Raw genomic sequence first — 110,217 nt, forward strand, 5'->3', positions numbered from 1 at the left:
GTGTTTTGTGTCTCATAGCTTCTGTGTGAACTCAGACTCTATATCATTAATCTTTGAAAATTCTGAGTATTCTCCTTTTTCCAAGGCACAGTTACCCTGGCTATAGATCCATTTGGGGAAGGATTGGAGGAATATTTACTATACATAATTGTGATGTCATTGCAGAGTTGTTCTTTAAGAGGCATGTCCTCCCTATGGTTAAAGGACTCTGGGTCTCTGAACTTAGATTTAGAATCTGGATGAGGAACCATAATTTTCCACTATGGCAGCTGGTGTCAGTCTTCTGCTTACCAGCTCCTGATTTTTTTTAAATATAAAAATCAAGGATCACCTTGTCAGCTGTCCACCCACTCCATCCCCATAATCACCTTGCCATAGATCCCTGCTGATCAAGTCACCCTTATTGTCAATTTGGCCTGCTGCACCTGCCAGTGCTTATATTCACCCCGTCTTGGGTGCAACCTCTCCTATTCTGGAATCTCAACATTACTGTTTATATTAGGGGTCCCAGTTCCAAGGCAGCAACTCTTACTGTTAATCCCAGCCTACCAAAGAAAGACACTGCACAGCTACTCAGAGTTGCTGGTTGTCCCCTTTGTCAGTGAGCTGCTTATTGCCTTAGCAAAGAGAGTCATCCTTTGGGCCCTCCTAGAGAACATAGTCAAGCGCTGAGTTCTTGGATCCAACATTGCCACCTCTCTGAACTTTCTGACCTCTTCTTAACTACTCTACCATGGAAGTTCTAGCATCTTGATCTCATTTGTTGTAGGCCATCATCCTGCCCAGGCTTTAAGACCTGACAAACTATTAAGACTGTATTTCAGTAATCTATTGCTGGATAACAAACCACCCAAAAGTTAAAGGCTTAAAACAATAGCAATGTATTACTCCTCACAATTCTACAATTTGGGTTAGGCTCAGTTGGGTATTTATCTGCTTCATGTGGTTTTTGCAGGAACTGAAATGTCCAAGATGTATTTTTCACTTATATAAATGGCACCTCAGCTGCGAAGGATGGACCCCCTGAGGGCTGACCAGGCACGTGTGCTTCTCAGTGTGGTGTCTTCACATGGGTGGCTCACACCACCTCACAGTATGAGGGTCTCAATGTGTGGTGGTTGGCAGCCAAGAGAGAGGAAATAGAAACTGCCAGTCTTCTTAAAGGCTAGGTCTGGAACTGGAACAGTGTTACTTCTGCAATATTCTGTTGATGAAGGCGAGTTACAAAACCAGTCAGACCCAAGGTGAGGGGGAAAATAGACCCCATCTCTTGAAGTGAGCAGAAGGCACTGATGGAGAGAAGGCTCTGATGGTAACCATCTTTAGAAATGGTATACCTGAGACCTACTCCAGGCATCCCTGAAAGAATATCAAAGCCTGAGTTATTGGAGAGTGGTTGATGATGACATATTCCCCGTTAGCCAGCCTTACCTTCTGCCATGCCTGCCCCCTCACTGCCATGTCAGGGGCTTCTGGGTCCTCCAGAGATTACTCCCGCATGTGCTAGCCAGGTCTTTCTATTTCTTTGATGTGTAGCTTATTTTCCCCAGGTCAAAACTTAAATTTCCCCACTCAAGATTTGCTAGGTACTGACCCTGGTTATTTGAGGATTGATGGGAGCAGGTCTTATGAGAATATCATCCAATGAGGCACTTACTTCACGTGAGGTCATTGCATAGTCTTGAGGAAAGGGGAAACTTCCTTGTTCTTCCTTGGCAAGAGGGAAGGGCTTGGTTCTCCTCCTACTCAGGAGCACTCAAGAGAATTTATGAGATAAAGATTCTTAGGTTTGCCCACTCTAATGTCATTTTCCATGTTTTCAGTTTCCTATTTTTTCCCTATCAGGGCCCTGACTTTGACATGGAAGATCTACTAAAGCCGTGCATTTAGAGTCCTTTGCAACTCTGCAACATATAACCTGTCTGATCCTGGATGTGATTTTCCACATGGTCTTCCTTTCACCATATGTGAACAATTTAATCGTGGTGATGCCAAATGAAGGCCAAGGTTATTATCATTTTACTTACTACCAGCAATGAGGTTCCTATTGCCTTCACATTGGTGAAAACTCTAACCATGAAATCACACCCTGGAGGTCTGTTTCTTAGGACCTCTTCTAGTACTAAATGCTGGCCTATGTCCCCTAGAAAACAGAATCTGAATCAAAGGTTATATGCTGATGCTTTCTTGGAGGTTGCAATCCCAAGGAAGGAAAAGTGAGGGGAAAAGAGCCGTGAAACAGAACAGAGAAGTGAAACAGAAGGAAGGAAGGAAACACAAGCTGGTACATTACTTCAATGCCCAAAGCCCCACAAAAATCAAAGCCATGGGATCTCTTCAAAGAGGGCATATGGAACCACTGTGTCTCGGAATAGTCCATAGTAAGGAAGAAGGGTGAGGAGTGTATCTGTCAGCAATTTTTCATTGTCTAGTCTCATGGTCACCAATGGGATCTTAATGGTCTGAACTTTGGAATTGTGTTAACTTATTCCACTGGGCTATTGCTGGGGAAAGCCAGAGCCTTCATAGATCTAGTTGAGTCAGATGTAATAGCTGGAGCTGCTACTGTTCCCACTATAGCAGGCTTAATTCAGTTCATACCAAAGACTATCTCTTGCCTTCTGATGATGCTGAGGCAGCCAGTAACATTTAGAGATGAAGTAAGGATATTGACCTCTGGAAGACATCTAAACTGAGTCTAGTACAGTTAAAGTAATGACTTTGGCATTTACTTAGAAGAGATGGGAAGAAATGAAAAAATAGGATGAAAAGTTACTGGAGGGATTAGAGCATAGAAGTGACATGTCTGACAAGTTTTAACAGGATCACTCTGGCTGCCCAGGAGGGCAGGAACAGAAGCAAGGGGACCAGTTAGGAGTCAGTTGCAAGAATCCAGGCATAACAGTCATGATCCTATCAGAGAAGCAGAACCATTAGGATTTATATAGAATAAGAGACTTATTATAGATATTCGACTTTATGCAATTAGGGGTGCTGGTTAAATGGTTTATATACAGCCGTTGCTTGTGCATCTGATGTTGGACTCAGCAAAGCAGTTCTGAAAAATAGATGCAAAGTGAAGGATGGCAAGGTGAAGCTGGTACCCACGAAGATGAACTGGAATCCACAAGGACAGCTCGCTCTCCCACTAATGGGTCTTCCCTTACCATTAAGCCTCTGATTTTGATGATGACCAGCAGGAGAAGCTGATGCCTTTTATCAATACACACCTAGTCCTGGAGTTGGAGATGCTGAAGGTAGAGATGGTGGGGCTGAGGGCGGGATGGTGCAGGAGGGTGGGAGGCGCTAGCGGAGCTGTGGGCTCAGCTGCTGCCTGACACTGACAAGAGGAGTCAGCAGATCAGTGAAAACGTGCATAAACTACAGCAGCATCTGACCATGTACTAGTATATTAAAGTGTAAGCATAGCTACAGCTCCACTTCTGCCTTCCAAATCCTGCCCAAATCTCCCTCTGAGGCCAACTCTTACACAAGACTACACAGGAAAGGAAATTCTGGGAAACATAGTCCCAGCTTAGCTCAGTTGACGCAGTTCAAAGGCCACCATACCAGGTAAGATATTAAGATGTCTTGGACCTCAGTGTTGGCCACCAGGATGTGAGAGGTGCTTGAATTTTGGAGGTATCTTCACTGTTTCTCACTATCTGATTCTGTTTGGCCTCTGAGCTTGGAATGTGAGTTCTGATGCAAGGGTAGACATGTCACCTTGAATCTGATGAGGGAGAAGGAAACAGGCCCAACCCTTATATTTTCAGAGCGTAGGATAAAGGTATAAATGGAGATCCACATACCACGTCTAAATATTTAAAAACTTGGGATAAGTGTGCATGGTGACAGGTGATTATTAGAATTATTGGGGTGATCTTACCATAAGGTATAAAAAAGTCAAATCACTATATTGTACACCTGAACCTTATATAATTAATATAATAGTGTATACCAACTAAAATAAAAAAATTCAAAATAAATAGTGGAAGTGCCTAAAACACTAAATAAATACATATTTAAAAACTCTAGTCCTGGCCGGTGTGGCTCAGTTGGCTGTAGTGTCGTCTCATAAATCAAAAAGTTGCAGGTTCAGTTCCTGGTCAGGGCACATGCCTAGGTTGCAGGTTTGGTCCTGTGTATGAGGGGCAGCCAATCGATGTTTCTCTCCCTCCCCCTCTTTCTACAATCAATAAGCATGTCCTTGGGTAAGGATAAAAAAAAATCTCTAAATCAGGACAATAAACTATTTTTTTTTTTCACTCATTCCATCTATTGAGCATTAAGCACCAAAGAAGGCTTTTACCAGTTTTGGATGACTTTGTCACAGACTAGCTGGCCATAGGCTCATTGGCTTCTGGGGGCAAGAGGGCCAAGTAGACAGGGGTCTCCTCCGCAATCCTGGACCCGTAATCCCCAGCCATGTCAGTCTTCACCCACCCAGGACAGCACGCGTTCAGCAGAATCCTGTCGGCTTTTCTCTTCTCATCCAGGTGCCAGGCCAGGATTCTTGATAAAACAGTTATCCCCAACTTGGACACCCCATAAGCCGATCTGGGCCAGCCTTCCCTCTTGTGCACTTATTTCTGGCATCCTCTACAAACTTCTTCATGAGGTCCACCAAGTTCCTCCTCTGTGAGTGTCTCAGAGTGAAACTTCTGTAGATCTTCCCTGCAGTTTTCCAGAGCTCTGGAACGCTGTAGACTCCTGATACTCACCACTCTGCCGTGAGGTTTTATTATCTGCAGTAATTCAGTGCAGACATTTCTTGTAGCAAAAATGTTTGTCTTCAGCGTTTTCTCAGCTTGAACGTCAAAGGGTGTTGGATCATCAACTTTGAAAAGGAGAAGAAAACAAAGGAAAAAAATCAGCCATTTCCCTCTGGAATTCATATGACAAAGTGGATCTTATCTCTCATTAAAGGGAAGGACAATAAACTATTATATATAAACCATATTCTATCTGTATACTTTTCAGAAATATTTTGTAATGACAAAATTAAAACTATGTGTAGATCTACTTTTTATATGACTGAAAGCCTATCAAAATCACTGAATTTAATTATGTAGTACATAACTGTTTATAGACTGGAAATATTTAGATGACAAAGAAAATATGTACATGATTAGTAAATTATATACTTATTCCATATAAGAAAGTTTTTTCATGCTGTCCTCACATGGTGGAGGGGGCAAAGGAGCTCTCTAGGGCTTCTTTTTATTTTTTTCCTAAGTATTTTATTTATTTATTTTTAGAGAGAGGGGAAGGGAGGGAGAAAGAAAGGGAGAGAAACATCAATGTGCGGTTGCCTCTTGCACACCCCCTACTGGGAACCTGACCCACAACCCAGGCATGCGCCCTAGACTGGAAATCAAACCGGCAACCTTTTGGTTTGCAGGCCATACCCAGTCCACTGAGCCACACCAGGCAGGGCTTCAGGGTCCTGTTTATAAGGGTTAATCCCTCATAACCTAACCACCTCTTAAATGCTCCACCTCTTGATACCATCACTTTGAGGATTAAGTTTCAACATACAAATTTTGGTGGTCCTAAACATTCAGTCAGTTGTGATTATATAAGAAAAATGAACTTCTGTCTTCTTAAAGCCACTGAATAATTATTTGCTCTCTGTTACAGCAGCCTAGCCTTCTCCTAGGTGGCAAACCTCACGGTGCTCTCCACACTCAACAAAGTCTAGGAGCAGTAGGCAGGAATGGTTGAATGGTGTAACTCCTCATGCTTAAGGGTGGCACAGGGAGCAGCGGAACATTTTCTCCAATGGCCTTGAGCAGAGCAAGTGAGGCACATATTGCGCATAGATATGAAGAGGCTTGTGACCTAGATAAGAAGGACACAGCAAACCACGTGGACAGATGACTTGATACCAGATAGGAAGGAGGATGTCACTATGGACAGATGATGAAGACTAGATATTCCATGTCTCCTACCCACAGACTAGATAGAGTCATAGAAATTCAATTCAGATATGTGTTAAATATATCTCAATAAAGCTGGGAAATTATTTTTTTCAAAAATTGTCTATCTTTTTAGCCCTGGCTGGTGTGGCTCAGTGGATTGAGCGCCAGCCTGTGAACCAAAGGGTTGCCAGTTTGATTCCCAGTCAGGGCACATGCTGGGTTGTGCGCCAGGTCCCCAGTAGGGGGTGCGTGAGAGGCGACCACACATTGATGTTTCTCTCCCTCTCTCCCTTCCCCTCTCTAATAATTTTAAAAACTTAAAAAAAATAGATTTTATTTCTTTTTAGAGAGAAGGGAAGGGAGGGAGAAACAGAGGGAGAAAAACAATGTTGTGAGAGAGAAACATTGATTTGTTGCTTTACACTTGGATTATGTACCCCGACTGGGAATCAAACCGGCTTCAGGACAATACCTAATCCACTGAGCAACTCCAGTCAGGGCAAAAATTGATTTTTAAAAAATTAAATACAGTTTTTAAAAAATATTTTATTTATTTATTTTTAGAGAGAGGAAGGGAGAAAGAGGGGGAGAGAAACAGCAGTGTGCGGTTGCCTCTTATATATCCCCCACCAGGGACCTGGCCCACAACTCAGGCATGTGCTGTAGACCTGGAATCAAACCAATGACCCTTTGGTTCACAGGCTGGCACTCAATCCACTGAGCCACACCAGCCAGGGCTAAATACAGTTTTTTTTTGGGTTTTTTAAGTTTTATTTTTGAGTTTGTGGACCCAGAATTCATACCTACAATAGAAGCCAGTTATAATTTTGATGAACTCTCCCTCTTTCACCCTGGACTTACAGCATCCTTTTCTTTTTAATACTCACCTGAGGAGATATATATATATATATATATTTTAATTGATTTTAGAGAGAGAGGGGAGAGAGAGAGAAATATCGATGTGAGAGAGAGACGATCCATTGCCTCCCATATGCACCCTGACCAGGGATCAAACCTGAAACCTAGGTATGTGCCCTGACCAAGAATCAAACCTGCAATCTTTTGCTGTATGGGATGACACTCCAATCAAGTGAGCTACTCAGACAGGGCCACCATACTTTTCTTTATGTAAAAAAAAAAAAAAAAGAAAAAAAAATATTGATTCTGGAGAGAGGGGAAGGGAAGGAGAAAGACAGAGAGGGACATTGATGTGAGAGGGAAACACTGATCAGTTGCCTCCTGCATGCACCCTGCCTGGGGACTGGACTTGCAACCCAGGAATGTGCCCTGACCGGGAATCAAACCTGCAACCCTTTGGTTTGCTGGATGATGCCCAACCAACTGAGCCACACTGGCCAGAGCTACCATCCTTTTTAACATGAGGATTTTCTGAAGATTCTGAATAGGAGGCATGCAGTGACACCTTGGGGGAGCTGACTCAGTCGAAGGTGCGTCCTCTCTCAGGACTTCAATAATACCCTGAACAAAGCACAATTTACTCATCTATTATTCTGTCAGTAGTTGTTTCCTTTTTCTCCCCTTTTCTTTTGCTGCTATGAACAAAACTAGTAGAAATATTCTCTTCCACTCCTCCCTCAGGGGCACACCCAAGTGCTGTTGCCAAAGACACATGGAGGAAGACTAGATAGGAGAAGAAGGGACAAGTTTTGACAGGGCAAACATTTAGCAAACACAGGTGTGTGTTCAGATCAGTACAGATAATATCAGTCACTACCCCCAGGTTAGTCTCCAGTAGCTAATGACACTGTTGACTAATGTCTCCTGCTCTTCTCTTGGCCTCTGCGAAAACTCTCCTCTCTTTACTACCTTGCTCATGGCTCCCTTGCATGCATCTCCTCTTGAAGGGACCTCTAACTGTTGAGTGGATTTTCTCTTGACTCAGGAAGGAGCACTGCTCTCCTACGAGCTTCCAAGGTAACATCACCCAGCCTCAGAGCATTAAACACCACACATACAAGGTCTGTCCAGGAAAAGTCCAGCCATTGTTAACATAATGAAATGGTTTGTGCGACATTGATGTAATCTGGCAGCCTAGGAGCGTGGACCAGAATGCTCACGCATGGACAATGATGATTTCACTGTATTAGTCAGTGGGGGTGGTAGATGCCATTGAGTGAGAATATATGTGTACTGTGTGGCAGTCACATTCAAAATGACTAAGCAGGTAGAGCAACGACTCTGCATCAAATTTTGCATTAAGCTTGAACATTCCTCTGAGGAAATTATTTGGATAATTCAGAAAGCTTTTGGGGACGATGCAATGAGTGCAGCACAAATAAAAATGTGGCACAAACACTTCAAAGGTGGTTGAGAATCTGCTGAAAGTGACTCACATTCTGAAAGGCCTGCAACAAGCAAAACACCTGAGAATGTTGAATGTGTATGGGCACTGTAATAAAGATCAGTGACTAACAGCGCGAGAACTAGAAGCTGATCTGGGGATTCCAAAAACTATTGTGTCCGAGATTTTGATGCAGGATCTTGGCATAAAATGTGTCATGGCAAAATTCATTGCATGACTTCTGCTACCAGAGCAGAAGGAACATCGTGCTGCAGTTGGGAGAACTGTGTAAGGTCCTAAGGTGCCTACTTTGAAGGGGACTGAGGCATCATTGTTCTATGTATCTACTTCAGTGTCTCTATTTTTCATAGTACATGGCTGGATACTTTTTGGACAGACCTCATTGTATCCTCATAATCTCCCCAAAACTCTATCTTCATCTCTGACCTCTCTTCTAAGAGATACACAGACTAGATCCTGCTGCCTGCATAATGTCTCTTCTGGGATATCACATAGGCATCTAGAACTTAATATGTCAAAAATAAATATGTCTTCGTTTTGTCTCTAAAACCTGTCCTTCTAGTCTTCTCTTTTGCTGGAAATACCGCCATCCACACAACTGGACTCACTGACCGTAATTTCTTCCTTTCCCTTATCACCACCTAAATCCAATTCATCCCTAAGTCCTGTTGACTCAATCTCGAAAATATATCTAGAATCTGTTCACTTCTCTCCACTTCAACCTTTTAATCATCTCACATGGAAAACTGCAATAGCTTCCTTAATGGTCTGTGCATTTATGTCAGCCCACTACAGTCTATTCTCACAGAAGCCTGAGAAATCTTTTCAAACTACAAATCTGTCACTTTCCTGCTTAAAAATTGGGCTTCTTTCCAATTATACATTGCACTTTGAAAAAAAACTCCATTTCCATATCAGGGTCTACAGGTTCTGCACATCTGGCCCCTGCCAACTTCTCCACTCACCCTCTGTCCCGCTAAGCCTTGGCTATACTAGCCTCTTTCTTTTCTGGAATATACCTCAAGGTCGACCTCCTCTACCCAAGGGAGTCCCTCTGCCCTATCCCAGCATTGTTTTCTGTCCCTGTGGCGTGTCTTTCAATTGACAGTTCTTGCTATTTGGCTCTCTTTGACACCAGGCTGTTGGCTTCACAAGGGCAACGATCATGACTGTTTCACATACCAGTGTATCCCCAGTGCCTAAGCTAGAGTCTGGCACAAAGTAAATACTCAATATAGATTTGTTGAAAGAATGGATTAATTGGTGAATTAATTCACCGTCAACACCTCGAGCCTGAAGAAGGTGGAGTGGGGAAGGTTGTGAAAGGATACAGAGGGTGATGGCCCAGTATGGTCCTTCTACTCCTTAATGCTGTAATCTGATTTATGAAAAACAAGTAAATAGGCAATTGCTAAGTAATACAAAACTGCTAAGTAATACAATGGAGATCAGAACTGAAGGCAATAGGAACACAGAGAGGCTCTTACCCCAGTGTGGGATATGTGATTAGAAGGAAGGCTGTGTTCACATGATCCGGGGCACCAGCATCTCCCTAGAATTACTACAAGAAGAGTTTCTTCTTGTAGTAATGAAACGTTTATCTTGTTACCAAGTTCGATGTTTCTTGGTGTTTTTTTTTAAAGATTTTATTTATTTATGTTCAGAGAGAGGGAAAGGGAGGGAGAAAGAGAGGGAGAGAAACATCAGTGTGTGGCTGCTTCTCACACACCCCCCACTGAGGACTTGGCCAGCAACCCAAGCATGTGCCCTGACTGGGAATCAAACCAGCAACCCTTTGGTTCGCAGGGTAGCATTCAATCGACTGAACCACACCAGCCAGAGCTATTTTGTTTGCTTTTAATGTGCTCGCAGTTATAGAGCTTCTAAGTGATAGAGCTAGGATTCAAAGCGGGCAATCGGGTTCCTAAGCCTACATCTTTTTTTTTTTTTTTTTTTTTTAACTAGTTTGAGGTGAAAATCTCATAGCATAAAGTTAACCATTTTGAAGTAAACAATTCAGCGACAGTTAATACATTCACAATATTGTGCAACTACTATCTGTACCTAGTTCCAAAACATTTCCTTCACTCTGAAGTAGAACTCCTTACCCATTAAGCAGTTTACCTGTTACACTCCATGTACTATTTTTGATCCTCACAAAGACTCAATTGTACAACTGAGGAAAGTAAGGCTCTGAGTAGTTCAGTGACAGGTCCAAAGTTACATAGCTAGCAAATGTGGAGTAGTGATTTTGAACCTTAATTTTCTGACTCCAGAGCCTAAACCTTTGATTAATACACCTCTTTAGGCAAACACACAAGGAGGGGCTGGCTTAAGTTTTAGAGAGAGTAAATTTTGTTAGGGCAGGGATCTAGCAGGTTTAAGTGCACATTCAATCATTTTTTTTTAAAAAAACATTTTGAAGAAAAACTTCAACTAGTGCTATACAGGCAATCAGCAGAGCCCAAAGTAATCTAAGCCCAAGGGCAGGGACTTGAAAAGAAAGGTCAGCCTTCTCAGCAGGAATCTTTGCCAAAGCCTCAAGAACAATAAATTGTTTAATTCCTGAGGCAGCCCTAGAAAGGCCAAGCTTGGAGCTGAAGAGAGGCAGAGTAGCCAGCCAGACCCAGCCAAGAAACCCCAAGCGATTGTTTCCAAGAGAACCTGAGGGTGCAACTGGTAACACAAGGTAGGTAGCAGGCCGCAGGCTAATTGCATCCCACTCTGACGGATCCTCCAGGGCAAGAGGACTCTCAGGAAGGCTTTGCCTTAGTATTGGGTTGACCAAAAAGTCCTTATGGTTTTTTCCTTAAAATAAAAGACACATTTTTCATTTTCACCAATAACGTTATTGATTTGGGTATTTTGAGTTATGTTGGCTATCTCCTGCTATTGACTTCTAGTGGGTAGAGACCAGGGGTGCTGCTAAACATCTTCCAATGCCTAAGAGGGCTCCACAGCAAAAAATTATTTGGCCAAAATGTCAACAGTACAAGAAATTTCGCAGACCACTTTTGATATGTTTGATCAGTCACAGCATCTTCTTCATACACCGCACAAATCTGTCTTTGCGTTTCAGTTGCGTTTTTACCTTTCTTCAAACAATAAAGCATAATACACCTAAAATGTTGTGTATCTTCTTCCATCTTCAATATTAAAACGGCTGTACAAAAATTCACCAATTTTGGTAATTTTTTAATGCACACTGATGCGATAGCTGTCACAACACAATCTAACAAAATCGTTTCAAATGAAGTTAGACAACTAAGCACAACTGGAGCCATGACAGAGAAACAACGGACTTTTTGGCCAACTCAGTATTTCTTTGTCTTCACCCTCCTGGAGGGGCTGTCATTACTCTAGCATCCCTCTTCCTCAATATAGGGGTGCTCTCTCTGGGATTACCTCCTTTCTCTCTGGAAGTCAACGAACCTACACTCTAAGAGTTCCCACCTTTTCAAGGGCCTCAGACTGCACCCCTCTAAGTTGCCTCTCGTGCGAGAGGACTATACGGGCCCCTTCTGCTTCGAGGATAGAGGGGTTCTCTTACGAGCCCTCCACCCTCTTCAAGCTCTGGGTGGTCCCCAAGCTGTACTTCAACAACGCTCTGCATTAGGCCCAACCGCACCCCTCCCGGTCCCCCAGGCCAGTCGCACGGAAACTAAAGCATCACAACCCCGCGGAGGTATCGCGAGAGGCACGAAGACGACCGCGACCTGGGAGAGGAGGAACGAGGGCGGGAACAAAGAGCGAAGTGGGAGGAGCCTGACCGCTTCCGAGGTCGAGGGAGTAGACCATCCCTCCCAGCAGCGCCCCCGCGTGACTGTCTTTTACATAATCGGGGCCGCGCGCGTCATGAGTGGCGTACACCAGCGAGACCGAATCAGAGTCCTCAGGAACTCCGTGTTCCGCCTCTTCGTGCTTGATGGACGTTGAGATGACCAGTGAACGGGCGCTCAGCGCCGCCGTGCCCGCCCTGGTCCAGCCGCACCCGCCCGCCCTCCCTCCTGCCGCAGCCCGCAACCTGCCGCCGCCGCTACCGCCGCCGCCGCCTCTGCCAGGTTGTGCTTCAGACTGTCAGATAAAGCGGCGGGCTGAGCCCGCAGGGCGGCGAGCACGGCCTGGGCCGGACATGGCGGCGCTCTACGCCTGCACCAAGTGCCACCAGCGCTTCCCCTTCGAGGCGCTGTCTCAGGGGCAGCAGCTGTGCAAGGTGCGCGGGCTGGGGCGGCGGCCGGGAACTGGGACGCTGGAGGCGCGGCCCGGAGCCCCGTGTTCACTGCGTGGACGCCCGGCGGGGTGCCCTGGACAGGGCGTGGCCGGCCCGCCTAGCTGAGGAGCTGCACCCGCCCTGCTGGGGGCTGGCTGGGCAAGTGGGGGAGTCCCGGACCCGGTCCAGGCCCCCGGGGCCGGCGTGTCCGGCTGCTTAGCAACCGCGAGAGATTGTCCTCGGACCCTTTGAAGTCGGGGGAGGAGACAGGGGGTCCTCAGCTTGGTTCCAACCAACCGCGCTGGAGACTCTTTTTCTTGGGCTAGCTGGCTTCCCCGCCGCCTGGGTATGCCTGGTTGAGACGGAGGCACCCCCTGCCCCGCCTGGGACTGAACTCCAGAGTTGGGTGCTGCCTGAGAGGAGCGTCTCGAACTCGGGCACCTCACTGACACTTTTTGGCCAGTCTCAGAGTCGGAGGTGGCGAGGCTTTTTAGAAAAGGCGCACAGTCAAGCGCACGAAGCAAAAGGATCATTTTTCAACATCCAGTTTGTGACCTTCTGTCCCCATCCTAACCAGCGGTCAGCTTTTACCCCTGAAGATCCACGTTCTCTTTTTTGTTTAAATTGCTTTATCCTGCTTTGTCTATGTAAGTGAATAGAAGAGCTGTGTGAGTCGACAGTTAAAAGTCACCAAGTCGGCCTTAAAAATTAAATTTCAGTACATATGTGTATAAATAGTTAAAGGAAGTTTTATATATGTAAGCACTAATAATTTTAATCCAGCACGTTTATTTCACAAGTGAACCTGCTCAAAAATCACGCAGCGGCAGAGGCAGAACTGGATTAGAATCCAGGACTTGGACTCCCAGTCTAAAGCCTGTTCATACATACCTTTGTTTTACAATTTATGGCTACAGAATAGTTCCATATAAATTCTGATTTCTCTCCTACATGAATGCAGGGCAGTGATGCCAATATTATAGAGGAAAAAAATGAGGTCCAAAAAGTTTAAAGTGACTCAAGCTGGGAATAGACCCAGGTCTATTGAGTACTGAAGGCTGTTTCCATTTCTGACTGCCTTTTAAAATTATATCCCCATTTCATTTCAGGAATGCCGGATTGCACACCCTGTTGTGAAGTGCACCTACTGTAGGACTGAGTACCAGCAGGAGAGGTACAGTTTTTGTCAGCCATGAAAAATGTTAATAGGCTTTTTCCTCTTAAAAATCTGTAATCAGTGGCATTCCAATGTCCAGATCTGTAATCAGTCGCATTTTATACAGATTCTGCAGTTTTTTATTTTAACACATCAATGGGTGTAAAATACATGTTTCCTAGTTATGCATTATTGGCTTTAATTTTTTAAGTTAACTTTTCTTCAGATCCTTGATCATTTTATATTGTGATTATGATCTACATGACACTCAGAAACAAGAATAGAATAAAACTTGAGCCTCATGTTTCACCATGTTTATACACAGAGTGAGAAGAGTTTATAAACCAAAAGAAGATACTTTTGGAAACGGGACAATCCTGATTAATAGTTTGTTAGCCTTAGTCGTATTTGAAACTCAGTTGCCTTTACAGTTGCTATGTGTGAATCTCATTTTGAAATGTGAGAAAAACACTTAGGTGTGAGTGAACACACATCTTTGGGGGAGGGGCAGCTTTTGATCTAGTAAGTGGTTTATTGATATGGTAAGTTCAACTTTTGTGGAATTGCACCTGTAAGTGATAGTGCCTTAAGCATGATGGGGTCCATTTGGTAGCTTACACATGGAAACATACAGAATATACCCTAGAAGTTATATTTTTTAGCTCTTATTTGTACATTTAGGATTCATCTTTAATTTTTGTCTGTGGGGTGAGATATGAAGTTTTATGCGTAATTCACATCATATGTAAAAATTAAATTCAAGATGGATCATGGAACCAGTTTTACTATCCATATTTTTTAAGCTGTCAGAAGCATTTGTATGTATTGATATATATCTCACCCCTTCAATAATCTTAAGTATACGCCAGAATGTTCAGTATCACAGAATCACTGATGCGAATCCTCTTTCTAGAGGTCTCTCAATGTACTGCACTTCTTGTACTGCCTTTTTTAAATGGCAGAAAGTTACCCTGGAAAACGTTTTGTTTGAGTATCCCATTTTAATTTAAATGTTTCCTTTTTTAAAGTCTTTTTTAATAATTAAAAAAAGATTTTATTTATTTTTAGACAAAGGGGAAGGGAGTAGAAAGGGAAACATCAATGTGCGGGTGCTTCTTGTGTGCCCCCTACTGGGAACCTGGCCTGCAACCCAGGCATGTGCCCCGAGTGGGAAATGAACCAGTGACCCTTTGGTTCGCAGGCTGGCACTCAATCCACTGAGCCACACCAGCCAGGGCTAAATGTTTTCTACTTTAATGTTTTTCTTTTGTCTAATTTTATGTTCACTTTAATAGGAATTGTATGGCAAAATAATCATAACATAGTGAATAGGCTGTATTTTTTTGTATGATTTCATTTTTATCTCCAGAATATTGCTTAAGCTATTCTTGCACATCAAGCACTCATTTGTACCTCCCTTTGTGAAGGGTTAGACTTTAGTTGAAGGTGATTTTCTTCTCCACGGCTGTTTATCAGTTCAGGCATTTAGGTAATATTATGACCTCTGGTAAAAGACATTTTTATTTCTGTCACTCCATGACTCTTAGAGAAACTGGAAACATAGACAAAATATTTGGTCATAACATCTATATCCCCCCATCTGGGATTTTTATATCCTTTTACTTATAGAGGTGAGCATAAATGGAGAAAGGTCAACATGGATACAATCTCTGAGTTCATATTCCAAACACACATGCTTAATCTTACTCTCGGATTCTCAGCTATTCATCTGAACTGAGGAGAATTCATTTCTTTCCTGCTAGTTTAGTTCAGTGTAACATAATATTCTTCTGAGCGTATTCTTCATATTTGATAATTTTAGTGATACTTGGAGGTGTCATAATCAGAAATAACTCACTATTTTTAAAAATTTATTTAAGAGTTTATATTTTTAAAGATTTTATTTATTTATTTTTAAAGAGAGGAAGAAAGGGAGAGGAACATCAGTGTGAGAGAGAAACATGAGTTGGTTGCCTCTCAAACACACCCTGACCAGGGACCAATCCCACAACCGAGGCATGTGCCCTGACCAGAAATCAAACCGGTGACCTTTTGTTTTGCTGGATGATGCCCAACCGAGCTACACTGTTTAGGGAAGAAATAGCTCACTATTTTAAACCAAAGCCTCATTTTATCTTAGCTAATAAAATTAATAACTACAAAATAATTAAGAGAGCTATTGGCCAGATAGTCAACCTTCAGTTAACCAAGTGTCCAGACTGTATTTTGCCTTGGCACTAAGCAATGAGCAAATTCCTTGGGCTTAAGGAGGAATCAGTGTTAAGATGTTCTAAGTAAAACAACTTTTTTCTTATAGACACCTTGTGTCTCTTTCTTCTGTTACAGTAAAACCAGTACAATATGCAAGAAGTGTGCTCAGAATGTGCAGTTGTATGGAACAGTAAGTAGTTTTCTCTGTAACAGTGAGTGCTCAGGTTTCTTGGAACCTTACATTCTGTGGACTAGTAATGTAATGACCATATTTTTATTAGAATAACTAGTTATGTGTACTTTATCGTAACATTTTATCTAGTGTTTTGAGTTTTCAAACTCAGCTAATACTCAGCATTGAGGAATTCCGTGTTTATAGTCACTATGTCAGGATTGTGATTATAATTTGCCTGAGAGGCTTCAGTAACTAGTATGGAAAGGGGAGGGAAAAGATGGATCCTGTGACTTGACCTCTTTGTTTGGTAGTAGTTGACTGTTCATTTTGGTGAATGATTTCTTTTTCTCAGTGTTAGGGTTCAGGATAGTATGTCCTTATAGGCATTTCTCCCAACATGTTTCTCTAATGATAATGGCAAAGAAGCCTTTTCCAGAAATTTCATGCACTTCCTGATTTTTCCAAAGAGCTAGTTTTGTTGAATTTCTCATAGAAGTCACAGCATATACACTAATGGGTTGTTGTTATTTGTTCATTTATTTATTTTAAAATCAATAGTTCTCTGCATAAAAACACTTTACGTAGTGTTAGGAATTGGGCTTCACTTGATCAATCAATGTAAAAGGAAATTTATAAAGTTGGGAATACATTTTTACTGTGATTAATGGACTATGAAACAGGAATCATGGCTTTAAAAAAGGCATTGGTGTTTTATAATATACTTACTTGACCCTTTTTTTCTCTTTAAGCCCAAACCTTGTCAGTATTGCAATATAATTGCGGCATTTATTGGCAACAAATGCCAGCGCTGCACAAATTCAGAGAAGAAGTATGGACCACCATATTCTTGTGAACAGTGCAAGCAGCAGTGTGCATTTGACAGAAAAGATGACAGAAAGAAGGTAAATCTCTGTGTTTTTCTTGATTTTTTTTCTTCCAGAGAAATTAAGGTGGGTCGATTGTATTAAAAAGACATATAATACCCTGGGTGGGTGGCTCTGTTGGTTGGAGCAGTGTCCTGATGCACCAAGATTTCAGGTTTGATCCCTGGTCAGGGCACATGCAGGAAGCAACCAAAGAATGCATTGATAAGTGGAATAACAAATTGAACTCTCTCTCTTTCTCTCTCTCTCTCTCTCAAATCAGTAAATTTTTTAAAAAAGGACATTACAGAGAGAATGTGTAATTGTACACCTGAAACCTATATAATTTTATTAACCAATGTCATCCCAATAAATTCAATAAAAAAGACATATAACAAAGACAGTTTTCTCACTTCTTCTATTTCTTTTATTGACCTTGAAGAAGATATTCAGCCTTTGTTTTCTTCATTATCAAATGCGGACGCTTACGTCTAACATCTCATGAGTTAGTATTTCATTAGAATCTGAATTATAGTGATCAATAGCCCACATAAGTGAAGTGGTGATTGGCAGAACTCTATAGAACTCTGTAAAGGAGAGATTGTGACTCAAGCAGGAGAGTCATACTACCTGCCAGTTTTATTGTCTGGCCCTTTAAATGTTTCTATCTATTGAAGTTAAAGATTGCAAGAAAAGGCAACATGAAGGGAAGCTGTGTGTGAAATGATGGTACCTTGGTGGAATCAAAATGTTTTATATTTTTTTCTGTTTAAAGCCACCCAGTTAGTTCCAGTTGTGCTTAGAGTAAAACTCAAACTCCTTTCATGGCCTGTAAGGCCCTACCTGACTCAGTCTCATCTGCCATCATACTCTTCAACTCTTGTTCCAGGCACACTGGCCATCTGTCAGTCTTTCAGACGTGCAAATCTCATTTCCACCCTGGCACTGGCTGTCATTTTGCCCAATACATGCTTCTTGAGAGTTTCTTTACTGGTTTTTCCTGTCATTTCTCAGTTCAGATACCACCTTCTTACAAAGACCTTTTACTAACTCCCTCAGTCTTTATCATATTGTCCTGCTTTATTATCTTCATAGCATATAACATTATGAGTTATTATCTTTTTTTAAAAGATTTTACTTACTTATGTTTAGAGAGAGGGGAAGGGAGGGAGAAAGAGAGGGAAAGAAACATCAATGTGAGAAACATCAATTGGTTGCCTCTTGCATGCACCCCAACTGGAGACTGAGCCCGCAGCCTAGGCATGTGCCCTGACTAGGAATCAAATGAGTGACCTTTTACTTTGTGAGACGATGCCCAACCGAGCCACACCATTCAGGACAAGAAATTATCTTATTTGCTTACATGTTTGTCCGCATCCACTAGAATGTGAGGTCTTTGTCCATCTTGGTCTCTGCTATATTTCTGTCAGTCTGACACATAGTACATGCACACTCTTTCTATAGATAGCTAGCTAGCCAGAAGGTAGAGATATGTATATATCTACCTAGATATAGATAGATGCATTATGTATGTATGTATGTATGTATGTATGTATTTTTTTTAGCCTGAGAACACTTTCTCATTGGTATTAGAGAGTCAGGAAGGAGGAAAGAGAGAGACAGAGAGAGGCAGAGACAGACAGACAAATATCGATGTGAACATTGATCGATTGCCTCCTGTATGCACCCTGACCAGGAAGTGAACTTGCAACCTGGGTATGTGCCCTGACTGGGAATCGAACCTGCAGTCCTTAAGTCTGTGGGATGATGCTTCAATCAACTGACCCACACCGGACAGGGCAGATAGATGGAGTTTAGATTGATGAGGGTCATACTTTATTGAAAACTATCTCCTTTCCCTTTTAGTTGTCTTATCTGACATGGCCAAAATATTAGTCTGAAATATATCTTCTGGCTTACTGTTATTTATTGAAAAAAAAAGATGGTTCTCATTTTCTATTTCTTTCTTTTAAAGATTTTATTCTCTTTATTTTTTTTTAAGGTTTATTTATTTTTAGAGAGAGGGAAAGGAAGGGAGAAAGAGAGGGAGAGAAACATCAATGTGTGGCTGCCTCTCACGCACCCCCCACTAGGGACTTGGCCAGCAACCCAAGCACGTGCCCTGACTGGGAATGGAACTGGCGACCTTTCGGTTCATAAGCCAGCACTCAATCCACTGAGCCACACTAGCCAGAGCTCATTTTCTATTTCTTAAAAAGTGACTAAACTGATTGTTTAATTTTTTATTTTTTAATTGAGGTTTAATTGACGTACAACATTATATTAGTTTCAGGTATATAATATAAACTTTGAAATGTGTATGTATTGCAAAATAATCACAAAAACTCTAGTTAACGTTCATTACCATACATAGTTAGAGAATTTTTTTTCTTGGTATGAGAACATTTAAGATCTATTTTTTTAAGCAACTTTCAAATGTACAATACAATGTTATTAACTATAGTCCCCATGCTGTACATTTCACCCCAGGACTTATTTATTTTATAACGGAAAGTTTGTACCTTTTGACTACCCATTTCACCTACCGCCCACCCCTACCTCTCGCAACCACCAATCTGTTTTCTTCAATAAATACTTTTTTCATGAAAAAATTCAATACAGAATCTCTTTTTCAGTATCCATAGGTGCTTTTTAGAGGTGCTTAGGCTCTCAAGAGCTGACTCTTGCTAACCAAATTCATTAATTTTCAATGGGAGGATATAACTTTCCAGGGACTGGAATACTCCTGCCTGCCAACCACAGCACCTCTTTCTTGAATCAAGATACTGGAGAGGACTTCCCTCCCCCTCTTTTTTCCCCCTCCCTGGCCTTCACCCAGGTGTGTTACCTTTACCTCTCTCTCCTGAGGTCCAAGGGACCCTTCTTTTGCCTCTATAACTTTTCCTGAGCCCATTTCTTCTACAGCCCACTTCTTCTACCTTTGTGACTTTCTAAATACACTTTCTCTTATGAAAAAAAGATACTGTAATAGTCAGGAAGTAACATGAAATAATGGTTGGAGCACAAGCTTTGCAATTCCTCAGGCCTGCGGTAGCTGAATGACCTGGGGAAGTTACTCTTGTTATGTAGCAATTTAATCATTTTTCCAATGGGAATGACAGTAGCTAGTTCACAAGGACATAGGGAGACTTAATTGAAGTAGATATATAAAACACTTAATTTTGAGCCTAAAACCCAGTTAATGGTATTGACATTGTTATTGTTATTTGGCTTATACTAGAAATCATTAAGTTTGTGCTTTCTTAGTTACAATCCTACCTTAAGAATATTGATATTTTTAGGCATCCTCAATCACATGTTCATAAATTTAAGGAGAACTAAGCTTAGAGATTGAACGTGGGTGATCTGGGTTCAGAATACCTGGGTTGAAATCTTGGTTCTGTCACTTACTTGCTGTGTAATTTTGGGCAAGTTAATCAGTCATTGCCCCAGTTTCCGCATCTGTAAATTAGGCTGATCAGGCCTGATCATTGTTATGAAGGTTGAGTTGTTATGTGTAAAGCCCTTGGAAAGGAATCTGGTACATGATAAGTACTCAATAGGTGTTATCTATGATGATTTCTTTTTTTAAAAAAAAGATTTTTTAAATTTATTTTTAGGGAGAGGGGAAGGGAGGGAGAAAGAGAGGGAGAGAAACAGCAATGTGTGTTGCCTCACGCACACCCCCTACTGGGGACCTGGCCTACAGCCCAGGCATGTGCCCTGACTGGGAATTGAACCAGTGAACCTTTGGTTCTCAGGCTGGCACTCAATCCACTGAGCCACACCAGCCAGGGCTAATTTTATATTTTTTAAGTTTATTTTTAAAGGAGAGATGTGAAATAAAGTGCCCTGTGGTTTGGTGTGCTATTTTTGTTTTCAATGCTGGCTCTCTTTCATGGAGTTACCTTGTTTTCAAACCCGTCTGTGGTGAAAGCTATTTACTAAGCAAGGTCTTCGGTCTTCTAGAGTGTTTTGGAATCAGGCCTTCTGGCCATATCCCATAACATGAAATGAACCAGATTGAAGTTTGGTTTCAAAATTCATTTATATGCTCATTAACAAATAATTAAATGATTATCATGTATCAGACACTGTTCTAGGTATTAGAAATACATTAATGAACTAAACGGAAAACACCTTAGTCTCATAGAGCTTATATTTGCATCTATGAGAGAGAGATGGGTGAGAACAAACAAGGGAAAAACTTAACAAATTTTAGATGTAAGCGCTATAAGGAAACAGAGTATATGGTAGAGAATGACTGGGGAGGCCACTTTAGATTGGGCAATCAGGAAGACCTCCAAGGAGATAATGGTTGGAGCTGAAACTGGAATGATGAGAACAGAGCCATGGCGTTTCTGGAAGGCAGAGATTCTAGGAAAGGGGATCATATATGAAGAGTCTTTAAGGCAAATGCGAGCTTGGCATATGGGAAGAACAGAAGGTAGAATGAACTAGGGAAAGAGACAGGGAATGAGATTATAGGGACAGGTAAGGGCTACATTTAAGTCATCATAGGCTATGGTAAAAAGTTTGGGTTTTATATTAGATATGATGAGAAACATTGGATTAATGAGAGGAGAGATGTAATCAGATTTACATTTAAGCCTCCCTTTTTTTTTTGAACATATCCTCAAGATTTTATTGTCACATAATAAAACAAAAAATGAAGCTTAGAACTGGATCACTTGGCCCTTTCTCTTCTTATCTCCTCCCAGTTCAAAATGCTTGCATCTCTTAATAGCCAACATTCTCTTAGATCTGCAGTTGGGCTCAACACATTCAAGCCTCAGCACAATCTTCTTTGTAGTTTTAGCCTTTTTTCGGGAAATTGGCTTAGTCTGCCCACCATAACCATTCTGCTTCCTGTCATAATGCCGCTTTCCCTGTGCATACAGAGAATCTTTGCCCTTCTTGTACTGTGTTACTTTGTGGGGTTGATGCTTGACGCACTTCTTACATAAAGTCCGGCGGGTTTTAGGAACGTTCACCATGCTTGCAAGAGCTCTAATGGCACAGAAAGCTAAGCCCTTTTTATCAGCTAGGTGAAAATGGTTTATAAGAGCCTAAGAGTGGAATTAGGGAGCCCATTTGCGTGACTCCTGCAGTTGTGAGAGAGAAGAGTGGCTTTACTTGGGTAGAAGCAATGGAGTGGGATAGATTCAGACTGATGGACTTGGTAGTGGATTGGAGGGTGGGATGCAAACCGGATTTTGTTCACAAGATTAAAATACTTAAGATAAATGATGGCATGGCCTACCCATGTTCAAGATGGTGTACAAGATCTAATTTCAGGAACAAGACATGAAAATTAAAACACCATAAAATATCATCGCACCCCCTTTCTCACTCTGCCTTTCCAACCAGCTCTGTTGCCCTGCCCCCTGGACCAGGCTGCTGCACAAACAGTTTTGCAGTCAGTGCTGCACGGAGGAACCCCAGCTTCAAAGAGTTTGGAAGCGCCATTCTGCTTTCCTAGCCCTGTGTCCTGCTCCCTGGTGCAGATCTGCTTCTGCCCAAAGGAACTAACTTTTTCTAATTCAGAGAGTCATGGTAGGCTCCCACCAGGGACCAGGCCCTGGAAACTACTCGCTCATCGGTCTTTTTCTGGGGACATTCTATCTGAGAAAAGATGTCCAGCATACCATTTTGTGAACCATTTATAAGGTGTTAAAACTGAAGTATAAATTTTATATTCCATTAAAAAATTTTTTATTATTGATTTTTAGAGAGGAAGGGAAGGAGAGGAACATCAATTTGTTGTTTCACCCATCAGTGCACCCATTGGTTGATTCCTGTATATGCCCTGACTGGGTGTTGAACCCACAACTGTGGTGCATCAAATATTTCATCTTCTGTCTTCTCTTCTTTCTGCTGAATTTTCCTTAAAAAGCACCATAGAGATATTTGTGTCTGTTGAAATTCTTGTGGAAACTTTGCTCTGCTCTGTTTGTTAAGTTGAGGAAAAACCAAACAAAAAGATACGTAAAATTAGAAACTCATATTTATTAAACAAGATTTATGTGCCTGATACCATGCTTTACCTACATTATATCACTAAATTCAGCAGCCCTCTGAAGTAGGTACTATTATCCCGTTTTACAGATAAGAAATTGAACCCAAGAGAGCTCAAGTGACTTGCCTAAGTTCACACAGCTCATAAGTGGCAGAGCTGGGACTTAGTCCAGAGGTTCTAGCTTCCTGTACTCATGTTTTGTAGTATCCATGTACTTTGTTCTGTCTTCTTTATCTTTGTCTCTGTGTCTTTCAGGTAGATGGGAAGTTGCTCTGCTGGCTGTGCACCCTTTCATACAAGCGGGTCCTTCAGAAGACCAAAGAGCAGAGGAAGCATCTGAGCAGCTCTTCCCGTGCCAGCCACCAGGAGAAGGAGCAGTACAGTCGACTGAGTAGTGGTAGCCATTATAACAGGTAACCCTCAGGTGCATAAAGTAGGACTAGAGGTGCTGGTAGGACAACTGTAATGCTCACACAATTAGCCATGGAAGATGCCATTTTATATAAATTTTTCTATTTTTTTCCTCTACTTACTAACCTATAAGAGGAATCTCCTTTGTCATGTTTTACAATTCATGTATTTTCCAAGAGCCATAGACACTTCCATAAGTGACTTTGTTTGTATCATGTCTGAAAAGTTTGTAGTACTTATTCCGCTTTCTTATGTAGTGTTCTCTTCACCCTTAGAATGGGTTATCTCCCTAAAAGATTGGACATTTCACTTTCTAAGAGATGTAGCTTTTTTAAGTGTATTTGGCCAGGAGGTCGATAGATGTTCTAGGTTTTTCCTGGCAGTGTTGTTAAGAGTTCTGGCTCTGGATTGAATCCTGGCTTTTCCAGGTTCTCTGCATGAAATCTTGGGCAAGTTTTTTCCTCTGTAAAATGAGAGAAATAATAGTACTACCTCATGGATTGTTGTGAAGATAAATTATACAGTTCATGCATAGTGGTTAGTTTTATAACTGGCATATAGGAATATATTTAGTTACTCTTGGTTATTGTTACTATTATGATTTTGTTTATTCATATAGCAAACATTAAGTACTCTCATGGGCCAGGGACTCTGCTAGGAATACAGAGATGAATAAAAGAATCATGCTGCTCACTAAGAGTATGCAGTCTGGTAGGGAAGACAGACACAAAATCAAATCATTGCAGTATAATTCTGTGGAAGCATGGAAACAAATTCCACAGTGGAAACATCAAGATACAGGCATGAGAGGCAGTCGTAATTAACTACCTTAGGAAGGTGGACAAGGAAGGCTTACAGAAGAGCTGGCCTTGGAGCTGTATCTTAGGCTGAGTCAGAATCATCAGGTGAGGTATGGGTAGAGGCAAACTAGGGTGAGGGAATAGCATTTGCAAAGACAAGGAGGACGTGAGACCACATGGAACACTGCAGAATTACAATCCTCTTATGTCACTGGAGCTTACGGTTGGGAGCTGGGAAATGGGAGAAAAAGGGACTCTGTAGATCTGGTAAGGATCATGGGGTCAAAAAAAAAAAAATTAACCCTGATTATTGTGGAGAATACATTGGAGGAAAAGAGCCTGGGAGTTAGATAAGAAGCTTTTTTTTTTTTTTTTTTTTTTAAGATTTTATTTATTTATTTTTGGCAAGAGGGAGAGAAACATCAGTGTGTGGTTGCATTTTGCACGCGTCCTGCTGGGGACCTGGCCTGCAACCCAGGCATGTGCCCTACACTGGGAATCAAACCTACAACCTTTTGGTTTGCAAGCCAGCCCTCAATCCACTGAGCCACACCAGCCAGGGCAAGAAGCTTTTTTTGTGAAGTCCAGGTAAGAGATGTTAATATAAGAACTTCAGTGAGGCAGTGGCACTGAAGATAAACGAGACAGATTCAAGAAGATACTTTAGAGGGAGAATGAACGGAAAGATGGACAGGAGCTGGGTGAGTAAAAGGATAAATCTCAGGTTTCTTATTTGGATGTAGTCAGACCCTTAACTTACAGAGAATATAGGAAGGGGAGAAGAGAAGTTCAGTTTTGAAAAAGAGTTTGAAGCATTAAAAAGAATTATTTAGTGGGAGCTAAGCCTAGAACTCAGGAAAGAGCTTCAGGTACCGGCCATTGTTTACACTTTAGTGGGAATAGAGATTATTTAATAATGCAGATGCCTGAAGCCCCCCCTCAGAGTTTAATTTAGTAGGATCTAGGATAGAGTCCAGGAATCTGTATTGTTTTATAAATATCTCAGATGATTCTGATGTAGGTGATCTGAGGAATCCTATTTCCAACCCCTATGATTGGTTGTTGATGTAACTCAAGTTGAAGGCTGAACACAGAACTCTAGAAGCATTCAGGAAGGATGGAATGAAGGTTTGCAAACCATATATCTGATAAGGAGTTAATATCCAAAATATATAAAGAACTCATATAATTCAATAGTAAAAAAACAAACAAACCCCAAAAACCAGTAAAAAGAAAATGGTTAAAGGACCCAAATAGACACTTTTCCAAAGAAGACATACAAATGGCCAGTAGATACTTGAAAAGGTGCTGAATATCACTAATTTGTCAGGGAAGTACAAATCAAAACCGCAATGAGATATCACCTCATACCTGTTAGGATGGTTAGTATCAAAAATACAAGAGATAGCAAATGTTGGCCTGGTTGTAGAAAAAAGGGAACTCATAACACTGTTAGTGGGAATGTAAATTGGTACAGCCATTGTGAAAAAATGTATGGTGGTTCCTCAAAAAATTAAAAATAGAACTACCATATGATTCCACCAAGCACTTCTGGATATGTATCCAAAGGAAATAAAATCAGTGTATCAGAAATATTTGCACTTCCACATTCATTGCAGCATTATACACAATAGCCAAGACATGCAAACAACTTAAATGTTCTTCAACAGATGAATTGATAAAGAAAATGTGGTATATATACAGTATGGAATATTACTCATCCATTAAAAGGAAGGAAATCCTGTCATTTGTGACAGCATGGATGAACCTGGAGGGCATCATGCTAAGGGAAAAAAGAGAAAGACAAGTATTGTGTGGTATCACTTTTATGTGGAATTAAAAGAAAACCCACCAATGTCATTGAAATAAGAGAATGATGTTTGCTAGGGCCTGGAGCAGGTCAAAGGGTAGAAACTTTCAATTGTAAGAAGAGTTAAGTTCTGAGGACCTAATGTACAGAAGAGTGACTATAATTAATATGGTATTATATACTTGAAAGTTGCATTTTCTCCATAAAAAAATAAAAGTTAATTATGTGAGGTTATGGATGTGTTAATTATCTCGATTCTGGTAATCATTCCATAATGTGTATGTATATCAAAATATCATATTGTATACTTTACATATATACAATTATATTTGTCAATTATTCCTCAATAAAGTTTTAAGAAAAGTTGGGGGATAAAAGGATGTCATGGTCAGTGGTATCAAATATTAAAAACACATCAAGTAAGAAGAGGTCTAAAGCATCCTTTGAGTTTAGCAATTGGACATCCATTAAAGCAAAAGGGTTGCAGACCAGTTTTAGAGGATGAACTTATTAGGGCTAAAACTGATTTTTAGCATTGTTGTGGAACTCAGACACCAGTAGATTCACAGAGACATAGTGAAGGAAAACTGGACAAGGAGTTCACATATGTCAACCTGGTGTCTAGTCCTAGCTTTACTATTAACTAGCTGTATATCCTTGGGTAGGTAGGTTAACATTAATGAGCCTCAGTTTCTGCAAAGTAGAAATAATATCTTGTATATACTTACAGGTTTATAAGATGCATGTGAAACATTGAATGTAAAAGTACTTTTTAAACTGTAAGATATATTATACTTATTGAAATTTCATTAACTGTTTTCATAGTTGTTAATTGGTCAGGTGCAGTATTTAATGAAGGCTGAGAATTTTGGGGACCTATGGAAATGAGCCACCCATGCATCTAGGACCTACGAAATCAACACCTTGGTGGATTTTAATAATCAAGAATAAATAGCTCTTGCATAGAAGAGCTATGATATTTCATTGGTCCTATTTGGCACTTTTATTGTGATGTTTTGGTAATCTTTGATTTCTAATGTGTGTCTCTCTATTTTTGCCATTAAAAGCCAGAAAACACTTTCTACATCTTCAATTCAAAATGAAATCCCAAAGAAAAAATCCAAGTTTGAATCAATCACAACCAATGGAGACAGGTGAGCCAATTGGAGCGTGCGTGTATGCTTCTGTTTGAAATGCATACACAGTTCCTGAAACAGGAGTACATTTTAGGGTGTGCCTTAGAGCTAGTGTTCGGTTGTCAGTCTTATGGTCACTATGCTAGCCACTTGATATCTTATAAACAGACAGTACTAATATTTGTTTATAAGTCTAATCTCATCATTAAAAGACAGGAACATATAACTGTATTTAATAGAAATCAAATTCTGCAATCCACAAATAACTCTACCAAACTAATTCTAAGAAGTCAATGGCAAGATGATTTTCATTATGATCTGTGCCTGTAGCCTCCTCCAGGCAGGGCAGAAGTCAGTCTCGAGAGGCAGAGCAGAGACAAGTTGGAGTTAAGGCAGTGTGTCTAAGGGATGATCTGTGCTTCCTTGGCCAGCAGAAAGATAGCCCAATGCAGATGCTAGATCAGGACAGAATGAGATGCATTTAAATTTTTTTGTTTCATTTTAAGCCTACCTAAATGCATATATTTTTAAAATATTTTATTTATTTTTAGAGAGAGGGGAAGGGAAGAAGATAGGGAGAGAAACATCAGTGTGTGGTTGCGCCTCTCAGGCCCTCTACTGGGGACCTGGCCTGCAACCCAGGCATGTTCCTTGACTGGGAATCTAACTGGTGACCCTTTGGTTCGCAGGCCAGCACGCAATCCACTGAGCCACACCAGCCAGGGAAAAATGTATATTTTTATTCTTTTCATCTCTCTTCAGCGATGCTTCCTCTTGCAAGCTACATTGTCTTAATACCCAAATTGCCCCATCGGTTTTGGTGCAGTGGATTGCTTCCTAGCGGAGTCTTGGGCCCAACCATTTTTTTGTTTCTCCAGGGCCCAGCATCCTGAAGTGAGACCATCTGACACACTCTTCTCTAAGATCCTTGGAATCATTTCCATTTGGAAGAGTCCCCCCATCTCAGTTCTCCCTTCCAGCCAGTGGTTGTTTTGGGAGCAGACCAGCATATAGGCTTAAATAAACAGCATGTAGACTTCTTTATTTAAGGGAGTATAAAGCGTCTGGGAAGTTTACTCTTATTACCTTCTTCATTAACTTAATTTCAGACTCTGCAAGTTGTCTTTTTAACAACTAGCATTATTGATTTTAAACTTTTTGAATTGAACTTTCTGAACTGCTTAACTTAGATATTTGGATTATATGGTAGAAGAAACCATAAAGTCCATCTTTCTGGTCAGCTTTACTGTTCTTTGAACAACTAATCTGGTCATTCTGAGGAAAGTAGATATGGCACAGATTGTCCCATCACCTCTGCCAGGTACATGACCCTGCAAAAACTACTTCAAAGAGTGAACCGTTCTGAACGCCGTGCTTTTTAAAGGCCTAAACCAAGACCCACAGCCTTTGGAGTCATCATTTCTGACTTGTGTTCACTTCTGACCCTGGCTGTGTTTGAAGGCCTGGAAAATGTTTATTCATATCCTTTAGTTTAACCAACCAGTTCTTAAAGTTTACCTTCTTTTAGCTTATTTTGTTCTTTTGATACCACCACTCAACTATTTTTGCTGTCCTTTGCTATGGATACACCAAATGAAAAAGTTAAGCTTTCTGTTCAAAGTGTTTTATTGTACCTGGTCACCAGCAGTGGTTGTTTTCCTCAAGTAGGATGCTGAGCCTTAAAATTTAGGTACACAGCCTTTCATAATGTCCTCTGGAAATGATCTTAAAACATCATTTTTTTCTTGAAATGGACATGCTAATTTTAAAAATTAATTTACCCTAATAACTTGAAAATTTGGAAAGAATTTCTACTGCCACAAAAATTATTTTCATAGACAAGTTCCATTTGAATGTCCTGTATTAGTAATCTTATCATTTTATTCCACTTGTTTGCACATCTTTCTTTTATAAGTTCATAACAAAAGGTAAATTACATTTTTCCTTTTCATTTTTTGTTCTTTACTTTTCCTTCACTTAAAAAAAAACGTTTTTATTGAATTTATTGAGGTGACATTGGTTAATAAAATTATATAGGTTTTGCCCTGACTGGTAGCTCAGTTGATTGGAGCATCAGCTGATACCTCAAGGTTGCAGCAGGTTCATTCCCCATCAGGGCACATAAAAGAATCAGCCAATGAATGAATCAGTAAGTGGAACAATAAATCGATGAGTCTCTCTCTCTCTCTCTCTCTCTCTCTAAAAATCAATAAATAAAAATTTTTAAAATTATGTAGGTTTCAGGTATACAATCCTACCATATATCATCTGTATACTGTATTGTGTGTTCACCACCTACTTTTTCTTTACTTTGAAAACATTCTGATCATTGTTTTTTGACAGTTCCTTTTTCTTTTTAAACAATGTACTTTATATAGTTTTTAAGATTTTATTTATTTATTTTTAGAGAGAGGGTAAGGGAAGGAGAAAGAGAAGGAGAGAAACATCAATGTGTGGTTGCCTTTCACATGCCCCCACCAGGAACCTGGCCTGCAACCCAGGCAAGTACCCTGGCTGGGAATCGAACTGGCAACCCTTTGGTTTGCAGGCTGGCACTTGATCCACTGAGCCACACTAGCCAGGGCAACAGTTCCTTTTTAATGTCATGGAAACCAAAACTTTTTTATTGACTTAAATTCAATTCTATAAAAAATGTTACCAGTCTTGCTCTGGCTGGTGGGGCTCAGTGGATTGAGTGCTGGCCAGCAAACCAAAAGGATCACCGGTTTGATTTCCAGTTAGGGGACATGCCTGGGTTGCGGGCCGGGTCCCTGGTTGGAGGCGTGTGAGAGGCAACTGACAGATATATCTCTCACATGTCAATGTTTCTCCCTCCCTTCTCCTTTCGCTAAAAATAAAGAAAATTTTTTAAAAAAATGTCACCAGTCCCATTTCTGAACTATTGGGTTGGCCAAAAAGTCTGTATTTTTTTTCCCCATAAAATAAGACACATTTTTCATTTTCACCAATAACTTTATTGATTTGGATATTTTGAGTATGTCAGCTATCTCCTGTGTGGTATAACGTTGATTGTTCTCAAGCAATGTCTTGATTTGATCGCTGTCAACTTCCAGCTGGTATACCCGAGCAGGGAGCATTGTCCACTGAGAAATCTCCAGCACAAAACTTCACAAATCACTTTTGACACGTTCGATCAGTCACAGCACCTTCTCCATACACTGCACAAATCTATTTTTGCATTTCAGTTGTGTTTTTACCTTTCTTGAAATAATAAAGCATAATACACCAAAAATGTTGCGTATTTTTATCCATCTTCAATATAAAAATGGCTACACAAAAATTCACCAGTTTTGATAAGTTTTTAAAAAAATGAAGGCTGATATGACAGCTGTCACAATACAGTCTAACAAAATTCTTTCTAATGAAGTTAAAGACAACTAAGCACTGCTAGAGCCATCTTTTGGAAAAAAATAAACTTTTTGGCCATCCCAATATTTATTCTTGTAGTTTTAATTACAAAACCTCCCAGTTTTTAATTAATCACAATTTATTTTCCTGGCCCCACTTAAAAAATATCCATATACTTAAAAAATTTCATTTATTGATTTTTAGAGAGAGCGAAACATAGGATTATTGTTCCACTTATTTATGTATTTCATGTGTTGCTTCCTGTATGTGCCCTGACCAGGGGATTGAACCCACAACCTTGACATATTAGGACAATGCTCTAACCAACTAAGCTACCCAGCCAGGGTAAAATTCTTGTATACTTTTAAGTTTATGTTCCAGTTCTTTCATTTTTATCCTTTTGTGTTGTCTGCAGGTTGCTCTCTAATAGTTTCCATTGACCTTTCTATAGTTTTCCGTTCTCCTCTCTTAATTATTGCTTAAATATTAGGCATATTTGATTATTTTTTCTTTTTTTTATTCATTAGTCTATATCATGCAGAGAAAATACATTACTTTGAGGTTTTTGTTAAAACCATTTCTGTTAGGATTTTATACTTATAAAATGTCTTTTCTTAGTATCCTGCAAATTTCACAGCCTCCCTATTATATTTTCTAGTCTTTTGAAATTGTAACAAAAACTTCTCAATTTGAGGAAAACCTGAGTTCACTTGTAGCTTTCCTTCCCTGAGAAAATGCACCCACTACATTTTACTCAAATTTGTTTATTGTTCTATTGGCAATTAAAAAGCACTCTCAACCATGGGTGATACCCAGGTATACCCTGAGGTTTGTTGTTGTTAAAGGACATTATTTTCCTTTCCTTGTACTGTATTTTATTTGAAATATTCCATTTGAAATATGCCTGAAAGGTTAGATATACTCTGTGTGGCCTTTGAGGACAGACACAGGACCAATGGATAGGAATGACTGGGAGGCAATTTTGGGCTCAACCCAAGGAAGATTGTTGTTCTATTTAACGCAACCTTTTGGAAAAGGCAAGAAGCTTTCTGGAGAAGTAGTGAGTTCCTTGTCATTGGAGCTCTTTGGAAAGAAACTGGATCTGATTTTCTGCCTTACTGACCTACTATGTTTTTTTCATTTTGATTCCTAGCAATGCTTATTAATCAGAAGTTAGAGAGTTAGGAAGGTCAGGTCCTAACATACAGGATAGACACGACTAGTTTGTCAACAATTTATAGAGAGAATCCTCTCTCAAGGAGATGAAGCAGAGCAATAGGAGCTTTTGGGATAACGAGAAATTGTTTATACTTACCCATTACTCCATTTCATTTGTTGCTCTAGTTATGGGTTTAAACAGGCTCTATTGGGGTAAGGGGAGACAGTTCCTTTGTGGGTGTTGAAACTAGTAGAACTGTGAATGGGGCCTTTCAATATTTTCTTCTGCATGCCTTGTTTTATTATTTTGCATTTAGTCTTTGTTACCTAGTAAGTTTGCATAGTCATCAATTATGAAAGTACTGATTGCATTCTTCTTCTGATATTCTTCTCATATGCTTCATGTAGACTGAGGGGGGACTATTCTTATCAATGGACTGTGTCTCCTCTTCTAGCCACAGAAATGTTTGACTTGGTAACTGTGAGGAAGTATGTCCAGTGGTCAGCTGCTGTTTGGAGCTTCTGCCTGTGTATAGAAATGCTGGTTGATGTGGTTTAAGATGTAGGAAAGAACCAACAGCAAAGGGAAACTAGAATTATTGCTATATTGATATAGGGAGTCAGGAATCAATATTTCAGTGCCTGCTTAGGTAAAATAGGTGTGTGTTTTACTTTAATGGTTGCCCTGGAAAAAACAAATAGCTTCCTTTGGGAAGTGTCTAGAGAAGGGCAGGATTTGACCCCCTTGGCAGTGATTCCTTAACTTGTTTTGGGTCTAAGACACCTCTGACCAACTGATAAAAGCTATGGATCCTTGCCCTAGAAACCTTCTATTATATGTATACAGAAAGCTACAGATTCCCTGAAACTTGTCCTGGTTAGGAGACTACTAAAAGGACAGAGTTCACCTTGCACTTCGACAAAACGCAGTGCCAAGATACTGTTACTGGGAGGAATTTGTTGAAAACCTAGGTTATCATTGACTTGGGAGTTTACCATCTCTTTGTTCCTTTCCTAACTAAATGTCACAGCATTCCTGATGTTGGAAGTGGCAGTCAACAGGCCAATTGTTGTGTAGAAGCTGGTTTTCTTCCTATTAATTTCAACTTCTTTTTATCATTTTTAAAAAGGACTGGCTGTTCCTGGGATAAAATGCAGCAGCTTCTCAGCAGCTGCACCACATCACAATGCTTTGGGGCAGAAAACTGGGAATTAAAAAAGGAGCTTTACGGGAAGTGTTAAAAAATGCTTGTGCTTACACTTGATCATTGGTCCAGATTCTAGGGAAATTATCTGATCACAAAAAAAATTAAGACTGTTTTTACTCATAAATAATTAGGGATCTTTAATGAACATGAAACGGAATATCCTTGGCTCTTGTGAAATGGCATTTATTGTAGTCTTGAATGTGAGAGGAGATGCTGTAAGAATGTTGCAGGTTGTGGCTTTGGTTGGTATATTTATCTGATGACCACCTTGCCTGTGCAATTTAGCAAATGCTGTTGGGCCTTACATGTGTGGAGCATTGCTCTTCATGGTGGGAATTCAAATAGTTGCTCCTGCCCTTGAGCTTGCAGTCAAATGGCCTAGAGTGTGTCCTCAGGCAGAATAAAAGTTTGTCGATCATTTATCTCAGTCTCTTGGGATCTTGCTTTCAGGTGTATCCTCAGTTTGGCTCAAAATAAACTTTTTTTTATTAAAAAATTTTATTTTTGTTTTTATTTTCAGAGAGAGAAGAAGGGAGGGAGAAAGAGAGGAAGAGAAACATTGATGTGTGGTTGCCTTTCACACACCCCCAGCTGGGGACCTGGCTTGTTACCCAGGCGTGTGCCCTGATTGGAAATCGATCCAGTGACCCTTTGGTTCACCGGACAGCACTCAGTCCACTAAGCCACACCAGCCAGGGCTCAAATAAACTTTTTTTTTTTAAAGATTTTTATTTATTTATTTTTAGAAATAGAAGAAGTGAGGGAGAAGGAGAGGGCGCGAAACATTGATTGCACACACCTAACTGGGACGTGGTCTGCAGTCCAGGCATGTGCCCTTGCTGGGAACTGAACCAGTGACCTTTTGGTTCACAGGCCAGTGCTCAATCCATTGAGCTACAACAACCAGGGTTCAAATAAACTCTTACAAAAATTCAGGGAAAAAAAGTTTATTCATCCAAGTTACGACTTTTTTTCCTCTCCATTTTTTCACTCAGCTTTTCCCCAGACCTGGCTCTGGATTCACCAGGCACTGACCACTTCGTCATCATTGCCCAACTGAAGGAAGAAGTGGCCACTCTGAAGAAGATGCTGCATCAAAAGGATCAAATGATTTTAGAGAAAGAGAAGAAGGTATGGCTTAGTTAATGACTCTCAGGTCAGAATGATATGAGGGTAAGCTGTGTGGAATAGGGCATGATGCTAACCCTTTTTACCTGATATTTGTTGGGTACTTCCCACTGATGCTTGAGAGAGATCCAATGGCAAGGTTGGGATATCCTGGGGAGAGGCTTGCTGTCTGCTAAGAGGACTTGTGGCACTGTAATGGATCCACCTCAGCCCAGTGGGTTTAGCAAGTTGATTTTCTCAGCATTTGGAGGGAGCCTCAACTTCTCAGGGAGAACTCTTGTTAACCAAGCTTACAGAGATGATGTGTAAAATTACAGTGTTCCCTCTTAATTCACAGTGGGGCACATAACTTAGCACTGTTTTTCTCAGCATAAGTTTCCTTTGAAGGTTGTAATCAGAAAGTGCTGAATGAGCGTGGTGTTAGGATAGAAGGAGGTAGTTATGTATTTGGAATTTTTAATGCTCTCAGGCTAAGAGAACCTGATGCCTCTATCTCTGTTACGGGATGGCATATCCATAGGACAGTAAAAGTCAGAATACGTGGGCCAGGGCTCCCTTCTCCCTGGACAGTATTCAGGTAGGCCTTCCTTTGTGACTTTTGTGTCACTTTGGTTCTGTTGCTGTCAGCTCCCCTCCTGAGTGACTCTCTTTAAACACGTTAATATCTTCAGTAAAATTTTACTCTGTTCTAAAGATGTTTACATCTTCCCTCTTTAAGGGGACTTTTTACATCCTCGTTCTGATTCATGTCAGGTATTTCTTTTTTTCTTTCTCTTTCTTTTTTTAAAAAAGATGTTATTTATTTATTTTTAGAGGGAGGGGAAGGGAGGAAGAGTAACATTGATGTGTGAGAGAAACAGCGATTGGTTGCCTCCCACACGCCCCCAACTGGGGACCTGGCCCACAACCCAGGCATCTGCCCTGACTGGGAATCAAACTGGCAAACTTTCAATTCGCAGGCTGGCTCTCAATCCACTGAGCCACACCAACCAGGGCTCATGTCTGGTATTTTTTATTTTCATATTCTTAAGAGAGTATCTCATTTTTGCCTTAATACAATATATTAATGATAATAGCTAATTCCTGATTGTGGCTTACTATGGGCCTGACTCAGTTCTGAGTGCTTTATATGTATTAACTCACCCTTATAACTCATCCTCATGATAAATTCCTTTAAGGTATGAATTATTATTATCATTATATTATAGATAAAGAGTGCTTCCAATATTTTTCCTCTTAGGGTTCCAATCCTTACAACTAGCTGTTTTTTTCTCTGAGCCTCTATGTTGCCTTGTGCCAAGTTTAGAATGCTGTTATTCATTCCAGTGGCTAACAGAGACATTTATAACATAAAAACCTTCAGCTGCAATCTTTCAATCTAATTTCCACCTCATTTTATAGGTAAGGAAATAGACCTAAAGAAAGTAAATGACGTGTCTAATTCACACAACTAGTAAATGGCAAAACAAAGGAATAAACTCAAATCTTTCCCACTGTACCATTCTTTCTACTGTGTCCTGCTTTCTTCTTCCAGTAAGGTGGAGATTCACGGAAAGAGACCATTGGACCATTAGACTCTGATGGAGTTGGGGGTGGGGCTGGGTGGAGGGAGGCAAAGGGGGAAAAATTGGGACAATTGTAATAGCATAAATAATAAAATGTAATTTAAATAAAGAGACCAATATTCTTTCCACTTTACTACATAACTATCAGATGAAAGTGGACTCAAGTATATTTCCTTCATGGATGAGATCAGAATGGCACATAAGAGGATTTTTGCAAAATAGAGACAAAACAACACTTGTTTCTACTGCTTTGCAAAGTTAGGGTTCTAAAAGGAGCAAAAACAAATAGTAGATTGTTCCCTAGAACTTTCAGGATCAAGGTCACATTTCTAGGCTCTTTCCTGTGCTGCCTGCCTATCTCTAGTGCCATCTCCTGCCATTCACCACGCTCATCGGTCATTAGAACCAGCTCTTGGTTATCTCACACTCTCTGCCTGTGCCTTTGCCGTTGCCTTTGCTTGGGTGTCCTTGTCCTTCCTTCATGTTTCAGTTGCTGCTTGTACCTCAAAACTCAGCTCACACATTTCTCAGATTTAACTATCTCTTCTTTTTCTCCTTTAGTAGCATAGTTAACAGAAGAAGGCCTGGGGTTTGAATTCTAGCTCTGCTGCCCGCTAACATGTATGACCTTGGCCACGTTACTTAACTCTTTCTAAGCCTTGGTTTTCCCAGCTATAAAATGGGAAGAATAATATTACCCCCCACAGGGTTATCATAATATTGAATGAAGTAGGTAATCAGTTTGCTTGGAACAGGGTAAAAATTCAGTAAATGGAAGCAGCTATTATTATTCTCATGGCTTCTCTCAAACCATCCAAGTGCATTATAATCACTGATTTATTTGGAGGTGGGTATTTAGAGGTACACATAAAATCTTTAAACCTGCTAGTGGTTATGTATCAGAAATACTACTTCAGGATTCTTTGTACTTTTCAGGAAACCTTTAGAAAAAATAGGATATGGAATTTCCTGGCTTTGATTTAGGTATGGCTCTTCGGGAAAGCTCAAGATTTCATTAATTTGGGGAACCACTTAGCTCTCTGGTACCAAAACATTTTTCATTGTATAGAAATTTCTTCAAGTTATTCCGCTTTTTTACCCTCAGATCACAGAATTGAAGGCTGATTTTCAATACCAAGAATCTCAGATGAGAGCCAAAATGAACCAAATGGAGAAAACCCACAAAGAAGTCACAGAACAATTGCAGGTGATGGCTGCTTATTTTATGTGGTAACTTGTGTATTTAGCTGATTGTATTTTAAGTGGTTATCTCTTTGAATTTCTTTTTTCTCCAAGTATTGACAGATCGCTTTAATCCACCTTTTACATGTCTTCTATTATTTCACTCCTAGATGTGTTCTGATCTTTTCCCCTCAAAAGCAATGGAATTAATAAATGGGTTCTTTGATTTTGGGGTAAACCAGATGTGATTCCAGGTGTCTGAATCATAACTTCTGTTTATCCAGCACATTAGGGCACTCCATGGTTTGTGATGGATAAAGCATCCTTTTGTAGCAGTGGATCCCAGGAAATTGAAGTATACTGATTAACCTCCAGCAAATACTACCTTCTTTCCCCTGAACCTAGAGAGCTTTCTGTTGTTTTCCCTAAAATTTGCTCATCTCTACCCTGGCTAGACAGCTCAGTTTGTTAGAGCACCATCCCAATATGCCAAGGTGTGGGTTCAGTCTTTGGTCAGAGCACATACAAGAATCAACCAATGAATATATAAATAAGTGGAACAACATATCAGTGTCTGTCTGTCTGTCTGTCTGTCTGTCTCTCTCTCCCCCCCCTCCTTCCCCTTCCTCTCCCCCCTCTTTTCTCTCTCTCCCCCCTCTCTTTCCCCATTCCTCTCTCTTTCTCAAAAAAATCAAGTAGAACTTTAAAAATTTAAAAAAAAATTTTGTTCATCTCTTCCTTATCTTCCACATCTGCCCCAGCATCTGCATAAAAAACATATCCTATCCTGTTAAAACATCCTTTCACTGATTTTTTTTTAAAGGCCAAAAACAGAGAGCTCCTGAAGCAAGCAGCTGCCTTGTCCAAGAGCAAGAAGTCAGAGAAGTCAGGAGCTATAACCTCTCCATGAGAGCCCACAAGGAGCAGTAACAGCAAGTGGATTCCTGGGTTAGGGTTGGTGACTTGGGAACTGCAAGCTTTCTTAAGAAATCTCTATTTTATTACTGTTGTCCTTCGTGTGATTGCAGTGGGTTGGATGGAAACACCTGGTTTGTGCCGTGTTACGACTGCATGCTTGGATGTTTGGCATTTCCAAGTCTTTTTCTCTCACTCTCTCACACTCCCAATCCTCTCTCTCTTCTCCCCTTTCCCCCACCTTCTCTCAGTACTACTAGCTCTCAGTCTCTCTCTTGGTACTTCTCTTTCCTTTTTCTTCCTCCTCATTTTGTGGTGGTTACTGCTCAGTGTTATGTGCAGAATGATTTTTGTCCATCGTTGCATCCTGCCACACCCATGAGCAAATCATTTGGCATTAATTTCATATCACTGCCACCTCTGAACTTTGAAAACTGCCACCTTAAGACTTGGTACAATGGACGAGGCTTTCTCTCTCCAATAAACCTTTTGCTTCAGGGTATATTCTTGGGTTTTTTTCCAGGTATATTATGTATGAACTTTGTACTATGTATAGCCAGAGTTTTATTTATTTTTTAAAAAAGAAACTTTCTTGATAAAGGAATAATGGTAGTCTAGCTTGTTCTTCTTGTAAAAGTGATGCCTCTTAAAAAAAAGTCCTACTCTAGCTTTTAGTAAAGAATCGAATCTTTTCTTTCTTGTTACCTTGGAGTCTTAAAAACTGATTATTAAGGTGAAATAATTCAATGCTTAAGTATGGAGTTAAGTGCCTTTTGGAGAGTTTCTTGGAAGAGCATTTAAGAAGATACTTAGGGAGGTAGCAGAGATTTGAATGGTCTGTCTTTATAAGTAAAGGCAGGAAGAAAGGTTGTCCAGGTTGTACTGGACACTTCCCTCCTCCACCCCTTTCCTGGTTGTTTCATGTGACTGCTTTTAAGTTCTCACACTGCCACTTCTTTTTTAAAAAAAAAAACAACCCTTACTTATATCAGTTGTCATACTTGGCCCTTGTGAGAGAACATTTTTTTTTTTTTACATGAGCAGATTCAAAATGGGATAATATTTGAACTACAGAGCATTTTCTGGGTCAGTACAAGCTGCTCAAGTATGGACTCTGAGTCTGACTGAAAGAAATGATATCACTGTACCTTCTCCCCACTCCTCCTCATCTACCCCCACCTGTACACTCCCTGCTTTTAACAGAAATGTATTGAAAATAGGTGCTTCTCAGAAGTAGTTTGGCTCTATCCATAATTGTTTATGTCCCATTTTCCCTTCTTGACCCAATAAGCAGGCACATGGATTTACTTTCCTAGGAGAAGGGATAAGTTTGCATTTCTAGTCATGCTCTCAGGTCCTCTATGTGACGTTTGTGAAAGAAATTAGAGATGTGTAGTGTGCCATGAAACAGTAAAAGCAACTACCGTGGAATCATTAATGCAGTGGGGTGCTTGAGTTAGAGGTAATCATAAGAGCAGATGACCTTTGTACCTCATCTCCCAAAATTGTAGCTGTAAGTTTAACTTGCTAGGCATTTCCTAGAAGCAAACACTTAAAAGTTGAGATAGCATTCTCACAAGTGGAACCGTGCACCTGATGGGACAGAGATGTGGAAGTGGGTGGCTTCTTTCTGATAAAAGAAACAATGGACTGTGTTGTTTCTATATCTCTCTAGTAGGGGATGTAATTTTTTTCTTTCAGGCAAGGGAGAAGGCAGTGCTAAATAGTTTTATAACTTTTTGAATGAGAAACTTTTAGGTAAAGACAAACTGTCAGATAATATTTTTCAGATGCATATACATTGACTCTGGGGAAAAGATTGTGAAAAAAGTCATCTTTTTTGTTTTTTTAAAGACTTGAGAAATTCTGTTACATGAAGTGACAATATAAAAACATACTTAGTTTTATACTAAATCTTTTTTTAAGGTTTTGGCACTTAATATAAAGCAAATTCACGCATTTTCTAACTTTCCACACGTTCTAAAAAGGGAAAGAAGAAACCTCAGTCTTGCAATTTTGGTTTTTAAAAATCATGACAACGTTTTACCATGAAATTGAGTAGCTAACTTTTGGTAACACCTTTTGTTTATTTGTATGTTTGTAATAACAGACATTTTAAAACATAGGAATGTTTTGGTTTGTACAGACTTTGACAAATGTGTGTTAATAAAACTTCATATTGACTCAAGTACAATTTTAGGTGTTTTTTTCCCATTTATTTCTTGTTGGTTCACCAATAAATCCTATTATCCCCTTCAGCTTAGAAAACAGTCAGTTTGTCTTGCTTGAGGGTTTAAAAAATTAGTTAGGGAGTTTCATTTTCCATCAGAGAGTAAGTTCATTCTCTTCTGTGATTTTATTTATCCAGTTTAAGTACTTGTTTTGTTATAAGCACTGTGCTAGGTAATAAGGATACAGCAGGAAGGAAAAGCAACAAAGTTACTGACTTCTTGGGGTTTCCATTTAGTGGAATATTAGACAAAACCATTGTTCCTTGGTTTTATATTTCTTATGATTATTCAAGATATATGTAGAAGGAAATTTTTAAATTTTTTTTTTGAATTTTATTTTTAGAGAGAGGGGAAGGGAGAGAGAACAAGAGGAAGAGAAAATGGGTATGTGAGGGAAACATCATCAATCAGTTGCCTTTACATGTCTCCAGCTGGGAACCTGGACCACAACCCAGGCATGTGCACTGACCAGGAATTGAACCAGTGACTTTTTGGTTTGCAGGCCGGTGCTCAGTTCACTGAGCCACACCAGCCAGGGCAGGATGAATTTTAATAACGTATGAGTAAACGGTTTTGAGATCCCATCTAAAGGAGAGGAATGTATTAGTTTGAAACCTTGGTGCTAGTAGTTTAATAACAGGTACCTTTCAGGTATGGTCACTGTCACATCCTGGCCATTCTATTTTATAAACTCAATGACAACTTATTTCCTCTAAATAATTGAAGGTATTTATTTTGCAGGTTCTGTGGTCTGAATGTGTTCTCCACAAAATTCATATGTTGAAATCCTAATCCTTAAACATGATAGTATTAGGAGGTGGGGCCTTTGGGAGGTGTTTAGGTTCTACCCTCAAGAATGGAACTAGTGCATATATAAAGGAGCCTCCACAGAGAGCTTCTTATGCACCTTCCACCACATGAAGACACAGCCAGAAGGTACTAGCTGTGAACTAGAAAGAGGGCCCTTATTATAAGGCAACCCATGCTGGCACCTTGATCTTTCCAGCCTCCAGAATAGGAGAAATTTCTGTTATTTATAAGCCACCTAGTTTGTGATACTTTGTTACAGCAGCACAAACAGACTAAGACAGTAGGCTATATTTATGACCACCTTCATTGTGTGAATTATCTTTTTTTAAAAAAATTTTGTTTATTTTTAGAGAGGGGATGGGAGGGAGAGAGAGAGGGAGAGAAACAGCATTGTGTGATAGCCTCTCATGTGCCCCCCAACTGGGCACCTGGTCTGCAACCCAGGTATGTGCCCTGACTGGGAATCAAACTGGAGACCCTTCAGTTCACAGGCCAGCACTCAATCCACTAAACCACACCAGCCAGGGTGAGTTATCTTAATTTATGCATTTGTTCAGCATTATACATTTATTTAGCAATAAAAAAGACCAAACCACTGGTGTATGCAACATCATAAATCTCAAAAACATCATGTTAATTGAAACAAGCCAAACACTAAAGAATACATGAAACATGATTTTTTCACTATGAAGTCCAAAAATTGGCAAAACTAATTTGTAGTGATAAAAATCAGATAATTTCTGCAGATAAGTGAAATTGATTAGAAAGGAGCATAGCTCAAGGAAACTTTCTGGGGTTACAATAAAAATGTTCTATATCTTGGTTTGGGCGGTGGTAACGGGTTTTTACAAGTGTCAAAATTTGTTGAACACAGTATCTGTGTATTTCATTGTATGTCGATTATAACAATAACACTTAATACAGAAAAGCGCTGCTTCGTCCTAAAAATGCTGTTACGGACATTCCTATACTTGGCTTTTGGAACACGTGTGTGTGTGTATGCCTTTTGAGTATATAGTTAGAAGTAGAATTGCTGGGTCATAGAATATGTATGAAACACAGCTCTGATACTTCATAGCTGTATGACATTGGGCAAGTACTCAGAACCTCTAGAGAACACAGATTTCCTTACCTGTTACCAAGGAGCTAATCTCATCTTGATGGGTGTCAACTATGAAAACTGTTTTTGTCAATTAACAAAAGGACATATAGCTGAGAAACCTTACTCTCTAAAATCACAGGTTTTTTAAAACTTGCTAATTGAAATATCAGTCAGAATGGAATATTCCAGTGTTGCGTGGAGGATCTGAGATACTTTGACACAGAGCAGCAGCCTCAGTTTGTAACCGAGGTGCAAAGCTTCAGATAAGGCCATTCCAGATAACAACATTCCACATTTATTTTCACCTTGTAGTTTCCAAGGAAACAGTATCTCGAATCCTTTAATCATCTCGGGCCTGATGAGAATCCCTTTACAAATAGCCTGGTGTACTTTGAGGCTATATCAAAACACCACTTCTTTTAAATTTTACCTACACTCTACATCTTTTCCGCAGTCCTGGAATAAACTGTCTCTTCCTGTGCTTGGTGTGATGCTCCATGATCCCTCTGGTGTGCAGTCTGCCTTACAGCATTAAGTTAATAAAACTAACTTTGTGAAACCACAGGTAGTCTTTATCACATGGGATTTTGGGGATTACAGATAAATGTTTGTAAAACTTATTCACATTGCCAAGGTAGGCATTTAAGAAATGGTAGTGATTTTTTATTCATGTATAAATTCGATAAATGTTCATTTAACATCTAGTATTTGCAAGGCACAAATGTATTGTTATGAATGGATAGAACAAGATAGCACAGGATACAGATGGATAACCACTATTTCAGATGAAGAAAGAAAAAGCCCTAGCTGGTGTGGCTCAATGGATCAAGCACTGGCCTGTGAACCAAAGGGTTGCTGGTTCCATTTCCAGTCAGGGCACACGCCGCGTTACAGGCCAGGTCCCCAGCAGGGGGGTACATAAAATGCAACCACACACTGATGTTTCTCCCCCTTTCTTCCTCTCCTCCCCTCTCTAAGAAAAAATAAATCTTTTTTGAAGAAAGAAGAAAGAAAACAATAACAACCACTGTATCTTCAATTGCTAGGAAAAAAAATACCTTTACTGAACTTCACTTTACACAGAGTGAAATGTAAACAAAAATATTCTCAAGACAATTTTACAGTTTTAAAACACAATTTACATGATTTGCTGTGACATAAGACTATGGATTCTAAGAAATGGTAGAGTTTTTAACCAGAGTGACAGCCCCCAAATGTTACCTGTTCCTTTCTACAGAGAAAGAAATGCTCTTATAAATGTTCCAACAACAACAACAAAAATAGACTAGCTTACGAAAGCTCAAAGGCTGAATGCAGGCTCATTCACCCATTTGGGGTCCCCTCCCACACAGGCAAGCAGCTTCCTCTCTTTGCCATTCCCCAGAGATTGCTGAGACGCTAGGGTGGGGTCGGGTGGAGAACACAGGAAACAAACACTATTTCCCCTTCACTTCTCCCTATCTTGATCTCCCAGATCAAAACCCTACCCATGTCTTAACATAAGCTCACAAAATGCAGTCTTCTTTGGGATCATTGAGGGCATACAATGCAAATGACAAGAAAATAAAAGTTTCGAGGGTTTAGTTCTCCAAGAAATCCTCGTTTGGGATATAAAGAGGCTATTTGGGAGGGATTTAGATAAAGAATGAATTTTGGAATATGAGAATGCGTTTTAGGAAAGTAGTGAGATGACAACGGAGTTAGTTTACTCCTTGGGTTTTGCAGTCAGATCTCAGGAAAGCAAATTAACCTCTAGTCTTTCTCAACTGTAAAAGGAAAAATAAGAACGCCTACTTTGTTCAGTTACTTCACGTCATTTTAAAAATCGATTGTTTACTATCTATTCTGAAGGTAAAAACATAGTTACAACATGGTCCCTTGCTGTGAAAGAGCTTATGATCAACTGAATTGCAGTGACAATTCACACATAGTACGTGCTCGATAAATATTATCGTATCATTTAGATTAGAAAAGGAGTGGGAGGAGGAATGAAAGTGGTTTGTAAACCATTAAAGTACTCCGCAAACACTAACAAAGCCGGCGGATGAAAGTAGCATGAGGACTTTCAGGAGTTTGGTTAAAGATCTCAGTTTCAACAATACCGAATACGCCCATATTTGGGCCCGAATTCTCAGAATAGAACAGAATAGGAAGTCAGGGCTGAGATCATCGGACTAATCGAAAATTCCTGCCTTCTGTCACCGTGCCCTGGCGAGAAACAGTACCGCCAGCCACCCCAGCTCATCCAATCCCAGCTCCAACGGTGTGACGTCACCACTCCGACCTGCATTCTCCTGGCCCTGTATATCCAATCTCGAAACTGCTGTCTCGGGCACTAGTTCCGGCAGCGCAGGCGCACTGCACAGCAGGGCGGAGCGGACGCATGCGCACTGCGTGGGGGCGGGGCTAGTGCGCGCGCAGCGTCTGTCCCTTTTTTTTCCCGCCCCCCCCACCCCGCCCTTTCTCTTCCCGGTTTTCCAGTCAGTCTGCGGTCCGGTTTGGTGGCTGCTTCCGGTGGGACCGCCGAGCAGGGCGAGTCAGTCTCACCTCCTCGTTATGTCCTACGGTCCCTTAGACATGTACTGGAACCCGGGGCCCTCGGGGCCCCAACCTCGGGACTTCAGCAGCATCATCCAGACGTGCAGCGGCAATATCCAGCGGATCAGCCAAGCCAGTAAGCCGGCGGACAGGGCTGAGGGGCGAGGGCCGACCCCGGGACAGGCCTGGGTAAAGCTGTCGAGACGCGGACCCTGCCCTGGGGCTGCGGCCAAGGCCACACCTGAAGCCGTCTCGGGCTTTCCATTCTCGGGGCGGCGAGCTGTCATCCCCGAGTCCTGTCAGGCCCGGGCTCCCCAAGAGTCCCCAGCCCCAGCTGGAAGGAAGCTCGAGTCTCTTCTAAAGAGTTATGCCCTCATTGTGTCGGGGTCAAAACAGCAGTCCTGACAGACCCAGGGCGGGGAAGGTGTGTGTGTGTCATCTCGAGATCCATGAGTTGATTTGGTGTAGTGGTCAGCCGTGTATTTTTCTGTCATCGCCTCCCCCACGCCACTGCCCCCCACCTCTCTTTCCTGTTTGGCCAGTTTGCATCGGTAATTGTTTACTGATTTAGACTGTAGGTTTACATTCTGCTCAGCTCTGGCTCCTTGGAAATCAGCAGCTTTCAATTAAGGGAAGTGAAGAGGGTGTGTGTTTAGGTGACTTAAAAAACAGTTCTCCCTATGAACTTGGAAATCAGATACAATGACTTGTATTTGAGGAGTGAGATAACCTTCTGTTTTAACAAAGAGAATTCACCGAAAACATTTCAATTGACATTCTGTCTTTTGTAGCAAAAGATTTGCATATACTTTTGTATTTCAAACCGATGAAACTTTTCTTTTCCTTCACTATTTATGGACTCTTGAACAAATCTGATACACAGAGACACTCAGGGACTTGGCCATAATCACATAGCAAGTAAGACATGGTAGAACTGGTGGTGGATTTCAAAAGGTCATTGTTTGTCTTAAAACTTCATTTCCACCAGTAGTGTCTGAGTAAGATAGCTGAATGAGTCAAATGTAGACTACTTATTGTGCCTGGGAATCAGCTCAGCCTTAGAAACAGGAGAGCAGCAGCAACTTTACCTGGAAGAATGGTGATCATCATCCTTGTTGTTTGTTAGTGTGTTTTTGTAAGCTTGGCAGTACTGTTAATAGGTAGAACTAGTTGGTCCTGAATACAGTTATTTTCAGCATTTTAAAGAACAGTCTATCATTTTGCTTTTAAATTTAAGTACACCATGTAGAATTTGAGAAGTGGGAAGTTTCTGATGGGAAGGGATAGAGACTAGGTGATTCGAAAGTGGAAATAAAGAGTATGTGGTCTGTTTAATCGAGACATTTTAAAAAAATTAATATGATCACTGACTAGGAAATGCAGTAGTACTTTGTGTTCCATCTTCTCTTTGTGAGGGAGCTGTAATACAAGTTTGATGAAAAAAATTCTGGTTCAAGTCTGAAAGTTTTCTATTGAGGCTAAATCTAATTTTAATATCTATTTTTAAAATCATTCTACATAATATTTGAGTATCAGGCTATGCGATAAGTACTATGGGAACTGGCATGGATTCTTTCAAAAGGGTTTCTGTGGAGTACATAATCAATACAGAAAGTTGAAAGGGATCAGTGATGTAGAAGAGGTATAAATAACATTTTGTGGGTATGCAGGGGAGAATGAGATCATTTTCCATTGGGAAGGGTCAAGGAAGGCATTATGACATTTGAGCTAGGTCTGGAAAGATGGGTGAAAAGGATTTGAACTTTTGATGGTAAAGAACGGAAGAGCATTCCAGGAAGGGATAAAATGAACAAGGTATTGTAGTAAGGAAGCATGGGGTGTGTACCAGAAAAGTAGAGTGATTTAATTTGGTTAGAGTGGTGGACTACAGAAAGTTGTGGAAAATAGGGTTGGAAAGGTAAGTTGGTGCCCAAATAGGAAGAGCTTTAAGTGCCAAACTGGAGGAGGGGAGGTGCGCTGGATTTAATTCTTTAGGAATGTGGAGGTTGAATTGGAAGGGATACACTGTAATCAGAGACACCAGTTAGAGACTGAAAATAAAAAGGAAAGGATAGGAGAGGCTTCTTTGGTGATAGAATTGATAAGATATAACATTGATTGGGAATTGGGCTCAAGGGACACTGGAGTCAACCATTAATTACATTAATAACTAACATTTGGGTACATACTGTGTGCCAGGCAGTATGAAAAATTCTTTTTTAAAGAAATATATAATCTATATTATATTTTTTCCATTACCATTTAGGCCCTTATACTCCCCTTCCCCCCAAAATTCTTTACATGCATTATCTTAATTTGATAACAACTCTGTAAAGTAATTACCAATATTACTTTAATTTTGTAGATTAAGAAACAGGCTGAGAAAGATTAAATACTTACCCAGCTAACATGGCAATACCTGAATTTGAAACCAGGTCAGTCTCATGATTAGCAATTAGCCTTTTTATAATTTTTAATTAATATTATAGTTTTATAGCAGTTAATACTTCAAGTTACAAGTGACTTTTTTACTCTCCGTAGGAAACTATGGGGAATGCCTGAGGCTGTTGAACTTTGTCTTCTTGTAATGTGTCTACCTCCTCTGGTAGATTGTTAGTGTCTTTGAAGCATGAGACATGGCTTGATTCATCTTTATATTTCTAGTACTTATCTCACTCCCAAGCATATGATAGATTGGTTCATGTACTGTTCAACAAATATTCTTTGAGCACCTGCTCTGTGCTGGGGATGGAGTGATGAACAAGAAAGACAAAATCCCTTCCCTGATAGTGTGTGTGTATGTGTGTGTGTTTGTATACGTATATATGCACAAATGGATACATACACATATAAGTAATGTTGGAGAATAATAAGTGCTATGAAGCAAAAGCAGAGTAAGGGAATAGAGAATGAGAGAAAGAGGGTGAGTGTGCTATCTGAGATAAGTTGGTCAAGGAAGGCCTCTCTGAGGAGATGACATCTGAGTAGACACCTGAATGAAGTGAGGGAGAGAGCCATGTGATTACTGGGGGAAGGCATTCTAGGCAGAGGGAACAGCAAGAGCAAAAATCTTTGTGTGTTCAAATAGCAAGGAGGCTAGTGTGGCTTGATTGAAGTTAGAGAAGAGAGCATATGGTCAGGGAGGTAGCCAGGGAACATATCATATAGGGTCTTGATGCTTAATAAATTGTATTTAGTAGATTTGGATGAATGAGGTTTTTCTACCATCTTGAAACTCTTACTTACATTCTCATTGTACTATGTGGTACCTGCCACATCTTATTGGCCCTGGGCAATATGAATAGAATTCTTCCTTTGGGATTGTTTGGTGAGGAACTGGGAATTTGAAATTGGTAGGGTGGCATTGTGTCTACCCAGTTAGTGCTATCAGACTAGTGCCTGTCCCCCAAACCTCTCTAAGACATGGCCATCATATCAAGTATACATTCTGAGCATGAGCTTATACGTGTACCCACATCCATCCAACCCTGCAAGAACCTGTAACCAACTGAAAATATGAGAGAGTAGCTATTATTTTTTCTTACCTGTTCTGCGACAGACATGGGTTTGCAATAGCAGAGCATATCAGCCTGAAATATGGCAGGCCGCTGTGAGCCCACTCTGTGGGTTATTATAGGTACAGCTAAGGTTGACTGCTCAGCACAAAGAGTTGTTATCAGTATGTTTGGTACAGAGGAAAAATACTTGACTCTGCCTGTTGTGGAATGAAAGGTCTGAGCAGGTATTTGCTGAGACAAATATTGGAAAAAACCTAATAGCCTCCAAGTTATCTCTGAAGAAATTGAAGAACAGCATTTCTATTTTTTCTTAATTTTGATTTTGAGGAGATACATTTTTTAAAGCTGGGGACAGTGAAACAAGGAAGGGCCTAGGAGAGAAGATGCCACAAGAGAGAGCCTAGGCAGGGCTGCTTTGGGTCCCTAGAAATGTTATAGGAAAGAGGTAGACCCAGGTGAGGTTGCCATCAGCCCCCTGGGAAGTCAGAGAAAAAGGGGCCTTGGAGACAGGTTCACAAGGTTATCCCGGGACAACCTGTTGCAGCACATTGCTCCCCTGGTTGCAAGTCTTGTGAGGGCCTTTAGAGTTTAGGAGAAGAAAAAGTCACTCAAAAAGGAGACTTAAGTGTGCATGCCCCAAGGTGGGCACGCCAGAACAGCATTTCTGTTATTTAACGTTGCTAATTTATTGATATTATTTTGTTTACTAAAGGAATAAAAAGCAATTAAACTTTTAAAACTGATTATCAAGAAATTCTGTAGGTTTTTCTTTCAGAGTTATTTTCATATTTTCCCTTTGTTTTTTATTTCATTGCCACCCTCTTAAGTTTTCATGATCTCAACATCTATATTCCAACAGCATACTTTCAGTGCCTGTGTTCCCATTCTAGTTCATCCTGATAGTGTTATCAGCTGTATGTTTAAAACCCTGTTTTCATTATCCACTCACCTCTCAAGAGCCTACAGAGGCTCTGTGTTGTTTGCTACATCATATCTTAACATTCCACCTTGCTTTTACCCTCTCTGTCATCACCCAAATTAACCGTATTTTCTACTTCTCTTCACCCTTTGCGGTAGGCAGACTTGCTTTCTTAATATCCCTAAACACTGGCATTTGCTTGTTCTGTTCCTCCTTTCTTTAATATCTTTCCCTCCTTCACTAGCTATCCAAATTATACAGTTCTTTGACTTATACTTAAATCCTGCCACCTGTAACTAAGCCTTCCTTTGCTTTTCACAGTGAAGTCAGAAAGCATGGGCTTAGGGGTCAGTAGATCTGTTACTGAGTCCCTGTTCCTCTGTGTACTGTTAACCTTGAGCAGGTTATTCCCCCTTTTTGTCTGTTACCCCATGTGTAAAATGAATAGTATTGTAAAAATAGGATGTTTGAAAGTGCCTAGAATAGTGTCTGGCACATAGTAGCCATTCAGTAAATGGTACTGTTGGTTGAGTTCCCTGCCCCACTGCTGTTTAGTAGTTAGGTGAGCAGGCTCAAGAGTCAGACTACCTGGGCTTGAATCCTAGATCTGCTTCTTACTGGCTGTGAAACATACTGCTTTACCTCTCTGTTTCTCAATATTCTCATCTATTAAATAGAATTAATAATATTTATTTCATAGGGTTGTGAGGATTAAATGAGGTAATTTATGTAATGTTTTTAAAACAGTGCCTGCAATATAGTGTTTAGGAAATAGTAGCTGTCATTTTTTTGCTTTGAATTTGCAGGCAATTTCTTTTCACAGTTTAACACATACTTATATTCTCTAATTAATTCATGTTTATTGACCTTGTCATTCCAACTAGAGACATCACTATTCGTTTTGTGGGAATAGAGAGACCATGCATTGTGTGTTTCTCTTTAGTTAGCTACAGTACCTGGCACAGCAATGGATATGTAGTTGGCATTCAATATGTACTTAATTGATTTTATCATTGCTAAGTACATTTTTCTTGGTCTTGTGTTTGGTAATAGCTGTCCTTAATTGAGTCCTTTTCTGCGCCACTGTCCTAAATTTAGATTCATATTACCTCATTTCATCCTCAAAACAACCACGAGAGTCCTCTTGTTATTCTCATTTTTAAGGTGAGGAAACTGAGGAACAGAAGAGTCGAGCCTTTTGCTCAAGATCAAGAAGCTAGAAAGTGATGGAACCAGGAATAACAACACGTAGGCAGTTGTAATTCAGAATGTGTCCTCTTAACCATTACATATTCTGTCACTGGTATGTTAGACGGAAGATTATACCTTGGATATTTAGTGCTCCTGTTCAGTTTAGTTTTGAGCTTTACTATTGTAATACAGTGGTCAATTTTTTTATAAGTCAGGTCATTCTCATTGAAGCTATATGAAAACAATGTAAACCTAATTTTCAGTATAAGACACAAAGTGACATCATTGTCATAATCACCTTAGGGTATCATTTTCTTATTTGGTGTAAATAATGTGTGGGGGTGTTTTTTTTTGGTTGAATATTTATTTATATTTAGTACTGAATTAAAGCATTAGAGTCTGGCAAATGAAGAAAATTTTTTTTTCCATCTGTGATGGAACTTGCTTTCACTATGACTAAACTTTGATTTGGGTTAAGGTTCATTTGGAGATTCAGATTCTGGTTAAAGCTCCTGTCAGCTAAAAGAACATAAAGAGTGTTCAATTTAGAGTCGTTCCCAGGTGGATATTAGCTGTAATGTAAAATAAATTGATTTGCTTTGTAGTCTTTTAAAAGTTTTAGCTGGGACATGCTTTTAAAAATGAAAAGTTGCCCTGGCTGGTGTGGCTCAGTGGATTGAGTCCTGGCTTGCGGACAGAAAGGTCTCCTGTTCAGTTCCTGGTCAGGGCATGTGCCTAGGTTGCAGGCCAGGTCCCTGGTTGGGGGTGTGCAGGAAGCAATTGATCAATGTTTCTCTCCCTTTCTCTAATAATTAATAAACCTTAAAAAAAATTTTAAAGAAATGAAATTCGGTGGTAAGAGAAATTGAAGCCCAGTTTTAAAAATAACAAAAATTGGTTTCACAGAACTGAATGATTGTCTTTACATATGACCTAGTCTTCTGGTTTCCAGGATTATGTAGCATTTCATAGAAGATACCCAATTATTTTCATCCAAAATGTTGTAACAAATTAACCTAAAATAAAGTTTTTATTTACTAGAATGCTTAGAAAAAAGTTTTCTCGTTAACCAAGTTGAACAGAAAACTCTATTTTAGATTCAATCCATTTTGATAAAAATCTTTCCCAATAGTGTCACTTTAATTTTGAACATTTTAAACCCATTCAAGTCAAAATTAAGTATATATGTACTCTGTTTTTTGTGTGTGTGCACTTTAGGTTTATTAAGGGACAGAGTTCTTAGATGTAAAATAAATGGGTCATTGTGACACTTTTTTAAAAAAAGATTTTATTTATTTATTTTTAAAGAGGGGAAGGGAGGGAGAAAGAAAAGGAGAGAAACATCAGTGTGTGTTTGCTTTTCATGCACCCCCTGCTGGGGACTTGGCCTGCAACCCAGGCATGTTCCCTATATGGGGAATCGAACCTGTGATCCTTTGATTCGCAGGCTGGTGCTCAATCTACTGAGCCACACCCGCTAGGACAGGACACTATTTTTTAATAAGTCCCTGATGTTGGTGGTTGTGGAGGGCAGTGTGCAAAAAATTCTGCCTCTTTGGGTTCCAATAAACTACTGTTCTTATAATTTGAAATTTCGGGTATCTGATACCTGGTCTTGATGGAAAATTTTAGGAAAATATCAATATTCAGGAATTCAGAAGGAGTTGATGGAGGCTTAGAGTAATTCTGTGCTTAGCTAGCAAATGATCCTGTAATGTCTGCCTACCCCACACTGCGCTGACTCCATGCCCTCCCGCCAACACACACCACGAATTCAGGTAAACTCAACAAAAGATGTAAATAACAACCTACATGAAAAAAATTCTCAAATGAGAGTACAGAAATAACAGTTGGTTTTTAATGGATTTTCTCCCATATTCTATAAAATCACCATTGCTCTCTAGGATATTTAATAAGTTTTGATAGATGATTAATAACTTTATACTTTGACATATCTTTATAGTTTCTAAGGAGAGTGCTGTGCTCTAATTTATATAGACAGTCAACATAATGAGATGTTTTCTCAAACTTTTGTAAGCTCTATCTTTCTGTGTCATCATACAGTCAACCAGTGATTTTCTGGAGGGTGTGTGTGTGGGTGTGTGTGTGTGTGTGTGGTTATGCAAATACAAAAATGAATAGAATGTGGTCCCTGCTCTCCATAGGCATATAGTCAGTCCAGTCCCATTTGTACACAGGTGGAGCCTTTCAAGCCAAACTCTGGCTTGCAGAAACATTCCTTGGTTACACAGTATCATTCTGAGACTAGAGCTTCCTTGTCATTGTTGAATTTTAGCTTTGAGCAGTGGTGGGAGTACTTAGAGGTCACTTAGTCCTCACAGAATTGTAAAGATTTAATGAGAAAAACAAATCCACCCACACAAATAGAAAGTACTATGACAAATAGTAAGTGTTCAATATATGACAGTTAAACCTGAATATCATATACAGTTCTTGAAAAGAGACCTAGGAACATGAAATGACTTGAGTGGTGCGACACACTTAGTGGTCAGGTCTAGTTTAGAGTTCAGGTCTCATTGCTAGCTCATGTTCATTCACATCTTGAAAACAAATGTCATGATATAAAAGGGAGGCAGAGTCAGTTAATCAGTAATTACTTATATATCCACTGAGTGCCTGGCACTCTGCTGGACTCTGGTGCCTACCCAGGAATATTCTCAAAGGTGAGAGGGAGTTGGAGAAAGGAACAGGTTAGAGCAAGGACATCAGCCTATCTAGAGCAGAGAGCTATTAAAAGTTAGGGAGGTATCCGATAGGCAAGGTGGGGCTAAGTGGAACACTGGGAACTGGAGGCCTGCCCTCTGTCACTACATTCTATTTCCTTTTAGTGTCAGACTTTTGAGAGAACATAATGTGGCACAAAAAAATATAGCCATTGAAATTAGCCCTGGGTTTGAATTCTGGTTGTTATGGCACTCTGCTCAAAACCGATCAGTGGCTTCTGATTTCATTAAAACCCAAAGTCTGCACTAGTTTATAAGGCCCCATACAGTCTGGCTCCCTTTTACCTCTTTGGCAACTTCTGTTCTCTCTGCTCTACTCACACTGGCTTCTGCTCTGTTTCTCCATCACACCAAGTGCTTTTGCCTTGGGGATTCTGTTCTTAATACTCTGCTAGAAAGCTTTCCCCCAGATATTTGCATGGCTGGACCTTTCACTTCCTGTAAAATGCCTTTCCTCAGTGTCACCATGTCAGAACTCTTCACTGACCACCCTATATACACTAGGACCCACTCCCCACCCCTCATCATTCTAGCCCTTACCTGAATTTATTTCTTTATAGTACTTATCACTACCTGACATATGCTATTATTTATTGCTTTTCCTTAAAATATTAGCTTATTGAGAGCAGATGTCTCCTAGAGCATAGGTAGAACACGGTTGAGTAGGTACTCTGAAAGAATGAATTCTGTAGCTCTTGTGAACCCTGAGAAGTAATTTATCTGCTGAGATGGACTCCTTAGGGTCAACTGAGGGCCCAAATTTTATTGATAAGAATTGTTTAACGACCATTTGCTGACTGGAGCCCCTCAGGTACCTACACTTGAAAGAACCTCAGACCGAACTCTCAGCATTACACCCTCCTACCCCCATCCCGCTTGCTTATGCTGTCTGAGTCAACCACTGAGGGAAACCCTGGTTTTAGTCTTTCTACCAAGGGACTGGGACCTGTCTGGTCCAGTCAAAGCTATGCAGATAATAACCTCATTTGCATCTATACCTCATAATAACCTCATAATTGCATAATCAGAACTACAATTTGAAAACCTCATTTACATAAAACAGGCCAAAATGGGAACTGTGGACAGGAAATTCTTTTTAAAAGTGATCTCTTGCGCTGGCTGTTATGGCTTGGCTGGTTGGAGTGTTGTCCCCTAAACCAGAAGGTCTTGGGTTCAATACCTGGTTAGGGCACATGCATAGATTGCAGGTTCAGTCCCCAGTAGGGATGTATATGAGAGACAACCAAACATTGTTTCTCTCCCTCTCTCCCTCCTTCCCTCCCTGTCTCTAAAATCAGTAAGCATTTCTTTGGGTAAGGATTTAAAAAAAAAAAAAAAAGTTGGCTTCTTTGTTTTGTGGGGGCATAATTTAGGTTGATATCTGAATCTTTGTCTTCTGGGCTGCAGCTCTTTTTGCTCAAATACACGCTTTTATTCCTGATTACAGTCTAACTTTGGTTGAGACTTCTCATGATCCTCAGTGTGCCCATCTGTAATATTGGGATAGTAATGCTTATTTATTTATTTTTTTAATAAAGATTTTATTTTTATTTTAGAGAGACAGGAAGGGAGGGAGAAAGGAAGAGAAACATTGATGTGCGAGAGTTACATCAGTTGGTTGCCCCTCACACACCCCCAACTGGGGACCTGGCCCACAACCCAGGCATGTGCCCTGACTGGGAGTTGAACCAGTGACTTTTTGGTTCACAGGCCAGCGCTCAGTTCATTGAACCACACTAGCCAGGGCAGTAATGCTTATTTATTTAAAGGATTGTTGGATCAGTCCTGACTGATGTGGCTCAGTGAGTTGGGCACCACCCTGCAAACCAAAAGGTCACAGGTTAAATTCCCAGTCAGGGCACATGACTGAGTTGCAGGCCAGGTCCCACACTTGGGGGCATGCGAGAGGCATTGGATCACTGTTTCTTTTGCATATCAATGTTTCTCTCCCTCTTCTTCTCCCTCCCTTCCGCTCTTTCTAAAAATAAATAAAATCTTTTTTAAAAAAGGGGGATTGTTGGATCAAATAAGATCATACCAAGTGTAAAGGAAAAACACCCCTCCCGCGTTTCCTCTACTCTCAATAATTTACTTCTGACACTAGATATGTGGGTTTTCCACACACCAAGCAATAATCAGCTTCTCCAGACACCAATTGGGTATCCTGCAGTTTCAATCAATTCCAACACTGACTACTGGAATTAGCATCAGATTCCACAGGTTCAGTAAGGTTTCATTCCCACATGACTGTGCCCCACGCCAATTGCAGATCAGAAACTGAGGTTCTCATCACCACGTCCTCAGGTTCTGCTAACATGTTAGAGAGGCTCACAGAACTCAGGAAAACATTTACTAACTAAGTTACCAGTTTATTATAAAAGGATATAATTCAGGAACAGCCAGATGGAAGAGATGCCTAGGGCAGGTATGTAAGAAGGAGCTCTGAGCTACCTTGTCACCTCTGAGCTCAAGACACCCTCTTCACTAACTGGAAGTTCATCGAATCTAGTTTAAGAGCTTTTATAGAGCTTAATCTGTATCCCTCCCCCCCATTCCTCCTGCTTGAGGTTTGTGTGTCTGGTTGAAAGTTCCAACCTTCTAATCACTTGGTCACTCTGGCAACCAGCCACACCCAATCTAAGGCTATCTAGAGGCCCCACCCAAGTCACATCGTTAGCATAAACTTGGTGTGTTCAAAAGGGGCTCTTTATGAATAACAAAAGACGCTCTATTACTCAGGAAATCCCAAGGGTTTTAGGCACTTTGTGCCAGGAAATGGTGACAGTGACTAAATATATTTTTTATTATACCATATCAAGTATATACCCCCATGGCACATAGTAAATGCTCAGTAAATTCTAATGTCTGCCCTCTCTCTTAAATTATTTGTATGGCTAACTGGTTGATAGCTTTGGTGATATCCTGATTCCCATTTGATTTAGATAAGAAGGGAAATCCCATGTTAGTAGTGAAAAATTATATCTTATATAATGCTATACTAGCAGAATGCAGTAATTATAGTGGTTACATCTTCCTGTAATCAAGTGAATCCTGTATCTCCATTATAAAGTTGGAGTTACATTTTTGCTAGAAAAACATGGTCTGAAAATAACAGAATCATAATTTGAAATGCTATAAACCTGTGTATTTTTGACTTTATAAATTTTAGGTTGAAACATCTATGATACAGTGATTGTTTTGGCTAATGAGAAATAACTCATGCATACTTCTAAGGGCTAGGTTGCTTCCACTTAGGAGCAAAGCCACACAACAATCATTAAGAAGATTTTGCTTAATCATTGTTTCTCGTCAGACTTAGAGGCTGTCCGCGAAAGAAAGTTCATCCTAAGAAAAAGTCTTATAAGAGTTTATTTGAGCCAAAATGATGTCAGTTGGTGGGAATCAAAATCTCAGTTGATTGAGCAAATGGTCAAGAGAATGGCAGTTTTACAGCTTATTTTATATTTTAGAATCAAAGGAGAGTCTCAAGGGATTGTGTGAAATCCACTGGTGATAGACTAGAGATGTGGGAGAAAGCAAAGCAGGGATATCTCTGAGATTGGATGAAAAGTAAAATGGAGGGACACATACTTCTTTATAGGATAGCTGTCAGTTACAATAGAGAGAGGGTATGTGGACAAGATAAGAAGAAGAGGGGTTCTGTGGTTTTATAATCTCGTGCGCTGGTGTGATGGCTGTATCCTGAGGGGTCTGAAAAGATTACTTTGATATTACAAAGGTTTGTTATTGTAGATGGATTAAAAACAATAGACAGGAGACCTCTGGTCAAGATGGCAGGGTAGGTAAATGTGGTACTCACATCCTCTCACAACCACATCAAAGTTACAGCTAAACTGCAGAACAACCATCACTCGGGACAGCTGATCCTCCACAGTGGTTTGTGGTCAGTGGTCGCAGCCAGCCCGTGCAGCCGATAGGCCTTGGAGTAAATCCCTCCTAAGGCTCAACTGAGCAAGAGGGTGTATCCAGACTACATGGGGGTACACACCTGTATTTCCCAGTTTGGGTGATTGGGGAAGCTGTGCCACTAGACCCTACAGAACAGCTACTACATTGGGCCACTCTAGCAAGCCTAGGAGAAGCAGCAGCTCTACCTCATACATAGAACACACGCGCGCGTGCACACGCGCACAAACACGCTGACAAAATGAGGAGACAAAGAAACATGTCCCAAATGAAAGAACACAACAAAACTTCGGAAAAAGAACTGAACAAAAATGGAGACGAGCAATGTACTAGATGCAGAGTTCAAAATATAATTATAACGATATTCATCAAACTTAGTGGGAACTTCAGCAGCATAAAAAAAGGACATGTAAACCATAAAAAAGAACCAGTCAGAAATGAAGGATAAACTAACTGAAATGAAGAATAATTTACAAGGAACTGATAGTACAGCAGAGTAGATGAAGCAGAGAATCAAATTAATGATTTGGAATATAAAGAAGCAAAAAACATCTAGTCAGAACAGCAAAAAGAAAAAAGAATCCCCCCAAAATGAGGATAGTGTAAGGAGCCTCTGGGACAACTTCAAGTGTACCAACATTTGTATTCTAGGGGGGTCAGAAGGAGAAGAAAGAGAGCAAGAAATTGAAAATCTATTTGAAAAAATAATGACAGAAAACTTCCCTAACTTGGTGAAGGAAATAGACATACAAGTCCAGGAAATGCAGAGAATCCCAAGCAAGATGAACCCAAAGAGGTCCACATGAAGATACATCATAATTAAAATGCAAAAGGTTAAATACAGAGAGAGAATCTTAAAAGCAGTAAGAGAAAGCAGTTAGTTACTAAAAAGGGGGCTTCTATAAGATTCTCAGCTGATTTTTCAGCAGAAACTTTACAGGTCAGAAGGGATTGGCAAGAAATTATTCAAAGTGATGAAAAGCAAGGACCTACAACCAAGATTGCTCTACCCAGCAAAGAATCATTTAGACTCCAAGGGCAGATAAAGAGCTTCCTAGACAAGAAAAAGCTAAAGGAGTTCATCCCCACGAAACCAGGATTACATAAAATAGTATAGGTTCTTCTTGAAGAAGGAGTGGGAGAGGGGAAGGAGAGAGAAGGAGAAAAGGTAAAAAATATGAACAATAAAATGGCAGTAGTACATGTCTATCAAAAATTGAATCTAGAAAACAAAATAAACAGACAAGCAGAACAGAAACAGACACATAGATACAGACTTTTTAAAATGGTTTTTCTAAAGATTTTTTTTTTTTTTAGAGAGAGGGGAATAAGGGGGAAAGAAGAGAGAAACATCAGTGTGTGAGAGATACATTGATAGGTTGCCTCTCACATGCCCCCTTCTGGGGACCTACCCCCCCCCCCCCCAGTGTAGGTGTGTGCCCTGATTGGAAATCAAACCAGTGACCCTTTGGTTCACAGGCTGGCAATCAACTCTCATAGCTACACCAACCAGGGCATTGGTAACTTTTTATTAATAATAAGTAATACATGTCTTTCCAAAAATGTTTGCTGTAAAAAATTATTATGTACTAGTGGATTGTAGTTTTTATTGTGATATTTGGTATTAAGGCCATTTTGTTTGTATTTTATTTAAAAAATTTTTTAAATTTTTATCCTCACCCAAGAACATTTTTTTATTACTTTTAGAGAGGAAAGAAGGAAGGGGGGGGGGGGAAGCGAACACGCGCAAGCGCGTGCACAACATTGATGTGAGAGAGAAACAGATTGGTTGTTTTTCATATATGCCCTGACTGGGGATTGAACCTGAAACTAATTAGGTATGTGCCCTGACCAGGAATCGAACCTGTAACCTTTCAGTGTACGGGATGATGCTCCAACCAACTGAGCCATTATCAGCTAAGGCCTATATTTGCTATCAAGACCCTTTTAAACATGATTAAATTTTTATCCAGTGCCATGGGAAATCTGGAAAAATTCGGAAGTTCTTTGGGGGTGATGAAAAAAACTACCACCTTCCACCTAGAGATGTAGTTACTCTGTGGGACAAAGGTGAACCTTGGAATTTAAGGGAATGTATATGCCAAGGTTTTGATCATAGCAAACTTTCTATTAGTTGCATGTACTTAATTCAGGATGTGGGAAAAAACTGGTGATCTTAGACATAGACTGCTCATGATAAATTTTTTTTTCTTTTAACAAATCTTTTTTCCTTCTCAGCTGCTCAGATAAAGAATTTGATGAGCCAACTAGGAACTAAACAGGACTCCACCAAGCTACAGGAAAATCTGTGAGTAGGTTCCTAATGAAGCTGGGTTTTATGAGGGCCCTTCCAGGACACAATGTCATTGCTACATGAAAGCTTAGGTGTCAGGCCTGTGATGTCAGAAGGAGAGGCAGTGGGACACAAAGCAATAGGATCTAGAAAGAGGGGCAACAAAATACATTAATGGGTTGTGACCTTTCCTGCCTCTTAAAGTCCTTGATATCTGTTCTTTCCTTCCTTGGGCAGTTTAGCAGAACAGTTTAGGGAAATAGAAAAGGGAACCCCTACCTCTCTTAAACTATACTTTGCCTAAGTTGACCCTCCCTGTTGGCAGAGGACTCCTGATGATCTACAGAGGTCATCTCATCTACTTGGATTTCCAACTATATACATTATTAGAAAAATTGCTTCAGAACGACCCCAGGGGAGCCAGAGATAATAGTTGACTGGTAGTAGAGACAGGTGATTCTTTTTATCACATCCTTCTTGAGTACATTTCTGCTGTTAGAAGTTCTATTATTTATCTTTAAAATATACTGAACAATGTCCTTTGTTCCTGTTTTAGACGTTGTGAAGTGAAAGAATGACTTACTACTTTAAGCTTTTTCCAAGGAGGTGTGAAATATCTCTGGATATGTTAGTACTGTCTGGGATGTTCAGGCTCCTGATTGACTCCCCTTTATTTTTGACACCCTTGTTTTTTATCTTGGAGTCTCTTTTGCAGTGAAAAACCATTAATAATTAGTAGTGTGGTTTCTCTGTCCTCCCTTAAAATCTTTGCAGACATGGCCAGATAACAGAGGAAACCATGGCTGACAGGAGCCCTTTTTGTATTTTCACTACTTTTCAATTCCACCTAATATATTACATATTATTCCCTCTTTAATGTCCTTTCCCCTCTACTCCTTATATGCATTTACACACTATAGGACTTTTTTGTTTTTAGAGGGAAGGACCAGAAAGTCAAGGCATAAAGAACCAGTAGCAAGTCAAGGGTAATGCTGAAAGAACATGAGCTTTAAGCAAGGACTTGGGAGGAGATCTTTGGAGGTTTCTCTCCAGGGTAGGAGCTGTGCTTTAAATGCACATTTTATGAAACGGCCAGTGTCAGGATTCTGTCTCTAGGAAGCGGACTGTGACAGTAGCCGTGCAGAACCCCTGGGCAACTCAGCGTGGGAGTTTTGTGAGAGTTCAGTGTCTTAAAATGCTTAGATGTAGCTTTAGAGCGGTTTCTCTTCTTATATTTCTATCAGAACTGATATGCTTTTCTTTTCTTCCCAAAGAGTTAAAATACCTGATCAACAGGCTTCAATACTTGAGGCAGGTTCTTTCTACTCAATAATGTGAAGAAGCCTTGAAGAGGGTTTGACTGGGTAGTTGCTCTGGAATTTGGTTGTGAACCTGAGCATCTAGTAACCCATTTCTTCAAGTGCATTTTCATCCCCTGCTTTGTGAGATGTTCTGAGAACAAGCTGATACTAACTGTGACAGTTCTCAAGAAGTGAGAAAATCCTGAAACATGTTTCTTCTCTCTTAGGCAACAGTTACAACATTCTACAAATCAGCTTGCAAAGGAAACAAATGAATTACTAAAGGAATTAGGGACCTTGCCCCTTCCCTTATCTACTTCAGAGCAGGTAGGTGTTTTCTGGGTTTTTGTTGTTGTTTTGTTTGGTTTTTAATATGAAAAGACATTATTTTAATGGGAGGACAGTGTGTGAAACAAAAATAACTTCTCCTTTGGTGCTAGATAGACCTTCTCTAAACCTCAATTTCATTATCAGTAAAATGCGAAAATGCAGCCATTGTAACAAGAGAAAGAATGTATGCACCAGATCGCACAAATTACCTGGCACTTAGTAGGTACTCAGTATGTAGTGGCTGCTCTTATTTTTAGTAATAACATATTGATATATTAGTAAAATAGGTTTAACTGAAGGAGAATCTCAGTGTTTGCATCTTTTTAGGTTTTGGATAGCAGCTTTACATTTTCAGGGATGATCCTAGTTTGTGTTGTATCCAGTATCTATAAATTTCAATTATATGTCTTTTCTATTTTGCAGTCACTCTCATGTCCAATCATGAGTCATTCATAGGTCTCAGATTGAGAAAATGATCAGGAAAAAGGATTTCACTTTTTAAGTCATTTTACTTAGTGGCCATTTAAATCCTTTAAAAACACACACTTTTTGTAGGAGTCATTGGTTTCCTTGATATGCCATGCCTTTTGTTCTTACATTGCTGAAGTCAGATGTGCTTACTCCTTTGTGGCTTGACTGTTTTACTTGTCGTTCATGGTCTACCTCAAATCCTCTCTCTTCTAGAGAAGAAACCAAACCTTCATCTATCTAAATCTTTTGAGTCCATTTTTGCTTATACCATTCATGGAGGACACTTAACATACTGCTTTTTATTATTGAACTTTTTAAATGATAATGTCCTATCTCTGATGGCTCTAAAGATGAAGCCTACAACTTCCTTATCCCAGGGTTGTCTATGAGTTGTGGCTATTGGAACATAAAATAATTATAGTGTATTGTGACATAGAGTAGAAATAGAGTATGTTATTGTTACATGAAACTTGTATATATTCATGTATATGGTACTGCATTAAGATGTCACATTCTTACTGTGTGTCTCCATCCAAACAGGTTGAATATCACTAGTTTAATTTATGCCTGGTAAGCTGTTTAACAAAGTATACATTTAGTATTTGGAGTTTTGGGACCTCTTGCACAAGAGAGAGGATCCAAGGCTAGATGCCTTCTCAGCCTGCTACAAAGTAGCTAAGATAAAAAGTAATCTTCATCTAATCACCCTTTGGTTATCCATCTGTGTGCTGTTTGTTTTCATTGTTACTCATGCTGATAATTTCAATTATGGACAAATCCTCCCTTGCCATCCAGTGTCTCTAAATTGTTCCAAAATTACCCCTCTCCTCCTAGCTGTGCACTTAGAGAATACATACTTGTAGAAAATAGTAGCAGTAAAAAAGGAATCTGATGAAAACAGTATTGAAAGTGCTTAAGAGTTAAATAGTAGCCTAAGCAAAATATAAATAGAAAGTTAAATCTGCTACCAAAAAAAGAAAATGGATCTAATGTATTCCAAAATCAAATAGAAGTTATTTTTGGATTATGCATGCTATTGTTCCCTTCCATTATCTTGGGTCATTAAAAACTTGAAATAGATCTGTAAATATACTGTCTCTGGTGAAATATAATTCCTTGATTCCCTTCCTTCTATTGTGCTGAATACTCTATTCCTTTTCAAGTCTTTCTTCATCTAATTAATCTTAGCCGCGTTACCCATCTTTTGCTACTGTCCTATACATCAAGCCATACATTCTACTTTCAGTATTTTTTTCGTACTTACGTACTATTATCAGTGATCTTCTAGTTGCTAAATCTGGGTCTTTTTTGGTTCTTACTCACTTCTCTGATTCCTTTGGTCCCCTTGCCCATCCTGTCTTTGCTAAAACTTTCTTTTTTCCATGATTCCCTTCCATTTTGTCCCCCAACTCTGGCGATCCCTTTCTGGCCTGCTTTTCCTGACACCAGCTTGAGTCGCACCCTCCTCTGAGACGGTAGCTCTGCCTTGCATCCCGTATGGAATTTTCTCACTCTCTGCTTTCTCCCTCAGGAGTCCTGTCTTTATGAGCATCCTGTCTTCTTTATGAACATCGCCCCCAGATCTTTTTCCAGCCTAGCCTCTAAGCCTCTCTTGCCAACTCCTGTTCTGAACTCTCCTCTTGAATATACTGCCTCCATCTAAAATTTAATGTGTTGTCTTATACTGAATTCCTCCCATTTCACCCAAACCCCTTAACTAAGCTGATTGGTGATCTACATTGTCAGAAAATTTGAGCCTTTTTACCTAATATCCACTCACCCAAATTTGTCCTGAGGAAAAAAAGTACTAAGAGGGGGAAAAAAAACCCCCAAAAACCCCAACTATGTACTCTGGAGCCAAATTTCCTGGATTTAAGTGCTGCCTGCCACTGACTACGTGACCATAGACAAATTTCTTAACCAATTGCCAGGCCTCGGTTTTCTGACTTGTAAAACAGGGACTGTAGTAGTACCTAACTAATACAGGTTCTAGTATGGATTGAATGAGTTATTATACTAAGTACTTATATCAGCACAAACACATGGCAAGCACTGTATAAATATTAGCTGTTACACTAGGGCTCACTTCAGCTTTATTTATAGTAGTTTATTTATATTATAAATATTTTAATTATTATATTATAATATAAATTATATTATAATATAAATTATTTATAATAAAAGTATTTATTTATAATAGAAGGCATGTTTACATAAAGTTTACTAGATCAGCTTAATAAAATGTTATGTAACAAAGACCATAATTGTCAAGAGTATGGTAACATGGAAGATGTTTATAATATATTTGAAAGATAGTATTTTTGGACAGTGAAATTGGGGAATGATGTATTTCTCCCCTTATTGTTACAATGTTTATGATAAAATAAAAATCCCAGGAAAAAGAAAAAAAGGTTTCTCATTTCCAAATTTGCTTTCAATATTACTGCTACTCTCCCAAGTGTGAAATTTGAGTCATTCTTGACTCTGCCCCCTTCCCCTACAGCCACTAAGTCATAATGTTTCTTAAATTCATTCCTTTGTGTTCCCATTACTGACAGATACCATATCCTTCTAACCTTAAACCTAGAGTATTGCAGTAATCTTTTTGATTTTTTCCCCCATTCCATTTTCTACACCATCACAAAATAATTTGTCTAAACTGTCATTTTGTATCCATCATGTTTCCTGCTCAGAAAACTTCATTTTGTTTTGTTCTTAGAGGTTAAGTCCCAAACTCATTAGCTTGGCATTTTAAAGCCTGCTATAGTTAGCCCCTTCCCTGCCTTTCCAACTTCATCTTTTAGCTATTCTCATGAAAAACACCTTTGGCTGTAGTCAAACTATCTATCTCCTCACAGAGCCTCTCCAGATTTCACTGCCATGCTTTTGTGCACACTGTTCTCCTGTCTGGATCTGCCTAATCCCTTCTCTCTGCTTATTCATGCCTTACTCTTTCTTCAAGTGACCACCTTCTCTTGGGGCCTTTTTGACCCCTTGAGTTCTTACTGATTATACCTGCCTCTAAACTCCTATAGTACTGATTAGATAAGCAATTATTTATCATAATGACTTGTTACTTGTATGTCTGTATCCTTTATTTACAAAGACATGGTATAAGCTCTTTGAGGTCAGGGATGAGTTTTTACTTCGATGTCCTCAGCACACAGCAAGTTTTCTTAGTATGTGCTTTTCTTGAGGCACAGAATCAGTAAGCTTAGTTAAAGTAGCTTGTAATTATACAAACTAGTTTTCAGGTTCTCAAAGTTTTAAAAGCATCACCATAGGGTAAAGGAAAATGACCCAAAGGTTTTCAGAGAAGCTCTGCACTCAGCATAGATGAATACAGTTTTAACATTTTAATTAAAAAAATCTCTTTTTGGGTCTAGTTTGAGTCCGAAGGTATTTAGTCTGCTTTTGATTCTCTGGGGAACCAAAATTCTGAATTGCAATTCCCTCTGAGATTACCTTACAAAGTAAATGTCACCCACTTCTCAGGTTTGTCAGAATGAAAATTCTGATGTGGCCTATAATATTAACCAGGGATTTGAGTTAGCAAAGAGCAAAATTATTAATTTAAGGAAGAGCCTATTTTATAATAATTTTGCTAGTAGGGAATCTTTAGGGGGTATAATATTACTTTTTTTAAAAAAAGATTTTATTTGTTTATTTTTAGAGAGAAAGGAGGGGAAGGAGAAAGAGAGGGAGAAAAACATTGATGTGTGGTTGCCTCTCATACTCCCCCTACTGGGGTCCTGGCCTGCAACTCAGGCATGTGCCCTGACTGGGAATCGAACCAGTGACCACTTGGTTCACAGGCAGGTACTCAATCCACTGAGCCACACCAGCCAGGTCATATGATATTGTTTTTAATGGGTATTAAAACCAAATGATTTGGGCTTAGTATGCAATTTCAAGTTTCTGTTTAATTTCCTTAGCGCCAGCAGAGACTTCAGAAGGAACGCCTCATGAATGACTTCTCTGCAGCCTTAAACAATTTCCAGACTGTGCAGAGAAAGGTGTCTGAAAAGGAAAAGGAGAGTATTGCCAGAGCAAGAGCTGGATCTCGACTTTCTGTAAGTTTATTCCCCAAAGAAGACCTTTGCAAATTTCAAGATGTTCTTTCCTAAGTCTTTTTTTTTCCTACTGACCACTGGCCTTTGTTTACTATCCCCCCAAATAATAAATATAGACATTAGCTGCTGTAAAAATGGCAGATTGATATAACCTGTGGGGAGAAAAATGTTTTATATGGTCAAAGACTAGAAAGGAATGTGCACAAAGGTTTTAAAAAGTGACAGAATTATGTGTAATTTTTTTATTATTATATTGGTCTTCTGTTAAAAGCAAAGAAGAAAGAACAAATTTGTTCCTTAGAATGTAGTAGGCTAGGTTATTTAGACTAGACTTCTCTTTGAAAGGAATTAACAAACACTAGATTTTAACAACCCAACTTCTCAGAAGTTCCTACCAGCCATTAAAATTTTAAGGACAAAATCTAAGAGAATGTAAGAACCTATAGAGGTAAACAGAGCGCTGAACATGGTTTTGCACTGAGTACGTTTACTGAGGACAAACTTGAACTTCAGTCTTAATGTTCTCATGACATGAGAGTGAATGAAAGTCAAAGCTCAGGGTCCATGCAAGGTGGAGAATCTAAAGGAAGATGCTCCTCAAATAAAACTGGACCCTAAAAAACTATATCCCCCAGTGGATTGCAAAAAGATTGCATTATCACTGAGCTGAGCAGGTAGAGTACAGCAGCAGGGAGGGGAAATCCAGACTATAAACTGTACCACAAAGTAACCCTCAGGCAAATTGACTGGACAAATTCATGCTACCTGAATGGTGCAAAAGCCTCAAGCTTCAAGTAGTCCAGAACTGGTGGATACCTACGTGCCAGGAAGAACAAATAGAAATCCTCTCTGCTTAGATACCTTTACCCTAGCCCTGAAACAATACTCTCAAACAGTTTCTGATGTGTGAGCAAGCAGCATAGAATTAAAAATAACCAAGGGCACAAAGAAACAACCCTGAACAAGGACTAGTAGAAACAACAGTGAGGTGAAATACTTACAAAGACTTCTTTTTAAAAAAACTTTATTTATTGATTTGAGAGACAGACAGACAGCAATTTGTGGTTCCACTTATTTATGCATTCATTGGTTGCTCCTTATATGTGCCCTAACCGGAGATTGAAATGGAAACCTTGACATATTGAGATAACGCTCTAACCAACTGAGCTACCCAGTCAGGGCTTACTAAGACTTCTTATTAGAATTATAGAACAACTATACTTATTATGTTTAAAGAAAGGAAAGATTTGAAAACATCTGAAAGGAGCAAGAAACTACAGAAAACTTTGGGGAAATGTCAAAAGATTCTCTAGATTGAAAAATATAAAAATTAAAAACTTCATGGATGGGTGGTTTACTTAGAAAATTGATTAGAGGATGCTATCCAACACATAGGACAGGAGGTTAAGAAGTTAAATAAGGAAGAAAGATTGTGAGAAATAAAGAATGAAGTGAGACTATCTAACAGTTTTAATTGGAGTTACAGAGCAAGAGTAGAACAAACATAGAACAGACATATTTGAAGAGGTAATGGGTGGTAATATTTCACAACTGATGAAAGACTAATCTGTAGTTTCAAAAAGCTCATCAATCCCAGAAGGGTTAAGTGAAAAATTCTCATCCAGATACATATAACAGAAACTTCAGAACATCAAAGACAAAAATCAAAAATAACCAGCGAGAAACAATAGAATACTTTATAGATACAATAGTTAGATTGACAGTTGACTTCTCATCAGCAACAGTGGAAGCCAAGAGAGTGCCCTCTTTAATGTTAAGTAGGACAATACTGGCTATATAGAATTCTAAACCCATTAAAAATAGATATCCAGAATGAGGACCACAGACATTTTCAGTCAAAAGAGAGTTTGCTATCAGCAGCTCTATTTTGGAATTGCAGATTGAAACCCCACAGACTTAGTATTTCATGTCCAAAAGAAGGGCAAAAATTGTAAATTCTGTGGACACCAAGGGTTTTCATTATGGATACAATACAACAGGAACTTTTTTACCTGGCCAGTGGTAGTATGAATTGGAACAACCACCGGAAAACATTTTGGCTGTAACTTTAGAACGCATGTATACCTTATGACCCAGTAGTTCTACCCTAGGAAAAACTATATGTTGGTACCAGGATATATGTACAGGAACGTTCATAGAAGGATTATTTTTAGTAGTCAAAAATTGGAAGTATCCAAATGTCCCTCAACTGTAGAATAGATAAATACATCGTGATTTATTCATATACTTTAATATTATACAGCAAAGAAAATGAATGAACCAAAATTACATTTCAGCATCAGGGACAGATGTGGCATAATCTGGTGTGACCAATCAAAACATGAAAGAATACAAACCAAACAACGTAATCCCATTCATGTAAAGTTCAAAATCAGGTAATATGATATTAAATAAAGACATATCATTATATATGTAAAATACAACAAAATGATTATCACAAAGTCAGGATAATGGTTTCTTTAAAGAGAGGGAAGGGGGTTGCAATTGGAGAAGGGCACTCAGGTAGGCTGTAGGACACTAGTAGTGTTTTATTTCTTGACCTGGGGACAAAGTAAAAATGAAAAAAAGAAAACTTCCAGGGTCCCACAATGCATGAGTAGAATTTTGAAAATTTTTAAAATTTTGCTTATCCTTTTAATTATTGCTATATTAAAAAGTGAAAGCTTTTTAAAAAATAGCAATAAATTGCTCTTAACATTTTTTCTTAGTTTCTTAATTACAAAATTAAACATATGAATTAGGTTGATTTTTGCTATTTTAGTACCTAATATGCTGTAAATGTCCATTTTTTTAAATCTTTACATGTTTTAAAAATTTGTTTAAGTTTTCAACTTTCCTTTAATCCACCTTCCTCCAAATTTTAAAATAGGTTATCATTTATTATTACTTTTTTCTTTAGGTTTTTTTTTCTCCTCATCTAAAAACATGCTTATTAATTTTAGAGAGAGGGGAAAGGAAGGAGAAAGAGAGGAAGAGAAACATTGATTGGCTGCCTTTAGTATGCACCCCCAACCTAGGACTGAACCTGCTACCTAGGCATGTGCCCTGACTGGGAAATGAACATGAAGCTTTCAGTTTGTGGGACAACGCCCAACCAACTGAGACACACCATCCAGGGACATTATCACTTTTTAATCCTCTCTTTTGCCCATATCTTCTCCATCCTGGGTTTTTTTTTTTAATTTTTTAAAAAATTTCGTTATTTTTCGAGAGAGGGAAGGGAGGGAGATGGAGAAACATTAGTGTGTGGTTGCCTCTTGCATGCCCCCTAGTGGGGACCTGGCCCACAACCCAGGCATGTGCCCGGACTGGGAATAAAACTGGCAACCTTTGGTTCTCAGGCTGGCACTCAGTCCATTGAGCCACACCCTCCAGGGCTCCTGTCCATCCTGTTTAGTGTAGTTCCTGTCTGAGCCTGAACTGGAATGCAGATTTGCTTTCTCACCCATTTCCTGGTCAAAACAGATTGCCAGAGCCCTGTGCCTTTCTATAGGTCCTGTTGGAGCCAAGGGGAGTTGCTTCTTTACACTCTAGCTAAAGGAAGCTATTGTCTGTGTGTCTGTGACATGTTTCTGGATAACAGCAGCAGTAATGTCCTCTGCTTTCTAGGCAGAAGAGAGGCAAAGAGAGGAGCAGCTCGTCTCGTTTGACAGGTAAAGGAATTATTCAGACAACCTGCTGGCTAGTTGAGATGGGATTCTATTCTTTATACTTTTAATTTTAAAAATCAATGAGGGAAAAGAACGAAAAAAATAAGAGGAGACCTGGTATGGGTAATTTATAATCTACCAAATAAAACAAAAACATCAAAACCATGGGTTTTTCCAAAGTTTTTGAATTATGTAAGGAATAATTTCAAGGTGAATAAAAAATTCCAGGAATCCCCTGATGTCTTTGTGTTGGGGAGAGAGGCTGGCACACTAGGAATAAGTATTAAGCCACAAATCTACAGGCTAGGAGGTCTAAACCATTTTATCTCTAATTTAGATTTATCATTTTATCTCTAATTCTTCAATGTTAGTGGGTATTTGTTTACTCATCTCTAAAATGTAGGAAACTCATTCTTCTAGGAGTATTAAAAGAGAAAGTAGTTTGAATCTGAAAAATGTCTCTTTTCTTAACTTCTTCAAATTGTATCAACTGTAGTAGGTCCTTGAATAACACCATTTTGTTCAATGCCATTCCCTTATAATGTTTACTGGATGCCCCATAGGAACCTAATTCTTGTATATCAGTTAGCCTATATATGTCATTTTGTTTAAAGTCACAGAATCTGTTATGAACACTTCCCAGGGGTGCTGTACTATTCGGCTTTCTATCTCCAGCACATGACAGGAATATATTTTTAAAAAGATTTTATTTCTTCATTTCTAGACAGAGGGGAAGGGAGGGAGAAAGAGAGGGAGAGAAACATCATTGTGTCGTTGCCTCTGGCATACCCCACACCGGGGCCCTGGCCTGCAACCCAGGCATGTGCCCTGACTGGGAATTGAACCGCGACCTTTTGGTTCACAGGCCGGCGCTCAATCCACTGAGCCACAGCAGCCAGTGTGGAAATATTAAAAACAATGTCAAGATGACATATGATTTATGCATACTGTTGGAAAAAAATGCTTATAATACTGTATTTCTGGAGTATTTCATGTCTAGCATAATGTATCCCATTCCTTTCTTCTAAATGACATACCTGAAGAGTTACGACATTTCACTAACTTTTTACTTTGGTGTTCTGTTAGGAGGTATTTAATCCAAAGTATAATGTTAAGATTTCTGAAAACCAGGAGATGTCTTTCTGTTGGACTGCCAGGTCATTTAGCCTGCTCTTCTTCCATTTAGCACCCAGGATAGCAGCACAGCTTGCACTCTGAGAGTGCCCTGGAGGAGAATGGGCCAGTATACTTCACTGACTTCAGATCTCTGCCTACTTTCTTTGTCTAGCGAGCCCTAGCAAGATTGCAGAGCGTACCCCTAAATGGAAGCAGCAAAGAGTGTCATCCCTCATAATCCTACTTCATCTCAGCCTTGCCCATGAAAGCTGGGAGTTTGTTTTCTTGGTGTTATCAGCACTTGGCCTCTGGATATGAAGAATGCAGCCTGCAGGGACTTTGTTGCTTGATGCCAGGGGATTTGTCCTTGGATAGGCTCTTCTGGCAGTAGAGATGTTGTAGATGTCTCATGTACACCTTTGAGAGGAGTAGTGAACTAGGGTGCTTGTCTCCCTTTAGCCATGAGGAATGGAACCAGATGCAGAGCCAAGAGGATGAAGTGGCCATCACCGAACAGGATCTGGAACTTATTAAAGAGAGGGAAACAGCAATTCGGCAGCTGGAGGTGAGAAAGACGTCATGTTTTTTGTTTGACTCAATATGTCTGCACCATATAATCCACTCGGATTTTCTCTCAGTCATTGTGAAAAAACATGAAATGAGTCACTGTGTGATTTGGATATTATGTTTCAATGTAATCAGTGGTGAATTTGAACTACTCTTACGATGATCATTGGCCATGGTACCCAAGAGTACCCAAACCGTTTTCTCAGTCACCGTTATCTTTTGTGGTCTCCATAAGAATATACATGGGAACAGAGCAAGGCAAACAACCATTTTATTGCTCATTAAGACTTTATCCCCAAACCTCAATGCCAGTCCCTAGGATAGGTAGGGCTCTACAGGGAGCCCCTTTGCTTAGTCTGAATAGCCCAGAATAAAAGTAGGCCAAAAGATTTGCTCCATTTTTGTGCATCCCAAAGTCTAATCCTAAATTGTGGATATCACTTCAGTGAGTCAGAGAAATTGGAACAATTTTTGAGGTGGGGGTTGAGAGAGAGGTATCAGGGCCTTTCTTACCTGAGTAGTTTCCACCTCCATGGAGGCAGAAGACTGCCATCCCTGGGGATGGGGGGTAGCAGGGGAAGGAAGGTTGTAGAGAGGAGAGGCTTTGCACTTCTCCTTGACCTTCGCCTGTGGCAATAGTTCTGAACCCTGACAGCGTATTAGAATCACTTGGACAAGTTCTTTTTTAATTCACCAGCTCTCCTCCCCTACACACCAATTATTAGCTTGAACTGTGTGAACCTCCTATCTTTTGTAGGTTAAAAATGGGCAAATATCCACAAGAGGCCCTGGGCATGGGGTTTTTTGTTTGTTTATTTGTTTTTTTAATTTTCCAAATGATAATATACAGTCAGGGTTGAGACCCACTGCCCTGAATCCCATTCAGTATCTGGTCTTAAATGAGACAGTTCATCCTCAAGTTTGATTATTTAATTTCCTTCAAAGATATTGCATCTCTCTTTTTTTTACCTACTGCTACTAATCATCGACTTGGTTGTTTAACATTAGAAATACTGGTATAGCAGGGAGTGAGACACAGTGAGCTAAGGTAAGCAACGTAACTTAGTGGATGTCAGGAATGTAGTGGGCAATTCACAATTAACAGAGTTAATTCCAAATTCCTTAATAAGGCTTGATTTTCATGTCCATTTATTTCCTATGTCTAACATGCAAACCCTATTCTAATAGAAAAACAACATACTCCTGTGTGTCTCCTGTACTCTCACACTACACTCCTGACATTTCCGGCCACCAAATGTGTGAGTTTTTCCCTCACATCAAGCAATTTTGCCACACGAGCTGGGTATCCTACAGTTTAACTCAATTCTGACACTATTGTTAGCTTCAGCTCCCTCAGGTTGAGTTCAGGCCCACACTTCACATGCCATTGGCAAGTCCCAATTGTCACCTGTGTTTCTGACTGACAGGCTCTAAACTGGAGGTTCCCAAAGCGCTGGCTCACAGAAGTGAGGAAAACAACTTACTTACTGGATTACTGGTTTATTGTAGAAGGATGAAACTCAGGAACAGACGAATGGAAGAGATGCTAGGACAGGGCATGTGGGAAGGGATGCGGCGCTTCCGGGCCCTCTCCAGTTGTGCCGTTCTCCCAGGACCTCCATGTGTTCAGCAACCCAGAACCCTCAGAGCCTGTTTAGGATTTTTGTGGAGGCTTCATTTTGTGGGCTTGATTGATTAAATTACTGGCCACTGGAGATTGAGTCAACCTCTAGTACCCCTCCTCTCCCCAGACTCAGGCTGAAAATTCCAACCATCTAATCACAAGATTGGTTCCCCTGGCAACTGTCCCCCTGTCCTTAGGGGCTATCTAGAATCTTTTTTTTTTTTTTAAGATTTTATTTATTTTTAGAGAGAGGGAAAGGGAGGGAGAAAGAGAGGGAGAGAAACATTGATGGGCGAAAGAAATATTGATTGGTTGCCTCTCGCATGCCCCCAACCAATGACCTGGCCCACAACCCAGGCCTGTGCCCGGTTCGGGCATTGAACCTTTTGGGTGTTTGCTAGATGATACCCAACCCACTGAGCACACCGGTCAGAGCCTCAAAAGTCAAGTCTTTAGAATAAACCCTGGGGTGTTACATGGGCCTTGTTATGAATAAATAACAAAAAAAAACCACTTTTATCTTTTATCACTTAGGATATTCCAAGGGTTTTTAGGAGCTCTGTGGTGGTACTGGGATGAAGACCAAATACATACTTATTATAAATCACAATATCATATCTATGTTTTAGCCAAGCTGGGCGTATTTGCTCTAACATCTCGGTTTCTTTTCTGTTTATATGGCTTCTCTTTAGCTTTAAGGCACAACTCAAGTCCTACCTCTTCTGCAAAGTCTTTCTCCTCTACACCATTTTATTAGTCATTTCCCATAAAAAGCCCTTCTTATTTATATTGTTGTGTGTTAATCCCCTCAATTCCCAGTTAGCTCTTAAGCCCTTTTGTATCCACATCAACTAGCAGACTGTCCCAAGTATGGCAAGTGTCTTTAAAGTTTAAAAAAAAAAAAAAAGAAAAAGCATGGGATTTAGAGATACAGTCCTAGCTGTGATGTTTAGTTTTCTCACTGACAGACTATGTGACTGGACAAGTTACATAACCTCTTTGAGCTTCATTATCTTCAAAGATACTTACTTCGTAGAGCTACTAAATGATTAATTTAAATATAAAGGAGGCATAGTAACGTAAGTAAAACATCATGAACTTTTAATTCTCAGCCTGGCCACTTGCTAGCTGTGAGACCTTGGGATAAGTTATTAAACCTCTCTGAGCCCAATTTTCTCTTCTGTAGAATGGAGATAATACATGTCTCACTGGGGTGTCAGGAGGACCAGTTAAGTAGTAGTTAATAGTAGCTAACACTACGAAGTGCTTATTGAACTTTGTATATGATTTAGCCTTAAAAACACATGTGCTATGTTACTAACTTTAATTAAGTAAAGGAAATAAATCTCTAAAATGTTGCTTAATGTTAGTTAATTGTTTTTTGTGTCCCTTAGGCTGACATTTTGGATGTCAATCAGATATTTAAGGATTTAGCTATGATGATCCATGACCAAGGCGATCTGATCGGTATGTATTATTAATATCTTTAACTAAAGGTGAGTCAGTAGTATTTGTGTGGAAAGAAGTCAATAAAGTGTGTCTTAGGAATTTAGGAGTGCCATTTAAATATTATTAAGTTCAGTTTCATAGCATTTTTCTTAGGTCCTCAAATATAGAAGTCAAAGTAAGACCTCAAAGAATAGTCAGCTCCATTTACTTTGGCTCTTTAGGGAAATAGCTGTCAGCTTCCCAGCTTTTATTTCTAGAAATTTTCACAATTATGGGATTAGTAAATCCTTTTTTAAGCTTCCTACTTGGAAATAATTTCAAGTTCATAAAAAGTTGCAAAAATAAAAATACTACAAGGAACTCCTTTATAATCTTTACCCAGATTTACCTCTTGTTAACATTCTACCTCATTTGCTTTTTATATGCTCTCATTCTTTCTGTATGTGTGTATATATATAGCTTAACACATTATATATGTATAAGGTATATATATATAATGTGTTAAGCAAAAAATTTTAACTTCCATGGCTGAAAGTGTTTTTTAAAAGAAAAGGACTTATTAGGCCATTGCTAGCAAAAAAAGAAGACCAGTCTTGGGACCTGGAGTCTAAACCACCAGCAGCATGGCGAGGAAGGGAAGGCAACATGTTCATCGTCCTGGAGTTTTGCCAGTGTTTGTACATAACAGATAGTGGGGAAAAAGATGTAAGCCTTTCTGAAAGGATTACATTAGCTGTAGACAAAGGGGATGGGAGAAGGTGAAGCAGGGTCAGTTCTGGGATAGGTGCTGTGGAATCCCCAAGTAAAAAGTGCCCACTCCTGTGAATTAGCTGGGGGCAGCAGGTTGGAATGTTCATATGTAAACAAGAAGCTGAGGCTTCTGGGGTACTATGGCACCTGGCTATTCTCTCTTTTAGATAATTATAGAAATAGCCATCTGGAAATTAATACTAAATTCCAACAGATATACCTGAATGTGAGCAGTCTTTTGTCAGAGCTGGTCCATGGCTATTAACAGGTTAACTGTCTCTCTAATTTTAATAGAGGAAATGTTAGAATTTTTTCTGAACCATTTTTGGGTAAGCCGCATACTTCATAACCCTTCCCTGTTAACATGTCACTGTTTATTTCCAAAGAAGAGGGCTGTTTCTTATAGGGTTAGTAACTTTTGATTTCATAGCTAAATAGTTGAAATGGTGGTGGTGAAACCAGGACCCATAAGATAAGAAGTTTGTTCAATTTGCAGTCTTGAAACATCTGAGTTTGGTAGAACATCTACTGCCCTTCTTTTTTGCAGACAGCATAGAAGCCAATGTGGAAAGCTCAGAGGTGCATGTGGAAAGAGCCACTGACCAGTTACAGCGAGCTGCCTACTATCAGGTAAAAGAAGGTACCAGAGAAAGTCGCTTTGTGTTACTGACTTTATGGGCCATCAGAATATACTAGCGATTTTCAACTTTTTTCATCTCATGGCATATATAAACTAATCACTAAGATTTTGCAGCACACCAAAAAATTTATATTTGTTGCTTATCTGTCAAAAATATGGTATAATTTTGATTTATTCACACTGGCTATTGTCATGTTGTCTTTTTTTTTTTCTTTCTTTCTTTCTTTTTTCTTTTTTTTTTGACAGTCTAAGGGAAAAGAGGCCAGTGCCCCTGACTAAATAGTCAGGTGTTGCATGTTTTAAACATTGTGCCACTGGTTGAAAATCACTGGGATACACTGACACATTAAGAACCGTTGCAGCCCATTGCTTGGGCTTCAGTTGGAGGCAAGAAGACATAATTGTAGTCCCAGTTCCATTTTTAGTATTTTCCTTTGCAAAGATCTACAGAAAGACATCAAACCTTGAACAAACTTATATGAAAGCCTCTTAGCTACAGAGCTAACCCCATAAACTAGCATGATACATAAATCTGGTTTAAGGCTAATTTTATATCCTAAACAGTTGAACTTTGTTTCAGTTAGGATAACAATTGATACGAAGTAGGACTTTGTAGATACTTTCTGTTGCCATTGTCCTTAGAGGATGGATATTTATTTGTGAATAGGGACTTATCATTTTGGGTTTTTTTTAATCTATGAATAAATAGGGGTTAATTGTTTTACTTTCTGTAAAGTGACATTCTTTTACATATTATTTGAAACTGGTTTTATGACTTACCTAGCTCTTTATCTGTGTACAAATAGTGTGAATGAGGTTCTTTTCATTTCTCAATGTGATGTTACATGGTTTTTTAGAAGTAAATAGAATTCCAGTCATTTTTCTTGTTCCTAGGATAGCTAAATTTTACCTGGGAATGTTCTTAAATTTGTATTTAATAACAATGTTTCTCCTTTTAAAAACTGAGAGATGACTTTAGTATCCAGCAGCAAAGGAACAATTAAGTAAATTATCTGTGTTTACTCAATGTTATATTATGTGGGAATTGAAAGAGATGTTTATGAAGAGTTAGTTTATAATAACAAAATTTTTATGCTAAAATGTTAAGTGAGAAAAACATCAAACATCATACAGTATGATCCCAATTATATCAAATAACAATTTGTATAGATAAAATATCAGGAGAAAACATAATCAAAATGTCAACAACTTTATCTGTGGGTGATTATTTTCTTTCTGCCTGTATTTTTTATAATGAACATAAAATCTTATAATAGGTATAAAACCTTTATTAATATACACATGCACATTAACTTATTTTATTGCAAATAATGCTTAGCTATATTGTATTTTGGGAGCCTGGAATTAAAACTTGCACTCCTGCCTAGCTCTGATAACTGTTAAGATATTGGGCGGGTCTCTGCATATTCATTCATGGATAGAGTTAATTTTGAATTACTAGGAGGCAGATTTATGAAGCACTGTTGGAATAGAAAACTTCACTTGTTTCATGAATATCTTCCATACAAATTTCTCTTCTCAGAAAAAATCTCGCAAGAAGATCTGTATCCTGGTGCTTGTCCTGTCAGTGATTGCTGCTGTCTTCGCACTTATTATGTGGCTAGTTTATGGAAAATGATTGCCTCAGTTTCTCCCACTGAACTGTTTTCAAGGGCAAGTGCTTGCTGGAGTCTTCCAGAACAAACTGATCACAAGAAGAGAGCATATATCAGAACGTCTTATAATAATTTAATTAGAAACTACTAACCAGTCCTTGGAATTAGTGACCTATAGAGGCAGTATTTATCAGTTTATGTATACATTTTATTGATTTCTCAAATTAGGAATTAATTTGTGTGTATTTTGCTTTCTCTTCTATTCCAATTGCTCTTTATCCCGAATGTTTACTGAAAACTCCATTCTAGATATTCTTGTTTTAACAGGTGACACTACAGACTTGTAAATTGTCTTTTTATGTGTATACAAGATTTACCTTTTTACTAGCAACTGAGATAGAATTACTTTCTGGCACCTAGCATATTGGAATTTGTCAGAAACTGTATAATAAGCCAGCAATTTTTATTATTTAACATTTTAAGTTGAATTTTTAAGAAGCCTATTCTCTGTCTGCTTTGAAAGATTTTGGCAGTGTATTTAAGTAGAAAGTAAATAATTGCACATGTGGTCCAGATTAAATGAGAAGTATCTATTTGAGCTTGCAGTTGTTGAGGTACTTGTTAATCTGGGTTTAAAGTTTACTTTATTGTCTACTAGTGTCATCCACAGCAGTTTATCCATATACACACTAAACCATCATGTTCATTTTTTGAAGAGATTAATTTAATTAACATTACTATACTCCAAGGTGTCCCTCTACCACCTGCCTGTATAGAAAGGGATAATTAGACAAAGCATGCTTTTGGAAAGTCAATAGGAATTGTTTGGAATGATTTAATACTTTTGTTGTTGTTGTTCAGTTGTGGTTCTGCATTTCTGGTGAATGATGAATGTTGCGGTCAAAATACCACCCTGCCCTATAAGGGTTGCTGGGCATTTGATGGCAGGAAGATTTTAAAAGCTAGACTGAAGTTGGTTTAAAATTTAGTGCTGTGAACCTAGCGATAAAGCAAAGAAAAGGTTCATTTTTGTAAATAATACTGGTTTGGAGTAGTAAAGTTAGACTTAATTTATGAACAAGAAATTAATCTCCCATAGTTTTAAACAACAAAAAAAAAGTTTCAATAAAAGATTGTTGTCTTGTAATATAAATATTGTTCACTTCCCTTTTTCACGGGTTTAGAACAGTTAAAGGGAATGTGATTTCTTTAAGCTCTCACATAAATGTGAATTGGGCCAACAATTTCAGTTCGTCCTTAAGTGAATTAGAGGATTTGACTACCCTGGATATATTTATATTAATTTCTTCCATTCCCTTTAATGTTACTTAACCTTCTTTTACTAATGTGAACAGTAGGGAAACAAGGGCCCAAATGCATAAGTTTTTTTTTGCACTCTTGCACCATTCTACCCACTTAATACAAATAAACATTTTAAAAACTTTTGTAGTAAGTTTTTATGAGTTAACATCCTAATGCAGTAGATATTAGGTAATGCACTGTCCTTTAGAAAAATTGGAACCTGCAAGAAGACTGGAGATCAGGGGAGGATTGGTTTCGGGGTGGAATAGGCGCTGCTGCAGTCCCTTCCTTGATAAACAGGATGGAGCTATTGGGGTGTCACAGTGACCCAAGCAGCAACTTCAGAGCTGATTTCTTGGTTCTGTGATCAGTGCCCCTTCAGCTCCAAATTATAGGTGGATTTAGATACATCATTTGTAACATTCCAGGCAAGAAAAAGTCTTGGCGGTGAAAAACTGTTGCAGTTTGGGTAAAATGAAGCCACTGTAGTTCAGTTCTATAATCTGAATCCAGTCGTGATGGTAATAGTGGCCATAGGTTGCAAATATGAACTTGGCCTAGAATTTGAATGGCCTGGAATTTGTGGCCGTTTCAAAGAGGCTAGATGGTCCTAAAAACCTGTTCATAGAATCCTTATCTGTGATTTGTTCATCATTTGAGCACCATGGTCCATATAATGATGTTCTTGACCATCATTGTCAAGAACATCACTAACAATGGTTCTTGACCGTGGCTTCACATTAGAAACTAGAAAATTACTGATAGCTGGGTTCTCCTGTCACAAGATTCTGATTGAGTTAGTTTGGAATATAACCTAGGCATAGGGACTTTTCAAAGGCCCAGCTAATTCTCATGTACAGCCATGGTTGAGAACCATTGGATTGGAGGTCAAAAACTAGACTTGAGCCTAGAGAATCTTAGCTCTGCCATTAACTTGCTGTAGGTATTTGGACAAGTCATTTAACCCCTAGGTCCCAAGTTTTACCAACAGCTCTCTCCTAGCTGTGAAATTCTCTGATTATAAGGACCACAGGGGTTTGGTCTGAACATATAAATTCTGTTTGCTTCTGTATTCCTTTCCTTTTCCTCTTTTCTCCTTCCTTTATGGAATGCTCTAGAAGTGCTGGACAGATGAAGTAAATTAAAACTGTAGTACTGTATATGGTAAAGTAGAAATGGCAGGCTGGCTACTTTCTCTGGGAATGTTCCAGAACAAGAACTTGCTAGCTGCTAGGCTGATGTTTCCAGGATAGATTTGCCTTGTTTTGCTAAGGGGTGGTGATACACTGCCTTACTATTGGGCAAAAATATCAAAATGAAATTATCAGTCAGTGCAAAGTAAAACACCCCGAGCGTTCTTCATTCAGTTTTGTCTTTCTTCTGTTCAGAGGCTGTCCTCAGTCATGGGGATGAGGCTTTTGTTTTTGATCACTAAATTCAGACTAGAACCCAGTTCAATTTTCAAACTGTCCTGTTTCCTGGTATCTCTAGGTTTCGAAGATTTTTCAGTATTGCCTTCCAGTGTTATGAAACACAACTACTTTGAAATCTCCATATAACCAGGAAATAGTTAAAAAGGTTTTGATTCCCAGCCTCTGATCCTACTTTTAAGCCAAGTGAATAGTTCATTTTAAACACTTACCCAAAATGAAATTTGATTGACAATGTAGCAGTTAATTTTTAAAGAGAAACTTGAAATAATAGAGTTTTTAATGTTGAACTGTGATTAAGGACCCAGCTTTTACCAGTCCATAGAGACATGAGAAAAATGATATAGTAGGCTTTTTAAAGTACCATCTTTGAGGCTGAGCTAATGATCTTTCCACTTTTTAAAACAAGGGTATTTCAAGGTGGGGGGAAGGCAGAGACAAATGTATTTAAAAAGTAAATAAATTAAAAAAAATAAAAAAATAAAACAAGGGTATTTCAAGATTATAAAAATGAAAAGGTGGTGATGTTAGATGGCAGTCTTCATTTTTATTTTTTATTTTTTGGGGGGGTGGGGGGCATATGGTAAAGAAGGAAACTTTGTTCAGTGCAAAACAGCTCAGTTGCAATATAGCACGGCTCTGAAAACAGTACTGCTGTGGAATAACTCTGGGGCCAGGCCCTCTCCAGCCACTTCCGTTCTGCTCCACGACGGCCTGCTGTGCTTGGCGCCAGTCTGCTCCCGGTCTGCTCCACTCCACTTTGGCAAGATGTCTTCTGCGTTCCAGCTCAGTCTGGAAGGCATAGTCTTCAGTCTTTGGTGGAAAGGGAAAGTGCACTCTGGCAGTCTTCATTTTTTAAACGTATTTAGTTGGCAAATTAAAAATCGACATTCCTATACATTTTTTCCTGGTCCATGACATTTCTAACTTCTGAACCGCTCTTTTAGATTATCCCCATCACTATAACTGAAGCAGTTGAGGCCAGGAATGGCAGTCTGCTACATAAATTGAAAGGCTTCAGGAATTGCTCTACATGTGAATGGTTATTTGTAGGGTAATATTTGAGCTCTTGCTACCAGCAATTTACTGTGCTAAATGTTTTATGTTTTGTGTTTAATATCTCATACCCATAAAACCATTTTGGAGATAAATTTTTCTTGTCCCCTTTTTATAGATGAGAAAAATGAGACATAGTAAGTAACCTGCTCATAGGCAGACAGTTTAGGAATGATGGAGCCAGGATTTGATCTCAAGTGACTCAGACTTCAAAACCACACCTTTTGCCCTGGCTGGTGTGGCTCAGTGGTTTGAGTGCCAGTCTGTGAACCAAAGGGTTGCCTCTTTGATTCCCAGTCAGGGCACGTGCCTGGGTTGCAGCCCAGGTCTCCAGTGGAGGGCACTTGAGGGGCAAACACATTGATGTTCTCTCCTCTTTCTCCTCCTCAATAAATAAGTAAATAAAATCTTTTTTAAAAACCACACCCTTTGACACTAGACACTGTCTCCACGAATCACTGATACAAACTGTCCTACTCACCACCTCTTTCATGAAGATTTCTCTAAAAATCTGGAGTAGTGGCAGTTTCTTCCCAATTTTTCATGAATGTCCTTTTGTTAGTACCTTGTGAACTTTTCATTAACCACCAAGATAAATGAAGCCTCCTGCTTGTACTATCTATATACACAGTTCTTTTTTGTGTCTCCATTTGATCACTTCTGCAGAAATATATTTTTTCGAGAGGGGAAAGAGAGGGAGAGAAACGTCACTGTGTGAGAGAAACATGGATCAGTTACCTCTCACACACCCCCAATTGACCTGGCCTGCAACCCAGGCAATGTGCCCTGACCGGGGATCGAACCTGCAACCTCTTTATCTGCAGGCCAGCACTCAGTCCACTGAGCCACACCAGCCAAGGCTGATTACTTTGTTTTTAAGAAAGTTTTCTGGCCCTGACCCATGTGGCTCAGTTGGTTGGGCGTTCAGTGCCTTGTCGGGGCATATATAGTAGGAAACCTATTGATGTTTCTCACGTCAATATGTCCCTCACTTTTCCCCCTCTCTAAAAATAAATAAAATTTAAGAAAAAAGAGAAAGTTTTTTTGACATCAATATGCTCCTAATGTTTTAGATTCTATTCTAAGGAAGTCTCAATGTTTAAGAAATTAATCTGTCTTTGTTGAGTTACCAAAATCCAAAAGCAGCTAGCCAATCAGCCTTTCCACATCCAAAGGTTAAGGGTCTAGACTGCTGCCCTCCAGTTTGCTGATCTATGCAGACATCATTGGTGCCCAATCAATGAGCTGCTCGCTTTATAAGGCTTAGGTAAGTGTAAGATGCCTTCACATCACAAGCCAGTGTGAATATCAGCTGTGCTGAAAGCAGGGAACATGACCAAGGAGTAAAGAATTACAAGGGTAAAAATACAACTTTAGATTTCTTGGGTGTATAGTCAGCAATAGAAGGGATTAAATAATGGACCACACAGGGAAGTTAAATTAAAAGTCAAGGTTGACATAGATGTTACCAGGTCACTCATAGCTAGAAATGGCTTCAACAGTGCCTCATGCCTGAAAGGAACATAGAACCTCAAAGGCCTGCACAACCTTTGTAAATAAAAGAAACTTATTCTTTTCTGTTACACTCAAACTGCTTTTGAGACTACTTTAATTCCTTCTCAAGAATCATGTCCTTGCGCTCAAAAGGAAAGTCAAAACCTGTTTACTTGAAACCAGCTTTAGAATTTGTATTTTCCTGATCAGCCTAATCTTTAGAATCACAAGACTGGAAAGGAGGATATTTGATAAGTCATCTGATCAGTTAATATCCTTGCTGGATGAGTTTACTGTGCTTTTGAAAGCCAGAAGTGATTCTCCTACCTGCCCAAGAGTTGATAATTTTAAAATCCAAGTTAATACTATGTTGTAAATAAATTTTGATCCCTGTCATTAAGGACAAAATCTTTTTTTTTTTTTTTTAATTTTTTAGATGGGAAGGGAGGGAGAAAGAGAGGGAGAGAAACATCAATGTGTGGTTGCCTCTCTTGCGCCCCTACTGGGGACCTGTCCCACAACCCAGGCATGTTCCCTGACTAGGAATTGAACAGGTGACCCTTTGGTTCACAGGCCAGCCCTCTAGCCACTGAGCCACACCAGCCAGGGCTAGGATAAAGTCTATCGAACAGGTTGATGTTCAATTTAAAATCCAGAGGACCAGTAGCAGGGAATCAAGAAAAGAAGGAACTCCTGATCATGTGCAGTGACTCTTCTTGGGTGAACAATTTTCAATTAGTTTCTTTAAAAAAAACAAAAAACAAAAAAAACAGGTCAGATAACCCATGCTTTCTATAAAAGTGAAGTGTTGGGCATCAGTTACATGATAATATGATCGTATCAACATCTAATTGTGCGAGACAATCGTGATTAAAGAGCATGGCCTTTGGCATCATACAGACTTAGGTTTGAATCCCACTTACCCCTCATTCTAGGGCGAGGCTGGGCAACTCAATCTCTCTGAACCTCTGCTCAGCTGTCATAATACCTATCTCAAAAGTGTTGTGAGGATTAAATGAGATGGTTCATATAAAATACATACTTGCTCAAAGAAGTAAGCACCCAATAGACAAAGCCATTATAACCAGAGGCCCTGCTGGTGGTCTCTCAACTAGCTGTTGGCCCAGGGCAGGCCTGAATAGCGTTTCCTTTCATGATTTAGTCACCATAACCAAAATTTAACAATCCAAAGGGACCACAGTTTGATTACTACTGAAGATTTGGACGCCTGCCTTCTGGTCGGATCGTTCCTGGCTCCAGCTTGTCCAGACTTTATTTCACTAACAGACTATTTCACCGTGTATAATGTGCACTTTTTTGCCCAAATTTTTGAGGGAAAAATAAGGATATGCATTACACATGGGTAGTACCTGAAATACTTTGTATCTGTGCTTGTGTTTTTTAATTATTTGTTACAATAAAATGTTAAAAAAAAATGCCTGCTAAAATTCCTTCGTAATACAAAAAAACAAGTATCTAAAAATAAATGAGTTAAAATATTAAAATGAAATTTTTTTTCAACTTGGGGCCAAGACCGTGGATGCACATTATACACAGGAGCGCATTGTACACGGCAAAATACGTGACCCCCTAAAACAGATTCCCATGTAATTTACATAAACCCAGAAGGCCAAGATTTGGATTACAAAGGGGAAGTGAGCCTGCAGCTCTGCAGAGAAGGGCCGGAAGAGAGACAGAATGAGTTATCACTGCAATCTCTGAGCTCTGCGCGCTAGCTCCTCTCTAGGTTGGGGTGCAAGGATGAAGATGCGAGACTTAAGAGCTCAGCAGGGTGTTTGCAAGAGGACGTATGGGGAGACCGACATCCCTCCTTACAAGCACCTTTTCCTTAGACACCTCCCAGCTACGGAAAGCCTTAGTCTTCGGAGACTCTTCCAAAGAAAGCCAACAGTCTCAAACACTTAGAAACCCCTCAAAATTACTTCCCTATCTCCACCTCCACTACAAGCGCCCTGTGCGTGCGCGCGCGCGCCTGCGCGCTCGCGCGTACGCACAGGATACTGGGACGCCGCCTCTCCCCTCTAAGTCTTCCAGTTTCCCGGCGTGCTTCGAGCCCGCCAAATGGGAGGGGGAGACGCAAGATGGCGGCAGCCGCGAACTCTGGCTCCAGCCTCCCGCTGTTCGACTGCCCGACGTGGTGAGTGGCGGGGCGACCAGGGGTGGACTGGCCTGGCCTGGCTTGGCCGGAACTGGCTGGGCAGCTCATTTCTCGCAGCGAGCCGAATGGTTCAGATACCTTGGGACTGATGAGGCAGAACAGTTTGTCGGGCCGGACGGCGTGTGGAGGAACCGGGAGCCCGGGCCCAGGCACTGAGGAAACCCAGAGTTGGGAGATTCTGAGGCGCTCACTTACGCAGCCCTTCCGGCAACGAGCCGTTTGCCGGGGCGCTTCGGGGCCGTAGCCCTGAACTTACTTCAACTCCTGACTGAATGCCTGGTGCTCTTGCGGGGCACCCAACCTGCCCCGCTGCTCTCTGTCCCGAACGCGCACGAGCTAGCTTCCCGGCCTGAGCCCAACCTCAGAGCCCCGTATCCCTCCGTTGTGTTGCATCCCCGGCCCGGTACCTGTTTGTCTCTCGCAAACTGGGAGCTCCCTGAGGGCAGGGATGGCTCTGATCTACCCTGTATGCTCAGGGACCAGCGCGAAGCCGGGCATAAGTAGGCATCAGCAATTGTTGGAAGGAACCCATCCTTTCTCCAGTTCTTGGGAATAATGGAATAATTTCATTTAGTCTTTGAGCAGAGTACAAGATGAATAATTATGAATTGCCTTGCAAGAAGACCCATCTGAGTTAGAGCTATTTCTGCTGCAATTCACCACAGGGTATTGTTTATATGTTATTCTTTGCCTCCTGTTATGTTGCGATCTTCAAGGGCAAGGGCTGTATAATGCATCTTTATGTTCCCAGCTCCTAGGCCTTAGCCAGGCACATAGTAGGGGTTCAGAAAGCGTATTTTGGATGTAACATTGCTTTTCCTGTTCCGCAGACAAAATGGGCCTTTGTGCAATGCACTGTCCTTTCAGCAACTGCCATAGAGGAGTTAGGGCAGAATTGTGAGATGACTATGTTGCCTCTTCTATTAGATAGACAGATACATTTTTTGAAAGCAAATGTAAGGACAAACTTCAAAGGAGCACAGGATGCAAGTGAATATGTGGCTGTTTTCTGGGTCTCTTTGCATTTTTGTAACAGCCAGTTGCTTCAGTCTACAAATTTTGTGTCAGTTTTGGTTGCCTGCTGCTTGGATTTCAGAAGTTGGACTAGGGCAGTAAACTTATCCAGTAGACAGATGACCTAGCATCTCCTCAGTCTGTTAAGCACCAGGAACTTTGCTAGATGCTTTGACCTGTGTATCCTCCTTGAATGCTGTGGTTATAGGAATGTAGAGAAAAGTTCCCTTAAAAAAGCCATTATAGCATGACCTGTTTAAGGGTAAGAAGCAGCTCTTGTATTTATTGTTACCTGGTTTCATGGACATGGTATTGGGTTGCCTGAATTCCCTAATTATGTACCTCTGATTTGGTCTCAGAGCTCTGCTTATTCTGTGATGAGATTGATCTTGATCAGCTCAACACACCACCTGATTTATTCAACCTTTATATGGTATTAGTGTTAGTGGCAAAGCTTAGATTCAAATTCAAGTGACCAGACTGCCCCAGCTCTAGTCCTTGCACTCTCCATGCTGCTTTCTTTCTGAGATAGATAGCCCGTGTTAAAATACAGGTTTCTTTGGTGCTGCTCTAAATACAGATCCACTAAAGTCTGTTTTAGAACAATTGACTCACTGGGGAAGTAAGTGTCAAACTTAGAAAGGAGCTGTAATAACAGTGCGGTAAATGACATTTCTGCTTGAACATGAACTAATTATAGGCTGATAGAGCTGCAGTGCTGAATGGGACAATAATTGTAAATGATATTTATGAACTCATCCTGAAAATGCTTTTTCCCTTTTATTTTTCAGGGCAGGTAAGCCCCCGCCTGGATTACATCTGGATGTAGTCAAAGGAGACAAACTAATTGAGGTATGGAAATACATGTCTTCCCTTTTTTCCCAACCACACTGAAGACTTTTTCCCAGTGGCTCACTTTTCCACCCCCTCTCCTATGCTTTGTTTTCCAGCAGTGCTACTTTTGTTCATCCTGATTTTTTTTCTATTAAAAGCACATGGTGATATAACACACTCATACCTCTTATCTCCCATAGACACTCAGTTTTTTGTGACTTCTTTCACCTTCCAAATGAAGGATTTTAATAGATCATGAACCTATGAGCCCTAATCAAACTGGAAGCCCTATAACTTAGTGAATTCCCTCTCTATGAGTACATGGAATTGTGTAAAAGATGCAAAATATGCAATAACCTGAAGAAACAAGTGAATGATGTAGATTAAATTTAACTTTTAAGTTGCTGTTACGATATTCAGGCTTGAGCCCTTTAATGAAGAGAATGGAATGCTGATAAAATTTATTGATTTATTCAAAACATTGAGTGCTTACTGTGTTCCAGTTACTGTGCTCAGCATAGGGATTACAGCAGTGAACTAAACATGGTTTCTGTCCTCAAATTATCTGGTGGAAAAGACATCACATAAAAAAAATTCAACGATAATTGAAATAAGTACTATAGAGAAAAAGTTTAGCAGAATTCCAGATTTCTTACAAGTCTCTGGAATGAACACCACATAAAACTTGAAGAGAACATAAATTCTGATTAGCTAGTAGGTTGTATAAGGTTTTGTTTTGTTTTTTAATTCTTATGGCACCATTTATTTACCAAGAATGGAGATTAAGTCTGCTCTGACCATGGAGTTGTGAATCTCCATGTCTTAGACCAATTTTTTGTTTTCTTTTTCAAATAGGATTTAGGCTCAGGGTCCCACTTTTGAGTGTATATAGTAAAAACATCACTCCACGGTTGAAAAGCTATCTGTAAGATCTTCTGAATGATGTTCTATAAATATATTGTTGTCATTTCAGGATATTGTAGAAATACTCTGGTATTTTACAAAGTATTAAGGAATGAGTTGTGATGAATTTTTTAATTAATTCATCATGCCCACAGTCAGTCACTTAGAACCCTTTGTTATGGGATCTTCTATCTTTTTATTTTATTTTATTTTTTTATAAGTAAATTATTTATATTTATAAGTAAAAAATAATTAGGGTGATATTACTTAATAAAATTATATGTTTTGGGTGCACAGTTTTATAATTCATTCATTATCTGTATAGAGTTTTCCTGTCTTAAAAGTTACAAAACATCAAGATTATTCAGTGAAATAATTTTGCTAAAATGTCTAAAAATTTTTAAGTGTAGACTGTTTCACAGTTATAAAATATTGTTGCTAAATAGCATGAAGCTTTGAAGACATAAGAATCTGTTTTGTTACTAGAATTCAGTAAATCTTCAGTTTGCAACAGGAAGAAACAGAAAACTCCTAGCCTTAATATCATATTCCTTTGTGAAATAATTTATATTTTCAAAGTGCTATCAATTGTCATACATCCCTCTAATTACAGTTGTCCGTTACCTGATAGTGTTCTCTGTCTTTCATTGCTCTTAGGTGTGCTGAGTTGCCACACAATTGTCAGTTACAATCTTTAGATATCACTGTGCTTTTTTAGAGAGGAATAGATCTGAGATGTGCTTATTTTTAAGGATTTAGGCAGCACTTGATACTAACCAAACTATCTATATCCTAGCCTTGTGTCAAAGGCTTGTGATGTGTTGTGATAGCTGGGTTTAAGAAGTTCAATATTAAAACAAAAGCTATGAGTCTTTTAAGCTGAGTGTGTAAAGACATACTCTGAGTTATAACTCATTGGCATAACTGAATAATGGTACTAGCCATAGCTAATCAAGAAATTGTGGCTTTAGTGACTATCGAAAGACCAATGCATTATTTCATTTACCTGGACAGAAGAAGCACATTGTCCAGGAGTTAACAGATCTTAATTCTATGACATACTATTTTCTGCTACATGGTCATGTTTTTATAATTGAGATGCCTTTAATAATGATTGTATATATTTAATTTGAAGGCCCTTTCATGCTTTTCCCCCCTCTAAACACCTAGATCTCTGATATGTCTTTGGCATCTCAGAATCATAGCAATTTGGTCAGTGTTATGTTAGAACCCGAGAGCTGGTGGTCTTACATACCATTTCCTTGGGACTAGCCAATGAGGACTGTGGTTAGCAAATTTTAGTTTGTGAGGGCGTAATCTGTGTGCATATAAAAATGAATGAGAAATGCAGTGAGATTCAGTCTGCACAGATGTTACCCAGAGACTAAGATGTTGAAATTCCAGAGCTCTCTCAATTCTGAAGCAATGTCTTATATTTAATCCAAGTCTTACAGCTTGGGTCTAAGCAGACATAGGGATGATTGTCTTGTTGAGCTGTCAGGCTGTTCATTCTTGGTGCTGCCTAGTAGCGTAGTATGGCGCTAGAATAAGCCCTGTCAGCAGCGGATGGGCACTCTGCTGGACAGGGTTTCCCCAGAGGTGGCCCACTTACCTATACTAGCTTGAACTAATTGAGCTTCAAAGCTAAGCTTGAAAGAAGCTGGGTGATTGTTTAAAGAAAAATTAAGAGTGTGTCTGTAGTATTTGTTCACTTACTAAAATGTTCCTTGCCACATGGTGCATTTTTTGATGCAGGTAGAGTGAAGAAAATATATAATATGGTTAAAAAAGCTTAGACTCTGAAGTCAGGCGGTTTCCGTCTGAATTTCTAATTCAGCTTATAAATATCTAGCTGTGTGAACTTGAATGTGTTAATTTCTTTATGCTTCAATTTTTCCATTTCTAAAAACAGTAATAAAAGTACCTACCCACCTTACAGAGTGGTTGTGAGGATGAAATGACAGCATAAAACTCATAGCACAGTGTGTGGCACAAAGGTACTCAGCAGTTGTTACTGGTATCAGTGCATGAGGTATATTTCTGGTTTTATAAGGGCAACACTAAAGCATAGAGGAGAGTAGTAACTCACTGTAAGTTCAGTGACATAGTCAGGAATGAAATATAGCCTCTTGATTCCTAGCCTGGCACTGTACTAACTTGACCGTGCCTCTGCTCAGCTTTGTGCTGTCTTATCTGAGGGATATTAGGAGTATAATGTGGAATGTGAACTAGAGCATAATGAGAACTTGTTAGGTTTTCCTTTAAAGGAAAAACATCATATATCCAATAAGTGTTCTTCTTTAGAATGGTCAAATGGTAGGCTTTTAAAACTGGAAGAAGCCCTGACCAATTAGCTCAGTTGGTTAGAACATGCTCCCAATATGCCAAGATTGCAGGTTCGATTCCCAGTCAGGGCACACAAGAGAATCAACCGATGAATGCATAAATAAGTGGAACAACAAATTGATGTTTGTCTGTCTCTTTCTTGTTTCCTCCCTCTCTTGATGTCTGTCTGTCTCTCTGTCTGTCTGTCTGTCTCTCTCTCTCCTTTCCTCCCTCTCTCTAGAATCAATAAAAAAAAAAATTTTTGAAAGAAGTGTTAACAACAATTTATCTAGAGTCGTCTACAGCCAGGATGTGTCAGGGTTTAATGATCTAAGATTAAAAGAAAAATAAGGGCAGCATAGTGAGTTTTTCATAAAGCTAAATCAGTTCCAAGTATTCCAAAAGTACTTCTGGGCTATGATGACATGATTAGAATATAGACGGTATTTATACCCCCTTCCTTTTGTGACCAGTTGATAATCTTCCTTTGGACGCATGTTTTCTGAGAAGCAGTCATTACTTTATAGATATGCTTTGTGTTCTTCTTCCCTGCTTAACCTAAAATTAAGATCCAGTGAAATCTTAAGTTTCCAGTGGACAGAAGACAACCCCTCTTGCAGGCTACTTTCATCTAATAGAACTAGGACAAGTTTGTTTTATCAACTCTAGATATTTGACCACTATAGTTAGGAAGATTAATTGCATCTATCCCTCCAAATGCTAGTAAATTATTCTGAACTCTTTATCTTGAAGAACAACAGGATATATTTTTTTTTCACCTTGGCAAGGAATTATCTGTTCATCATCGTCTGGTTGGAAGAATTTTTGCTAAACCCTGCTGAAACAATTTGAGTAATATTTAATATAATGTTTATTTAGAAACTGATTATTGATGAGAAGAAGTATTACTTATTTGGGAGAAACCCTGATTTGTGTGACTTCACCATTGACCACCAGTCTTGCTCTCGGGTCCACGCTGCCTTGGTCTACCACAAGCATCTGAAAAGAGTTTTCCTAATAGATCTCAACAGCAGTAAGTAACTGATATCCCATCCATTCCCTTCTCACACATTTTTGGGGGGCGGTATAAAAATGCTCTTTAGGTTCTTCAGTTTCAAAATTGTGTTTTATTACTCATCAAGAAGAAGTTTTCGTTTGGTTTTTAAATCAACCCTTCTTGACTCCTGTGATATCCCTTTTTTCCTGAAATAATTGATGACTGGAGAGAGAAGGTTTGGGGGAGGACTGTCCTGGAGGAGGCAATAGGTATATATAGAGAACAACAACAAAAACACCCAGGAGCTAGGGACTATGGGAATCCAAATGTTTATAGGACCATGATAAATCATGCAGAATTTATCTGTGATTAGCTCCATTAATGTAATAGAATAGTGGTACAGCACATTAAAAAAAATACTTTCGAACAAAGCTTAATTTTTTATAATGGGTTATTTATCTCAGCCATATTCTGCTTTGACTAGTAATAATATCAATTATAATTTTATGAACATACTGCAACTAATAAGATTTTCAGCTTTGCCAAAGGTAATCCCAGAAATGCAATTGAGACTTAACTACATAGAGCCGTGAAATTTGTTTATTTTTCCCATGTATAAATATAGTGTGAAATGTAAAGGATACTATTTACTGGGGTGACCATGTTCTCTTCCCTACTTCCCCAGCACGGACCCCCACCCCAGTCTGCTTATATAATGGTTTTGGAGAGCCTTGTCTCACAAGTACTTAACTTGCAAATCTCATCTTTTCTCTCCATTTTATAACATGCAGAATGCACACATGGAAAAATACTCAGACTCTGCAGTAGGATTTTGGCTTGCCTTGGCATTCATATTGCACCTGTTTCAGCCAGACTCCTTTCATGTCCTGGGGAAAACCCAAGCGTAACTGCCACCAGGGCCTATTATCCTTAGACTTGGGGCTGGAGAGGTCAGACCACAGCAATGCCTGTCTCCTGCCTTGGGTGGCATGGTTATTGCTGGGTTGGAGCCAATCCTGCTGCACCCAGAATGGAGCCAAGCCTGTCTGGCAGCAGAGAGCAAGCAGTGGTTTTTTGTTATATGGGGTAACAGCAGGTCTGAAGATGTGTAAGAATTCCACTGAAGAGATTCAAGACCCAGTGAAGGAGTTTTCCTTTTCATTGTGACCCATGACAAGGGATGCAAAGTGGACCCAGTGTCATTTTCATTTTAAAAAGCAGAACTGATAAGCTGGGAGGAGCTGCTCTCCCTTCTACAACTCAGGTTGGTTTTTTCTTTTTCTTTTTTCTCTCTTACATGTTGATTTGGTTATTCCCAGCACACGGCACTTTCTTGGGTCACATTCGATTGGAACCTCACAAGCCTCAGCAAATTCCCATCGATTCCACAGTCTCGTTTGGTGCATCCACAAGGGCATACACTCTACGTGAGAAGCCTCAGACATTGCCATCGGCTGTGAAAGGAGATGAGAAGATGGGTGGAGAGGATGATGAACTCAAGGGCTTACTGGGGCTTCCAGAGGAGGAAACGGAACTTGATGTAATTCCATGTCTATGTCATTATTTTGTCTTTTGGGACTCTGGTGTTGGCAGTATATAGCTGTTCCGTATGGCTTAAAATACCAGTGACTTAGCAGCAGGAGATTTTCTTGAGTTCAGTAATGGGCCTTTGCCACTTAGATAGAATAGTGTGGTCAACAGTGACACACTTTGGAGAGCTGTGTTGTGTGAATTTTGTTATGTATGACAAGGGATAACAAGGAGACTAGGTCCCCGGCCAGTAGACACTCATGGTTGTCTTATGCACCGTCACTGGATGTTGGAAGCCAAGGCTGGGAGTTAAATTTTTCCCTAGCTGCACTGTCCAATGTGGTAGCTACTAGCCACATTTCAAGTGCTTAGTAGTCATATGTGGCTAGTGACTTCCATGTTGAATAGCAAAGATAGAGAACATTTTCATCATTCATAAAGTTTGATTGGACAGCACTGACTTAGACTGAAGCTTTTTTGATACTGTCCAAATAGCCCAGTAATCTTCTAAATAGAACTAGACTGCATTTGTTCTTACGGACCTGGCTGCCCATATGCAAGCATTTCCTTAATCATCCACATGCACTTACTATACTAGTACATTAAGGCAGTTTCCCAGCCCTTAGGAAGAAAAACACTTATGGAAATCATACAATTTAGAAGTTACTTTGTTATTAAGAAGTAGCCTTGTAGCCAGAGGTCTTGATGGCGGTCACTCTTGCCCATTTTTCCTCCAGGCTTCTTCTGTGCTTTTCTGTCTTTTAAATTTAGTATCTGAGGTCCTGTCTGGATCTTCATTCTCAAGATATTTTGAATGTCACAAACTGCAATGCAGATCGGAGTAAGTCCAGAGGATTGGGAAGAGGCAGGAAGCAGTGCTGAGGCCAAATTAATCATTGAGATGGATGGATGGTTATGAATAGAAATGGGACCATACACAGGAGTGGGGAATGACAAAACATTAATGCCAAATAGTAAGTGCACTGGCAATGTCCCTATGAGTTTTAAAAGAAAGAAGCTGTCAGTCATCCTTTCTCATCTGTTTTCTTACTTTAAAACAATTCTTGGCGTTCCTTCCAGTCACATTCCTTTAATTCTCAGCATAAAGACATGATAGCCTTTCTTTAAAAAAAAAAAACCTCAAAACCTCAACTCAAAGATGTTTGTCAGATAACCAGTTCTCAGCTCAAGGCCTTCACCTTTTGAATATCACTGCCCCACTAGTCAAAGAAGGTGTTTTGCATTCCATCAAAGGTGGCTTGTTAATATTAGCAATCTAGGGGCAGTAATGAGTTTTCTCTGAATCCCGAAGAGAATCTTCTCTACCTGGGGAAGTCAGGGTTAGCCCCTTAAGCCTCCCTGCCCTTTATGTAGTAATATATTCTTCAAATTTTCCGTGTACTGACTCCTGTCTTTCCCTTGTGAACCTTGGCCTAGAACCTGACAGAGTTCAACACTGCCCACAACAAGCGGATTTCCACTCTCACCATTGAGGAAGGGAATCTGGATATTCAGAGACCAAAGAGGAAGAGGAAGAACTCACGGGTGACTTTCAGTGAGGATGATGAGATCATCAACCCAGGTGAGGTATCTTCCTAGTTTCTTCTGATGAAAAAGGTGTGGCCTCAGAGAGTAGTGTACACAACCTGTAGGTCAGTTGTAATGTTTCTTAACAAGATTTAGAATGATAGGTACTATATTAAGGGGAGAGAGTTTTTACAGTTCATTGGTATAGTACCCTCAACACTCAAGCGTTATCCATTTGTAGTGTGAAAGAAATAGCTAAAGGCAAGGCCTGTATAATTCGGTATACAGAGCAAGGCTGTAATTCTCCTCTGCTGATCAAATATATGGCTGTGTCAAAATGGAGGTTTAAGTTAAGAATAGGTGTTTGCTCTCTCTACTTGAAAGCAGAACATTATTGTCTTTTTGCGGTTCTGTGTATGCTTGGTAACTCTTAAGACTGGAGAATCTTCTGCTGCAACTATTACCCACATTGAAGACTTGCCTGTCTGTAGGAAAGTAATTTGTAGAAAGCTTGTATGGAAATGTCAGCAAGGTAAGAGCATCAGATTATGGGAAAGCCACTAACTTTACCAGTTTGTTCCATCATTTAACATTTGTTTATTGGGTTCATGTTATATCTCAAGTAATCTGTTAGGTGAATGACATAGAGCTGGGAGGTATAGTTTATAACAACGAAGATGGAATTGGTATTCAAAACACCTTGTTTGAAAATAAGTCTTAATGGATAAAAACAAGAATCTTAGACTAACTAGTTGCTTTTAATATCCAGAATGAAATGCAGTGAGAATCACTTTTGAGTCCTGCATTCAGGTTCAATATATCAATTATTTAAATAGCGAAGATATGCTCCAGCATGGGAAAAAAAAAAGATAAAGGGATTTTAGTTAATTCAAAATGCAGTCTCAGTCGTTAGAGGTGTGTGAAAACCAATCAAATGCAGTTTAAGATTGGATTAATAGAAAAATGGGGGACTGTAACCCCACTGGTCTATCTTCTGAGCAGAACTCACCCAAATATGTTACTCAGTATAAGCATGGCCTTAACCGTCAAATGTGTTCCATAGTCCTGAGGGAGGAGGAGACTCGTAGGTATGGAGAACAGTCCCCTAGTCCCTTGGATGCTGGCATGTAGGGGAATGGACCACACATGAGGGAGAGCAGAGGGAGGAGGCATGGCCACTGTGGTTGGATATGTGCGGGGCTGACCTTAAGGAGGAAGCAGTGGGCAAAACCAGAGCCAGTGAGTAGCAAGTATTTGGCTCAGTATAAAAAGCAACAATGAGCCCTGGCTGGGTGGTTCACTTGGTTAGGGTGTCATCCCCTGCAGGAGAAGGTTATGGGTTTGATCGGGGTGCATACAGGGAGGCAACCTATCGACATTTCTCTGTCTCCCTCTCTTTCTCTCTCTCTCCTTCCCTTCCTCCTCTCCTTTTCTCCTTCTCTGCCTCTCCCTCTCTCCCTCTTCTTCTTTCTCCAAAATCAATAAAGATATCCTCAGTGAGGATTAAAACAATAACAACAGCAAAAACAATAAATTCTTCTTATATTTAGAAAAGTTAAAAGGATTCCTGCGAAAGAGATTGGGGCATTCATTCTAGGAACAAGTTTACTTTCTGATGGTGTGTGAAGTGGAATGGTTTACTCCAGAAAGTAGTGAAGCCCAAGGAAAATGTGTGGGCAGAGGTTGGATGACCAATTCAGGAGGCTTATTTCTGGGCCCCAGAACCTATGGAGTAAGAGTTTCTAGAGATTGGACTTAAAAATTTCTAGTTTTAAACAAGCTGTTGTACTAAGGAACAGCCAGTAACTTGGGAATTACTGGACTAGACAATCATTTAAGTCTCTTTTAGGACTCAGCATCTGATCTGCTTTGTTTTTCTCCTGGAAAAGTATTGCCCCAGAGCTTTATTAAGGCAGTGTATCCAGGCAGAGTATAGTACAGAGGTTAAACAGTATGGGCTCTGAAATCAGAGGGCCTGGGCTTGAAATCCACCTCTCTACTTAGTAGTTGTATGATCTTGGTCAAGTGACTTAAAAGACTACTGGCCTCACAGGATTGGTGGGAAGATTAAACGCATGACATGTAAAAATACTTTAGATTGGTGCTCCGCATTCAGTAAGCTCTTGATAAATATTAGCCATTATCCCCACTGTTTTCTGTCAGAATTTTTGCCTTCTAGCCATGCAAACTTTCCTATACCCAGAAGTAGACTTTGCAAGGAATTTGTTGGTAGATCTTTCAGGAGCAGAGATCATCTAGAACGGTTGTATCCTCTGTCTTGGATATGTCCTCTGGCTAGAGAATGAGGAGAGCATGAGAGGCCTGACCACCATTCAGCCAGCACAGAACAGGGTCTCCCAGAGAGGCCGAGCACCCACCCTTCTGTAGGCCTTAGGCCTAGTGCATGCACAGGGTGCGTCCCCTAGTAGCCACCCCTGTCAGGCTCCAGTTGCTCATGTGCTTCATTCAGCTTTCCTTGCGGAAGGGATGATTGGAACAGGTCTTTGGGGATGAGAAAAGATCAAGATCAAGGTGCCTTTTTTAGAGATCTTGTGTCCTTCCTGAATCTGGTTATCTTTTCCTCTTCTTTCACGTGGAAGCCCTTTATTCGTTCATTCATTGAACAGAGGTTGGTTGTTCAATGAATATACCAGGGTATGTTCTTTAGAGGCATCCTAACATGTGAAAAGGCAAGCTTAAATCAACCAGGTGTTAATTATTCAAATTAAATAAGGAATCTTTATTTTCCAAAGGAATTCATAGGAGTGTTGTTTTTAAATAGCAAACTCCCTCAGTACATTTAAAATAAAATGGACAACATCTGTTAGGGAACCAGTTCCTTTCCTAGCACTACATTAAGATAAAGGGGATTTGGAATAGTTTTTTTCTAGTGATCCTAGTAAGTTGGCCTGCCTGTTTCCACACACTCAGCCTTCAGCAAGAAAACTGTTCCCCCTAGGTGACCCAGCCCAATTGTCTTCTCTGTGTTCCAAAACCCAGATTTGCCCCCTCTCTTGAAGCACCTCCAGTGTGTTGTAGCCTACCTGACTTTACAACTGTCAGCTCCTTAAAGGCAGGATAGTATCTTGCTCTTCATTTCATGCCTGATGTCTAATAAATGAGGCATGAGAGAGTGACTGATTGCAAGCGCATCCTTTTCTTGGTCTTAGCTCTTTCTCCCTGCAGAGTGAATGAAGCTAGAAGCTTTGTAGGGTACAATAACATGTGTGTAAACTATGAAAAGGGAGCTACTCTCCTACCCTGTCTGGACAGGGAGCTTCAGAGTCTTCAGTAAAAGTCTTGATTGCATACAGCAGTTCAGGTCAAAAGGCCAAGTTAAGTTGGAAGCCATGGATCTGAACCCTAATTCTGTTATTTGCTAATGAGCGGGCATTAGCAAGGTAGGTGGTGTGTGACCTCTTGGCATATCATTGTTTTATTACTTGCATTGGATTGATAACATCTGCTCTTTAATGTATCCTCTCAGAAAGAGGAAAGTGTATGGAATAAGAAAGAACTTGGGGAAGGCGGCATAGCACGGTGGTCCAGTCCTATTTCTAGTTGCTTGGACTCTAATCCTTGCTCTTCCACTCTCTGATAGGGTGACTGGGCACGTCACTTTATTCCTCTAAGCTTGGGTTGTTTTCTTGTCTATTAACTGTTTATCATAGTAGCATTTACCTCATAGGCTTGTGAGGATTTAACCAGTGCCCAGCACATAGTAAACACTTGAAGCATTAGCTGTATTTTACTGTTTTAATATGAATTGTTGTGATTGCTTTGTTTGTGATAAGCACTATACCCTTAATCCTCCCAGGAGACGACCAAACTAACCCTTCCCTCACGTCTTTTTGCAGAGGATGTGGATCCTTCAGTTGGACGCTTCCGGAACATGGTACAGACTGCAGTGGTCCCAGTGAAGGTAGGAAACACATTGTGAAATGCCATTTCATTTGGTCTGGTTTAAAAATTCACTCTTTTATATGTAGGTAAGTGTTAAATGTGTGCCTAATTTTAAAACAAATTCTTTGCTCTCCCATTTTTAACCCTGTGGAAATACTTTTACTCCATCTATGTCTAGGGGATCCTGGAGGGCCATAGAAAGGCTGCAGGTGACCAGTCAGGTTGATGCTGCATCTAAATTATGGTGCAGTGTGAGTCTGTAAATTTACCTTCCAGCAGGCTGCAGAGAGACCCACCTTTCTTTAGTCTTTCCCTTCTGGCTCAGAGTAAGTTCTTAGATGAGGTAAAGGCATTGTTGCATTTCTGCATGGCACCTCCGGCCTTTGCTGTGTCTTTATTCTGTGCGTGGGAATGGCTCCTATAGGGAAGCCAGCCCAGACCTGGATTAGATTTAAAGACCAGGTATATTGAAGAACCAAGAGGTGGAAGTTACAAAGGTGTTCTGATTGCTTAACACACAGAGGAACTACCTGGCAGCTACTTTAAGTACTGAAGTCCCTGTAAATAGAGGTATTCAAAAAGCAATTGGAAGATGCCAGTCAGATATACTATATTTATTTTTAACAAGTCTTTAGAATAGTCCTGACTGATGTGGCTCAGTTGTTCGGTGCTGTCCCGCAAAGCCAAAAGTTGGCAGTTTGATTCCCAGTCAGGGCACATGCCTGGGTTGTGGGCGTGGTCCCCGGTTGGGACATGAGAAGCAACCGATTGATGTCTCTCTCCTCCCTTCTCTCTCTCAAAATAAATAAGTAAAATCTTTTAAAAATACAAAGTCTTTATACTATACTAGACTAGATTGATATGTCAAATTCCTGGTTAGTCTTTGTTTAATCCAAAAGATGTAGAGAAGTGAGGGGGATCCAGTGTGAAAAAATATAAGATGAAATTTTCTGTGCAGCTCCAGCGCATACATGTCACATTTTCCCTTAAGCCTGTTTCTCTCTTTTTGGAATGTTCTATTGTCATTAAAGTACAAAACCAGCAGATGTTTTTACTTTTATGTCAGTTTTATTGTAGTATAATTTACATACAATAAAATACACACATGTCGAGTGTACAGTTTGGATTTTGACAAATGTGAACACCGGTGTCACCACCACCATACTCAGGATCTAGATTTCCTTCACCCCAAGAAGTTCCTTTATTTCCCTTTGTTGCCAGTTCTCTGCCACTCCCAGACACAGGCAGCCAGTCACCTTCTTTCATTCACTACAGATTTGTTTTGCTCTGAGATTAATGTTTAAAAATTGGGCGCCCAACGTGAAAACAGACTAACTTCTTATCCTCCCACCTCAAAAAAAATTTAAATAACTGCTACCACCCATTATCACCTCTATTTCCTGAAAGGACATTTTAACACCAAAAAAAAAAAAGAGAGAGAGAGTAAGGCGGTATGATAACCTAAGGGTAAAGAACAGAAACAAACTGGATATGTTTTACTTTATGAAAAGTTCACACACTCTCCCCATTTTTTTTGGTGTGACTTGGGATGGTGAATACTTTGTGTGGACCCATCACGTTAGATGACTGCTGTAAAGTCTCTTCAAACCCTGAGATTTCAGGACAGCGAAATAAGTTGTCTGGGAAATAAAACAAACTAAATGTTTAGGGGCCTTCCCCAATTTTTTTAGGACTAGAATATAAAAAAGCTAATTAGTACCACTCTTCTGTCTCACCTCTTGTCTCCTCTCTTCTTTGTAAACCACAGAAGAAGCGAGTGGAGGGCGCTGGCTCCCTGGGCCTGGAAGAATCAGGGAGCAGGCGCATACAGAACTTTGCGTTCAGTGGAGGACTTTATGGAGGTCTGCCCCCCACACACAGTGAAGCAGGCTCCCAGCCACATGGCATCCACGGGACAGCACTCATCGGTGGTTTGCCCATGCCCTACCCGAACCTCGCCCCTGATGTGGACTTGACTCCTGTCGTGCCATCCGCAGTGACCATGAATCCTGCACCAAACCCTGTAGTCTATAACCCTGAAGCTGTCAATGAACCCAAGAAGAAGAAATATGCAAAAGAAGCTTGGCCGGGCAAGAAGCCCACTCCTTCCTTACTGATTTGATATTTTTTGGTCGTGGAGAGGGGTGGGATGGGGTGGGAATTGGGTGGAAGGGTAATGGGGGAGCTAATGAACTAGGGAGAAAAATTTTCCATGTGTGCAGTATCGTCTTTCAGAATGTCTTCTGGGGTCCTAACCATGTAATATCAAAACTTGGGGTGGGGTTGAAATAGCCCGTAAAGACCAGTCTTCAGAGCACTTTCAGTGCAGAGAAATGTTCTGTACATCCTTTTAAGTAGACTGCCCTGCCTCTCTCCCAGGCCTCTCGTTTCCTCTCCTCTCCTCCCTCTTTCTAGGATCTTTTTTATTTAAGGTCACTTACTAGGGATAGACTCCAGGCCCTCAGGTTGAATTCAGAGCTGGGGAGGTGACAGTCACATCACCAGCCTTGTGGGTCCTGCAGCCTAATTTATATATACTATCCCTGTAAGTCCCACAGAGCAGAAGGGTTGCCATGGATCTGAGGTTGATCAAAAGGGTTTAGAATTCTTCAGTTAAGCTAAAGTTTAAACTCAAAAATATTCTCGTGGGTCAGTGCTTTTGAGGTCCAATAGTCAGGCTTTTCTCTTTTGCCTTTCTATTGGAATGAGAACATTTTGATTGTGGTCTGAGACCAGTACCACAGACACAGGTTGATAGTTTTAAACTTACTACATGTTTGAATTTTACCTGTTTTTCTTGTCAAACCTGAGTACTCTACTTGCAGAAGTTTCTCATTTGATTCCAGGGTACCGTCTTCTATTCTCTAAGGCTTTACGTTTCCTTTTCAAGTGTGTTAATGAAGGCAATTTCTAAAGGATATCACCAGTTAGAACAATTCCAATTAAAAAGAAAAAGATTTTACTTTGTGAGTAACTGATGTGTCTCAGAGAACATTTTTAGATGTTGGTTCAGAGGTTCTTTCCCCCCTTTGACTGAGAGCTCTCGTTACCCAGAGCTCTGAGGCTAGCCCCGGCTAACAAACGTAGGAGACGAAGGTAGAAAACATTGATATGAGCTTTGTACAGAGATTTGTACATTTGTGTAATAGGCCTTTTCACGCTTTAAGTGTAGCTTTTTACCTGTAACCTTTATTACATTGTAAATTAAATGTAACTTTTGTCAATTGGGTGCAGTTGTGATTGAGTCACCATCACTGATTCCCACTGACATTAGGGAAGTTTGTCAAAGGTACAGCTTTCGGGCCTGAGAGGTGGTGTTCTGTCCCCATTTTATTACCACAAATGAAAATGCCCCCTGATGAAGGCAAAAATTCTAATTAGAGATTCTAGTTCCCAGAGTGAAGCCTCATGGAGCCAACTGGGTGGGTTAAGAGGTGCCAGCGCTCTTGGGAGGCAGAACCGCTGACCTGATGGGAGGCTGGGCTTTGGGACCCTTGTCCTGCAGTGGGCGTGGTTTAAACCTGGTCACCTGCTCTCTGGTTACTGGCTGCAGCTCAGGTAGCACAGAAGCAGAAGGAACCTAAAGTTGTATAAGTTTAGAAGGGATTTCAGCTAAAGTTTGGATTGAACGGATATGTCTCGCACATTGGGTAATGGAAGTGCATGCCCCCTGCCTACAGGAGGCCTGTCTTCTCCAAGGGAGACAGTGCGGTCGATGCTGAGCGCTTCAGTGGAGGGATGCACAGGCGAGGATGGCACGGCCCTGGGGGTCAGGAAGGCTTCTAGGGAGATGACAGTTGGGCCAAGCTTTGAAGAACACGTAGGGATTTACTATGTGGAGGGGTGTGAACCGAGCTGCTCTGGGGAGGGGAACCAGCCTGAGAGGCACGGCCTGAGGTGTGGGGCCGGCTGGTGGGCGGAAGGAGGTAAGAGTCATGCAGAGGCCAGACCCCACCCTGTCAGCTTTGCTGGGGGATTTGAAAACACCAGGAAGCCACTGAAGGATTTTTTTTTTTTTCCTTAAAAAAAAATGTCATGTAGAAATACCGGATAAGCCACAGTACATCTCACACTCACACCTCACCTGTCACCCACAGTGTGGGAGACTTCCTTGGGGAGATTTCAGATGTTACCAAATCCCTCTGGCAGTAGAAAAATAAGGCAATTACCTGGCCTCATGTGAGACACGTGTTCTAGTGCTCTCACACACGTTAGCAAATCTAGAGGTGAGTACAAATATAAAGAGAATACAGAAGAGAAAGTTCCATTAGTTCTGTCTGCAGGAAGCAAGCATGGTTAAGGGGAGAGGGTCATGGAAAGTTCCAGAGGAATGACCTTTGTGTTTCCAAGTGGTGGAGGGGAGGGCACTCCGTGCTTGTGCAGCTGCAGGACCAAAGGGGGCAGGGTGAATTGAAACCCCCAGCGTATGGGGGTGGTGGGAAGGTTCTGGGGTGCTCACCCACTGATTTTGGATGGCATCTGTTGGGGAATCAAAATCATTGCCTGTACTGCTAGGGAATTGGATTTGGGCAGTCCACCTCTGAACGGGGGAAAGGTGCACTTCCAGAGTCAGCCAGCAGGCGGGGCCCTGCTACCATCCTTGGAATCGCTATGACGACGGGTGTGAACCCCGGAGCGGGGCTGTGAGGCGGGGGATGAGAAGGACTGAAAAGAATATAGCTCTCTGTCCGGGCACCTGTGGGCACTTTACGTGCATTATTTCCCTAATTCTCCCAACAGCCCTGATAGGAGGTTGGTGGTGCCCCATTTTACAGCTGGGGAACCTGAAGCTCAGAAAGAGTCCTCAGACCAAGGTCACATCGCTGGCAAGCGGTAAAGCAAGGGAGTCCAGTCCAATGCTGGTGGTTTGGACTATGAACCGCACAGAGGAGCTCCTGCTTCGGGTTGCTGCGTTACCTGTTTCCTGGGTCTGTGAAGACTCTGGATTTTGGTCACTTTCTGATTTTTCTCCCTATTTCCTACTCTTTCTGTCACTATCTCTGATCTCCTTGGAAGGCCTTTGGAACCCTAAGTGCTGTCTCCACACATAGACCAAGTTGGGTGACACTATTGCCTCATGGCCTGGAGCCAAGTTTGTGAACAGAAAGTGCAGATGAGATGTGGAAGGAGGCTCTGAGAAGAGAGCCTCTGATGGCCAAGTCTCCCTGCCTGCCTCAGTCTCCCCGCCCCTCAGTGGCCAGCCAAGCAGTCACCTGGGCACTGGAGCCTGTCTCCTCACCTGCAGTCACGCCCTCTCCTCCTGACACTGCCAAGACCGCCCTCTGCTGCTGTGGGCCACTCTGAGCAGCAAACGCATTCTTACTGCTCTCACTTTAAAAGGAAACACCAAAAACCATCTCTTGATTCGATTCCACTTCCCTATCAGCAACCTCAGCTTCCCCTGCACTTTTCTCCGCTCCGCTTTGTAGAACATCTCTTGAAAAGAATGGCCTCATCTTGCTGTCTCCAGTTCCTTCCTCTGCTCACTCTTGGAACCACACCAGTCCACCGACACGCCATTGAAACGGTACCTGCTACAGACCCATCGGTCATATTTACTGCTCTGATCAGGATACTCCACAGGCTCCTCATTTTCTCCAGACGAAGAGCAGTTTTTCCACTGCACACCCTCCCCCTACCACTCTCCCCTCCTACCTCTCTCCCTCTTGCTCACTCTCCCAGAGTCTGATTGGTCCTTCAGCCCTCAAGGCGCACTCCTGCCCTGCCCCTGGGGCCGACTTCTTCCCCCAGGTGTCAGCAAGGCTCCCTCCCTCACTACCTTCAAGTGAGAAAGAGAAAAGCAAGCCCTGGCCTCCAGGAGCTAGCCTGGCACTTCAGTCTGGGACTTGGTGTTCCCTAGCTGAACGTAAACAATTTCACAGAACATCGCATCAGACAAGGGCACTCTGTGACCCTGATGGATCAAGACAAACAGGACCACTCCAGAATCATGTCTGAACATAGACAACGCATGGAATTTGTCAAAACCACCAAAGGACTAGTCATCTCTATAGTGGGCTGACTTATGGCCCCAAAAAAACATCTAACTGAAACTTCAGAATGTGACCTTATTTGGAATAAAAGTCTTTGCAAATGTAATTAAGGTCAGGAAGTTGAGATGAGATCAGCTTGGATTAGTGTGGGCCCTAAGTCAAATTTTGAATGTCCTTAAAAGAAACAGAAAAGGAGAAAACACATAGACACAAAGAAGACATGTGAAGATAGAGTCAGAGGTTGGAACGATGCGTCGACAAGCCAAGGAATGACAAGGAGTGCCCGCAGCCTCACGAGCTTCCCTCCTCTCTCCTCTGGGCATGGCCCTGGCCTCATAAGCACCCCTCCCTGCCTGCCAGGTCCTTTCCACACCTCCAACAGAGTCTTGCTAAAAATACCTTTCTCACCACATCAGTCAGGGATTCATCCCCCAAACCTGTGGGTCAAAGGCCAAACTCCTTACTGGAGCCTCTCAGGGAAAACTCTCACTCCCTTCTGGGACCTCCAAGGGGGCTCCCACTTGAAACTCATTTCTGTTCCTCAATGTGCCTTCTCCCTGCTGCCCTCCCTGTCCTCTCTGGCTCACTCTCGGTTAACTCATCACTTTCTCTGGGCGGCCTTCCCTGGGACCCAGGCTGCAGAAGGAAGGTCTGCTGGAGCAACCCTCACCCACTGGGCTCTCCTGACCTGGGTGCCAGGAGAGCAGACCGTCATTTGGCCACAGTGGGCCAGAAATATGGACGGCATTGAGTTGAAATGCATCACATAGCTCTTTCACCCCTCTGCCCCCCCTACCCCTGTTCCCCAGCATTTTACCCTGACCCATGGGGTACTGGGTAATAGGGTTGTTATCCTCCCAGCTAGAAGAGGGAGGCCGTGCCTCAAACCCAGTGACACCCCCAAACCGAAGTCATGGTTCTACACGACTCCTAAGCCCTGAAGGGAAGTAGGGCAGTGCGGAGAGAGCAGACAGTTCCTGTGGGCTAGGCCAAGAGAGGCCCCTGAGAAAGGGAACTTGACCCAGGGGCTTCCTGCTCTGTGGGGCATAGAGGGGCTCTGGGAGCCTGGTTCAGTCTCTTCCTGGCTGCTGGGCTTTGGGTGTACCGCTTCATCATTCAGGTGGCAGTTTTCCCATCTGTGAAATGTAAAAGAACAAGATAACCTACATCTCAGGGTAGCACAAGTATAATGAAATGTAAAGCACTTAGCACGGTGCCCGGTAGGCCATTTCCTGTCCCAGACCCCAGGCCTTGCCAACTTCTCTCCATTTATGAAAATTCAACTTGTGCAATGCCACAGGGAGCGCCGCGCAGGGCATTCCTGGATCTGAGGGTCACTGTCCAGAGCCGGCTGAGGAGGAAGCGGAGCTCTGAATCCCGCAGAGCTTGTCCTGGGGCTGTCACGGAAGGTGGCGGCGGTGGGGGGGAATAAACACGAGTTGTCGCAAACACTTCTCTGTTTGCCAGGAGAGGGCACATGGCCCTTCCCTCTAGTGGAGAAGGCCTTGAACCCCTGTGTCCAAGGGTTTTATTGAGAACCATATGCAACAGGGTATGGATGCAAAGCTCATCAATCAATGTCAAAAGGCTATGTTTACAGAAAACAGATAGAGATCATAGATAACAATGAAGGAACACAAGAGATCTGCCTCAGGTCAGGGTCTATGAATAATGTAAATCTCCTTCCCTGTCTGAGCTGGTTATCATAGCTTTTGAGGGAAGAACAAAGCATGCTTCAAGGAACTTACTTCTAGGCCTGATTCCCCCCTGGGAACCGCCCGATCCAGTTTAGGGGTGTACCTGCCTTTAGTATTGTCTCAAGCCTGAGCCAGGTGGGCGGGGCAGAGCTGCCAAGAGATAAGGAGACTTCTTTCAGATAGAATGAGGACTCCAGCCACATTCAAGCCAATTTGAGGGATGCAGGCCTTTTGCCCTTTCTCTGTGTCCCCCAAGTCCTTGTCTGCTGCCCATACCAGTAGCGTCTGTTTTAGGTCATCTGTCCTCATGGGGAATCTTACCCGTCATTGACTACCAACCATCACAGGGCCAAGCAGAGTGATGTGAGGGAGACAGGGGCTTCATCCCTGCCCGGGGGACAGGTTTTGTCTCTTCAGCGGCCTGTTTTCCCAAGGCTTCTTTGATTAGCTCCAGCCTTGGGGCCCTCTTGCCTGTCAGTGAGGCTACAGTGCCTGGAACCAGACAAGGTGTTTCCCAGCAATGCAATGCCCAGGCTGGGGCTGGATGGAACAGACCCAGCAGAAGAAAGAGGACATCAGGGCAGATGTGCTGCCTACAGGTTATATGACAGGGCCTTTGGGCTGGAGGAGGGAACTTTGACTTTGTATTCAATCCCTTTTCATTGCAGCTGGGGAAACTGAGGCTAAGAGGTGGTAGCATCTGTTGCCATTGCTCAGAGCCAGGTTTGGCACTGAAGCTTCTTTCCTGAACTTCTTACATTGAATGCAAGTTTTGCAGCATCTCTGGAAGCCAGGCAGGGAATCGTGGTGATGGGGATGCAAGCTCTAGGCTCAGGTGATTACTTGACTCAAGATCATGACAAAGAGGCTGTGACTGAAACAAGCCAAGAATCCAGGGCTATGGATTCCCCACTCCAGATGGGCTTATCCTGGCAGGATCTAGATGTAGGTGTGAGGGTTGGTGGGGAGGAAGCAAATGCCACATCCCAAAGTCCTCCTGTCATTATTCAACAAATGCCAGGTTCTATGGAAATATGCAAAAAAGAGACTTGGTCCAGTCCTCGTGGAGCATCTAGCCCACTGGGGAAGAGATATTAAGGGAAAAAAATCACAAATAAATGTAACATAAGTGTGAGGAGGGCTATGGAGAAGGGGTTTATGGTACATAATGTGCAAGGGCATAATAAGGGACCTTACTTTCTTCCTTTGGGAAGAGGGGGCCAGGGAAGTCTTCTTGAGGATATGATGCTTAAGTGGAGACTCAGAATGAAAAAGATTTCTGATGGTTCTAGCTGGTGTGACTCGGTGGACTGAGCACCCTCCCGTGAACTGAAAGGTCGCTGGTTTGATTCCCAGTCAGGGCACATGCCTGGGTTGTGGGTCCCCATTAGGGGGCGTGAAAGAGGAAACCTGATTGAAGTTTCTCTCCCTTTCTTTTTCCTTCCCTTGCCCCCTCTCTAAAAACTAAATAAAATAAAAAAATAAAGATTACTGATATAAAAATTGGCCTCTGCCCTGGTTCCTGGCACAGAACTTCTAAAATACTAGTAATTTTCTAAGTGATAAGAGCACTGGGGGGTGGGGAGCAATAGGAGCATCTTTTGTTCAATTGAGGTGACTCTGGGTGGGCTCCTGAATGGGGGTTCATCAAGCCATGATCTAAAGTTTGGAATTTTCAGCTCTCCTCCACCCCCACTTCTCCAGAAAGGAGAGAGAGATGGAAATGGAGTTAATTGGTTATGTCTGAGGGACGTCTGGTCAAGATGGCAGCATAGGTAAACATGGCTCACCTCTTCGCACAACCACATCAAAATTACAACTAAATTATAGAACAACCATCACTCATAACCATCAGAAATCAAGTTGAATGGAAGTCTGACAACGACAGAATTAAAGAAACCACGTCCATCTAGACTGGTAGGAGGAGAGGAGACACAAAACAGGCTGGTTCCACATCCATGTGTGGTGGATAAAAATTCAGGAGGGATATCTTGGAAACGAGGAGTGCCAGCCCCACACCAGGCTCCCCAGCCCAGCTTCTAGTGACAGGAAGATAAGTCTACATAAGTTCTGGCTGCAAAAACCAGCTGGGACTCAGAGGGTGGAAGAAACCGCTGGAGCCTCAAGCAGTTCCTCTTAAAGAAGCCACACATGGACTCATCTACTCAGACTCACTCCCTCTGAGCTCCTGCACCAGGGTAGCAGCTTGAAAGGCACCAGTGGCATACAGGGAGAAACTGAAGTGTCTGGCATCAAGGCAAGAACTGAGGGACAGCTTTCTCCCAGACAGAAAGGGGAGCAGAGGCCATTGTTCCTTTTCTGAACCCTTCCCCGACAGGGCCACAGGGCCGGCAGTCTGGTGCCATATCTGAGACTCCATCAGCCTGGCTAAGACTGTTTGCCCCGCCCTGGAGATCCCCTGAAACTGTCCCACTCAACTTATGGGCCCATTCATGGTGTTAACCATGACCTTTCCATATGAATTGCTAATTTTGGCTCATCCTTCACAACTTCCTAAATTCTCTAAAACAAGCAACAGCCAACCTCAGTGAGCCCCCCTGCCCCCTACGGCTTGCTAAGTGGCACCAGGCCTGGCACTAGCAGCAGACAGCTTAGATCCACAGTCTGGCTTCATCTGGGACTTTCCAAGGCCAGCACAAATAGCAGCCATCTCAGATTGCTTTATAGCTCAGACAGAGTGGCCCCAGGCAAAACACAGGTGGGGACTGACCTTGGCCTGCACCACCTGGGAAACTGCAGAGCCTGCACACCCAGTGGATAGCTACAGACCACATCACCCTGCCCCTACACAGCTGATCCTCCATGGAAGGCAGAGGTTGATGGTCAGTGGTCACAGCCAATCCTTGCAGCTGACTGGCCCGGGTAAATCCATCCCATTGACCTGACAAGAGCAACCAAGGCTCAACTACAAGAGGAGGGTGTACTCAACCCTCCTCTTGTAGTTGAGGGCACAAACTCAAGTATCCAGCTTAGGTGATAGGGGAGGCTGTGCCATTGGACTCTACAGGGCACCTACTACACTAGGCCATGCTATCAAGACAGGGAGTCATAGTAGCTCTACCTAATACATAGAAACAAACACAGGGAGTTAGTTACAGGGAGAAGTTAGTTACAGGGAGGCTGCCAAAACTAGGAGACAAAGAAACATGCCCCTTCCCCAAAAGAAAACAGATCAAAACTCCAGAAAAAGAATTAAACAAAAAGGAAATAAGCAATCTATCAGATGCAGAGTTCAAAACACTGGTTATAGGGATGCTCAAGGAACTTGGTGAGGACCTCAATAGCATAAAAAAGATACAGTCAAAAACAAAGGATACACTAACTGAGATGAAGAACAATTTACAGAGAAGCATCAGTAGAGTGAATGAATCTGAGAATCAGATCAACGATTTGGAACATAAGGAAGCAAAAAACAACCAATCAGAACAAGAAGAAGAAAAAAGAATCCAAAAAGCTGAGTATGGTGTAGGCAACCTATGGGACAACTTCAAGTGGTCTAACATTCGCATCATAGGGGTGCTAGAAGGAGAAAAGAAAGAGCAAGAAATTGAAAATCTATTTGAAAAAATAATAAAAGTAAACTTCTCTAATTTGGTGAAGGAAATAGACATGCAAATCTGGGAAGCACAGAGAATCCCAAACAAGATGGATGCAAATAGTCCCACACCAAGACACAGAATAACTAAAACGCCAATGGTTAAAGATAAAAAGAGAATCTTAAAAGCAGCAAGAAAAAAGAAATTAGTTATCTACAGGGGAGTTCCCATAAGACTGTCAGCTGATTTCTCAAAAGAAACTTCATAGGCAAGAAGGGATTTGCAAGAAATATTCAAAGTCATGAAAAGCAGGGACCTACTGCCAAAATTGCTCTACCCAGCAAAGCCGTCATTTAGAATCAGAGGGCAGATAAAGAGCTTCCCAGACAAGAAAAAACTAAAGGAGACCATCATCACCAAACCATTATTATATGAAATGTTAAGAGACTTATTTAAGAAAAAGAAGATCAAAATTAGGAACAATAAAATGGCAAAAACAAACAAACAAACCCAAATCTATTAACAATTGAATCTAAAAACAAATTAAGCAAACAAGAAGAACAGAGACAGAATCATAGATACAGAGAGCATTTTGATGGTTGCCAGGTGGGAGTGGGGTGTGGGGAATGGGTGAAGAGGTGAGGAGATTAAGAAATACAAACAGCCCTGGCTGGTGTGGCTCAGTGGATTGAGTACCAGCCTGTGAACCAAAGGGTCATTGGTTCAATTCCCAGTAAGGGCACATGTCTGGGTTATGGGCCAGGTCCCCAGTGGGGCACCTGCGAGAGGCAGCCACACATTGATGTTTCTCTCCCTCTCTGTCTACCTCCCTTCCTCTCTAAAAATAAATAAATAAAATTTAAAAAAAAAAGAAGTGCAAACAGGGAGTTACAGAACAGCCAGGGGGATGTGAAGTACAGTATAGGTAATATAGTAGCCAAGGAACTTATATGCATGACCCATGACCCATGGACATGAACAGTGGTGGGGGGATGGCCTGAGGGAGTGGGGGGTTTTGGGTGGAGGGGGGCCATGGGGAAAAAATTGGGAAAACTTTAATAGCATAATCAACAATACATAATTTTTTAAAAGAGTAAAAAAAAATGGGCATGCCCATATGAGGAAAGCTCTGTAAAATCCCAGGAGTACAGGGTTTGGAGACCTTCCAGGTGGGTGAACATACCCATGCATTGTGAGGGTGCTATGCCCCAACACCAGGGGGACAGAAGCTCCTATGCTCACGACCCTCCCAGATCTCACCCTAGGGGTCTCGTCATCTGTATCTTTATCATATCCTTTCATAAACTGGTATTGTTTAGTATTGTTAGTATTTTCCTGAGTTGTATGAGCCTCTCTAGCAAATTAATGGAACCAAAGGAGGGGGTCATTGAAACCTGCAGAATATAGCTAGTTGGTCAGAAGCACAGGTCGTAACCTGAGTTTGTGAGTGGCATCTGAAGTGTGTCTATGTGAGGCAGTCCTGTGGGATGGAGCCCTTAACCTGTGGGATCTGATGCTGTCTCTAGGTAGATAGTATCAAAGTTGAGCTGAACTGCATTCCACCTGGTGTTGCAGGGAATTGCTTTGGTGTGAGGGGAAATTCTCTGGAAAAATGGGGTTTTCCCCTGCACAGTTGCCCAGACAGGGAGTGGTGTGCATTCCAGGCAGAGGGAATGTCATATGCAAAGGTCCTGTGGTGAGAAATACAGTACAATTTGAAAAATGCTCCAAGTTTATCCTTTCAAGAAGGTGGAGTAGAGGCATCTTCTTTCCTGTTTTTTCTTGAAAATCACCCCCCTCACCACCACATGTATACAACAAGAAGAAGAAACAGGAACTCTCTATCCTTTAGGAAGATATTTCTGACATCAAACTATAATATTGTTGAAAAGCATCAAATGCTCTAGATTCCAGTATGGTTACATAGTGGAATTACTAATTTAATCTTCTGTCTAGTTCTACAATAGAATTTGACTTCCTCTGGCCTGTTCTCTCTCATAGTGTTAACTAATAAAATTCCAATGCCTGGTCC

At 40.6% G+C, this 110,217-nt stretch overlaps 4 protein-coding genes, 1 non-coding gene and 1 pseudogene across 6 annotated transcripts; 4 read left to right on the forward strand and 2 right to left on the reverse strand.

Moving 5' to 3' along the window:
* Window positions 1-4,308: 4,308 nt before the first annotated feature.
* Window positions 4,309-4,898, reverse strand: LOC129069451 (carbonyl reductase [NADPH] 3-like; annotated as a pseudogene).
* A 7,361-nt stretch (window positions 4,899-12,259) lies between these two features.
* FAM76A (family with sequence similarity 76 member A) lies at window positions 12,260-39,729 on the forward strand. 2 transcript variants are annotated; one of them, XM_054571828.1, is made up of 9 exons: window positions 12,260-12,460; window positions 13,567-13,631; window positions 15,960-16,014; window positions 16,749-16,901; window positions 23,137-23,294; window positions 26,970-27,056; window positions 33,769-33,904; window positions 36,572-36,673; window positions 37,472-39,729. In XM_054571828.1, exons 1-9 carry the CDS (start codon window positions 12,380-12,382, stop codon window positions 37,556-37,558), a joined length of 924 nt encoding a protein of 307 aa, XP_054427803.1. In that variant the 5' UTR covers window positions 12,260-12,379; the 3' UTR covers window positions 37,559-39,729. The 2 variants fall into 2 exon arrangements, with proteins under 2 accessions (XP_054427803.1, XP_054427804.1); XM_054571829.1 differs by lacking the exon at window positions 26,970-27,056.
* On the reverse strand, window positions 21,479-21,928 carry LOC129069225 (60S ribosomal protein L36a-like). The gene has a single exon (XM_054571830.1). It carries the CDS (start codon window positions 21,857-21,859, stop codon window positions 21,539-21,541), a length of 321 nt encoding a protein of 106 aa, XP_054427805.1. The 5' UTR covers window positions 21,860-21,928; the 3' UTR covers window positions 21,479-21,538.
* Window positions 39,730-44,158: 4,429 nt separating the features above from the next.
* STX12 (syntaxin 12) lies at window positions 44,159-83,176 on the forward strand. Its single transcript, XM_054571831.1, has 9 exons — window positions 44,159-44,380; window positions 58,782-58,851; window positions 60,365-60,464; window positions 64,874-65,011; window positions 68,642-68,685; window positions 70,258-70,363; window positions 73,384-73,456; window positions 74,736-74,818; window positions 76,372-83,176. The coding sequence occupies exons 1-9, from the start codon at window positions 44,263-44,265 to the stop codon at window positions 76,465-76,467; spliced, it is 828 nt and encodes a 275-aa protein (XP_054427806.1). The 5' UTR covers window positions 44,159-44,262; the 3' UTR covers window positions 76,468-83,176.
* Window positions 83,177-83,809: 633 nt separating this feature from the next.
* Window positions 83,810-99,070, forward strand: PPP1R8 (protein phosphatase 1 regulatory subunit 8). The gene is made up of 7 exons (XM_054571832.1): window positions 83,810-83,884; window positions 85,711-85,771; window positions 89,861-90,014; window positions 91,298-91,518; window positions 92,946-93,090; window positions 96,893-96,957; window positions 98,707-99,070. The coding sequence occupies exons 1-7, from the start codon at window positions 83,829-83,831 to the stop codon at window positions 99,058-99,060; spliced, it is 1,056 nt and encodes a 351-aa protein (XP_054427807.1). The 5' UTR covers window positions 83,810-83,828; the 3' UTR covers window positions 99,061-99,070.
* LOC129069501 (small Cajal body-specific RNA 1) lies at window positions 87,417-87,582 on the forward strand. The gene has a single exon (XR_008529004.1). It is a non-coding gene; the product is annotated as a small Cajal body-specific RNA 1 (non-coding RNA).
* Window positions 99,071-110,217: the final 11,147 nt, after the last annotated feature.

The sequence above is a fragment of the Pteronotus mesoamericanus genome, unplaced genomic scaffold (genome assembly GCF_021234165.1).
Source record: "Pteronotus mesoamericanus isolate MK-2021 breed Mesoamerican mustached bat unplaced genomic scaffold, CSHL_Meso_final contig_221, whole genome shotgun sequence".
Taxonomy (NCBI): Eukaryota; Metazoa; Chordata; class Mammalia; order Chiroptera; family Mormoopidae; genus Pteronotus; species Pteronotus mesoamericanus.

What these genes read in the sequence shown, in the direction of transcription:
- FAM76A (XM_054571828.1), top strand. Translation starts at nt 12,380, where the DNA reads ATGGCGGCGCTCTACGCCTGCACCAAGTGCCACCAGCGCTTCCCCTTC. An exon ending in GAAAAGATGACAGAAAGAAG is followed by an intron (nt 16,902 to 23,136) that starts GTAAATCTCTGT and finishes TGTGTCTTTCAG; the next exon opens with GTAGATGGGAAGTTGCTCTG. An exon ending in AAGTCACAGAACAATTGCAG is followed by an intron (nt 36,674 to 37,471) that starts GTGATGGCTGCT and finishes TTTTTTTTAAAG; the next exon opens with GCCAAAAACAGAGAGCTCCT.
- LOC129069225 (XM_054571830.1), bottom strand. Translation starts at nt 21,859, where the DNA reads ATGGTGAACGTTCCTAAAACCCGCCGGACTTTATGTAAGAAGTGCGTC.
- STX12 (XM_054571831.1), top strand. Translation starts at nt 44,263, where the DNA reads ATGTCCTACGGTCCCTTAGACATGTACTGGAACCCGGGGCCCTCGGGG. An exon ending in CCTTATCTACTTCAGAGCAG is followed by an intron (nt 60,465 to 64,873) that starts GTAGGTGTTTTC and finishes TAATTTCCTTAG; the next exon opens with CGCCAGCAGAGACTTCAGAA. An exon ending in CAGCTCGTCTCGTTTGACAG is followed by an intron (nt 68,686 to 70,257) that starts GTAAAGGAATTA and finishes GTCTCCCTTTAG; the next exon opens with CCATGAGGAATGGAACCAGA.
- PPP1R8 (XM_054571832.1), top strand. Translation starts at nt 83,829, where the DNA reads ATGGCGGCAGCCGCGAACTCTGGCTCCAGCCTCCCGCTGTTCGACTGC. An exon ending in CTGTTCGACTGCCCGACGTG is followed by an intron (nt 83,885 to 85,710) that starts GTGAGTGGCGGG and finishes TTTATTTTTCAG; the next exon opens with GGCAGGTAAGCCCCCGCCTG. An exon ending in AAGGAGACAAACTAATTGAG is followed by an intron (nt 85,772 to 89,860) that starts GTATGGAAATAC and finishes ATGTTTATTTAG; the next exon opens with AAACTGATTATTGATGAGAA.